The sequence below is a fragment of the Pecten maximus genome, chromosome 17 (assembly GCF_902652985.1).
Source record: "Pecten maximus chromosome 17, xPecMax1.1, whole genome shotgun sequence".
NCBI classification, from domain to species: Eukaryota; Metazoa; Mollusca; class Bivalvia; order Pectinida; family Pectinidae; genus Pecten; species Pecten maximus.
This window is the reverse complement of record NC_047031.1, coordinates 28,304,688-28,432,806: the sequence shown is the minus strand read 5'-3', so window position 1 is coordinate 28,432,806 and position 128,119 is coordinate 28,304,688. Positions and strand designations below refer to the sequence as shown.

The 128,119-nt window shown below is 34.9% G+C and overlaps 3 protein-coding genes across 4 annotated transcripts; 1 reads left to right on the top strand and 2 right to left on the bottom strand.

Annotated features, from left to right (window-relative positions):
- The first annotated feature begins 7,356 nt into the window (after positions 1-7,356).
- On the top strand, positions 7,357-22,787 carry LOC117315550. Its single transcript, XM_033869791.1, is given in 17 exon segments — positions 7,357-7,479; positions 9,146-9,252; positions 10,017-10,223; positions 10,899-11,013; positions 12,653-12,783; positions 13,389-13,546; positions 14,324-14,446; positions 15,152-15,208; positions 15,211-15,265; positions 15,590-15,750; positions 16,793-16,897; positions 17,190-17,264; positions 17,992-18,112; positions 19,892-20,001; positions 20,291-20,467; positions 21,579-21,681; positions 22,257-22,787. Coding segments are annotated over 17 exon segments (2,022 nt in total). The 5' UTR covers positions 7,357-7,447; the 3' UTR covers positions 22,442-22,787.
- Positions 22,788-25,628: 2,841 nt separating this feature from the next.
- On the bottom strand, positions 25,629-30,884 carry LOC117315551 (tctex1 domain-containing protein 1-like). The gene is made up of 2 exons (XM_033869793.1): positions 30,766-30,884; positions 25,629-27,068 (listed from the first exon to the last, which is right to left on the bottom strand). The coding sequence occupies exons 1-2, from the start codon at positions 30,794-30,796 to the stop codon at positions 26,362-26,364; spliced, it is 738 nt and encodes a 245-aa protein (XP_033725684.1). The 5' UTR covers positions 30,797-30,884; the 3' UTR covers positions 25,629-26,361.
- A 15,267-nt stretch (positions 30,885-46,151) lies between these two features.
- LOC117315486 (potassium voltage-gated channel subfamily H member 7-like) lies at positions 46,152-126,965 on the bottom strand. 2 transcript variants are annotated; one of them, XM_033869693.1, is made up of 12 exons: positions 126,508-126,965; positions 79,913-80,029; positions 74,331-74,810; positions 73,297-73,696; positions 63,019-63,218; positions 58,007-58,106; positions 57,191-57,343; positions 56,499-56,692; positions 52,513-52,624; positions 51,399-51,578; positions 50,713-51,019; positions 46,152-50,386 (listed from the first exon to the last, which is right to left on the bottom strand). In XM_033869693.1, exons 2-12 carry the CDS (start codon positions 80,009-80,011, stop codon positions 50,176-50,178), a joined length of 2,436 nt encoding a protein of 811 aa, XP_033725584.1. In that variant the 5' UTR covers positions 80,012-80,029; positions 126,508-126,965; the 3' UTR covers positions 46,152-50,175. The 2 variants fall into 2 exon arrangements, with proteins under 2 accessions (XP_033725584.1, XP_033725585.1); XM_033869694.1 differs by lacking the exons at positions 79,913-80,029; positions 126,508-126,965 and adding an exon at positions 79,820-79,840.
- Positions 126,966-128,119: the final 1,154 nt, after the last annotated feature.

The window sequence follows — 128,119 nt, the reverse complement described above, 5'->3', positions numbered from 1 at the left end:
TCCGGTCCAGAATTACCGGTAGATGTCTAAGCATTAGAATTACTGGGAATGACACTTAAACGATAGTTAAAGACTATCTTTAATTTTATAATAAAATATACTGAAATCATACAGTAAGAAAAACATTAGTCAACGCATCATTTTAAAATACATGTTTATTACCGTATTCTAACGTCACAATTCAGTGAAGGGTCAATAACCTTGATAATTATGTTTATCATTTCTCCAAAATGTGAGTAAAGACATTATGTAAAAACTCAAATAAATATTTTATCTTCAATAAAAATCTGACGTTTTAGTGTTCGAATTAGTATGAAACTGATTAGGTTTGTTCGACTTAGACCTCTCATCATACCCCTTCAATCAAATCAAAAGAGATTATAGTAAGTTGTACAGTATTGTGAAAATATCAAATGCCCGTTTTATCTACGTAACAAGAGGTATTCTCTAGGTACAAGGTGATACTACCGAGGGTAATCTTGTGTGAGTTATCAGTGACCTACTACATCTATATCGTTACGTATATCTATCAGATGTAGTACTCGGTTCTATATTTAAGCATTGAACAGCTTTCAGTTGGCATTCATAGTCAATATGAATGCCAACTGAAAGCCGTTCAATGCTTATATTTACCATCTGCGATTTTGTATTTGTCGTGCGATTTTTTTTTGAAATTTTCAAATTCAAATTTCAGTTGGTAGGTCATAAGCTGGTGAACTCGCAACTGAATTGGTAGGGTTATATAGTGGCAGTACCATACAATGGTAAATATACTACGGTATACATGTCATTATTTTGGGTTAACAATGGTATAACATCTCTCCCTTCCAGGTATGTCGTATAATTAGAATTGACGAATTATGTATTTGGTATTACTTTTACGTTTCAAGGTCACTGGATTAAACAAAACCACACACGTGGATTATCAATAATAAAAGCTAGGTAATTCAGACTCAAAATCAACCAATCGAGGGGGGAAATATGGACATAAATATAAGGAAATAGAAAATGTTCAACCGAGGTCATGATGTCGACAAAATACTTTCCCGTGGTCTTTATACAACTATAGTTTTTAAAGCCTTGTGTTGTTGGTTTCTTCGCCAGTAGTGTGAACATCTGCCACAGAAATCATGAAAATGCGAACAAGTCCTGGAATATCGTTTCAAATGTTAACACAGTACGTAACTTCAATTTCAATTTCAACAAACTTTTATTGACATATAAAGAAAGTCAATAGGATTAGACACCAGGCATAGCCTATCTAAGTCTTCTCATTTAGTAACAACAGGTGGTAAGATATACAGATAAATATATATCTGTACACATTGATATGACAGATTGATTTAAGGGGCAGTAACTCCTTGAATTTGTTAAACTATGCAATGTTGTTTAAGAGAGTAACCCTTTGGCTAAGAGTACTTAATTACGTATGTTACTTACCATATAAAATAATGACGATAAATCTACATCACAACGTCCGTCTAGAACTTATCAGTATTGCTAGGAACATAATATGAATATAACGTTCATCTGGGCCTAGTCAGTGTTGTTAGTGACGTCCGTCTGGGCCTAGTCAGTGTTGTTAGTGACGTCCGTCTGGGACTTGTCAGTGTTGTTTTGGACATCACACAACTATAACGTCCATCGTGGACTGGTCAGTGTTGTTAGGGACATAAAACAACTATAATGTCCTTCTTGGACTGGTCAGTGTTGTTAGGGACATAAAACAACTATAATGTCCGTCTTGGACTGGTCAGTGTTGTTAGGGACATCACACAACTATAACGTCCGTCTGGGATTGGTCAGTATTGTTAGGGACATCACACAACTATAACGTCCATCTTGGACTGGTCAGTATTGTTAGGGACATCACACAACTATAACATTCGTCTGGGACTAGTCAGTGTTGTTAGGGACATCACACAACTATAACGTCCGTCTGGGACTAGTCAGTATTGTTAGGGACATCACACAACTATAACATTCGTCTGGAACTAATCAGTGTTGTTAGGGACATCACACAACTATAACGTCCGTCTGGGACTGGTCAGTGTTGTTAGGGACATCACACAACTATAACGTCCGTCTGGGACTGGTCAGTGTTGTTAGGGACATCACACAACTATAACGTTCGTCTGGAACTAATCAGTGTTGTTAGGGACATCACACAACTATAACATTCGTCTGGGACTAGTCAGTGTTGTTAGGGACATCACACAACTATAACGTCCGTCTGGGACTGGTCAGTGTTGTTAGGGACATCACACAACTATAACGTTCGTCTGGAACTAATCAGTGTTGTTAGGGACATCACACAACTATAACGTCCGTCTGGGACTGGTCAGTGTTGTTAGGGACATCACACAACTATAACGTCCGTCTGGGACTGGTCAGTGTTGTTAGGGACATCACACAACTATAACGTTCGTCTGGAACTAATCAGTGTTGTTAGGGACATCACACAACTATAACATTCGTCTGGGACTGGTCAGTGTTGTTAGGGACATCACACAACTATAACGTCCGTCTGGGACTAGTCAGTATTGTTAGGGACATCACACAACTATAACGTCCGTCTGGGACTGGTCAGTGTTGTTAGGGACATCACACAACTATAAAGTCCGTTTTAGTGATTATGTAATAAAACAAGTATATCATCGATGTCTCTGCAATAGTCCAGAATAGTTTACCCTCAGGTACTGGTGACTCGATGTTCTATTACACTCGACCTTCACTTCGTCCAATAGAACATCCGTCGATTACCAGTACCTAGAGTAAAATATTCTGGACTCTTCCACAGACATCCATGATTTATTTGCATAATTATACGTTATAGCACTTAAATGATATATATATAGCACTACATTGAACCCCTACAATTATGGGGTTTGTCTGGATTTAAATTGATGTTAAGTAGAACATATTAGAGACTATCTTTATAGCGATAAGAGATAGAGTTCATAAAATGTGTATATATAGCACTACATCAAACCCCTAAAGCAGTGGGATTTGTCTTGATTTAAATTGATGTTAAGTAGAACATATGACAGACTATCTTTATATTACTTTATAGCGATAAGAGACAGAGTTCATAAAATATGTATATATAGCACTAGATAGAAAAGCTGATACAGTGGGATGGACAAAGATATGTCTTAACCTGACATTGATGACAGCGGTACGTATGACACTATAACTAAATATAAAAAAGAGACAGAAAAAATATGTCTAGACTCGATATCACCTTTGTCCAAAATAAACTTATGACAGTATAAGTGATCATGAAAAAAGGACAAGAATATGTTGCACTCGACATATCTCTGTCCAAAAACTAGTGGCAATATAACAAAATATAGAAAAAGTATTGAAAATATCTTAACTAGACATTGATGACAGTATAACTAAATATTACTTTCTTAGAGATGTGTTATACTTACCGTTATACAAACACAGCACTTGTCTTCTCCTAAAGAAAAATATAAATAATGATAATTGTATTTTAATAACTCTTCAAGATGAAATGAAAGTCCATTAAGACCAGCAAACGGGTGAAAACAAAATTCAAAATGGAAGCATGATTCAAACAAAGTGTGCCAAAACAACAGATAATACAAACAAGATAATAAAACTGTAATTCGATCTCAGAATTCGGTAAAACGAGAGCAAAACATGAACAGAAATATATAGTCCTGTATAGAGACTACAGGGAAATAACAGGGAGACTGGGACCAGGTGTTCCGGAAGGTCAGGTATCTCGGACATCACACACATTTAAATGTTTGGCTTTAACCAAGCCTTATATGGACTACGATATTGAAGGAAGAAGAGAGTGTGTTTGATTTTGTTTCATATGTTTAACATCCTCTTAACAACCAGGGTCATAATAGTTTTATGAGGACGGGTATCAAGGAGACTCATAGCGTTAAAAAACAAAATAGAGAACGATAGAGTAGTGAGGAGAGAATGGAAAGATTGGAGATCCAAAGTGTTGCAATGGGACAGAATATATATTGTATTTTCTTCAATGTCTCCTAAATACAATTCACGGTAGAGAATCCCCGATTCATTCAATATTACTTTTAAGCAATATGTTTTAAAACTCTTAATAATGGACACGTACGACAAATTGATCACCTGATACAGAGGGATGGACACATTACATTCGTGTCTAGACTACAACCCTCAGTGGATGACGTGTCCAATAGGACCCACTGTAAATGTCTATAGATGTACATCATACCTTGACCCCAACCAACCTTTCCTTACCTCACTTACCGTATACGCGGAAAAGTAGGTGTTTTAAATGCTTAGGTTAAGTAAACAACTTGTTCGACGATAATACTTTGTTATCAGTGTATATTTAAGATATACATATTTTATAATTCATAAGCGATGGGAAACGATATGTCTTTTATATTCGACATGAAACAAGATATTCCTTAATTTTTTTCCGGTAGGACTTGTTATTGGAATTGGTTTGAATTACAAGTATGATTAATTATATACCAGTAAGAGATAAAAAATGAGTATCTATATTACAAGTTAATTTGTACTGAATTCAAATATGTATCCATATATACAAAGGCAAATTTTACTTAATAAAAATGTTTACGTGACTGAATTTCACTTAATAAAAATGTATACCTACATATAAAGCTAAATTTCACTTAATACACATGTGTCAGCTGAATTTTACTGAATACAAATGTGTACCTATATAAGAATTTTACTGATTACAAATTAATATGTTATCAGGGACCCCTGGTGACCGGCCCCTTATGTTTGTTCATTGATACAAGGCATGGGTGTACATCAGATTAGATATCACAAGCTTTCGTACACGTATAATAGTTACACATGTGTAAAACATTGTTTATTATAGGGTCTCGTGCAACATATGGAATAAAGACTAATGCCCGGATGTAACTAATTCATATTATAGTATCGATAAATCCATGTAAAATATGTCTAAACCAGAAACACCTTTAATTGACAACCACGACTAGGCAACTCGATGTGACACCATTCTAGAACACCATTAGTTATCTTTTCCCTGAGTGTACAATGCAGCTTAGATCAGGAAAGTTATATGTGTTTTTTTATATTATTGGTCGTTTGTGGGGTTTTCATACTCGCACAAAGCCGAGGAAAGGTGTCTAGGGTAAACCAAAAGATGAAATATAAAAGATTCAAGTATCATAATGGTAACAAAGATCATTTTCGTCTCCCCCTTGTCCCCTGAGAAGGATTTGTTTTAGTTTGACATTCTTTAACGTCCCATCAACAGCGATGGTTATATAAAGTCGGTCTCCTTTGTGTGTGAACTCATGCATGTGATGCGTGTTTGTATTTTCTTCTTCTTTGTCTTCTATTCAGGGGACAGTTGAGATCCCAAGAACATGGCCCGCTGTATCCCATAGCATGTTGATCAGGGAAGGCGATTAAAAGCGGATTTTATCTTTTAAATTTTCATCTCTCTCCTGGAAATATTTATTTAAAAAAAATAAAATTAGAATGTTCTTGCTCGATATAACTTATTCAATTTACATCATGATTGATAAGTTTATTCTGTCAAATACAAACAGGTTAGGCAATCTCCTTTTCATCAATATATGTATTATGGTTTTTTTTAACTAACTTTACTGCAAAATAAATTACGAGTTTTATATTACCTTTTCTCCCTAATTTGCACATCCACGGTACAATTTGTTTAAATGTCTCCCTTAACACTTCATCATTTTTGACCTTTAGTTGAGCGTTCGCTTCTGTGAGGGAGTCTTTGGGTTCTGTCCCCTGACCTTTAGTTGAGCGTTGACTGTTGAGGGGCTTGTCTTAAAACGATTTTGTCAAACAAACTTTCGAAGAAAAGGATATATAAGACTGATAACGCAGACAGTCTACAATATATTTATTGAACAGATTATTAAACATTTGCAATCAGCAATGTATTCATTCATGTTCTTAAGTCCACTTTATATAGCAATAATGTGTCTGTAAAGAGCACATTTTCGGGACCCATCCTGTTACAGCTAATTGTGTATAAAACCTTGGAGACACTTTTATCTGCTGTCCAAAGACAGGCCCCTGTCTCTAGAGTATTAGAATTATCAATAAAATTGAGCTTAATGATTTTGGTTTCTAAGATATGTCTGATTCTCGATTGATAAGTTTCTAACTAGAGAGAGATATTTTAGTAGGATTATAATTAAGCTGAGAAGAAAATAAAAAAATAAAATAAAAAATGAAATAGGGGCTGGTGATTTGCCTATGATCTCCCTTCTTTGTGTTGCCTTTATGAACAGGTAAGACTTAGTGGTGATGGTACATAGCATTGAAACAGTATATTACGTTAGCTTGAGATAAACATCTACGGTCATCCCTTGTCGTACGGTAATCTATATCTGATAATATTACTCCTAATCTTACTTCAATCAAACTTTATCGAAGGAATTGTCGTTTTAAATTTTATATTATATGGTGGTTTATGGCAGTAATTAAGGAAAGACGCAACGTAATCACATACACAGCTAAGATCTCGTCTATCTATATCAAGGGGGTCGACCACATCAGCATTTTATATGTGTTAGAATATTGTACAAGACCAAAGACAGACAGACAAAGCATTGACATCTTAAAATATGAATAAAGATATTAATATAGTATATCCTAAATAATGAATTCGAGACTCAATCATGCAGTTGTGTCTTCCTTGTAGGACTCGTCAGTGATGATATTTACATCATACAACTGTTCCGACCATCTATGACTCGTCAGTAAGGCTAGGGACATCATACAGCTGTTTCATCCTTTTCGGACTCGTCAGTGATGTAAGTGACATTATACAACTGTTTCGTCCTTCTATAATTCGTCAGTCGTCAGTGACCAGGGACCAAATTATGTAAGAGGAGGGGGCATTAACCCCGTATTTTTTATAATTTGGTCATTTTTTATATATGATAATTTAGGAAGAGCATATAATACGTGTGTAGGTGTTTTTGTCCTTCCTTGAGTATCATGTCAAGGTTAGGGTTTCATTTATAGCAATATATATACACACATATATATATATAGAGAAAGAGCCTGATACTTATCTATTTGAGGATATAATTCAACCCTTAATGTTACAGTACTTGTAAGGTGTTTGATTTTGATGTCCTGATGTATAGTGTACCGTATATTATAAGTCAGGATGCTTGAAATTGTGTCATATTTGATAACAGTTTGATAACATCACCTTGTACATGTTCGGTACGATAACGCGCTGATAGATCACAGGGTTTATGGATAACGATAAACTGTAAACAAATAAAGAATACATATGAATTAATATACGTGTACATAGTTGTTTCAGGTCCCTGTGTGATACCCGTCTAGTGCCCGGATGTACTGGATCGTGACTGCTGATGTACTTTGAACAGCCGGCCCAACATCCCGTGGAGTTTTCAATATGGCGGACCTAAGCCTTGTGGCCAACTATAGGTAAAATATATCTACTTTGACGTTCTTAACTTATTTTTTGTGTAACTATTTATACATTATAGGTTTATGCATCATTGTTTTTTAACAATCTACCCGCGGATATGTGTGTATGAACTTATATCTCTGTAATTAAGCTCATGAGGGGGCGAAGGTTCATGTTCAATTTTGAGATTCCGAAATCTAAGGTGTTTCTCTACACCAGCATGTCTATACTATTTATCTGTTCCTTCATAAAATATAGTAGTGGAAAATGTTTATCGTCTAGTCATTTTAATTGCAGTAATTATGAGAGAAAGTTTAACAAAAAATATTTTAAAAACTTTTAACTTTGCTTCCATACCGTGTTGTGCCTTTAATCATAACTTAGTCAGGGTATGAGGTTGAAAGGAGGCGGGATGGGGTCGATTAGGGTGGGACTAATTGCACAGAAGTTGCTTTAAATGTGCATGTTTCAGCGGTTGTTTAATCCAAGTGCTTTCCACGCATGAAGTATTCCACTAAATCATCATTAGGCTATTTACACTTTATATCGTGTGTTAAATCATCATAAGTCTATTCACACTTTCTATATACTGGTTGTAAAGAATAATGTTGGTGATGAAATCATCACTGGGCTAATTAAACTTTCAATATACTGATTCTATAGAATAATGTTGGTACTTCAAATTATCAATGGTCTTATTACACTTTCTATGGTGTGTAAAATCATTATTGGCCTAATTAGACGTTCGATATACTCTGTCCATAGAATAATGTTGGTAATGAAATCATCATTGGGTTAATTACACTTTCAATACACTGTTTCTATAGAAAAGTGATGGTACGTCAAATTATCATTTGGCTTATTACACTTTCTCCATACTGTGTCGATAGAATAATGTTTGTGATCAAATCATCATTAAGGGTGCACCATAATGACAATGCGTGAACCAGGCCTTTTAGCCAATTTTTAAGCTGAACGCCAAGCAGAGAAAATACAAGTAACGATCTTATTTACTCGCTAGGGGACAGATCTCGTGACAACTAAATACCAAAAGTGAGGCAATGTCAATGGAGACATTAGAAAGAAGAAAGTCCTTTAGAAAGAGGATTGAAAAAGATGAGATCCCATATTTAGTCGGCTCTTACGATCATGAAATAGGGGTAGCAGGTACAATTCTTACGCCCTACTTACAGGATAGGTCTTACAAGCAAGCGTTAAACAGGAGTAGGAACTAACAGTTTTAGATACTCTTGTGTGTCCCGGTACGGAACCCAAAGCCTTCCAAAACATTAAACTAGAGGCCTGTGTCAAGTGAGACATTAGGAAGAAGAAACCTGTTTAGAAAGAAAAGAAATGAAACCAGGGTACATTGAAAACGCCTACATGGTCAGGCAAATTGCACTATTCCTTTTCCCGTCCGATCGAAGAATCCAAATCTTGTTGTCCAGTCATAACGTGTGCGCGAGTCCTACTACAGTAACACTTCTGCTTCCCTCAGTTTTTGTTTTTTGTGTTGCTTTTGTTTAAGTTGTCGTAAGCAAGAATAGAGTGAAATACATATAATGTCGAACACAATATGATAACAATCATCCCTGTGTAGTTTTTATAAGACTGGTTTTTAACGAGAACCCGTTAATTATTTTCTATATGTATTATTTAGATGTTTATTTCCAATACTTTCAGATCTGCCGTGTTGTTCCTGTTTATCCTGTGTGTTCCCCAGCCGGGTTACACAGACAAACACGGAATTGATACAAGTATATGTAGCCCAAGTCAAATTCAGAATTCGCGTGAGTAAATCCTATATTCCTTTTTGTAATTATTATTATTTCTGAGTAGGAGGAGAAACGTGACAGGGTATAGTTTGGTTTAGTTGTGTATTGTTTAACGGTAGTGATAGTGCGTGTGTTTTTGAGGCTACGGTATGGTCGTGTTTGTCTTGTGTTTGAATATGACTTTTTAGTGCTACCTCACTGAAGCATACTGCCGAAGGAACACAGCAGGACATCCCACCCGGTCACATTTTACTGACAACAGGCAAACTAGCCGTCTCATTCCCGAAATGCCGAAAGCTAAGCAGGATATAAGAATTTAGAAGCTTTAAGAATTATGTACAGATGTGAGAGAAGATCGAGATGATATCTTAGACAGGTAGTTAGGTGTAGATGTGGTATCATATGAGGGAGATTGTAGGGAGGAAGGAGGAATATGATGCAGAATATTAGTGAGGTGTTACAATGCGTGGAAATGATAGGGAGTCAGAGGGAAAGGGTTCAAGAAAGTCCGTGATAAAGGGATCGAGAGTGTCAGTGAGAAAGTGATCGAGGGTGGCAGAGACACAGGGATCGAGATTGTCAGAGATAAAGTGATCGAGGGTGTATGAGTTTTAGATAAGCCACATTATTGTACATATATGTTACTTTCCCATTCTCTTTAAAACCCATTTCATAACAAAGGAGTTGATGTGTGTGCTTCTTTAAAATCAATCGCAAAACACTATTTATTACAATTCTATTAGTTATACCACCCTTACATGTCATACTGACTTTTATAGCGACACCTAAGCGGCCATCACTACCTAACAAATATGTCGTGTCGATCGAGGCGAACATCGAAAACCATAACTACACTACCGATTACACCGAGTTTTATGACGGGACACGGAATTTGGGTGCCACGCATCAATGGTTCCTTGGTTTCCATGTCAAGAGTATCTACTCACCGGGAACTGACGAACTCTTCACGGTAGAGACACAGACAGGTAAGTCACATGACGGCGGGATTTTGAATCCCTATCACTCGGAACTCTTGGGAGTTTTCTTTATATATTCTGAAGGACCTGTACAAATTTATCAAAAAGGAACCAGAAATTTCGCTTGTAAGAAAACATACGTTTTAATTTAAGACAATTAAACTGTAAATGGGTATAACGTAGTAATCAGTGTGTTCCCGACTAGACATTCTATAATGTGTAGTGTGTATGACATAAGAAGGCCTTTCTAATGTTCCTTGTTTGCCATCACCATAGCAATGCGTGTTATATGATCATAACAGCATAGAGTTATATAAAGTTATTGTTTATTTCATCCTCCTGATGTCAATGAAGTAACTTGAACAACAAATTCAAGGTTGTATATTAAACCAGTGAATCATCCCTTATGTGTTTCCATCACCACCAAAAGTCAACAAAAATCAAACCGTCTAGAATCTGCAGGTTGTGGACTCGACTGCCGGTCACAGTTTTATTTCCTCTGCCCGATTACACAGTACACATCCATTATAAACACAAACTGAACTTGAGTTTATATTGATTTTCCCCCCTCATTTAACATTAGATATTTCTATCATAGGGACTTGTACCACTGACAATCTCGCTCTCGCCATCGCGGGGCTAATGTATCTATTTCTGGAATAACATCAAATATTTCTATCACAGGGACTTGTACCACTGACAACCTCGCCACCGCCGGGCCGAAGTATATATTTGGTTACCAGCCCAGCAGCTCCAATCAGAAAGTTGGTAGACTTTTCACCACTGCCGGAGCTTTAAGGTAAGGATAGGGACAGTAATACGACCATTAAATAACGAAAATACCTGAGCTTAAATCACGGTGTAGAAGTTAACGGAAGGTGGCGCGGCGACGCACTCGGATGGAGCACGAAGGTGTGAATATGGCGAGAGAAACGCCGCGCCACCTAATACAAGGGGACGCAAGTCCTGCGCCCTCCAAGTCCGCTAACCTCCACGGTGAAAATTGATAACCGGAGTTCAAATATTCGCCTCTTTGGTTATCTTCAAGACCAAAAGATTTTGTTTAGACATATATATCATCTCCTTATCCTTAAAAGAGATAATTGACAAATGAATATTGTAAGACATGCCAACTCTAAAGACGAAATGCAATCTGAAATAATGTATATTTGATTAAAATAATGTTTAGGAATTACCTCCCTTATATCACACTTATATTTCTATATCTGCAACTCTGTATGAGAGCTAATACAGACATAGCCTGTTGTCCAATTAATTTGAAATAAAATCCTGAAACCCATTGGAACATGAATGTAGATTTGATTGGATTGGGCACAGCTCTGTAACCTTAGGAAACCCTCAGGACTTTAAAAATGGATGCAGGCAAAAACAATGCCCCTATGTCGATATGTAGGATGACATTGTCAGGAGATATTTTAATATTATAATTAATATTATAATTGTGTATGTATCACAGTTCAGATGCTAATTTGAAGACCTTTCTATATAAATGTTTCTTTGTATACGGTGTTCGTTGTTTTAGGAAGGGACACATTTTTCTGCGTCAAGGCGGTAGACGGACATGATATACGAGGCCTGGTTGATAAATTGTGAGCCTCAAATTCAAATCCTTCAATCGGAGGCTCACAACTTATCAATCAGACCTGGTATATTGTCCTTCATTTCGCCGTTATCTTTCTGCCTCGCTTCCTCCTGTAATGACTTCTCTGTTTCTCTTTCACATCTTGTTCAGTCGTTTCTGATTTGTATTGAAGAAAATTCACGATGAATTTTTTCAAATATTCTTATCTTTGGTGTCTGCATTTACAAACGAACTAGCATATTCCTGTTCCAATTGGCTGTGTCCAACGACTCTGTTCTCTTTTCTAGTCCAATCACTTTGTCTGGCCCTTCTTCATTTAAAACCCCACAGTAAAACTAGCATATTCCTGGTCCGATTGGCTGTGTCCGACGACTCTGTTCTCTTTCCTAGTCCAATCACTTTTTCTGGCCCATCTTTATTTAAAACCCCACAGTAAAGCCTCGCTAAATCGCCAGCTTCTATACTCCACGATTTTGGCGATATAACGAGTTTGGCAGTATATCAGGTTTGCAGCTCAAATGTACTTCTAATAACTTATAATAGGAAAGAACTTTATATAAGCGTTTAGCTTGTTTTCCGATCCCGAATTGTTTAAAATGTATGTATACCTGAATGAATATTGAATGAAATATGTTTTTCAATTTATAATAAGAATAAGGAAATCTATTTTTAGAACAGGTATATTTATTTGTGTGGTTTAGGGCGTAGCTCCTTTTTAACCCTCAAATTGAAACAGAATCACACACTCGTGACTTATGCTTCCGGTTCAAAGACGGTTGATATCCGGAACGCTTGGATTTAGAAGATAATCTATGTCATGTTGATATCCCTGTAGGTTCGGCAATGGAACAAACGAGCAGTACATGGGAACCTCTAGGGTTCGAGGTATAATAGCTGACTACTGGAAATCCTGTATGTACTGGCCGGATATGGACGCCACCATGGAGGTCCACTGGTACTTTACGAGTAAGCATGCGCTGTTTGGATCTATTTTTAATCTCTTACACGATCGCTAGGTGGTTAACATAACGCTGAGTATACCACGACGGTGCTGTAACCCTGTATAATGTATGTAACCTTCCCCCTTATGTTTCATTTTTTTCGGATAAAGTCGAACTGCCTTGACGATTGTATTCATGATGGAAGATAAATCATCATCATTACAGGGAATCCAGTAGACCCTCTTGAGAGTATGTTTTTGACCCGAATTGAGATCTGACCCTTTGGTTTGAAGGGACATGTCTATTTGACACATGTTTTGACCCTTCAGATTTCTCAGAAATAGTTATTTGACTTCTGAAATTGCTAAAAGTCAAGGGTCAACTGGATGCCCATCATCATCATCATCATCATCATCAGCCAAGAAATCAAGAAATGACTATATCAAGGATCTTATAGTTGATTTTGTTGACATGTCTAGTGGTGACTCATTTGAAAATAAGACTAAATAACCCGGATTTAACAAGGTTTGAATAACGGGTGTCGTCAATGAAAAAAAAACAAAAAACTTTCACTTCCGGAACATTTGGTCTGCGTTAGCGATCATAGTATACATGTACGTTTTAATTCAGACACGGCGTCCTGGGACCCCGCTACTGGGAGAACCTTACCTTCGCCTCTCCGATGTCAGGTCAATGGGAAAGTGTGGTCGGGAAACCCCCATGTGTTCAACCATACCTATGAGTTCAACCACTTCGGCACTGTATTTCCTACTACCCACCCTTTTGAGGTAAATATATACAGTCCTCAAATGTGTTTCTTGATCATATGATTTAATTGGTATTATTTTAATAAAATGATACGGAAACCGAAGTAATGCTTATTTAAGAGTTATCGTTCCTTACACGCTCGTCACATCTCGACAGATTCCGTATCCTGATGAAACGATCGGAACACCTCGCTCTTGGTTCATAGAAACTGGCAAGCGGTTCCGATTGTGATGAAGGGTACCAGAATCTACAACGAGCGAACCATCGCGACATCTCGGCCTGTTCCGTGAAGGCTCGGAATGGGCTACGATCCTAGACGAATTTGGCCGAGTTGTTGCGAAGCTATGACAATAACAAAAGAACTTTAGTCTTTAATCACTATTGTAAAACATAGAATAATAGATTTGTGCTTTTGTGACAAATTCTATATCGTATTTATTAATTTTTTTACAATGTTTGATACAGCGATTTCCCCTATGGGTTAATTGAAACGACTTCCGGTGGGAAAATACTAGAATACACATTTGTCCGACGATCTTAAAATTTTGGCGTTGTCAGAGTTGTGTAATTTTGGTTAAACTGATCCGTTAATGAATATTTTCAACTCTCCCAAGGAAAAATCAAAGATACCGTCGCAAGTCTTTCTGGCAGTTAAACACACATAATAGACATCCAAGTGATAATGATAACGATCAAAGTGACACTAATACCTGGGGAATGGATACATTTAACATACTGGCATATGTTAATGACTATGTGATATATGTAATAAATAGTATTCTTTTGTTTATATATAGACTCCAGCCGGAATCGCCTGTCCCCACAGAAAAGATACAAAACCATTACCGACTCCGAGTAATTACTTCGTCTTCACAGCAGAAACTTTGAACGTTGACTTCAACACAATTGGATTTATCAAGGTATCCATACTGTCACGTGTCACATAGTAATTTCCAGCGATACAATATACTAAATATCTAACATGAATTGGTGAATATCTGATATCGATGACCGTTGATGATATGATACTCAAATAATCCCTGGAATATAATATCACGGACTCACGATATCAGCTCCCGGAAATATCTGACCGTATCCGGGTCTAATTTTAATTATCCCTGGAATATAACATCACGGACTTCTACGATATCAGCCGTGTCACGACTCCCGGAAATATCTGACCGTATTCGGGTCTAATTTTGGTGCATACTTGGATCAGGATCATCGTGATCTTGACCACAGCCTTGTGCAACGTGAAATCCTGTTATAAAATTACCACTAATTATATTACCAGATTCGTTAAGGGTCAAGTAAAAAGCATATCTGGCAGAAAAAAATGATGTAGTCACCCCTGTTCCATTGCACTAGAACAGTGATTTATAGGCTGGTAAAATATCACTAGACATGATGAACCTTAATGTTGAAAACTTGTAACTATTAAAATTGTTAGAAAAAAAAACAACGAATTTCAATGATATTCTCATCAGTATGAATGCAAGTAGGCAAGATGCATTTTATATGCTACACACAACGTTTTGTAGGGAGAGTCTAGCTCCCATACGTGAGAGAGGGCGAGGAATCTCTATGTCCAAGGAAAGAACAATTACCATACGTTTTTACTGTAGGAATGGTACGCCAAAGACATGAACCTTGTACGTTACGACTACAAACCCGCCACCGCGGAGATGTCAGCCCATACGGTCATAATATGTTAACCGAAGTCCACGACTTCTCAGAAGGTAACATAATATTTTAGAAAAACTGAAATATTGTGGTTTGTTCTAATTTTACTGTTTAAATACCAAATAATCAGATCAAAAGAAATTTTATTCGCGAACCGAAATCCATACATTGTGCATCAGAAAATATTAAAACTGTTTCATCGCTCTTTTTATCTCTAACGAATAAGAATTATATTCACTGTTTTCACAGAACCACTTCGAGCACGGATTTCCAATACCCTGATAATAACACAGAGGGCTAACACATTCGGGAATATCAACCCGAACGTATATGATAATATGTTCATATTGTGTCATTCCCTTATCTTTTTGCCTGTTAAGGTATCGCTTACATCCGGGACCCTACTGTTGGAAACTGCACCTTGACGACCATCTCCGCACGTGGCATTGACGCCAAATCTGTCGACCCGAATCACGTGAGAATCAGAACGTCACAGGAGTTCTTCAATTTTGACAAAGCGGCCTACCAGTACGAAGGAGTGGTGAGTTTGTCTTTTACTTCCGCTATTAAAATGAAATCGGCCATCTATCATTCCTTGACCTCTAATGGATTCATGAACAAAATTAGAATTAAGGGTGTGGGGTGCATACTTTTGAACCTACAAGCTTTCCAAAAACTTACCCAAAAAACTTTAAAGAGGGGTTTAGTGCCAAAAAGTTGAGTCCACAAATGATAACATGCGAAAAAAACACAATTTTTTCTGCACTGATTTTGCGATAACTTCTAGACTCCTAGACCACTGATGAATGTATAAACCAAACTAGAAGGGTGTGAGGTGTTTCGACTTACAAGCTTTCCAAATAAGTTACCGGGTTGGACGCCGACGCCGGGGGTACAGCATTAGCCCACCCTTACTCGTAAGCGGTGAGCTAATTATGATATGCTCACAGACCCGTCATAGTAAAAACAGAATTATGATATGCTCACGAACTTGACATAATAAAAACAGAATTATGACAGGCTCACGGATCCATCATAGTAAAACTTAATTATGACAGGCCACGTATATGTCTGTATGTACTGTAGGTCGCTTTCACAAATATGGTGATTTTAATGACTACTAATTTAGGTAACACTAGTACTCTACTTATTCACGTGATGTTATCCTACTGGTCACGGCTATGGGGAGTGTCAGTGTTCTGTCAGATCCCGTTTTCTAAACTGTCTGCATTATACTGGCATTTTTATTAGGTTACCTCCCTTCCAACACAGATTTGTACCGGCCATAAGTACAGTCCTTTTACTTGTAACTACACATCATTTAGTTCTCATTCAGAGAAGTTATTTCTGTAATTTTAAGATGAAAAATTATATTGATTAGGCTATATAAAAAAAAGATAGTTCAAAAGAGCAAGTTCATGCTTTTCGAGTTATCTGCTGTTTCAGAAGTCTGATTGACGAAGCTTGGTAAAATCAATAACTGATCGACAGACGAATTAACCAAACCTAGATATTGTGTATCGTTCCTTGACTGCTTTACGATATCTTCCCGCCATACCTTAATATATTTCAACCTGTTACAGAGGAAGGTGAGAGGGATGGATGCGGACGTGTGGATCGCCACCCGAACGGACTGGCCTGCCAGTAATCCTGGGAAAAACTCCACGTGGGAGTGGTATTTTGCCAGGGTAGGTACACTAAACTTTCTTAGAAATAGAAAACAAAAGATTCTCAGTTGTTTTCCTACAGGTTTAATAGATATGTAGGCATACAGTAGCGCGCGAGGGGACGGACAACGGGAACAGCGAAAAGGAAACTAGAGAGGAAAAAGGGATGGAATCGGATTGTACGCTCACGGCAAACTAAACAATACTCTGCCTTTAATCTCAAAACTTTCCCTTTTTTTTCTTTTCGATCACACAATTTCGTTCACAGTCTAGTAAATAGTAATATACATACTGTACATATGTTTATTTACAGCAAGGATGGCGGGAAAGTACTGGTCATACCTATGTATTCGGAATGCCTCTAATGCTCAGCGTCCATTCGGATAACGTACGTATATTGTTCTCATAACGTATTTATTATTGTTCACTTGATAATGATATCTTTGTTCCACAGAAGATTTTCACTGATTATTATCTACATACACTTTTCTTTAATTGAAAGTTCGACCCAGTGATGCAGGCTTTGGGTTCTGTCTCCTGGCCGAGACATACATGTACTAGAGTCTCTAAACTGTATTTTCTATCTTACTGAATGCTCAGCATTTCTAAAGAGGGACGACAAGTTAGCCCGTTATATAGTCGCGATTGTGACCGGGTGAGATGTCTCGCTGGATGTAGAGTCGACATCAGTTCCGTCCTATTACATGTACATAGAGTCAATTTAAACAGCAATGTACCACAGTCACGCAAAACACATACGCTCCCATCTCGTACACAAGGGAGGCCGTCCTTACATGACCATAGTAATTGATAGGACTTGAAGAATACTAAACCAATTATCAATGTAATGATCAATACATCAATATCTATGTAAGTCAATGCGTATAATGATTGCATCCTACCTTACATCTTTATCTTAGAGTAACCTCCCTTCATTAACTAGTATAATGCGCATGCGGAGGGAAATGGAGCTCGATGTAACATAGCGGTAAAATAAAAACGCATGTTGAATGTTGGACCACCTTGTTCCTTTGTCAAATATGGACAACAGACATAACGTAACAATCGGTACATATTTTTTCCTCGTTATTATATATATATTGTTTATTTTACAGTACGGATCCATTGTCTATAACACGTATAATTTTGACGAGGAGAAGCCAGGGATCACGGACTTTGATATTAGTAAATGTTATAACTATACAAACAGACAGGACTTCGCCTTCAAGATTCCGGGTATTTATAAAATGACGTAATTATGTCCTACGTATTGTATCGCCTCTAGGACCTGAATGATAAGGAGATTTATATCTGTTGTGTTAAAGGCACAAGAACATGCAGCTTCGACTCGTGTTGTGTTTGTTAAATTTTGACGAACTTGATAGAAAAAAATTCGACTCCGACTAATTTCTATTTAACGAAACCTGTGTAAAATCATTTTGTCCGCTAGATGATATCTTCTGGTGTAACGAGAAGTTCTACCGCCCTCACGAACATTTCATGGCTCTTAATAAAGGATTGTGTCACCATTCCACGGCTAATCACTGATGATAGGTACCAAAAGTGTACAATTCTAAAGACAGAAAGTGAGGTCATTCAAAATGGGCCATACACATTTTAAAAGTCTTAGGAAATGGAGAGGGAGACACATTTCAGGCGCGTAGCCGGACCTAAATGAAAGTGGAATCCAGGTCGGACCGGCTTTTCTTGCTCTCGTAAGGGGGGAACGAAGGCTTCATCCGGGCTTTTTTTTACTATTTCTAGATGCACAAAGTGACATAAGAGTAAATCGAAGGGACATAATTGAGGAATTTAATAACATATTTTACGAAACATTTAAAGACAATTATAAACACAGGGAAAGTCACTAGAAGGTCAATAAACGGCAGATACAAATTTCTCTTCCGATACCAAGCAATGGTTGTTGCTGGCACCATTGCTCGATACGTCTGTCTCGCAGCTCCTCTAGGAACTGAAGGAAGTATGTCTTCCTTTCCTGCTAAATTGACAGCCTTATCATATATGGCATCGCATACATTGTCATCTTCACGTTCGGTTAAGGTTTTGATAAACGTATGACACCCTTTTGACACTACCAGAAGGTCAACCGATTTCTCTGGTAAGACAGCAGACAAAGGATTTTTAGCGCTGAGGACGTTTTCTGTTGTTTCCAGTGAAACTACGAAAACGAATTATGCGATTCAGTATGGTAGTACGGAGGAATTATATGATATTATTGAAAGAATAAACTCTTTTAAATAATTAAATTGAAAACAAATATGTTATCTTTATGACGTGGAAGCCTGGGCGTACTGGCGAACGCCTGGCTACGCGCCTGCATTACTATGTATTTAATTTAATTTAGGAATTTCAGGATATATCAATAAAGTAAATAATTAAAATTATGTAAACTAAGCTGTTTGGGATAAATGGACATTGACCGAGACATTGATAACACTGTTTAGACATTTACATGAAGTGATACATATAGGGTTCTTTGATCCTCATATCAATACCTTACCAGACAATCTGGGGAGAAGTTTGACGACGGGGATTATAATCCATAACAGATTGGTGTACAACACACTGAGGGGGGCCGCGGTGGCCGAGTGGTTAAGGTGTCCCGACACTTTATCACTAGCCCTCCACCACTGGGTTACGAGTTCGAAACCTACATGGGGCAGTTGCCAGGTACTGACTGTAGGCCTGTGGTTTTTCTCCGGGTACTCCGGCTTTCCTCCACCTCCAAAACCTGGCACGTCTTAAATGATCCCTGGCTGTTAATAGGACGTTAAACAAAAACAAACCAAACAAACCAAACAACACACTGTAGTTGTCTTTTTATTTCATGTATTATCGAATGTCATTACAAAAAATGTCTGCTTGTGTGATATTGTTTGTTTGCTTATTTTTAAATTGGTTTTATGTTTTTTTTTTGCAAATTAAGATGTTGAGTTGACGAACTTGAGATAAGTATCATTATAAACATATACTATTTCTATTGTTTCTTTACAGGGAGTTATCAAGTTAATGTTGCGCCAAATCTGCAAGGTTTCAAATACAACGTAATATTGGCTGTCCACAAGGCGGCGACAGTGTCGTCACTGCGTATCTCCGACGTCAAGGTATGACTGAAGGGCTATGCTGTGTCCTTGACCTTTGTTTTATATGTCTATTTTTAACTTTTCGTTAGGCTGATAACGACGCCTCCAACATCCACATATTCTTGATATTTGGTTTATCTGTCTATTTTTAACTCTTCGTTAGTTTGACGTCGACGCCTCTAACATCCTTGTGTCCTTGACCTTTGTTTTATATGTCTATTTTTAACTTTTCGTTAGGTTGATAACGACGCCTCTAACATCCACGTGTTCTTGATATTTGTTTTTTCGTCTATTTTTAACTCTCCGTCAGGTTGATTACGACGCTTCTAACATCCTCGTGTCCTTGACCATACTTGGTACACCGAATGTTCAAGGGGACGTGAACAACCCTGTCACTCAGGTCAGTTTGTCTACAGCGGCCACCCTGTTGACCAACGCTATCAACAGTAACCAGCTCAGGATCTCCGTTAGTACAGCACAAAGTCAAGTAAGTATATCCCTAAGCGACAGTTGTTGACGAAGATGGGACAGTTTGATAGATCATATCATGGTCTCATCACTCTATTTCTTTGTGTGATATTAAGTTAGACATATTTTATGCTTTTCAAACACCTTTTTATTCTGGAACACATGATTCTTTATTCAAGTATCTCATGTAAAACTAGATTCTGTTCATTTAAGCATTGGAGAAATGTGTTTGCAAACTTTTGTAAGAATTCGCTACGCGCGTGGATTCATAGTTTGCAAACAATTGTTTTTCATTCCCCAATGAAACTTTGAAAAAATGACATCAACGCTTAAATTTTGATTTTTTAAATTGATTTTCAAGATTAAAACATTTTTATGTAGTATTGAACTGATCTTGTAAGGAATTTTTTTCACAAATCAATACGCAATGTAAATTGACGTCTTGTGACGTCACATATTTCGCGCCATTTTCGGATTTTTGTCATAGTGGTATGAAAAAAAATCTCAACCAATCAGAAAGCCCCTTTCTGCGTACAAACACTAGACAGCAATTTTATGTAATTGGTTTATCTATTATGGAATAAAATTACAGTTTTGTTTTCATGTCGGTATTCTATGTTGTTATTGTAGAAACCACTAGGAATATTGACGGGTTTCTACTGTATCTAACTTCATATCGAAAAATTAGACGTTATTATATACCAAAACAAGACTGCTTAATGATCGGATGTATTAAATATTCATGGCCAATCTCTTACTGAAACCTTATAACACTTTTGTGTGGCCTCCGTAAGTGTGTCAACTCTGAAGAAAATGTGTATATTGATATTCGACAACCTTAAACCAGATTTGAAGATTTGACCTACATTTGTATGGCGAGTGTCGTCTGTGGAACAGAAGACGCTTGCCCTACTGAAACACGTCTTATTCTCCTTGTTCTTCACAGGGTCGCCATGTAATTCCACGTATTCTTAGTATTTTACCTTCATCCGATAGATTCTGTGCAGGAATCACGTTTTCCTTCCTATGTCGGTATTCTCAGTTGTACTTATGTAAACTATCAATTCGTTACAATTTCGAAAATGTTGTTTTTAAATTCCTTTTTCTTTAACAAATTATTTTTGTTTCAGAATAAAATGTTGACAGCACAGCCTTATTCCCTGAAACAGTCTAGTCACACAGTACAGAAAGGATACTATGTACCCCCGAAAACTAAAACCAGCTACTCTGCAGGTTTGTTTCTTTATTGTTACACAGAATCAGCTTCTCTGATCCAGCGTTATATCATCTAAAAAACCAGTCAGGAAACAAGATTCATCTATCTTAACCATGTTACTTATGTTTTGATATTTATATCAATTTTATGTTTTCGTTAGGTAGAAGTGTTAGCGTGAATATTTTTATAACATAACTTTCGGCAGGAGTACCAGGTCGCGGTTTCATCAATTTTCCTTAAGTAAAGCAGCAATAGCTTAAAACATTTCCATAGGAAACTATTGTAGAATTTAAGAAAAGTTCACCAATAAAAACTTTTGACCTTAAATCCGATGTGTAGAACATTTTGATGTTAATGAATTTCCTTACGTTCAGGAATGTTAACGACACCGAGGCCAAGTGTATTGTTGTATTTCCTTTCTGAATATCAACAACGCCTGTTCCTTGTGTTATTGAGAAGTCCGAGAATGAAAAACAAACTTTAATATTTTATAGATTTATCTGAATTTACTACACCACGTATAGAAATATGTTGATAGATGTCTTTATCTTTTAAACCATCTTTCTATTCCATTTTTGTATTTATTTTCTAGGTGCCGTTGCTGGGTTAGGCGTTGCCATGGCTGTTGTTTTCTTTGCATTTGGATTTGCTTGTATGTACATTTATTACCGAAAGAATGGAGGTTCGTTTACCAAGGGCGACGCAGGTGGATTCGAACCGAAAAAGTTCGCCGAAAATGATTACGAAAACACTGCTGATAAAAGTGGAGATGAATAGTGCTTCAAAATGTCAACTTACATGATTGTTTGTGCGTGAGAATGTTTGTTACAGACGACGTGATGCAATACGATGCAAGCGTGAGTTTAACATAGTAGTGAACAATGTCGTATTAGAGAATAAATGATTTGGTATCATGATGTATGAAGTTTAGCAGTATTTGCACCAATAAGTGGTTACACGTTCCGTTGTGACGACCTCAAACGGTCACAGAGTCAATGTCGCTGTTGCTAGGTTCAAAGGTCACTGTCAGAGCCAAAGTACATACTCATTTAAATGTCATACGTGATATGTATATACGTCTTTCGCAGAAACCAAGTGCAATAAAGTAATATTTTTATACAGATTTGTATTTTGTCATTAATTTTCTCTCACAAATCGACGGAATGATATATTCAAGTATTCCTGACAAAGAAGTATTAACAGATAGAATCAGGGAATACAGAGGATGTAAAGCTGTAGTATGTATATAACATGGAAAGTCCTCTTACGCCTTGATATCAACTGATCATTTTTATGACAGAGACACGGAATATACACACTCCATATGTTTGTCTGTGTATCACTTGTGCTGAATAGTCTCGGTACAATATAACTGACCTGAGTTTCCAAGATGGCTGCCATACGTGTTGTATTAATACGCTGATAAGTGTAGCGCGTGATGGATGGCATTTAAACGTACATCAATGCCAGAGCTCTCAAACAGACTATATAGTGACAATGCCGGACACATGTTAATATATATACATACTGAAATCGGATGTTATATAATTTAACACATTTTTGGTGTCATATATATAGTCCCTGAAATTGAAGAAAAATATGCATATTGCTTTTGATAAAAGGAAAGATCAGCGGGTTTACAAAAATGAGAGGTACAGCAGATGTTTTGTATTTTAGCATGGCAAAGTTACCATTTATTTACCCAATTCCCAACCCAACCCCAACTCCCGTTTTCCCAACCCCCCAAAAATGTGGAAAATAGACTTCATGCACATTACATTGGGCATGTGCTGTCAGGTTACAATACATGTGGCAATTTAGTTTATTTCAACAGAACTTAATAAATAGCTATTGCAAAAACTGCTTATTGTTAAATTATAGCAAATCATCAGGAAATTGTGAACAACAAAAATCCTATCAAAAACGTACAGATATTATTAATAAGTCAAATTTTCTGACGTTTTCAAACCCTTTACTGTATGAATCTAAAAGCATTTAAAAAAAAAGATTTACAACCCACGCGACATTTTCTTATTTACAGAAATTGATCATTCTGCAAACCAAACGTTTTGTATAGATAAAAATATAAAGAATTGAGAAATCTTGAAAATTCTTGCACTGTTTTACTTCTATGAAGCCATAACTATACTGTCATCAGGAAGGTTTTCCAAGTGATATTTTTCTCCATCATCCACAGCGCTAATTATTTATAGAAATAAAACAGTGTAATAATTCTGATATAATCCCTAGTAAATTACCCTAGGGGCCCCGTAAAAACTCCATGTACCGAGTGCATTTCCTTCCGATATTTACATTTGGGTACGAATGCAAACAAACGGTAACACCCTCCAAGGTGATTTACTTCATCCATGTAATAATTCATGATGGAATTATGATAATATCGGTTGTACAGAACAAAAATATCGCACCGCGACATTACTACGTAGGCCGATCTAGATCTAGGTCTCGGCAAACTCGCTTGCAACTTCTTCATTGTTGTCGCAACTGTTTGAAAAAGTCACATCTGTTATATTCCTGTCATAACGGTTATTCTCCATATTGTTTTCATCCATTCACTGTCTACGTTTGGTATGAAACCCGTAACACAGTTAAAATTTTCTACTAACGGTTTCAAATGCAAGCCAACGTTGTTTACAGTCATGAGACGGGGCTGCGGCTTGCACACACGTACATGTATACAAGTCAAAAGTATTAAAGTAGAGCTATAATCGTATGTTTTTACGATTAGGATCCCCCTTACAATTAATTAAAAACGCATGGAAAACTGCTTGTATCAATATCTGGCTAAGGCTACTTCATAAGGAGTACAGAAGTACAATTTCATGAAATAATGAGTGATATTATAAAAAAGTAAACAAACTTGACTAAATTGTCCCTTTAAATCCGCGAATGATGAGGTAAATGTATTAGAATCACGGACTGTGCAAGACTCCTATATCGGACACTGATAACTGGGCCACCATGCAAAGGTAATGTGTCGTACAAATAGACTCTCTTCGCTTATTTACGCAAAAAAAAAAAAAAAAAAAAATCCAACGTGAAATGTGACTGATTAACAGTAATACAATTTCTGCAAAACGTACGTACTGTAGTCAAAACCTAATATTTATAGAATTTCTGCTAATTTAAAAATATTAAACGTTACTTCAAAATGAACACATCTACAGTGTATATCAATACATATATACTAACTGTTACATACCATTATGATCTTGAATAAAATTTGTTTCTATATAAACCCTCTTGAGTGGTCCGGCTCTATTCAATGCTTTAGTCATTTACGGATTTTACATATGTACATATGTCAATGGGGTATAACGCGCTGTCAAAAAGGCATTATTTATAAACACTCAGTATGGTATTATAATATTAAAATCTGAGACCACACTCTGGTGTATATATATCTTAATTACTACTTTAAGGAGCTATTAGTTCCTGCTTCTTTTTCACTCTCCTTTGAGATTGACATACTACCACCCTTGTTCTCAGTTTGAGAACGTGACAGAACCAGTATTCAGTCTAGATTTTACGGAGGGTGTCCTCGATTTGCAACTAGATTTTTATGACGGGTGTCCTCGATTTGACCTATAATTTTATTGTTTGTTTCGTAGAACAGATGGAGCAGAAGACCTTACCCTTCAATTAGTTATAGATATATTATCTCTTTTTGGTTTTTGGTAATATGCGCAACTTTAGAGAGCATTGATTGACAGGGTACATTTTGTATTGGGTTTCTGTGTTCATGAGCCAGTCTCGTCAACGGTCCTTATAGCTTAAAGAAACTCCTTTACTTCAATCTTTCCACAGGAAAGCAATTGAAGGGAAACACTTAGTTCATAAACCATCCTTAAATTTTGTATTTTTTTCTTATGGAAAAAGTGAGTTCAGGAACATGGATGAAACTGGCCCCTGATCATTGATTCTATGTATAGACAGTCAATAAGTCAATAAAAAACTTTTAATAAAATGTTACATTTCTATAAATCAACAAAACATAAAATAAACAGGCTTACAAACTATAGAATAAACATCTACTTAAAGACACTGGTGTGACGTCACTGATGCTTAATATGTATTGTACAGTAATCAGGTCAAGAAAAATGCGTTATATTTAGAACAACGCGCGATTAGAACAGTGGATTTTTTACTCCATATTCACCAGCAGCAACTTTTGCAACACTACGCTATCGGAAATTGCTGTTAATACATGTACATGATTTAGTCATTTCACAAGTTCTGCGTGCGATCTGAATTAATGACACTACATAAGCTATCATATATCGTTTTTGATGCAAGATATACCCATCTCGCAAGTATGCAATCTAAATTTATCAAATTGTCTTTGCTGACACTGAATAACCATTACTGGATATACAACAAAAATCATAAACTTTTCGTAGTAATATTATCAATCGACGAACTAAATTTAAAAAAAAAGAGAATTTTATTTGTATCCACATCATCAGTTATTAGTTCCCAATAACTTAATAAAAAAAATTGCTAGCAATGTCATCGCAATACCGAAAAAAATATGTCTACTTAAAGTGATTAAAACATCGATGACGTCGTGGACATACAGTTTCGACAGCACTAGAGTCCAAAACATACCTGGTCACCCTTACAGTGGTCAAGCACGTGAATCAGTAGCCATAAGGGTGGTCAAGCACGTGAATCAGTTAGTCAAAGTACAACCCGTACACCATAGCTACGGCAAACATGGAATTGTTACTGTATTTCACACTAACGAAGTTGTCCGTGTTTTTATTCCAGAGACATCGACTCCCGAACTGCATCCCTGGCTTCTCCTTGAGACTCCCTATACTGACATTAGCGATTATTTTGTATCTTTTGAAACCTAAACTTTTCACTTTTTCTAGTATATCTGCCGCTATTGTCTGTGATAGTTCCTTACAGTTAGCAGAGTCGTACACCTCTGTGTCTAAATGTTCCTTAAGTGTGGATTCTGTCACCTTCTCCACCTCACATACCCTGAAAGTTACATCCGGGTCTGTTTTGTATGTGTTCTCCATCTTTAAGCCTCGTATACCAGTGACTCCGCCATCTTGTTTGTCGTGAAGGGAGACAATATCAAGCGTCCCTGTGGAATCGTGAGCTTCCGAGCGCTTGTCTGAACGCCCTGTCAATGGCATATATCGGGCACCGACGACAGAACCTCGCGTCTTTCGAGACTTGGGAGTGAGCTGGTCACTCCGGTTAGCGTAGGACATTTTTCTGGACATCTTGCGGCTAGTTGGTATTTCCGGTAAACTTAAACTTCTTGCTATACAATAAAAACTATGATGAGACGAGTCAGACTTTGGTACGTCGGATTTTAATTTATAGGCGCTATCCTTCACAGACAGGAACCTGTTGAAGGTTGGTTCTGGAAAAAAAAAAATATATATATTTCAGATAGTTAACTTAACGAGATAGGATGCCTTATATACTTCCAGATTTTCTTGTTTGATGTGTCCTGTATTTTAGTGTTTCCTGTCACCACATATTACATAATGTCACCACCAGTTCCACCAACGAGTCCACATAAGCTACTTTTGTCAAAATGTTTCCTGTCGCCATGTTTGACTCCTGTGATAATCTCCTCTGTCACCACATTTAACGCTCGTCATGATGTCCCGTATGCCACATGTGGCACCTTTCGTCATGCATATTGTCAGCCCATGTGATACCCGTCAGGATGTTGTCACCCCATGTGGTACCCGTCAGGATGTTGTCACCACATGTGGTACCCATCAGGATGGTGTCACCCCATGTGGTACCCGTCAGGATGCTGTCACCACATGTGGTACCCGTCAGGATGCTGTCACCACATGTGGTACCCGTCAGGATGAATCCAGTTATCATATGTGGTTCATATCATTCATCTGTTGTTTGTATGTCGTAAGGTTATGGGGCCTATTTGTTTGTTTCAATCTGTACACGAGTTAAACCTGCTTTACACGGATTAACGAAAGACTACATTTCCATACACATGTACAGTGTACATATACGGGACATATGATATGTATGCCAAGGTTTCCTAACTTTTTGTTAAGGTATTATATTATCGATTTTCCTGACTAACACACACAAAATCAATCACTGACAACAAAAACTGGTTTACGGTACGTAGAAGCAATAAAACATATTAACCTGTGTTTAATCAACTTCGGTTACACTTTTCAATTACAAACTTTTAACAGTACCGAGGTAATGTTCTGTACTAAGCACAGCATTAGAGAAACAGATCAATTTATAATTGTTCAAAAGTTATTCATGTGTATTTCCACCAACAACTATTTAAATAACATTTTACTGATTAACAGACTAAAATTATGTAATATATGTTTGAAGTACGTTTTTGTTTTCTCAAATTGGCAATTAAATCCCCGAGTTTTTCTGAAAGTAATCTTAATGCATCAGCTTAAGTTAAGCTAAAACAACGCCTGAATACGAGGTGTTGTTATGTAGCAAACTGTTATTTTCATGCGTTTCTATTATAAAATCTGTAATAGTTGAATGTTCCTTGTAACAAGCAATTTAATCGGCTTAAAATAAATGACGTCGCCGTTTGTAACGTCGCTTTTGACTGGATAATACAGCGGCGTAATAATTTCTAAAAGAAAAGAGTTCATCAATTCGAGGTTTATACACGGATTGTATATAACAAACTACAATGTATAAGGATTAACTTGAATGTATTTATTCATGTTATAGAAAATTGTACCTCCATAATGTAAACTATATATTCAAGTAAATCCTTAATACACTGTTTACTACTTAGTGATGTAACGTAAGCTCTTTGATACAATTTAGACAAAATGTGTCCGACATCTCACGGACACATTTTATGGACATGTGTACCTACTGGACTGCTTATCAATGTATTAGAACATTACTGATTTAACAGATATGATATATATTTTATGAAAAACGATCGCAATATAGATGTACATTGTGAAAGCAAGTACCTATACAAGTTAGCGATAAGGGCAGCTTATGATTAGTGAAATATAGACACCCATTAACATATAGGATGTCTGTTTTAACTTATGTTTCGAAGGTAAAATGTTCAAATGAATACTTAAGTAAATCTATCACTACTTACACAGACAAAATAGGCATTTACATCAATCAAAAACCATGAACTCAATTTGGGTAAAATGTTATCGCTTAAACATTTTAGAATTTTATTTTTAACTGAATTTTTCTGCATGATTATGTAGACAAGTTTCAATGTCTATGTGTTTAGGTCGGAATGATAATGGGTCACGTGATTTTAATATTAATGTCCCCGATAAAACACAACCTACAATAGTAATTTAGGGATATTTCCCTCTTAAACATATCAAATTGCGTACGAGCTTAACATCTGAAATCGTGATAGAGAGATAATTATTTGAAAGCGGATTCTTCTTTAAATGACTAAATTACTTTTAAATGACCCTAACGAGTGTGTTCTGAATAAATCTACACTAAATCTAGCATATTACGTGCGTTCATGTATACCCCTTACATACACAATGATGTCACTTCTATAACACTAATTTGATATAGAAATATATATAATAATTCACATTAATCATCTTTAACTGAAATACAACACCTCGTGTTGTAATATATATCCTACTGTCTTACCTGTTATCTATATTTGACCTCTGACCTGCCGTAGTGTGATAGACGTACCATCCATATCTACATGTCAAAATGTATCGTGTATATTGGTGACCTGACCCTCGACGCCGAGCACCGAGCCTTTTAAATCTCCACAATAGCTTACGGACACATGTATGTATTACGGAGAGACCTAGTAGTCAATACATTTAATTTTAACGTAAAAGATATACACACTTAAAATCACACCGGATAATCCGTACACCTCACAATAACAAACATTTACCTTCAAGGCGAATTGTAAGCATATAAAACGAAATGCATATCGTAAAGCTTTCCAGACCAAGGTTTGTGCATTTCTGAATTTGTTTTTGTCAATTCTTCTGCCAAAATAAACTCTATTCAACACAGAGATAATATTAATGTAGGTGGTCGTTAAATGTAGTTTTTCCCTTTCTAACAGACATCCATGCCTTTGTGATTCAAGTACAATCTATAAATGGAAAATGTGAAGTTTTGTGGGATTGATCATGGATATAATTATCACATAGGATTTCAGAATATTTACTACCCCGATATCAGATTATCACGTAGATTTCAGAATATTTACTACCCAAATATAAAATTATCATGTAGATGTAGATTTCAGAACAATATAAAATTGTTATTCGGGTAATTTATGTTTTTAGAATAGATCTTAAATATGGTTATGCTGTTATGTGACTGAACCTCACAGTCAAAAGTAACGAAATCAGTCGGAAGATTTTATATATTTCAGGGAAAGCCTATATATTGTAGGAATGCTTCTTTTAAAAATCTCTTTTGTGAAATCGTGCGATCTAGAAAGAAGTTTAATGTAGTATATATATATGTGTTTTATTCGGATCATAAGTACTTCGTTAAAGGTAAATATTTAACACATCTAAAACAGTAACACATGTTGTTGTGTAACTTAACCTCAAAGTAAAAAAGTAATGAAACAGCAAATGAGAATATTTTAGCTAATGTATGAATTCGTTTGATTTAATTTTAAATCTCGTTTATGAAATCGTCTGATCGAGGTTGGCTGTCAATATAAGTTTAATCAAGTATAGAATGTAATCTAGAAGTTGGAAATGATCAACTGTCGGTGAAATTGATCAATTAACATGTGGAATATATACCTTATTTTCTTAACATGATAGAGAACACGACTGGGTTTTCGTGTTAAGGTAATCTTCTTTGTTTCAGACTTGTTAAAAGCTATTTGCAGCGCTACATATAACATAATTCTTTGTCATTAAAGCACTATACGATTACGATAAATCTGTAATTCGTACAACGGGTTATAGTCTCTATGAACTGTACGTTTTAATACATATCCCCTGTAATACGGCTAATCCCAATAACAATACTGTCACCTATCAGCCTGCTTAGGCTAAGATTAACACAGCGGCTAAATATATACCGAATAAAACATAAATTCTTACCTCGATACGGGAAAAACATTGCTGACGTCATAATGATGCTTGTTTCAACCGAAACAGAGGAAGGAAAAGTCGAAATCCCGGGTAAGTATCCCGGGTAAGTCTTCCTGTAGTTATTTAAATGGCCGTACCCTCTATCTGAGTTCGTGTACCGGCGAACACACGACTAGTTTATATATACTAAAGGTCTTTGTCTACCTACCGTGACGGATCACACCACCAAATCAATAAAGCATTTAAAATTTACAAACAATTACAGACAGTCAATAGAGTGGTAATTAAATACTCTATAATTCAATTAACTAAAAAAAACCCAAACATATATAGTATTTTACTATTTACGAACGGTGAAAGGCGAATTGATAGTTAATGGTATACATGTATATATATAGGTACATTGTATTTATAATGTGCGATTCCTGTAAGTCACTCAGAATATGCCACTATAAGTACAAAAGAAACCCAGTAATACAAGTGTGAATTGAATTTTGGCCGTTTTATGAGTACAAAACGACATGACGTAAAACAATTTAACAATATTTGTTATCCCACACTGAACAACATTACAATAAATTATTCTACAACATAATACAATACAAATATTACACAGAATTATTGTAGGTGGATGAAAAAAGCCACATGCTAAAGGCTGTCAGCGTGGAGCCAAATGTGCCCAAGCATCTCTATCTCTCGCCAAACCCAACCATTTATAAAACCTGATACACTAACGCTACATTAACACAATTAATATATATATACAGTGTACATGTAATTTGCTGTGTGCGATATACATTGTAAAATTATTTGAATCTAACGATATACATTGTATAACACTCGTACTCTAACGATTTACATTGTATAATACTTGTACTCTAACGATACACATTGTATAATACTTGTACTCTAATGATATACATTGTATAATACTTGTATTCTAACGATATACATTGTATAATACTTGTACTCTCACGATATACATTGTATAATACTTGTACTCTAACGATAGACATTATATAATACTTGTACTCTAACGATATATATTGTATAATACTTGTATTCTAACGATACACATTGTATAATACGTGTACTCTAACGATATACGTTGTATAATACTTGTATTCTAACGATATACATTGTATAATACTTGTACTCTAGCGAGATATATTGTATAATACTTGTATTCTAACGATACACATTGTATAATACTTGTACTCTAACGAGATATATTGTATAATACTTGTATTCTAACGATATACATTGTATAATAATTTGAATCTAACTATATACATTGTATAATACTTGTACTCTAACGATATACATTGTATAATACTTGTACTCTCACGATATACATTGTATAATACTTGTACTCTAGCGAGATATATTGTATAATACTTGTATTCTAACGATATACATTGTATAATACTTGTAATCTAACGATACACATTGTATAATACTTGTACTCTAACGATACACATTGTATAATACTTGTACTCTAACGATATACATTGTATAATACTTGTATTCTAACGATTTACATTGTATAATACTTGTACTCTAACGGTACACATTGTATAATACTTGTACTCTAACGATATACATTGTATAATACTTGTATTCTAACGATTTACATTGTATAATACTTGTATTCTAACGATATACATTGTATAATACTTGTAATCTAACGATACACATTGTATAATACTTGTACTCTAACGATACACATTGTATAATACTTGTACTCTAACGATACACATTGTATAATACTTGTACTCTAACGATACACATTGTATAATACTTGTACTCTAACGATACACATTGTATAATACTTGTACTCTAACAATATACATTGTATAATGCTTGTACTCTAACGATACACATTGTATAATACTTGTACTCTAACGATAAACATTGTATAATACTTGTATTCTAACGATATACATTGTATAATACTTGTATTCTAACGATATACATTGTATAATACTTGTACGCTAACAATATACATTGTATAATACTTGTACTCTAACGATATACATTGTATAATACTTGTACTCTAACGAGATATATTGTATAATACTTGTATTCTAACGATACACATTGTATAATACTTGTACTCTAACGATACACATTGTATAATACTTGTACTCTAACGATATACATTGTATAATACTTGTATTCTAACGATACACATTGTATAATACTTGTACTCTAACGATATACATTGTATAATACTTGTATTCTAACGATATACATTGTATAATACTTGTACTCTAACGATATACATTGTATAATACTCGTACTCTAACGATACACATTGTATAATACTTGTATTCTAACGATATACATTGTATAATACTTGTACTCTAACGATATACATTGTATAATACTTGTACTCTAACGATATACATTATATAATACTTGTACTCTAACGATATACATTATATAATACTTGTATTCTAACGATATACATTGTATAATACTTGTACTCTAACGATATACATTATGTAATACTTGTACTCTAACGATATACATTGTATAATACTTGTTCTCTAACGATATACATTGTATAATACTTGTATTCTAACGATATACATTGTATAATACTTGTACTCTAACGATATACATTGTATAATACTTGTACTCTAACGATATACATTGTATAATACTCGTACTCTCACGATATACATTGTATAATACTTGTACTCTAACGATATACATTGTATAATACTTGTACTCTAACGATACACATTGTATAATACTTGTACTCTAACGATACACATTGTATAATACTTGTACTCTAACGATATACATTGTATAATACACGCACTGTACTTGTACTCTAACGATACACATTGTATAATACTTGTATTCTAACGATACACATTGTATAATACTTGTATTCTAACGATACACATTGTATAATACTTGTATTCTAACGATACACATTGTATAATACTTGTACTCTAACGATATACATTGTATAATACTTGTACTCTAACGATACACATTGTATAATACTTGTATTCTAACGATATACATTGTATAATACTTGTACTCTAACAATATACATTGTATAATGCTTGTACTCTAACGATAAACATTGTATAATACTTGTACTCTAACGATAAACATTGTATAATACTTGTATTCTAACGATATACATTGTATAATACTTGTATTCTAACGATATACATTGTATAATACTTGTACGCTAACAATATACATTGTATAATACTTGTACTCTAACGATATACATTGTATAATACTTGTACTCTAACGAGATATATTGTATAATACTTGTATTCTAACGATACACATTGTATAATACTTGTACTCTAACGATACACATTGTATAATACTTGTACTCTAACGATATACATTGTATAATACTTGTATTCTAACGATACACATTGTATAATACTTGTACTCTAACGATATACATTGTATAATACTTGTATTCTAACGATATACATTGTATAATACTTGTACTCTAACGATATACATTGTATAATACTCGTACTCTAACGATACACATTGTATAATACTTGTATTCTAACGATATACATTGTATAATACTTGTACTCTAACGATATACATTGTATAATACTTGTACTCTAACGATATACATTATGTAATACTTGTACTCTAACGATATACATTATATAATACTTGTATTCTAACGATATACATTGTATAATACTTGTACTCTAACGATATACATTATGTAATACTTGTACTCTAACGATATACATTGTATAATACTTGTTCTCTAACGATATACATTGTATAATACTTGTATTCTAACGATATACATTGTATAATACTTGTACTCTCACGGTATACATTGTATAATACTTGTACTCTAACGATATACATTGTATAATACTCGTACTCTCACGATATACATTGTATAATACTTGTATTATAACGATATACATTGTATAATACTTGTACTCTAACGATACACATTGTATAATACTTGTACTCTAACGATACACATTGTATAATACTTGTACTCTAACGATATACATTGTAAAATTATTTGAATCTAACGATATACATTGTATAATACTTGTATTCTAACGATACACATTGTATAATACTTGTATTCTAACGATATACATTGTATAATACTTGTATTCTAACGATACACATTGTATAATACTTGTATTCTAACGATACACATTGTATAATACTTGTATTCTAACGATACACATTGTATAATACTTGTATTCTAACGATACACATTGTATAATACTTGTACTCTAACGATATACATTGTATAATACTTGTACTCTAACGATATACATTGTATAATACTTGTATTCTAATGATATACATTGTATAATACTTGTATTCTAACGATATACATTGTATAATACTTGTACTCTAACGATATACATTGTATAATACTTGTACTCTCACGATACACATTGTATAATACTTGTACTCTAACGAGATATATTGTATAATACTTGTACTCTAACGAGATATATTGTATAATACTTGTATTCTAACGATACACATTGTATAATACTTGTACTCTAACGGTATACATTGTATAATACTTGTACTCTAACGATATACATTGTATAATACTTGTACTCTAACGATATACATTGTATAATACTTGTACTCTAACGATATACATTGTATTATACTTGTACTCTCACGATATACATTGTATAATACTTGTACTCTAACGATATACATTGTATAATACTTGTATTCTAACGATACACATTGTATAATACTTGTATTCTAACGATATACATTGTATAATACTTGTACTCTAACGATATACATTATGTTATAATTTGAAACTAACGATATACATTGTATAATACTTGTACTCTAACGATATACATTGTATAATACTTGTACTCTAACGAGATGTATTGTATTATACTTGTACTCTAACGATATACATTATGTAATAATTTGAAACTAACGATATACATTGTATAATACTTGTACTCTAACGATATACATTGTATAATACTTGTATCCTAAAAAACATGCATTGAATAATATACGTACTCTAACGAGATATATTGTATAACACTCGTGCTCTAACGACGTGTATTGTACATTGTTGTTTCTCAACAGTTATATCTGTATGCCATTTTAAATCTGCTTCATCACATTCTATATATATTATTAATGTGGTGAAGCAGATTTACTAAAGCTGTACATGAGAATGTGTATCTTTTTTAACTTGTGTCTTATCCCTTTTATAAATATCTGTGTAACCAAGATACATATGTATGTTCGAATCAACGTCAATAATAATCGCAATGTGCAACGTTTTACTGTGTAAAGCTGTTAAAGGTGTGGTAAAGATGTGTCCTTCATACAAACAGACCACTGATCACTTATACAATCCAATACTGTAACTGTCTGTAACAGGTAAGTATGATAGATAATTGCATAACAATACAGGTACACCGGTAAGTATTGTAGCTATTTATATAACAATACAGGTACACAGGTAAGTATTGTAGCTATTTATATAACAATACAGGTACACAGGTAAGTATTATAGCTATTTATATAACAATACAGGTACACAGGTAAGTATTATAGCTATTTATATAACAATACAGGTATACAGATAAGTATAACAGTTATTTATATAACAATACAGGTATACAGGTAAGTATACTAGTTATTTATATAACAATACAGGTACACAGGTAAGTATACTAGCTATTTATATAACAATACAGGTACACAGGTACACAGGTAAGTATTATAGTTATTTATATAACAATACAGGTACACCGGTAAGTATTGTAGCTATTTATATAACAATACAGGTACACAAGTAAGTATTATAGTTATTTATATAACAATACAGGTACACAGGTAAGTATATTAGTTATTTATATAACAATACAGGTACACAGGTAAGTATAATAGTTATTTATATAACAATACATGTACACAGGTAAGTATATTAGTTATTTATATAACAATACAGGTACACAGGTACACAGGTAAGTATTATAGTTATTTATATAACAAGACAGGTACACAGGTACACAGGTAAGTATAATAGTTATTTATATAACAATACAGGTATACAGGTAAGTATTATAGCTATTTATATAACAATACAGGTACACAGGTAAGTATTATAGCTATTTATATAACAATACAGGTATACAGGTAAGTATAATAGTTATTTATATAACAATACAGGTATACAGGTAAGTATAATAGTTATTTATATAACAATACAGGTACACAGGTAAGTATCATAGTTATTTATATAACAATACAGGTATACAGGTAAGTATAATAGTTATTTATATAACAATACAGGTATACAGGTAAGTATAATAGTTATTTATATAACAATACCGATACACAGGTAAGTATTATAACTATTTATATAACAATACAGGTACACAGGTACGTATCATAGTTATTTATATAACAATACAGGTACACAGGTACACAGGTACACAGGTAAGTATTATAGCTATTTATATAACAATACAGGTACACAGGTAAGTATTATAGCTATTTATATAACAATACAGGTACACAGGTAAGTATAATAGTTATTTATATAACAATACAGGTACACAATTAAGTATTATAGCTATTTATATAACAATACAGGTACACAGGTAAGTATCATAGCTATTTATATAACAATACAGGTACACAGGTAAGTATCATAGTTATTTATATAACAATACAGGTACACAGGTAAGTATAATAGTTATTTATATAACAATACAGGTACACAATTAAGTATTATAGTTATTTATATAACAATACAGGTACAGAGGTAAGTATATTAGTTATTTATATAACAATACAGGTACACAGGTACACAGGTAAGTATAATAGTTATTTATATAACAATACAGGTACACAGGTAAGTATTATAGCTATTTATATAACAATACAGGTACACAGGTAAGTATTATAGCTATTTATATAACAATACAGGTACACAGGTAAGTATTATAGCTATTTATATAACAATACAGGTACACAGGTAAGTATCATAGTTATTTATATAACAATACAGGTACACAGGTACACAGGTAAGTATAACAGTTATTTATATAACAATACAGGTACACAGGTAAGTATCATAGTTATTTATATAACAATAGAGGTACACAGGTAAGTATTATAGCTATTTATATAACAATACAGGTACACAGGTAAGTATTATAGCTATTTATATAACAATACAGGTACACAGGTAAGTATTATAGCTATTTATATAACAATACAGGTACACAGGTAAGTATAACAGTTATTTATATAACAATACAGGTACACAGGTAAGTATAATAGTTATTTATATAACAATACAGGTACACAGGTAAGTATTATAGCTATTTATATAACAATACAGGTACACAGGTAAGTATCATAGTTATTTATATAACAATACAGGTACACAGGTACACAGGTAAGTATCATAGCTATTTATATAACAATACAGGTACACAGGTAAGTATCATAGTTATTTATATAACAATACAGGTACACAGGTACACATGTAAGTATTATAGCTATTTATATAACAATACAGGTACACAGGAAAGTATAACAGTTATTTATATAACAATACAGGTACACAGGTAAGTATTATAGCTATTTATATAACAATACAGGTACACAGGTACACAGGTAAGTATTATAGTTATTTATATAACAATACAGGTACACAGGTAAGTATTATAGCTATTTTTATAACAATACAGGTACACAGGTACACAGGTAAGTATAATAGTTATTTATATAACAATACAGGTACACAGGTAAGTATCATAGTTATTTATATAACAATACAGGTACACAGGTACACAGGTAAGTATTATAGCTATTTATATAACAATACAGGTACACAGGTAAGTATATTAGTTATTTATATAACAATACAGGTACACAGGTACACAGGTAAGTATTATAGCTATTTATATAACAATACAGGTACACAGGTAAGTATAACAGTTATTTATATAACAATACAGGTACACAGGTAAGTATAATAGTTATTTATATAACAATACAGGTACACAGGTAAGTATAATAGTTATTTATATAACAATACAGGTACACAGGTAAGTATTATAGCTATTTATATAACAATACAGGTACACAGGTAAGTATTATAGCTATTTATATAACAATACAGGTACACAGGTAAGTATATTAGTTATTTATATAACAATACAGGTACACAGGTACACAGGTAAGTATTATAGCTATTTATATAACAATACAGGTACACAGGTAAGTATAACAGTTATTTATATAACAATACAAGTACACAGGTAAGTATAATAGTTATTTATATAACAATACAGGTACACAGGTAAGTATAATAGTTATTTATATAACAATACAGGTACACAGGTAAGTATTATAGCTATTTATATAACAATACAGGTACACAGGTAAGTATCATAGTTATTTATATAACAATACAGGTACACAGGTAAGTATAATAGTTATTTATATAATAATACAGGTATACAGGTAAGTATTATAGATATTTATATAACAATACAGGTACACAGGTACACAGGTACACAGGTAAGTATCATAGCTATTTATATAACAATACAGGTACACAGGTAAGTATATTAGTTATTTATATAACAATACAGGTACACAGGTAAGTATATTAGTTATTTATATAACAATACAGGTACACAGGTACACAGGTAAGTATTATAGTTATTTATATAACAATACAGGTACACAGGTACACAGGTAAGTATCATAGCTATTTATATAACAATACAGGTACACAGGTAAGTATAATAGTTATTTATATAACAATACAGGTACACAGGTAAGTATTATAGCTATTTATATAACAATACATGTACACAGGTACACAGGTAAGTATTATAGTTATTTATATAACAATACAGGTACACAGGTAAGTATTATAGTTATTTATACAACAATACAGGTACACAGGTAAGTATAACAGTTATTTATATACACATAACAATACAGGTATACAGGTAAGTATACTAGTTATTTATATAACAATACAGGTACACAGGTACACAGGTAAATATTATAGCTATTTATATAACAATACAGGTACACAGGTAAGTATTATAGCTATTTATATAACAATACAGGTACACAGGTACACAGGTAAGTAAAATAGTTATTTATATAACAATACAGGTACACAGGTAAGTATCATAGTTATTTATATAACAATACAGGTACACAGGTACACAGGTAAGTATTATAGCTATTTATATAACAATACAGGTACACAGGTAAGTATATTAGTTATTTATATAACAATACAGGTACACAGGTACACAGGTAAGTATTATAGCTATTTATATAACAATACAGGTACACAGGTAAGTATAACAGTTATTTATATAACAATACAAGTACACAGGTAAGTATAATAGTTATTTATATAACAATACAGGTACACAGGTAAGTATAATAGTTATTTATATAACAATACAGGTACACAGGTAAGTATTATAGCTATTTATATAACAATACAGGTACACAGGTAAGTATCATAGTTATTTATATAACAATACAGGTACACAGGTAAGTATAATAGTTATTTATATAATAATACAGGTATACAGGTAAGTATTATAGATATTTATATAACAATACAGGTACACAGGTACACAGGTACACAGGTAAGTATCATAGCTATTTATATAACAATACAGGTACACAGGTAAGTATATTAGTTATTTATATAACAATACAGGTACACAGGTAAGTATATTAGTTATTTATATAACAATACAGGTACACAGGTACACAGGTAAGTATTATAGTTATTTATATAACAATACAGGTACACAGGTACACAGGTAAGTATCATAGCTATTTATATAACAATACAGGTACACAGGTAAGTATAATAGTTATTTATATAACAATACAGGTACACAGGTAAGTATTATAGCTATTTATATAACAATACATGTACACAGGTACACAGGTAAGTATTATAGTTATTTATATAACAATACAGGTACACAGGTAAGTATTATAGTTATTTATACAACAATACAGGTACACAGGTAAGTATAACAGTTATTTATATACACATAACAATACAGGTATACAGGTAAGTATACTAGTTATTTATATAACAATACAGGTATACAGGTAAGTATATTAGTTATTTATATAACAATAAAGGTACACAGGTAAGTATATTAGTTATTTATATAACAATACAGGTACACAATTAAGTATTATAGCTATTTATATAACAATACAGGTATACAGGTAAGTATACTAGTTATTTACATAACAATACAGGTACACAGGTAAGTATATTAGTTATTTATATAACAATACAGGTACACAATTAAGTATTATAGCTATTTATATATGTAACAATACTAATGAAGCACGTGTTTATACCTGACATTACGGCGTAGTACAATATATGATTAACCATAGCCAAATTTGTAAATTTACACGTGCGTGTATCAAGAGATTTAAATACTTTGTTTGCTTGATGTTTATCAGTTTGATATAAACGTATTTTATTTGTCAAAACACAAATGGGGATAGACACAACTATAAAACTGATAATCCGTCTTTTCCCGTATAACATAAACGAGGAAATGACTATACATGACCGACAATAATAAGGACGATTGATGATAATGTGAACATGTCAAAAATAGCTATAAGATAAAATTTACCATATACATATATCATAATATGAAGTCACTGTACCCGCATGTCTTGATTGAGTATGAGTTAACTTACATTGTAAAGATATGGAGATACATATTTGTTTCGTTTTGTATGTGTATTTAGCTAATTATAAATGCTTGGTCTAATTGAATTTTCAAATGATATTCATTGTTATGAGGATCAACAATAGTGAACGATGTAAATACACTTTACTTACCATTTAATGACCCTAATGACCTTCTAAGTGTTGATGTGGCGTTAAGAATGTAATAATGATAATACTATAAGTATGTTAATACTGTATATCCTGCCATAATTAAATCAGGTATTTGGACATATTTTTAAGAAAAGCGGTGAATAACAATGTCTTTGTTTACTTTTACTTAAGCTCGTAAACAATTGCTATATTTATCAGTCTTTGTTCCAATCTACCACTATCTACCAAATGTTTGCATTTAACGTTAGACTGTTAAAACTACTGTAATTATAAAACTTTTAAAATTAAATTAGGACTACATTGTTTACTGTTAACAACAATCCTCGGACGGCCCGCGTGAAACATACATGTATAACACAGCCGCGTTTTAAGTTTCAACAAGACAAGTGCGTCATCATTGTTATTTGAGTTTTTAGGGAATTGAAAAATACGTTAAATCAACTATATATGTACCCCAGTCCACTTTGTAATCTTAACATCTTTTTCGGCCATGATGTAAGCGACTTCCTTTCTTGATTCCTACATATTGACTTTAGCATCACATAGGAGCCAAAAAAGGGAGACAACTGCTGTATTATTGACGAGTCCAAAATAGACATGACAGCTGTATGATATCCCTGGTATGACTGATAAGTCCAGGGAGGACGAAACAACAGTATGATATCTATTAGAGAGACGTGAAACAGGTGTATAGTGTCCCGGACATCATTGACGAGTATAACAAAACATTGCTATGTTTGAAAAAAAAAATCCTTCTATTATCCTTCAACATGCACGATATTTCAATCTGCTGATTGCATGAGAACTGGTAGAACATTTCATTTTTGTTTTATTTATCACGTTAGATAACAAACATATATATACCATATTTATCAGTGCATAAAATAGTAACACAAATGACTTGTGTCCCTGTCCATGCCTCGAACCTCACGTTCGGCGGCACATAATCGCCTAGCCAGAAATACCTGCAGCCTACATCACTACGCTACGTCCACGTCCCAAACAATGGCGTTTCAATGGCGCAGTGGTGACCGGCTTGACACTCAGTGACAAATCTTCTATTAAAATATATGATTATATGGAACGCAGTGTATATTTTATGTTTACTAATAGAGTAAATAATTTTCTAATATTGGGAATATGTCAATGTTATATATTGAGGATGTCTAACAGTGTCTTCAGTAATGCCAAATATCTTTATCTATTTCACGAATGAGGCTAATATTTTGATGTATTTTCTCGAGTGCGCAGCACGAGAGAAAAATATCAAAATATCAGCCACACGAGTGAAATATATTTGGTATTACTGCAGATACTTTTTGATATTCTGTTTATTACATTTTTTATAGCAAAATATACCGGGTCAGCTTTTAGCTTCCCCATCGTCCTTTGTAAGTAGTGTTTTGATTGGTCATTTAAGAAAAAGTGATATTTTTCTCTAGTGATCCCTTTTATAGAATGAATAATGCTCGATATTTCAGTGGTAAAAATGTAATAAAAATGTAATTTCATAGATACGATTCATGGAATGAATAATTTTTTTCTTCACTCTACCTGCTGCGATTTCAAATAACTCTTCAAGATTTATAACCTTTGTTCCTCTTTACCTTAAGACAAAAGCGATTCGTATCTATTGTCTACTTTAAAACTGGATTTAAAATATATCCTTTTGCTGTTTATGATTAAATAAAACGACATGATTACATATAAGGAAATGGGTCAGTTTAAAGGAATGGTCGCGGGATGTGATCATCATGATGCCATGTTTTGCTATGATTGTTGAGGTAATAAGTTAATGTTCAGACGAGTTATCTCCCTGCAACCATCTGCTTATCAACAAATATACTCGTCTGATGTATGACACTGGTCTTATCATTTGTGACTGTACAAATGACACAAGTGAATGGAACCTTTTGATACAGCGAAAGAAAACCGCATCACACAGCTGTTTTGCCTTTCTAGGGCTCGTCAATGATGTTAGGGACATGAGACAGCCGTTTCATCCTTCTTAACTCGTCAGCGATTTTAGGGAAATCATACAGCTTTTTCGTCCTTCTTGGACTCGTCAGTGATGTTAGAGACATCATACAGCTGTTTCATCCTTCTTGAACTCATCAGCGATGTTAGGGACATCAGACAGCTGTTTCGTCCTTCTAGGAATCGCCAGTGATGTTGGAGACATCATACAGCTATTTCGCTTTTCTAGGATTCATCTGTATGGTTTTCAAAACACCACTGACGAGCCCAAGAAAGACGAAACAATCGTATAATGAACACATCATCACTGACTAGAAAGATGAAACAGCTGCATGATGCCTCCGACACACTAATGTATCCTAGAAGGATGAAACCATTGTATGTTGTACATGTACCTAGCCTCACTGACGAGTCAAAGAAGGACGAATTAGCTGTATGATGTCCCTAACAACACTGACGAGTCAAAAAGGACGAAACAGCTGTATGGTGTCCCTAACATCACTGACGAGTCAAAAAGGACGAAACAGCTGTATGATGTCCCTAACATCACTGACGAGTCAAAGAAGGACGAATTAGCTGTATGATGTCCCTAACAACACTGACGAGTAAAAAAGGACGAAACAGCTATATGATGTATCTAACATCACTGACGAGTCCTAGAAGGACTAAACAGCTGTATGATGTACATAGCCTCACTAACGAGGCCTAGAAGGACGAAACAGCCATAATTCATTTTGGTTCTACTTCATCGAAATCTCATTATGTTTTGAAGGGTGATAATATCTTGTGTGTCTTTTTGTACAATCCTTTAGATGGAGATAACCATACGCTGGCAGCAAATGCTATATATTATCAAATTATTGTTGCAATCAATCATTATTCTATAATTTCTGTCAAAGATATCACTAATGCTGTATAAGCGATGTATTTCTTCGTGTCAGGATGGCCATGACGGAACTGCAGATAACAAATTAGTCCTTTCCTAATTAGGAACCGGAAATATTGATCAAACAATTACCGTTGATTAGTTTCGGATAAAATCCGCAAAATCTGAAAATAAATGAATAGTGTTTCCTGTGGCTTATTTTGGAGAAATGCGAAAATAAAGTGTCTGCCTTGCCGTTGGCAGAGCGTTCCATGTACGTCACGCGCGCCATAACCTGATTTCGGGTCTCGATTAATTTGATTTTGTCCAATATGCTTTGGGTAATCATTTTACATTTGTTGACTCGTGTTTAGCCCCCAACACGAGTGTGGTCCTGGCATGATTGGTGCGTTTGATAAAGAGATCTGAAGGGACAAGATATGTGCTTGACTGTAACTGGCAGTTTCCTTCAGCAAGTAGTGTACACACCATTTCATATGGCTTCTTTGCTTTTTATATTCTGAGTCGTAACTGGTAAATGCATCAATTGCTATAGTAATAAAACAGGCTCCTGGATTGAGTTGAGAAGCAGACCAAGGCGTAATTTGGACGAACTTGTCGCAACAAACGATATACACCATTACTGCTCGTCTGGTTCTAGTGAGGTTTTGTTTTTCCCGTTTCTGATTGGCCAGTCTGAAGTTAGGTGTTTGTTTTTTCCAGTCTCTGATTGGCCAGTCTGAAGTGAGATGTTTGTTTTTCATGTTTCTGATTGGCCAGTATGAAGTGAGGTGCTTGTTTTTCCAGTCTCTAATTGGCCAGTCTGAAATGGGATGTTTGTTTTTCATGTTTCTGATTGGCCAGTATGAAGTGAGGTTTTTGTTTTTCTTGTCTCTGATTATCCAGTCTGAAGTGAGGTGTTTGTTTTTCTCGTTTCCTGATCATGATCGGCCACTTTGAAGTGAGGTGTTTATTTTTCTAGTTTCTGATTGGCCAGTGTGACGTGAGGTGTTTGTTTTCCTAGTCTTTGTTTGACCAGTTGGAAGTGAGGTGTTTGTTTTCCTAGTTACTGATTGGCCAGTTTGAAGTGAGATGTTTGTTTTTTTAGTCTCTGATTGGCCAGTCTTAACAGCTACATTGGTAGAAAGTGATTAAACCGTAACCTCTAAATTATACTCAGGGGGATTTTAGACATTCACCATGGTATTATCACCATTATCCGTGATATTGACGTAACTACATTTCTTGTTATACTTGTTGCATGACATGTATATCACTGTTAATTAACTATGTGTTACAAACTATTACTACAATGTATTATTTAGCTACCGGGTAAAACATATTACTGTAATTTGACTATGTGTTACAACATATAACTGTTATTAAGCTGCGTGTTTCAATATATTGCTATAATTTGGCTACGTGTTTTAATAATCCTCATATCATTAAAATTTAAGTCTACGGCATCCAAGCTTATTAATAGTTCAATCTTATAGTGGAGGGATAGAGAGTAAATTCCACCGACAATGTAACAAGTGACGTACAAAAGTATTCTGTTACGTATTTTATAGAGTATATAGAACTTGAATCAAAATAAATAATAATTATATCCAAGCGAAATAAATAAATAAGGCATTTTGTTGATTTCTTTACATATTTTAATTGTTTCCCTGTTGTTGCCAACTATTCGATGTTTTACTAATTCAGCTTCAGTTGTATTTATGGCGTCACAATGAATATAATCAACGAACAGCAGTAGCCATGGCGTCTCAATCCTATTACCTTAATTATGTCACCGCCATTTTGTCGGAAATTGCCGACATATTGCGGAAATATCCGATGTTTTACGGAAAATAACGATCATTACAGTATCACTTCACTCAATACAACTACGTACACATACACACGATATATAAGCTGGATACTCTGAAAGCTATTACATCGAAATGTCAACTTCTATTTACCGCTCGTTTGTGTATTCCATGTATCGACCACCACATTTATGTAAGATGACAAATGACTTTATATTCTTCTACAAAATGTATATATAATTATACACAGCTATCATATTTCATAAACATTGGTTTACATTTCTTCTTATGTACAGTTAACACAAACAAACATACAAAACTTTATGTTAAGTTCAAAATCAATATGTATAACAAAACCTATATCTACATACTGGAATGATATTGGACGGTGGTAAAAATGTGGATAATATGGATATTTACAAAAAACATGATATATATTTTAAAATCACCGCCTGCCAGTCGCTTATTCACATAATTATACCATTTATTTTCGTTTCTTTGGTCCCTTCTGTAATGTTAAAAGGTCATAACACGCATACTAATTATCAAACCGTGACGTCATAGTTATATCTCCATAGAAACTATATAGGAGGTATTAACTTCAATACCATTCGATGAACATAATCAGTAATTAATTGTCATTTCAGCGAATATCAAACACGATATTTCATTTACCATTCACGTAAGGTAATTTAGCTTAACAGTAGATCATGTAAATGTTTGATCGATGTTTGAAAATACTGTTTTAAAACAAGCGTGATTGTCACTCAGATCTCACACATAATCTAATACAATAACGTAATGTTTACATTGTAATATGTATATATAAGGTACATACACACATGATTTGATCACAGTTACTTGACTTTGGATACAAACTTAACCTCATCTACATAATCTTTAATTAAAACGATGACACACAAGCAGATAAAGACATAATCATTTCATACTTCACTATGGTAATTAGTATTAACTCAAAAACAAAAGAAAATTAAAGAAGATTTTTATGTGTTAATGTTAATGAACAGCCTTTAGTCTACACGCTTTCTTCGTATGTCTGACATCACTGGATTTCATTAGTTTTGCTTCTGAAGCGTTATCTGTATTACATTGTTTCCCCATTCAAATATTATTATCGATCACGTGACCGCATTCGTCATTTCCTTTTTCTGGTATCATGTAAGTAATGGTCCAGTGTATAATGTAGCACGATTTGGTTGTGCAGTCATTACAGATAAGAAAAGTCTGACGTCATATCTTACGGAATGGAAGTTGATATCTAATTTGGAATGTTAGTTCAATAGAAATTCAAAACATGTAAAGGTAATGTTCAAAATAATATTTTTGGCTAAATAATGATCTCTGTAAACCTTTGTATGTGTAGAGTGTTCCTAAAATGAGTAACATTTACATCATACATGTATGTAAACTAAGTCTTAAAATTGAAAATTTCTACAGAAAAAAAAAAAAACAAAAAAAAACTGTAAGGCAAATAATGTACATGTATTGTAAAGCTGGACGTCATCGTGGCCAAGGTGACACGGCCACAATGATCTGAAACAGTGAGTACCGGTGACAAGGTGACACGGCCACAATGGTATGTAACAGTGGGTACCGGTGACAAGGTGACACGGCCACAATGATCTGTAACAGTGGGTACCGGTGACAAGGTGACACGGCCACAATGATCTGTAACAGTGGGTACCGGTGACAAGGTGACACGGCCACAATGATCTGTAACAGTGGGTACCGGTGACAAGGTGACACGGCCACAATGATCTGTAACAGTGGGTACCGGTGACAAGGTGACACGGCCACAATGATATGTAACAGTGGGTACCGGCGACGAGGCTTCAATACAATTGACTTTATTTAAGGTGGATGTTATTTTAAGATACAAGGATCTTCTTCCACGTGGTCGACACCATGAATGAACGATATTTACATTGTGCCTACAGCAGAACTCAACATACAGAAATTTATATCAGCGCAATGATAATTAAGTCCAAAGATTTCAGCGCGGAAAGCGCTAACATAATGTTATACATTAAATATCGAAATACCTACGTTTTTAGTACATACTTCAAATCGAGGTCCCTTTGATATTTCAGTTGTTTTTGTTCATTCCAATTACGATATGATAAAGAATTAACATAAATTAATATCAAAATAAAATTAATAAAACTTAACATCAACAGTAAAGGAATATGTTGATTATATATAGTATCGATTAAAGACAACAATTAACGATGAAAATATGATGTTGTTTACGACGTAACATGGAATGACGTCACTATAAATATTACGTCATCGACATGATTTAGGCCAGGAGTCACCTTGCTATGTATATCACAGACAAAAACTACACATATACTGATGACGTAAACATAATTGATCATCAACATTTCGTCATTACATACTAATGGCGATTGATCCCATCTTACTTGTTTCGTACTCGTTACGTCATCAATCACAATTTCAACATTTCATGATGAGGGAATGTGATATTAAACTAGGCATGAATTGTATAACAACGAAAAATGATGACATCACATCTACTATTAATAAGACAGAGCGAGACTTTTTTTTCGAAACCTTCAAAGAGTTTTTTCTCCCCTAAACCAATAACATAATCTATTCTGTGAAAAAAAATGCTTCGAACAGATGGTAATACAGCTGGAAATGACGTTTTTTTCGCTCTCCATGAAATAGGAAAATATTCAAATTTTGGAAAAAACATAATTTTTAAATTAATTTGTTTTCAAAGAGCATCCTATCTCTTATTATTGTAAAAATCAGAATAGAGATGCATTGGATTTTGATCGAAGTACATTGCATTAGAATTGCGAAAATTTGCGAAATAATGATTTCTAAAACAGCAAACTGAGAAATCAAAAAAGGAATTCGTGAACAAAAACCTTAGCATAACGCATTCACGTTCATCGTATATCTGACTATATATGAACGAAATACTACTTAAACACCTTAAGTATTGACTCGCTAGATAAAATAGTTGACAAACACCTCTACATCTATTATTGCTTTGTACCGTATTGGATGTACCACGTGACTTGGGGTCTTATGGACGTAAACACTTCATTGGCTTATTAACACATAACAATAAACATACACCATAAGGAGTTATATATCATTATATACATTTCATAAATATCATTTCATGTGTATTATATACAGTATGATATTTCAATCCATAGTTAAACATTAAACTGTCTTTAATAAACATTAAAAACAATATCTGCTTCTGGTTTCTCATCTTTGTCGAATCAAGTAAGATACATGTACATAAACAATGCAATATACAAATGTATTCTTACGGTTTTTTTTTTACATAACCAAACAAGCTATCTTATTTCCGTTCATTTACGTATTTATTTACGCCTTACAAAGATGAATCTAATAAGCAATTCTTGATTCCATTGCGATCAAACCGTTCCTCATATATCCCCATTAGGTTTTCTAAAATATCATTGGTGATAAAATCGTTCTTTGTGAATATCGTTTCCTAAAGCACGGAAAACAATATATTTATACCTGGTAGTGATTGAGATAAGATAACAGACTGGCATTCATTGTGCTATGAACATAATCCAGAAATATTAATATTTCTAGACAAAATTCCCGATGTTGTGACGTCAAAAACTTTCTATCGCCCTCCATAATCCAAATGTTGTGACGTCATATTATTTATTATTCTATCACATATTATCTATCACTCTCTGTAATTCCGGATGTTGTGACGTCACATTTCCTCTAAAACCCTCTGTAATTCCGGATGTTGTGACGTCACATATTCTCAACCACCCTCTGTAATTCCGGATGTTGTGACGTCACATATTCTCTATCACCCGCTGTAATTCCGTGGCGTTCTTGATTAATCTTGCCCCTTTGGGACGTGGTGGGCGGTCTATAGTTTTTATCTGTGTCGAACTGGACGTTGATTGGTCAACTGTGTCACGTGTGCAACTTGGCTTGTGTCCAAGTATATCTAATATGGCGTCAACTGTATTAAATAGTTCGTTTTCAAAATTGTTCATTCGTCTGAAATTAAATAGAAGAAGCGGAATTAAAATAGACACAGCGAAGAAATTAAATATGAGACATGTACATATTTACAATGAAATCCAATTTCCTTTATAAATACCTAGCTACAATTAATGTATAGATGGAAGTTACTTTGTACTAAACTCAGATTATTTGCTAAACATAATTTTTATTTTGTTTTTTGTTTTGTTTTTGTTAAATCATTCGTTCGGAATGGGATGTAAGCATTAAAAAAACATAATATTCATTTAGTATTTAGAGGAAAAAATAATGGTGATTTTTGGGAACAGACAAAACCGTTTTGGCCTGAAGTATAGACTTACTCGTGAAGGCCCTCGAGCCGGTTGTCAATGTCGTTCAGACTCTGTAAGTTTCCTTTGTCCGGATGCTGTTGGATCTCAAACTCGATGTTGGAAAACCTCCACTGGGGTCCAGAACTAGACAGCGACTTTGGAGTGTATGACGTCACACTTGATTCGATTGGAGATAAGCCTTGGTGCTGTGACGCAAGCCCATTCGATGTGACGTCATATTTAGGAGCGTAACCATGCGGTCGTTGCAGTATGGATCGTTTTGACATCTTGTCCTTTCTTGCTTTTGATGCTACGGCATTGAAGAAATTCGTCATCACTGAAAACAAAATGAAACAAAGTGAATCTAATATTATATAAGATAAAAAGATATTCTCGTCACGTTGACGCATTTGTCAACTGTAAGAAGCTGGTCATCGTTAAGTCTGAGATAAACATGTAGATACAATGTTATGTTTCTTTTATCCGAGTTCGTTCGTTTCATTACCTGCTTTGTTTTAATTTGGTTTGTATTCTTGCATCGTGGACTTATTTATTGTGTTGATGATGTATCCCCTTCCAACAACCAATCTATTCCTTGCACTAAGTCAACGCATTATTTAGCTTTCAGAAAAAACCGTTATCTATAATTCTCGAGTCAAAAGGATTTGTGTATTCTAGATAGACAAAGCGTCATGATACTTTGTCCATCAATATACCTGCAATTGAACCCATTGAGTTTTTCCTGGTGACATCGTGTGTAGTTGGATCAGCTTCGTCATCGATTGCACCTTCTGCCGACATTTCTACAATCCCAGGCCTTTCGTCGTCACTTCCGGAATTCTCAGCCAGCGTTCCAATTTTCCTATCAACGTGTCTCCTCCGGAAACTGGACCGCCCTGTTAAAAATCAATCACTTCAACAATGCTCTATATTTTCACAATATCCAATCAATTACAGATATTCTGATTTTCCCGCCGTTTCCGGGAATTTTATGTTAAATTTCCGGTTTACGATTATTGCTGTCTCTAGCGGATGTAGGTTATTCCCGCTAATGAATACAAATCGATATAACATCGTCTTTTATGTCAAAGGGATACAACATGTGTATAGGACGACTTCCCGTAATAGTTTCACAAACTTCCGGAATACTTCGGGGAACTTCCGGCATTATCATGGACCGTGTCTCTGCCGGAAACTAGACGCGTCTTGTAATTGATTTCAAATAATTGCAAAAAACATTCTTTTGACTGGAATGATTCAGTGATTGTACGACTAGTATATCAGGTTACTTCCGGTTAACATAGCTTCACTACTAATGTTACTATATATAGATAACATAAACAATACACGATGTTTAACAACTTCCGTTGTCTGCGGTGAAAAAAACTTGGAACGAGTAACTGTTTCGCATTGAATTTGGTATTCTCTCCATGTTTAGATAAATTAAATCTCCATCTAAATGAAAATACATGTAATTGTCAAGATATTAAAACATCTTGGCTTGGCCATTTGTTAATGTAATCATCGTGTTTCAAAGCGATGCGATCTAATATTGCTTAAAGCAGAAGGAAATGATTGGATAACTGTTTATAAAGGTTTTATGAGGGAAAAAGTCTTGATATTATACAGCATCATGTTATCTGATTTCTGCGATTGATCATCATTTCAGTTTAATTTTTCTAAATCAAAAGTACAATTTATGTTTGATTTAATTTTGATCTTGCATTATTACATCGAAATTCAATTTGAGGGAATTTAACCGTGGAATAATTGAACAATTAATTAATACAATTTAGACAGTATCTCGCCCCAAATATCTGTATGCTTTACCATGCCCGTCCATACGGCGCCGTTTACACTGTAGCCGTGGTCTCTTTTGGCGTATGAATCTCAGTGTTTCATCCTCCATCTTTGGTCTACTCTTCCGTTGGAGTAATGTTCCCTGAAATAAAGTAGTCCACATCTTTACTGCGATATTAAGCATTGATATCAATTTGTCTGTATTGAAACTGAGTGAAGTGCATACTTTGTGAGTATCTTGTTCTTTTTTTCCGTTTTCATTTAAAATGATCCACTGTTGAATTAAGATAACTGTTTGTATGTTATTTTTTTTAAATGATTCTATTTAACAAATAATTATTTCGCGAGGCAATATTTCCTATGTTTTACTTTTGTAAGCCTCTGATTCATTGATATCAAATTATAGTACCACTTACTACTGCACACCGTCATAAACATTAATACAGAGGCATACAAAAGTAAACGATGACTTTAATTCTTATTCGTTAAAGCGAGATAAAAAACAAAATAAGGATTTTCATGGAGACCTTTGAAACGAATTTTTTTAGACCATGTGGTTAGGAAGAAGAAGCGTCTTCTGTTTCGTCGAAAAGTCAAATCGAGGTAAGGCCTTGTTTTCAAAATGAGAAACAGGTTAGGGTGATAATGGAGAAAAAATCAAGAAGTACATGATTCAAATATCAAGAAATGGTTAAAACAAATTCAATTTGAACGAAATACAATTCCAATATTATACCAGAAAATTGAATCAGATCTCTAGATTAAAATTTTATGGGATTTCCTGTTACATGGCAATGTTATTCTATATAGTTTTTAAAATTATTTCGAGAAAATCAAATTAAGACGTTGACCGGGTCGTTATAAACTAGGTCGTTGTCTTCTTAAATTAAATAATAAACATGAAATGATTTTATCGAAGAACCCTTAGGTCAAGGTTAATGAATATAACGGCAGTCATGGAAGTCCAAAGAAAACATGACCAATGTATTACGTTTGTGATATGCTGTTTAAATATCGAATTAGCGAAACACATTCTGATTTTTAACAATATATCTTATTAATAATACCAAATTTCTATACATAAGGAAATTAAACACCAGAAGTCGTGTGGTTTCTGCGACAACAGCACAGTGGTTTATTGAGTTATACACGTTTAAATGGACATATAAATGACTTCAATTTATTAGATTTAATTAAAATTCGAATTCCTTTCAGTAAATATGTTCATTACACACGCGATCGTGCACGCGTTTAATTTAAAAAAGTCATATCTTAACAAAATCTTTTCTTTAAAGATGCTTTTCTTCAGCTCCGTTTCCCCATTTACATTTTTTGTGGAATGAAAGTTCGTTAAGTTGTTGGGATATATATGCAGTGTAATACTTTTACGGCGTCAAACATTTTATATTTGATCAAACCGCACGGGAAGATGTGATGGGTATAATTCAAATGCTATTGATTTTCTTGGCGAGGTATTTTCTCTCATCAAATTAAGCATACGTCGTTAAGTTAATTATCTTAACGACAAACACGTCACGATACATTTCAGTCACAAGTGACACTGACAATGCGTGCTTTTCGACTAAAAAGAAAAGAAAAGAAAAAAGAAGAGAGATTGACGTTTATCGTATTACCTATGTGGTGTAATTAAGGAGCCGTTTATCTCTCGCTCTCCGTTTGTACTCGTAATTTCGTAGCTGAATGATGCAGTTTGACATTCAGTATTTATCCTATACTACAGGTACCTGATGCTAAACCATTACAGAATTCATCTGTACCCGCGCCATTAACTAACATTTGAATCCTTTGTACGTTTTTTCAAAAAATAATTTTAATAAATGATTTCCCGTTTTGTTTGGTTGTTAACTATTTCAGACATTGTGCTATTTATCTGTTTTCTGTTATATAGTCGGGTATAAGCGGAGCAGGTCGGTGTCTTTATCACAGTCATTATGGCGTTTGTAACCTAACTGATGGACCATAGTTCTCTAGAGATAGAGTCAGGGATTATCACGCCAGAGACCCGCATTCTATTCCTGTCAGGACGTTCCTCAGAAATGCGTTTCCCTTATTTTCCCCACATTGGTAACCATATAAATACATGGAACGTTTGTAAAATCCCCAGATGACAACATTTCTGCTAGTTTTTTTTTCAAACTTACATAAAACTAATTTTCAGAGTACGTTTCTGTAAATGGACATGATGTCATTCGAACCCGGACGGTTCACTATATACACGTAACTTCGAATTCAAAACGATAATTTCATACCTCACTAAAGAATATTTTATCTTTTTGAGCCAGAAGTTCGCATGCTAACCGGAAACCTTATAAGGTCCCTACGTGACAGTCGTTGATTCGATTTCGCTCCCGTCTGGAAGTTTGGATTTGAAGGTAATTCTCGTGCTCATCGTGTTTGACAATTCTTCCATTTCAATGTTTGTTCGGGCGCTAGACATATAATACAGGTTGACGTGCGCTATATTCACGCCGGGACTTCATTTCGATTTCGATCAAGATCAATTTAATTTCGAGGTACATTTGTTTTGATATCCAATGCCACGGAGAAAATGCCGTTAAAGTAGATTCGAAACTACGTCTATAAAACGGAAGGACAGGATTTCGTATAATTGTAATACGAATCTGCGGCGATGAAATGTACACATCGATTACGTGATTGCACTTTGTGTATAATGCCATTTAGATACACCATCGACATGTGTGTCTATTTACATGAGTTACATCCGGGCATTACACGTAACTGAATTTCCCCTGCCGCCGCTCAGCCATCTTACTTCAATCTCCTACAGATTTTCACTAAAAGCCAAACAACCAGGTCTAATCTACTGTAACTTTGTGACCGCTAATCGTATAACCCATGACTTTTAAAGTCAACCGAGGACAGTCTAATTTAATAGTCTATTGAGCTTTACCAATCAAACGACAAGAAAACTAATTTGGCGTTTGGAAGCACATCTCCTATAAATTCCACGAATGTCAACACGGTAATGTCCGAGTATAGCCCGTGGACAGAGCAGCATTTAACTCAATAACAGAACGTCTCCGCTTTTATAGAATACCCGCTGGTTCCTAACAAGTTTTACATGTGGAAGAGTCTGACCCAGAAGTCACCAGGGGGATACTTGACGTTGTAGTTCCCTTCTTAACGATGAAAACTGTGAACCAGTTGTATATACCAGGCGCCTTTAAAATAGTTTAAATCGACACTAGACTATTTGAATTGGTTTCCAGTGGACAGTGTATATAGCTCATAAAAACTGGAATTATATGTCACTCATTTCAACATCGTCCAATTTTATTTGAGACAAATTTAAGCATCGTCCATTTTTATCCGAGACAAATTTAGGCATCGTCCAGTTTCTTAACATCGTCCAGACGACAAGCTACGTATATGTCAGGCTCAACGTCTTAACTCCAAAACATGACTGATGAGTTTCCCTGATGTCTCACACATAAATATTTGATATATACTGTTACAAATGCTAGACGTGGCAACTTTAACTTATCCCTTTTCCACTTTTTGAAGCTTCAAAATTATCAAGTACATTGTAGCTTCCTGTATTTAATTAAGATTTCGTCATATCATCGCTGTGGTCCTCATTTTCACCGTTGAACCCGTTTACGTTATACAGGTCAAAAGTGTAATATATTGATCATGTCCATTTTGAGGCCTCTTTTTTGTTTATACGTTGAGAGTTTAATTTTTACCTTTCTGTTTCACATTGACAGTTTAATTTACATTTTTGTTGCACGTTGACAGTTTAATTGTTACCTTTTTGTTTCACGTTGACAGTTTCATCTACCTTTTTGTTTCATGGTGACAGTTTAATTGTTACCTTTTTGTTTCACATTGACAGTTTAATTTACATTTTTGATTCACGTTGACAGTTTAATTTTTACCTTTTTGGTTTCACGATGGCAGTTTAATTTTTACCTTTTTGTTTCACGATGGCAGTTTAATTTTACCATTTTTTTTGCTTCACGTTGACAGTTTACCTTTTTGACGTCGAAGGTCACCTGGAACTTATCCATAAACTCATTTGTGAAATCCGTGTAAGTCTGTAGAACCACCTTTAGATCTTCCATCTCGATCTTGTTTATATCGCAGTAGGACAGAGCTCTGACGAAGTACAGGGATTTCCCTGGAGTGGCGGTGTCCTTCATATCCGCTCCAAATATGTCATCCTTTCCTGGACAAGACAGAAGACAAAAACTTGTGTAGTTATAAAGTTCAAAGTTCAAAAGTCACAGCGATGAATCCGCGCACTATGTGTTATAACTATGTCGGCTGTGGAGTAACTCCTTGTTACGTACCACGGTGGTGTGTTAAGGTTAGATATAATTACATATTAAATAAAACCTACTTCATAGCAGGTTAATGTAAATAAAACGTTTACCAGACTCAGATGTTCGATATAAGTAAATGATATTTTATAGATGTCGAATAGCCCGCGATTTGTTTCATTTACAACTTCTATTTTTATTTCGTCTGTTTTAAAGAGTATTCAGCATTTAATTGGCGAAGTGATATACATTGTAACAAGCGGATTCCTTGTTTCGATATGTTCAATCTACTGTCAGACTAACCTATCACATCCGACGAGTATTTTTTATGTAACAGAAAGTCATTTCTTCTGTAATTTAAAAGTATCATTGTGTTATTGCATTATCAATTAACATAAACTTACCTAATATGGCCATGACAGTATTTTCCTTTAAAATCTCTATGGAACCACGTGCTATAAAATAAATGGCGGTCAAAATATCTCCCGGATGTATTAGAGTGTCTCCAGGCGGCGCATGCGTAGTTTTAAACTTCATTGATAAGGCACGTAAACAGCCTAAACACACAAAAATGTCATCAAGTTAAGAATATATCGAAATAGGTTTGTAAAAATTTATAATCTATCCATCCCTAGGCTAACATTTGTGTTACATTCCATCGATTATATCTCACATTACATACATACATGATACTGTTGTAAAACTGGTCAAATATCTTCATGTGGAATAAAGTTGTGGTTTTACTGAATATAGATCTAGTGCAATATTGATATTACAGATTTCATTCATGATTAAGTTCGAAAATTCGATCAGGTTCCATTTGTTCAAAAGGTGATTAGGCTTATAACTGTCTAACATCAATCTTAAAATCCTGATAAAATCATTTCTTGTAAAACCAACATCACACATTTTTATGAAACTATAACACTCGCCAGTCTCTTCCTACATGCCTATTTTGAGGAATACACACACTCAGGTTTTTGTAAAGGCGAAGTGAGGTTTTCACTAATCAAATGTTTAAGCCAATCACTTTTTGAACATACAATTAATCACTCAGATTAGTTATGAAGTATCTAAGTTTATATATCCGTTCAGGAGATACGAATAAAATAAACGTTAATGAAAATTGATTAAGAATTGAAATAGATTCATCAAACAATCCTATTTCCCCTAAAATTATATACTAGCAGTTGATGTAAGGTACATTTCGGAATTTTTACCTGGATTAGCTCCCTTGAACGCCGGACAGTTGTTGAGGAGATTTCTGTTGAGGTGCAGACATATATCAGACTGTAGACAATCGGGGAAGTTCTTCAACACCTGTTAAACACGGACAACCAAGTATAAGTTACGTTATCAACACCTGTTAAACACGGACAACCAAGTATAAGTTACGTTATCAACACCTGTTAAACACGGACAACCAAGTATAAGTTACGTTATCAACACCTGTTAAACACGGACAACACGTATAAGTTACGTTATCAACACCTGTTAAACACGACCAACCAAGTATAAGTTACGTTATCAACACCTGTTAAACACGGACAAACACGTATAAGTTACGTTATCAACACCTGTTAAACACGGACAAACAAGTATAAGTTACGTTATCAACACCTGTTAAACACGGACAGCAAGTATAAGTTACGTTATCAACACCTGTTAAACACGGACAAACAAGTATAAGTTACGTTATCAACACCTGTTAAACACGGACAACAAAGTATAAGTTACGTTATCAACACCTGTTAAACACGGAAAAACACGTATAAGTTACGTTATCAACACCTGTTAAACACAGACAAACACGTATACCTTACGTTATCAACACCTGTTAAACACGGACAACAAAGTATAAGTTACGTTATCAACACCTGTTAAACACGGACAAACACGTATAAGTTACGTTATCAACACCTGTTAAACACGGAGAACAAGTATAAGTTACGTTATCAACACCTGTTAAACACGGACAAACAAGTATAAGTTACGTTATCAACACCTGTTAAACACGGACAAACAAGTATAAGTTACGTTATCAACACCTGTTAAACACGGACAACCAAGTATAAGTTACGTTATCAACACCTGTTAAACACGGACAAACAAGTATAAGTTACGTTATCAACACCTGTTAAACACGGACAAACAAGTATAAGTTACGTTATCAACACCTGTTAAACACGGACAGCAAGTATAAGTTACGTTATCAACACCTGTTAAACACGGACAACAAAGTATAAGTTACGTTATCAACACCTGTTAAACACGGAAAAACACGTATAAGTTACGTTATCAACACCTGTTAAACACAGACAAACACGTATACCTTACGTTATCAACACCTGTTAAACACGGACAACAAAGTATAAGTTACGTTATCAACACCTGTTAAACACGGACAAACACGTATAAGTTACGTTATCAACACCTGTTAAACACGGAGAACAAGTATAAGTTACGTTATCAACACCTGTTAAACACGGACAAACAAGTATAAGTTACGTTATCAACACCTGTTAAACACGGACAAACAAGTATAAGTTACGTTATCAACACCTGTTAAACACGGACAAACAAGTATAAGTTACGTTATCAACACCTGTTAAACACGGACAAACATGTATAAGTTACGTTATCAACACCTGTTAAACACGGCCAAACACGTATAAGTTACGTTATCAACACCTGTTAAACACGGACAACAAGTATAAGTTACGTTATCAACACCTGTTAAACACGGACAAGTATAAGTTACGTTATCAACACCTGTTAAACACGGACAAACACGTATAAGTTACGTTATCAACACCTGCTAAACACGGACAAGTATAAGTTACGTTATCAACACCTGTTAAACACGGACAAACAAGTATAAGTTACGTTATCAACACCTGTTAAACACGGACAACCAAGTATAAGTTACGTTATCAACACCTGTTAAACACGGACAAACACGTATAAGTTACGTTATCAACACCTGTTAAACACGGACAACCAAGTATAAGTTACGTTATCAACACCTGTTAAACACGGACAAACAAGTATAAGTTACGTTATCAACACCCGTTAAACACGGACAAACACGTATAAGTTACGTTATCAACACCCGTTAAACACGGACAACAAGTATCAGTTACGTTATCAACACCTGTTAAACACGGACAAACACGTATACGTTACGTTATCAACACCTGTTAAACACGGACACACACGTATAAGTTACGTTATCAACACCTGTTAAACACGGACAACAAGCATAAGTTACGTTATCAACACCTGTTAAACACGGACAAACACGTATAAGTTACGTTATCAACACCTGTTAAACACGGACAAACACGTATAAGTTACGTTATCAACACCTGTTAAACACGGACAACAAGTATAAGTTACGTTATCAATACCTGTTAAACACGGACAAACACGTATAAGTTACGTTATCAACACCTGTTAAACACGGACAAACACGTATAAGTTACGTTATCAACACCTGTTAAACACGGACAACAAGTATAAGTTACGTTATCAACACCTGTCAAACACGGACAGGAAGTATCAGTTACGTTATCAACACCTGTTAAACACGGACAACAAGTATAAGTTACGTTATCAACACCTGTTAAACACGGACAAACACGTATAAGTTACGTTATCAACACCTGTTAAACACGGACAAACACGTATAAGTTACGTTATCATCACCTGTTAAACACGGACAAACACGTATAAGTTACGTTATCAATACCTGTTAAACACGGACAAACACGTATAAGTTACGTTATCAACACCTGTTAAACACGGACAAACACGTATAAGTTACGTTATCATCACCTGTTAAACACGGACAGGAAGCATAAGTTACGTTATCAACACCTGTTAAACACGGACAAAGAACGTATACGTTACGTTATCAACACCTGTTAAACACGGACAACAAGTATAAGTTACGTTATCAACACCTGTTAAACACGGACAACAAGTATAAGTTACGTTATCATCACCTGTTAAACACGGACAAACACGTATAAGTTACGTTATCAATACCTGTTAAACACGGACAAACACGTATAAGTTACGTTATCAACACCTGTTAAACACGGACAACAAGTATAAGTTACGTTATCAACACCTGTTAAACACGGACAACAAGTATAAGTTACGTTATCAACACCTGTTAAACACGGACAACAAGTATAAGTTACGTTATCAACACCTGTTAAACACGGACAAACACGTATAAGTTACGTTATCAACACCTGTTAAACACGGACACACACGTATAAGTTACGTTATCAACACCTGTTAAACACGGACAAACACGTATAAGTTACGTTATCAACACCTGTTAAACACGGACAACAAGTATAAGTTACGTTATCAACACCTGTTAAACACGGACAAACACGTATAAGTTACGTTATCAACACCTGTTAAACACCACGGACAAACACGTATAAGTTACGTTATCATTACAGTGTACAGTTTAGTGAAATCATTGGAGGTATTCGGATGTACTAACGTAGTACTGTGTGACGTATTAAGTCAGTTCAGGTGACTGTATAAAGATGTGTTAAGCACAAAAAAAAAAAAAAAAAAAATAATAATAAGAAGAAAATAAAATAAAATCCCAGAAATGTTAGCTGGAGTTCTACTTAGCCATTTCAATAATAACAATATTTATCACAATAATAACACGTTTGCCGTATGTATTAGTTAATGAGAATATTCTACAATGTAATTCCGTGTCGATTCTACACTGCGTGTTTTGTTGTGATAGCTGTACCTAGTTACACATCGTATATCTAAGGATCCACGGGATCAACTTCCGCTACAGAACATATCCGCTGACAAGACTCAATAGAGCAGATCAGACTGGCTATAGTTTTAACATTAAATACATACCAAGGTCACTTATCTCTACGGAATCGTTGCCACATGAAATTGCTTTCCATAAAAAATAATACTAGATATTGAATTACTGAACACTAATACACGGTTACAAAAACAACATCATTAATAACATCTTTTTGCAAGAAGCATTTTGATATTTGATATAAATAACTTTAAATTCTTAGAAATTATAGCTGTTTTACAAATGCCTTTGAGTCGATGCGCACGCGTGAAAATCATATCTTTAATATTTAAAATGACACTGCATTATTGCCAAAGTAACAATGAATCACCACTTCCATTTAATCAAATAATTATCTGTCTCAGCTAAACGCTTGTCTTCCGAGTTCTGTATATCGGAGTGTGATTAAGCTTTCAAGTGAATCTGACCTTGAGTAATCGTAAATTCCCGTATAATAAGTCTCGCGGGGACGAGATATGTGAAGTCAAGATAGCATTAACTAATTTGACTTGAAACTTGTATATCAAACTTTACGAAACGAAAGGAATGGAAAAGCATTTCCCGGTTATCACTCAAATTCCTGATTAGCGAATTTATCAAGTCTCGCGGGAAAAGGCGAGGTAGCGTTTATACCACATCGATCATTGTTTCGCTGACACAAGGAAATGAAAGAGGAAATTATCTGTAAAATGTTTTGAAGAAACAACTTTCTGGAAGACATTCCTTCGACTCCGTGAGATCGACGTAACAGAATGTAGCGTCTCCATGTCTCGCTGTAGCTAGGCATAGAAAAGATATATGTACATTCATATTAAAAAAATATTTTGAGCAGAACGTCTTCCATCTTTCCCTGAAATACAGCTATTCATAAAGACAACCATTAGAATGACCAATAATGACTGTGGTCATCGAAAGCTATAAAAGTCCAAGATGGACATCAAAAGCTAGAATGACCATCGATGGACGGTGGCCATCGAAAAATAGAATGTCAAAGATTGACAGTGGCCATCGAAATCCAGAATGACCAAGATTGAAAGCTTCCATAACAAGACAGAATGACCAGGATAGACAGTGGTCATTGCAGCGTTTGTTTAGGATTCGACATGTTTTCTCTAAGTGACATTGTGCATATACACTGTACACACATACTGTAAAGTAGGGACATACTATGTAATACCAAACCTTTACCGATCATTAGAAAACACGAGCGTGTAACAGACCCATACATCATTTTTATATTCATAGTTAGAGAAAATGTCTTCTTTTCGTAAACATCTTAAAATAATTATACGCTGTACGCATGCTTCACTCCTGATAATTTAAGTTTATAGCGGCAAGTAAGGGAAGTAACTCTAGTCAGTAAATCATACTTACGTTACTCATGTCAATACCGTTGGTATACGCCCACGTGTGCTGGAAGGACTCCTGGAGACGACCCGCCATGTTTTTCGGGAGCTGGTGAAAGTTGATAAATTCCTTGATGCTTTCGACTTTTTCTTGATATTCGTCCGACCCCTGGTACAATCGTAACATGATGGAAGAGACGTTTCCAAATATGGCGGCACTCAATAAAGCTGGGGACGTAACACAATGTACATTACTAGATATGGCGATATACATCATAATTGGGGGACATAACACAATGCATATTACTAAATATGGCGATACACATCAGAATTGGGGGACATATCACAATGTATATTACTAAATATGGCGATACACATCAGAATTGGGGGACATATCACAATGTATATCACCAGGTATAGCGAAACACAGCAGAGTTGGGGGACATATCATAATGTATATCACCAGATATGGCGAAACACAGCAGAGTTGGGGGACATAACAAAACATATATTACCGGATATGGCGATACACATTAGAATTGGGGGACATAACAAAAGGTATATTACCAGATATGGCGATACACATCAGAGTTGGGGGACATAGCAAAAGGTATATTGTCGAATATGGCGATACACAGCAGAGTTGGGGGACCTGACACGAGATATATTTGATGAATTTGGTAGACATAAGGTTAACCAAATATGGCAATATAAAGTAAGAATAGAAATGAGTTATCGTTAAATGTCAAAAGGAAATTAATGGAAGATGATATCCTCCCGTCACATTAGCAATCCGTAGTGTTTCCCGGTCAGGGCGGCTTTACGTTCCGGTCTGATCATACCCCTTGACGTATCGTCCCGTTATAGGGTTATACTGTCCACACACGGTGCTACGTATCACGTGGACATTACAGTTACAACACGAGCATGATAGACTACAAGTGTGTGTTGTCGATACGGTCGAGATTATTACAAGGAGGAACAAAAGCAATTTACTTTGGAATGAGATCCAATTGGTTTGTGAACTCGACACCTGGTCCGTGGTTATATACAGATCCCCTCAAACACGATATCAACAAGATAATTCCGGATTGTCATTGTCCGACGTTGTTTAAATATTAGTTATATCCATTTTATAAAACTGATTTATTCATTTATTGATATTCGTTGTAAAGGAGGTTTGTTAGAATATAAACACATTGATTTTATCAACGTGAACAGAAAATTAGAGTTTTGAAAATGAATTTCACCTTGTGATAGCACGGAACTTTATAGTACGATCTTACTGAAAGACATCCCTCCCGGTCATACCATACTAACAACAGGCGAACCAGTCTATACATACACATAAATGTTAATATAACTGTGACCAAATCTAATCATAACTCCACCACCACCCGACATTAATTTTCTGATTACATATTTATATTTACATTCAAGTATGCTTTAAAACATTGGCGAAAGTTTTATTCAATGTTCATAACAACATTAGACTCAATGGCTTTGTAGTAATGTCGGGGACCGCGTTACCACGGGTAGTACATTCCGCCGTCGAATATTTTTTTCTTTGTTGTGTTCTTTTAAATAATCACGACCCATCTTATATTTACGTAAATCAATTGTTGTTACGGTCTCCTTGGTGTTCAAAACATAAAAATCACTCCATAAATCTCAAAGAATAAGTGTCGTATATGGAACTACATTTTGTTTGTGTTGTTGTTATGACGGTTACTATTGCCGTGCCAAGAAATGTCTCCCGCGAAAACGGCCGTTCTCTCTCCGACGTCACCCCAGGTGAAAAACAAAGAATTGCATTTTTTTTAATTATTGGCTACTTTAACAGATGGAATACAAATAAACATAACGTAAATATAAAAAAATGGAAATGGTTTTTCAACATATATGAGATCATAACAACATTGGCTTTCTGGACATATTTATCTCCAATTGCTAACGCGATTCATTGAATATGTGAAGAAGCCAATGCAGTTATGACATCATGAATACCGAAAGAAAAAAAAAATCATAAATGAAAGCGGCGGAAATATAAAATATTCTGATAGTTCTAATGTACAATTGTCATGACTCATAATAACTGTACCTTAAAAAGTAAAAACGAAAAAAAAAAAAAAAAAAAAAATCAAGTACGCTTATGAACTTGTCCATTTGAATGAGCTCGGGCCAAACAGTACTCTACACGTGCCAATGTCATAATGTGGCCTCTTACCGGTGGGCACTGCCAGCAGCGGTACACAGAATCGTAAAATCAGATTTTTAATATCACCGAGCAGATTGTCTAACCTCTTGGAACCTCGATCACCCCTGCGGCTCAGTTCATCACTGAAGCCATACTGTAGCTGTCGACTGGTCCGTACATTTGTAATAGAGGTATTTTAGTTTCTCCGTGTCTTCGTCGGAATTACTTGGATAATGGCTGCAGGCGTATACATTGCTCAACCCGGGAAATGTGGATCAAAATTTAATTGAAATAATGTAATAAAGCGGAGATTCTACGTAACACGCGAAATCGAGATTATTCTCAGAAGGCGAAGCAAACAGTGACAGAGAGTTTTGCGGCGACATTTTGATTAAATTCTTTGAAGTATTGAAATGTGGCACAAGGCGGTTCATTATCGGGCAGGCAATGGCAGAAATGGCTGTTCCGGATTTTTAAATTGCGTCCTACATTGTAAATTGTAGAATTGGTGTTTCCCGACTATTGGTTTTGCCATTTAGAATGTTCCGTATTAAATTGACCGTCTCTGGTTGCTGTTGATTTTCACACATAAGCTGTATATAAATTCTGACCCAATCGTCGGTTATTTTTTCCCGGATGTTGTAATTCAATGGTCCGTAACTTGGTAACCGTCTTTAGTACGGTTATTATAATTTCAATTGCATCTCTTTGTAGTTCCTGGGGCGTCTGCTTCTTATTAGTATTAATAGAAACACAAACATATTATCCCCTACCCCTACTATATGGGCTAATATTTCTTCTATTAATACCACCCAGAAGCAGACGCCTGTGTTAATTCCTTGTTTTTTTCGGAGACATGAAAAAGAGATAAGAACGAAACAAAATTATATACCTTTGTTATAGTTTACAGGAAGGATTTAAAATCTTTTTTTTTTTTTCATTTTTATATAGAAACTAGTGTCTAGAATCATAATAATTTAAAAGTCAAGTAGAAGCGATGAATTAAGAATACATTGGACAAATATAATATGATACATGACATTGCATATTCACATTAAAAGGGAAATTGAATTCCTTTCTTAATTCTTTTCATTAACTTTAACAGGTACTATAGATTTTACCTATCATTAATACAGGAAAGGTCGCTAGGACAGTTAGATACTGGTGTACAAACCGGAACAAAACACGAAATAAACATCAGGATAAAGATTATCAATTAAAACATATATAAAAATATCACTTATCTGCAGGAAATTTATGTTCAATGTACGTTCAGTCTGGTGCTTTGTGCTTTTTTGTGAACGATAAAAATCTTAAAACTAAACTTTGCCTTCAGTAAATGGTAGACAGTTTTCTACAATCTTCCATACTGGACCTCTGCCCACGTGTCAACCAGACAAACTAATAGTCGGTACGGTCACTCTATTCCGGATTAATGTTCCTAAGCACTGTGGGATTGGGTTAGAATATCGCTCCCAGTAGCGATGACGCATGCGTAATTGAAGCTTTGAGTGACATTCGACATCATTAGGACAATATTCTCAGATAACGAATGACGTAATGATGTGAAAATAATGACGTAAACGTTTGGTCATTACGTACCACGGACACGTTGCTATGGTGACAGACGGGACCCTTAGCAACCTGACGCTCGTTTTAAAGTCAATCAACGTATTTTTCCCCCCGCCGATGTCTTCCCAGCTTCTAAAAGTGTTCCTTATACTTTCTGCTGCAAACTGAATAGAGCATCAAGCGGTGTCGAGCAGTCTTATAAAATGTAATGTGATTTTTTTTAAATAATATCATATTAGATGATTTATGTGTGATAAATGTTACCGTTGAAAACAAAGAGCATGTTTAATGGTAGCTAAAATGATGTTGGAATAGAGTCTACAATTATCATGGTCTACCTGCCGATACACCTGGCGAGATCAGAGAACATTACACCAAAACATTTGGATCAGTCTTTGGTGTCGATTTTCATTCATAATTCCTTTATAAATCTCTCGCGATTCGGAATAAAGTTTTGAAATAACAAACACCAACATATTGTTTCAAAGAAAAAATTAGAGTTGTAAAATTATAATTATGATGATTTGTATTCTATTATTAACTGATTAGAAAAACACTCTACATATTGTATGATGTCAGAGTAAAGCAATAAATCTAGCACGTACAAATGATGCGAGTTTAAGGTTCATTTAAGATGACAGTTTATTTTGCATTGAAATTAATAATGAGCGATATTCTGAAGTTATCTGTAAAATGGCCTCTACAAGTCAAAAAATCATTATAAGAATGAAATGTATTGTCGACGTTATATGCGCCGTTTCTATAACTTTATGCCCATAAATAATGTCCAAATCAAAAGCCTAGAGTATCTACAGAAAGACATGAATTACTCCCGATCTCGTTTACGATAAAATGAAACGGAGTTTTACCATTCATCTATATTTGAAATCGCCGACGCATATTTGAAATTCTCATAAATGCCCAAAGCACTTATCACTATTGAAGAGAACTGCGGGTCTAAATGGGTGTTCGCTACCGGGCGACACCCATTCCGCATCCTAACAAATCAGTTTAAGATTACTGGTGGGTAATCACAATCCTCGCCGTGCGAGGAGAAATACATAACGACATTTGAATTTCTTTTCTAGTGTGGACTTGAATACGAAATTGTTGATTGAATTCGTAACTGCATTGTGTAAAACCATCTTCAAGAGTTAAAAGGAAGTAACGGTTTAACAATTGAAAACATGTTTTCCTGAAAAGATTTTCTTCTGCGTCAGCAGAGTTGTTAAATATACATAAGTATTTGAATAAAATCGTCGCCGACAGTGATGGCTGTTATATAATTTTATACTTTGGTTTGATTCTTGTTTGTCTGGATAAGCTGACAAAGAAGACGAGCACTTTGCTTTATGTACAGTATAATAAACGAGTTATCGTTCCTGCATAATACACTTTCTTTAACCACTTAACACCCACCGTGTATCGTCAATAGTTATCCCCAAATCGCAACCGTACAAATTAGTCTATCCCAAGCTATTTACATTATAATGAACATTGTGAAGTTGTCGCCACTTGACAAGTAGCTCTTCTCTGAAAGGAGGTAGGAAAGAACTTTTAAAACAGCATTGCGTAATATTCATGATTTTTGATTTAATTTTCTGAATTTTGTCACAGGCATTTTCCATCACGATAATTGGTTATCGCGCGGGATATTCAGCGCCATCTTATTACACACAGTTCTGACAAGTAACAGAATTAATCAATAGCTTTAATTGTGTGTGTTAAATTTGATGATCATTAAATGATTGAATAATTCTATTTTAAAAGTAAATTCAACTTTACAGATTTTATAACCATTTCAACGACGCGTTGTTATGCTGATGTTGCGATACTAGATCGTAACGCAGTGGGTTGTTTGTTTATTTTTCCCTTTTATCTCTTTTTCGTCCTTTTATTTTTGTAGGATTTTTATCCTCTTCAAAGCTAGCGTTAAAAAGAAAAGCCTACACAGAAAATAACGTCACACAAGCGTCACATGCGAGTTGTAATCACTGAAATGCCCTAACTCGGATACGCTGTAATTTATTACTCACCGAGTCACGTTTTTTCCCGACAACAGACCAAACAGTCAGAAACAGTAGAGATGGGAGCGATATACTGTGAAATGTTATATTTTCGCGGAGTGACTTTTTCATAATTAACTGATATAATCACACGAATCCATAAACTTGTGGAAGTTTAAAGATTTATCTAGCGTTTTTAGAACCATTTATATCTTAGGTTATGAGGGTTTTTTTTAGTTCCAGAACATTCGAATTCTACGAAAATACAGGACTTTACAGTCAATCCAATGCGTTGTACATGAAGCAGAAGCCATGTTGTTGTAGAAGTACTTGCATTTTTAAAGTAAGAAAAAAGTGACGATATATCATGTATGTTAGGACGTGTATGCAATAGAAGCACGCTTTGAACATGTAATTAAAACTTAAGAAATGTATCCCTTTTCGGTCTTTCTTTAGAAGAATGTAATTTTACATATCATTCCGTTCCAACTATGCCGACATCCACCAGCTCCTGTTAAGTCTATTAAACAACCCATTCTGATGACAAAGGTTTCCTGCTGGTCGTCATGAAATGTAAATTGATTATCTGACGCGATGAGAAATCAAAGGGAATCAAAAATAGTCATAAATGCGGTCTTCGATCGTCTGCCGCCTACTTGCACATAAGTCTCGCGGGATCACGGCCTTCTCGAGACCACTTGTAAAATCAAGAACCCGACCAGTCCCACTGCCGCCCTTTACTAGAGAGTAAGACGGCAGGGCATAACGGGAAACAGCGATACATACTTGAAATAAATTTCTATTATGAGATGGGATAATGGCGTCCCAGGTCTCAGAGTGTTCTAAACTGACAGACAATTCCACTCCTGACAAGCGCCATGACCTTAAAACAGGGTCATACTGATGAGAAGGTATACGTGTTGGAAGGAGATTCTGTGATTGGGTGAAGGTAACTGGGGTCAGCTACCAAATCACGACAAACAACCGACATGTGTGGAAAATTGTGAAACTTAGCCAAGATCGATAAATTTATATAACTATCACACAAATCTATTTATCTATTACTACGATTGACCAGGGCTATATTAGAAAAGAAACGTGATTCAGGGTGACTAAAAAAAGGCACCGATAATCAAAGGAACAATGACTTCCCGTTATGATGACGTTCTGAAACCACAAATACCGATTATCTCTTCATTTCGGTTTCCTATTCGAAGTATTTGTTCCAAGTGTTAAAAACAAATACTAATCCGAAAAAAACGAGTTTGTCCAGAACGAAGCTTATACTTTGCTTTCTGTAATTGCATTGTACAACTATATAGATAAATGTGTACCTATTTCTACACTTTACGAGGTACACATTGCATATACTTATGTTACCTAGTCCAAATACATGTAGACTGTAATATATTTTTCAGGTCCCTTCGATTGCTCCGTCACAATACCTTTGACAGAGAATCTATATAATGACATTTCTACACTTAAGCCGCATGTCCCGACACAGATCACCATTAGATGTATATCGGTTGGTCTAACCTAAGGACTCTGATCAGTGACTTATCAGTCACCCAAATCAGATGTGAGGAATGCAAAATTTATTTGATTATTCACTATATTAGAGAAAATGAATGTCGTTACAACTGACCCCATGGTTGTTAAATTAAATTAGATTTTATCAATAATTATCAAATCATCAAATGGAGACGATGTTTGCCTGGTATGTTACAGTACAATACACTGATGCATGAGATATTAATTTTCACGTGCTAAAGTGAAGATTAATCTGCTCAGACTAACGGTCGGATCTAGTTTGTCCATTGGTCAGCATAATAGCAGTGAAGCGATGATATGTTTGTACCAATGACATCAACAGAACAGTTTATCAAACACGCCAGCTTTATTAAGCGGGACCGGAGGCATTTGTCTTCTGAGTGTCCGAACCCTATCCAGCTTGACCACCGGTCAAGCATTATCCGGATCACGTTCAATCAGATCAAAGTCTTCTTCATCTATCAATAACACTCCGGCCACACGAGTGGCCAGTATTGATACTTATTCAAGGTGATATATGTATTATGGTCAGTTCCGGACAGATAAATGGACACTTGACCTTCAATCAGCCGGTTTTACATAAATCATAATACAGGATACATCGCTGGTCCTCCAGTATTAATGCTGATCAATGATGATATAGATGACCTTATCGACCCATCTCTACAGCCCACATATCTACAGCATTTTATCGTTTATTATTTGTAATTCATAATTTCTCAAATTTGTATTTTCCAATTAAGCTTTGCAAAATTATTCAGCATATTCATATAATGTACGATATATGAATTTTCTAATAATTAAGGAAAAGCGCTCGTCAGGAAACAGGAAATGTTTTTATAGGAAAGATACATAAAATAGTAAATAACATAATGTACATTGTATATGGAACTGAATTGTGCTAGTCAGCATTTGTCAAGTTTCGTTATTTTGTTTGCTTAACAGAGTGTATCATATATATGTGTGTGATGTTATGAATTATATTCTTTTCGGTTGTGTTCTCCGTCATCTCGTCCAAATGAATTGTAATGTACGTTTTATGTATCACGTAATTCCTATGTGTTGTACTACATTAGGAAATAAACTGAACTGAATTGCGTTTGAACTGCTTGCTTGAGAGAAATCTATAACAGTTTTAGTGGCATTTTTGTTGCGTTTTTGGTCTCCACATCTTTTACTTATTTATGTTGTATTTATCTGTTGCTTATTGAATGTATTATTGTGTAATAGTTGTGAACACATATCGCTGTGTTATTATCTGAAATATAGGGTAAATCCCTGGATATTCTAGTCATTTAATTAACTGGCAATCGCTCTCAATGTTTGATGTTTGATTTTGTATGTTACATATACATCAGGTCGGACTTATAGCGTTCGTAGCAAACACAAAAAATTACATTTTCGATTTTGAATACGTTCCATTACCTTGAACAAACCTTAACCTATGTCGATACATAAAGCAGTGTGTGAGAAAAAGAATACAATCCATGAGTAAGGACAAATATTCGAATTCCTATAATTGTATTCTAAATTAATGTCATTTAAATTTTTTAGAGATATGATCCTCTAATGTTTGCAGTTTAAATTTTCTCTAAAGTCGTTGCCGGCCTCGTTTATGGAACGGTCCAACGTCAACTAAATGTTTGATTTGTATGGGGTCAATAGAGAAGAGTCGACACGACACTGATCCAACTGCGTTCACAACCGTATGTATTTTGGCTGAGGATCCTGCTCACCCTAGGTCGCACTAAGTCCTATGAAATCATTTTATTCCTAAATCTTTTAAAAAACGGAACTTAAGTTTCAAAAAAACGAAACCAGTCCCTTAATAACGTCATTTCTACTGGAACAAGGGCGAATCTGGAACTGCCGGTCAATTAGATATACAACACAGACGACTTGTAACTCGTGACAGCAGGGTGATGTACTGTAGTGTTAAAATCACTGATAGCAATAGTCATTAACGCCCGGCCACAGGAAGTGATCATTATTAAGGATTGACCACTTTTGACCACTGGTGGTTATAAAACCTTGTTCCGGACGTAAGAATGGCACCATCTGACCGTCATCAACGTCTTAATAACGCGGGCTAAAGACATCCGTTAGGATTTTCACGAGACAATTATTAAGATTGATTTTTCGGACACCCGGAAGGCAACACTCGCTGATGATCGTTACAGTGATGTTGGTGCAAATCACATGGCTCGTCATCTGTAGTATTAAACAATCGAATGACAGGCGAGAGATTCCGAAGCGACCGGACATACAGGCCATTTCGTTAAGTTGATGTCTTTTTGTCCGATCTGAGATTGTGGCCTTGAACAATCGATTGACGGACGAAACATCCCGAATGACCGGTGACATTAGTGATCAATATGGAATCAACTTCTTTCCGAATGAAGTTGAAGTTATTTCAGATTTTGTTTTCATTTTTGTTTTGTTTTATTGCTATTTTTTTGCTTGTCACCTACATTTTAACTCAACTATGTTTGGATTCTACCGTGATATATCTCAGCGTTTATCTACTACAGTGAAACACTCTCCATCAGTTGCTTACCTAGCACTTTACCTTGCTCCCAGACATGTTTTTTTTTGTTTTTTGTTTTTAAATTTTTACCCTGTTCCTACACGTACTTTATGTGCCTACTTTGCACTGCTTGTTAAAAATCCACATTTTAAACCACAAAATATTCATCAAACTAAATTACTTTTTATGAAATATATAACACTGTTAATCTACCGAAACAATTCTACATTTATGTAACGTTCACTTTTTGTGTTTAAGACAGAAATACTTTGGTATTCCACATTTCCCGACATATTGATTTGTATAGTAAACTTAAAAAATACAAACATTTTGTCCCCAATCTGTTCACGATAGGACGGACTAAAGACAAGGTTTGGATAAGGAGAGTGGTTTGAAAACCTTGTAGGCAAGGATAGTGGCTTGAAAAGGTGAAGTGAAATATAATTTACTTACATCCCAGTAACATGGCGAATATAGAAAACAGTTTCTCAGCGTTCGTATTTGGCGCCACATTTCCGAATCCTATACTGGTCAAGCTCGTGAAGGTGAAATACAATGACGTAATATACTTTGACCGGATGCTAGGTCCACTCATTGTGTCGTTCGGGAGGTAAGGTTTATTACACTGAGTGGCCAGATGGTCAAGCCAGCTAATCCGGGCCTTCAGGTGGGGTCGTTCTACGTAAGCTATGGCGTAGAACACACAGGCCAGCCAATGGGCGATCAGGGAGAACGTAACCATCAGTAACATGAGGACGGCCGCACCGTACTCCGCAAACTGTTCTATCCGACGTAAAACTCGTAGTAACCGGAGTAGACGGGCGAGTTTGAGGACTCCCGTTATTGTCATTGTCTGAAATGAAACCAGTCAGATTCATTATTTTGATATTAAAATGAGATATCTTTTATTCAAAGTGTGAAATCATAATTTAAAAATGACGTTGAAACAGAATGTTTCTTTTTTGTTTCAACAATGTTTATTGCTTATAAGATAAATGTATTAAACAACAGACAAGCCTGTTTAAGTCCTCCCCGATAGGTACTACATCTTTACAAAAAAAATGACTTGGACAGCAGACAAATTTATATAAATCCCCTCCAATATGTACCACATTTTTACAAACAAATGGCTTGGACAGCAGACAGGTTTATATAAATCCTCTCAAATAGGTACCACATATATACAAATGAATGGATTTGACAACATACAAGTCACCGTATCCATGGCTGAAGATATGACTTTATAACTGGCTTAAAATGGATGTCATTTAATATCCTTAAGTTTACACTTCTTTCTTGCTAGGTAATGTGGTGGCTTGTCTAAACATGTTTTTTTTTTTTATCTTCACTGCATATTCAATCACAATTCCTCTTAAACCTGTTTTCAAAATATTTCGAATATTTTGGGACATGTCTTCCGCAGCTGAATTTTAACCTAATTATGCTTTTGAAATAGTTCTGTTCGCCAGCTCTTACGTCATACTTACGTCAGAGTTTCCTGAACCAAATAGCAACAGATCAAACGGGATGGCGGCTATGGTGTCTATGACGAACCATCCCTTCACGTAATTCTTGGCGATTTTCTGCGGGTCTACAACAACCTCCCCATCGTGAAGGTACGTCGTCCGGAAGTTAATCAAAATATCGGCTATAAACATAAGGTCAACGATAAGGTCAATCAGCACGAGCGGGTCAGCTTTGCTCGTCTCCGCGTTCTGTAGACGACTGGCTGCATCACGGTTCAACTTCATCCGGGTCTCGTCCTGATTGAGGAGGAAGCAGACGACATAGGGCGTGAGGACGGCGGTGTAGAGGACGAGGAAGAGGATAATCCAATCCCAGACAGCCTTGAACGGCGAGTAATGGAGGATGATGAACTTGGTCTTTTGTTGATGCTGTTTAGAGGGAGGGATGTATTCGATCTCCGAGCATTCCTCATCGCTTGGTTCAGCAGACTTTGGCTTTGTCTGCAGATAGAAAGACATCTGATAGAAATGAAAGGTCTGTTCTGATGAATACTGTCAACGTATTCACTTTGGCACACTGACATTTTATAACAAAATTGAAAGTAAACAAATGCTTAATTGGATCATCAACATGAAAAACATACAAAACCTGCAATTAGCTCAATCAGAATTGAGCGGAATCTGTTCAACGCAAAAAACGCTAGAATGAGATAAACGCTAAACTATATGTTTAAAGTAATCTGGAAAAACAAAATACCCCAATTGTATCATAATTTGTGCTAAAAACAAATTGTTTACCTTGTACTTTAAACTGTGGGTCCTATACACAAACATTATCCAAGATTTCACACAAATAAACCTTCGTCTTTGCAAGCTCCAAACCACATTACGCACATCTTGTGGGACTAATTAATCAGTGGTCACATGACGCGGATGAATACACGAAGGAGTGGGACTGTCATTAGGGTAATACAATTTAAATCAAATAACGAACACTCAAAACATGCTAATCTAAAGATATCTTAAGGGTTTGGAACTTGTAAAATGATCTGAAATTATATGTCCATAAAAAGATAGAGAGAGACCAAAAAACACCTTATTTACTTTTTTCGGTTTTCAACTTTCCCCGTTTTGAACCCCAATCAGTTACTTCCCGGGGGGCTACCGAGTGTTAATTACTCTAAAACTTATCCAGATTGTGAGAATTTTTTTGTCTTCGGTCAATACAGCATCTGTTGGCAGCATTGGATTCGCCGTGTAACATGTACTGTGATAATGAGTATTACTACAAACTTATCTCAAACAGTCTATACACAAATACAGAGAGAAACAAACAGTTTTGTAAATGGGTCAAACCTCTAGATAACTTATTGAAATCAAAATGATGTTAGGCTAAAAATGGGCGTTTATTTATCTCTTGTTTGACGAAGATGTGAAGGTCAATTAGGGGTAGTTTTGTGTATGTCAATTACATACTGGATTAATGACTGACCGCCGGGGGTATGATAAACAAAACCAGATCATGTAGGACATCTTCCCGTAGCTATCTGAGGCCATAGATGGATATGTTTGTAGGTCGTTTACACACGAGTAAAGGAAGAGACCAATCAACCTCGATGTTTTAAGGTTTTTGACACGTGACATGGTGTCGAGCATTGGTTGTCAAAGTGTAAATGTGAAAGGACATCTATTGATAATGTTTGTGAAGGTCATCAACATGTGATGTATTAAGAATCGATCAAGATAAGCCGTCTGTTAGGTCATGTGTAACGGCCCTGTCGGATTTAATGCAAGGCCACTTTGTTACTAATATTCAACAATTACTGACACATATTAATCATGTGGTCTATGAATGTAAATATGTAATGTCAAGTTAGTCAATATATCACATGCAGAGTTACTATTGCCACAACCATGAAAGCCAAAACAAAATCAGTTTAAATGTACCGGTATCCATTGAAATTGTGAAGGAGCTATTAATCTCTAAAGTAAAATTATAGAAGTATCTATTTTCATACGTGCTATATAATATGGCGATGGAATGAGCAGACATGTGATTTTTTTATGAGTTATGACAGATACGTAGTTGATTATATGTGTTGGAGGGCTACGACTTAAGATGTGTTGATGTCTTAGACACCAGACAATGTTTTTCCTCTGTGAAGTGTATGTGACATTGTTGTATGATTGCGTATCAGATGGTGTATTGACAAGTCCGTGAAGGAATACCATTATCATACAAATACATAGATTAAAGTATTCCATTCGGGACAGCGGCTCAGTTTTCGTCTGGTCAATGTCCCGTCGTAGCGCTGTACATGGAATTCATGAATATACTTTTTTTTACAATGTAACATCCATAACTCAGATTCACCTGTTCAGTAAACAACATGCCTTTTCTTTGCTTGCAATAGCATCTTTATTAAACGTATGCCTTGTCAGGGCTTGCACTAGCATTTTATCAAACATATTCCTCCTCACCGCCTCCACTAACATCTTTATAAATCATATGCCTCTTCCTTCAGGGCCTGCACCAGCATATGTATAAAACATTTTCCTATTCAGGGCCTCCACTCACATTTATATAAAACATATTCCTCCTCACGGCCTCCACTAACATCTTCCTAAAACATATGCCTCTTCCGAGCCTGCAGGAAAATCTTAAATTAGCAACAGGCGCTGCATGGTTATATCGATTAAGATTAATGGTTTATGAGGAGCAGTGAACACGTCTCTCTAAACTAGAAGACAATTCCAAGTCTCCATACATTTTATGTGACACGTCTCCCCACAGGTCTGGCCATACTTTATCAGTGCTAATGAATTGGCCCAGTCGAGACAGACGCTGACTGGCGATCAATGCGATCTATTTGTGTTTGACAGTTATCTGGGGAGGACACTGCTGTGTAGGCGAGAAAGGCAGGGAATAGTTTAAAAGACTTGCATGGACGATTGTTTCATAACGGTCTTCTATCAATGACTGTCTTAATAAAAATACATATTTTATCACAAGCATTGTGTATGCTTTATGTTGTATTGTGATTTTTTCTTTAAAGTTGATGAACATCGTCGAAGCTAGCGTAAAGGTAGATTTGGTATTGTTTTATTCCTATTTTCACAATGAGGTCATTACGTCCCCACGAAAGACGGGGTCACGGGGTCACTGATTCATACAATTAAAGTGTCATCATACTGAAATGACACGATATGAAAAAGGAAGCATTACGACCAAACCGGTAACACAGAAAGAAAAAAAAAGAAAAATAAATCAAAATTCTATTTAAGTAACTATAATCACAGATGGTGTAATTTTATTGCCTCCCCGATGTTTATTAAAAACAACCAATATCATGACGGTAACGATGACAATCCCGTCAGCTCTACCGCTTGTGATATCGAGGATAGATTCTACTTCGTTGCACTATGTTCTTACATAACTATATGTGATATATTACAAAGAAATCGCACTGTTTACACTATGCTCTCCTTTGAATATTTGATCAAACTTTCATCTCGGGAAACATGTTTCGGAACTATTTTCAGGCAAATTACTTCCGGTATCCTATGGCTAGATACATGCATTCTGACATACATATATGCTTATCTAAATAGTATTTGTTTAGCTAACAATGCGTTTTGATCAGCAACATGTCACTTTCAAATCTGCCATTCACATCTCCACACATCAAGTAGAAGTGAAGATACAATTAAAAGCCACATGCCAGTCATGTATTTCATTTAACCACGCTTTATACACGTATTGGAAATATGGTCGTTTCACAATCGATATAACTAAACAGTTGTTTATTTTTGGAAACGGTTACCAAGAATCGTGTTTGTAGCCGTAATATGATCCACGTGATTTAAAGGAACATCATTATATTGATCCACGTGATTTAAAGGAACATCATTATATTGATTTATTTTGCGATCTAGTCGTAATCCCCAAAGATTTAATTGTTCAGAACTAAAAATAAAATTTGTATACATTCTAATAACACGCAATGTTGAAGTGAAGTTTTAAGATTTCTGTCTTTATCCCTCTAAAGATATATTTTACCATAACAATGTTGTTTGTGTGAAGCTTGTAATGTTAGTTCTTTAGCAGTCTAGTAATTATGATAATGTATAAAAAACAATTATATCAACCAAAATTTAGTATTCTTATCGATTAAGATAGCTTCACTAGTGTAAATATGTAATCAAATATATATTTCTTTTTTAATCGTTTACTTTAAAACACATAATTATCGACCAATTTTCATTCGAAATTTACACAATAAGATACAATTTCCCCATCAAATCTTGTTACAGATATCCCTTTAATGTTTTAAGAAAGTTAAATTACCGGTTTCCATTTACTTTCTTTCCGATTTGATCCGCACTCGTCCAAACTTTCATTTATTTATGTCGAGTAAAATTGATTTTTTGATCTCGGAAAACATGTAATCTGGCTACAGACGAATATTATAGGAAGGAAAATACGACAAAAGCACCGAGAGAATCTCGATGTAGGAGTAGTTAATTAAGACATGTTGGCAATCCTTAGTTCTCTCTCACCAGAACAAATAAACACAACACAAATTGTAATCCGAATGAGAGCGACAAATGCCATCTTATTCTATTGAATCCTTTCGATTACGTAACATCCAGACACTATAGAATCTAGAATCGCGAGAAGTCAACACTTGAGGGTTTGGAGTGAAATGTTAGCCATTGTGTAAGAATGGTGTGATTTCTATATGATGATCTTCCATTACTCGATCAGCGTCTTTGGCCGTTTTTAGTCTTCAACTATTGATAGAATACCAGCCGTCAGGCTGTGGATATGTTTAATGAGTACATATTGCGCGAGGCATCAATCATAGAGTGCAATTAAAAAAAGAAAATATTAATAAACTTTTTTTCTACATTGACATACAAATATTGAAAGGTAACCAAGGATAACCTATATAAACGCATGGAGATGACGTCATTTTATCATCTTAATTTGATTTGGAATATAGGAACATAAACTCACACATGTCAGGCTATATACCACAGGTGTTGATAACAGGCTGGGCACGCTCGGAGCACCTGTTCTTAATCTTCTGATTTTTCGTCAAGGGTCTTGTTGTTAATATACATTTTGTAAATATATTCCACCATTTCATCGATTTGGTTTCCTTTCTTTGACAGAAATACCGGTAAATAGTCAATTGTATATACTACAAGTTTGTAGCCATATTGGCCGAGAGTTATTATGATATTTATTATTTCTAACAAGAGATATACTTTGTACCTGAGTGTCTTCGAGCTGAGAAACTCGGTAAGCGAGGCCCTGTTTCGAAAACAAAAACACTCCGAATAAAGATTGAGATCACGAGAAAAATAAACATCTCGGATAAAAACATTCATTTAACCATTTACTAACTTTCTCTTCCTCCTTTCGCTGTTCCGTCTTCTGTTCTCCCTCCTCCGATATTGGGATGAAGACGAACTTACCACAATTTTATTTAATAATTACTAACCTGTTCTTCCTCCTTTCGCTGTTCCGTCTGCTGTCCCTCCTCCGATATTGGGTGAAGGCGAACTTACCACAAATTTATTAAATATTTACTAACCTGTTCTTCCTCCTTTCGCTGTTCCGTCTCCCGTTCTCCCTCCTCCGATATTGGGTGGAAAGCCCGCTTACCGCGCAGCTCCTTCAGCACCTTCAGCATGATGATCTTATTCTTTGCCTGCAGATATAAAGATAAAACGTCGTACAAGAGGCACACGAGTGATTTACACCATTTAAATATTAGTTTAGTAATAAATATAGTATATGATGAAAACGAATATAAAACTTCGCCATAATCTCTTTCTTCTAGGTTCCACATCTATGCTTAGAATCAAATGTGTAGAAATCCAGGAGAAGTCGGGCAAATATAGATAAGTCGAAATAAACGTTTAATATATGTGGTTAAAACATATATTTATGAAACAATGGTTTTCTTGACCTGTAATTAGGAAATTATATAATCAAATGTCATGATATCCTTCACATTTAATAAAGGTAACAGGAATAGAAACGCCAATGACCTTGTTATTAGGCAATGGACATTTTCAACGGCTTAAGCTTCATGCACATTAATATATATGCACATACAATGCTTGATATGAAACAACTTGGCTTGACTTAGGTAAATTGCTTGAAAATTTAACGAAGGCCCGATAAAGCAAAGTTTTGAAACATCATCTAATGTACACATGCAAGGCTTCGAAACAGACAGTGATCATGGTTGCCAGTCAATGTCAACTAGCTTCTTGGATGGTCCTTGAATAGAATTATCCCATTTTGTGTGACCTTTCACCTCGGTGACTCTTTGCGTGGTGACTAATCCCCATTTACATGTAATATACGCATAAGTTATGTCGACTTTCTTTGCACGTATTGAAGTAAAATGTACGGCTGTTCCGGAATATTTACGTACCCAAGGAAATTTACGAGTAACAGATTGATAGCTCGAACAGGCGAACCAACGAGAAACAACGTAAATCAAATCCATATTCCTAGGAAATGTAATCGACAGAATGAGATATTCTATAAACATATCAAGAGAGAATCGGAAGCGGAAAATATTGTGCTTTATCGTGCTTAAGGTTTCTTGTAGATGGAATCGAAATTACTCTTCGGCAGAACCGGATTTTGTTGGTACATCAACATCCTTTACATGGCTGCGTTGTGTAATATGTTAGAATTTATAAGAATTTACCAGACGTTTGAATCGACCATTCTAAGGATTTACGTACAGTTTTTTCACAATATTCTGTGACAAGCTATTTACATAGATATGACTGCGTTGTAACAAACGACATCTATACCAATCACAACACTTTCGATGGATCACTTTCGTCTCCTTAATTTTTTTAAGCAGACGTCACAGGCGAAACTATTTATTCAGCACGAGTATAAAGAAGGAATATCTAGCATACTATTTTTGCAGATCCCCCCCACAAAAGAAAGGAATTTTGAAGCCTAACTAAATACATGCGTTGCAAGTTGATAAAATGTTAACGTCATTAATTCAAATTTTGTTTCAAAAATCATTTTCCTTATTTGGAATTTGGTGAGGCATTTACAAAGGGATAACAACGTAATGCAGTTGAGCAAGTGAACAAGCGATAATAGACAGCGCGTCATCCACAACACTAAGTGTTCCGTGCCCGACATTTACGTGTCTTCCATGGAGATAAGATTGAGAACGTAGCCCCTGATGTTTGAGGATGAAGAAATATGTCGTTAACAGATCCATCAGAGACATTATGAATAAATGTCTGATAACATAGATGAATGATGTAGTTACCTCATGCAACAGAACTAAAATATAAAAACACAAGAAGAAAAAATACAACAATATCGACTGAAGTAGGTAGAAATATTTCGGCAACACGTTCACGCCATTTAGAATAATGACATATCCATTAGCTCTAAAAGGTTGGTAATACATCGACCTCGCGTACGTTAACTGGCAATCATTTGTAGGAACTCTATAGTACTATGTCAAGCAAATTCAAAACATGTAAAAAATCGTAAAATGTAAGAAAACATCTTGGTATCTCTTTTATACAGGTCGGCCATTTCCAGGACAGCAAAAGTCATTTCTATATCAATATTCATGCATTGCGTGTGATCAGGGCTAGCATTTATGGTTAGACATATTTCTAGAGTATACGTTTTATTTCATAGATGTGTACTTTAATGTTTTATGAAGTAAGTATGGAGTATACGTGTGCTTGTTGTATTTGGGATATTTTCCCATCCCCTCCCCCTCTTATTTGCGATTTTACAGACCCTTTGTGTTTGGGTCTTCACAACAATACTCCCTTTGGGGTGATAGTGGGTAGGGTGCCCTCTTTTAGATTTTACATCTTAGCAACATTTTAGGTTACATTATAACAGATACCTAGGGGACGCCACTTGTTTGGGGTTTATTTTCTTTATAATTTAATTTTGCTTGTAACAAGCATTTTCATTGGCTCAAAAAATTATGTTATAATCTCATAACATAAATAATGACTGTGACGTCAGCGGAGTAACCGTTGTTCACGGGATTTTGTATTTATCGATGTGTTTTTAAATATCTGGAGCAAAATAAACAGGTTAAACTTAATGAAAATGTTTCTTATCGTTGTTAATTTTATAACGGTTAAATCATAACACAAAAATTGGGGTGTACTCTTTTCATAAACCGCTTCGCGGTTTATTCAGAGTACACCCCAGTTTTTTGTGTTATTGCTCAATAACGTAAAAAAATATTACAGTTAACCCTTAAAAAAACACCAATAAAAAATCATTTTACCCTAATCGCTCGACTATTCTTATAAACCTGAGTATATACCCACATGAAAAATGGTTTAGAAGGCTGTAACGTACCAGCGAGAATGACAGTTATGATCCTCGCTTGGTTCTCAGTAGCAAATGAGATGTGATATAAAAAACACAATACTGCTATCGATGAACGTTATTTGTGAATGAGAGGTCGAATATCAAGTCCTTGGTAATTCTAGACTTAATTCATAGGACTGAAAAGTAAAGCCGAAATTATATTCTTCAAAGTAACCGATATTTCAGATTTTTTTTATTAGTTTAACTTCCTTGTGTAGGTATGGTCCTACAACGTTCGACTACCGAACGATCTGCGTTCAAAGTAGGAACTCGAAGATTAATATATATGTACATGTATATCTTGACAGCTATTCAAACCTAAACTCTGCGACGCTTTAAAGCACATATAAGTCATCCAGTAATTGTTCCATATAGGATTTTGGTTTTGTTCAATTTCCGTATTTTTTCCAGCGAGCAAAGAAAATGGTCGCGTGGCTTCCCCATCATGGATCGATTCTCGTGTTCATAAAATCCACTTGTAACTTTCATGGCTTTGAGGCATGCTACCTGATCAAAGACAACTGTAAAAGTCAAGATAATAAATCTCAATATTACAGGAAATAAAAGAAAGTTCTGACTCCTCTATTAATATCTATTCTCCAGTGGTTATAGCCATAAACATCCCCAATCTAATTTCGCCTTTAAGAACTGCGCACTTAAAAATAAAAAAACCCAATAAAACAGAAAAACAAAGTTATATTTTTCCTAAAATGCTTTCATCTTGTACGTACATTTTCTGTTTTTGTTTGTTTTTTTTGTTTTTTTTAAGGAAACAATTGTGAAATTCTGTTGCTTGAATATTGTAAACACGCCAACAGTTATGAATGCAGTGAAATCTATAAACACGTGATACTGCATAGACTTTAACTTTTTATTGATAATACATGTATATATATTATATTTTTACACACACATACCATTGAGAATGGACATTTTTCTGGGGAAAACTATTCTTGTTTTTAAACGCTTGTCCCGGCAGACCGAGAAGAATAAGAAACAAACATGCTGTAAAATCAAACAGTATTTAAGTGCAGTATTGCCGATTATTCATATGCTAACCTTCACGTAATGTTGTCTTCATATAATGATCTGAGGTTTAGTTTTTTTGTAGGAAGCAACTGTAGAAATAATTGTAGAACAAGTTTAAGGAATGATAGTAGAAATAATTTAAGGAATTATATCAGCATATGGCATTTTTTAAAACATTGATATCAAGGGAAGTGATGCCTAGGCTACATTATACGTACAGCAAGTTCCCATGTCACATCCTTGGTTTTTGTTTTGAGGAATCATGATTTTACCTGAATTTGCCAGAAAGCGGTAATCTCAACAACCTAAGGATAATATATACCTCTTACGGGAACCGTCGATCATTCTAATGCCATTGTTTTCTTACTACACCCTCCCCGTAGGAATCTCAGTAACCTAGGGATAGTATATACCTCTTACGGAAACCGTCGAACATTCTAATGCCATTGTTTTCTTACTACACCCTCCCCGTAGGTCAAAAGACCATGCCAACAGATAGTGAGGCTAATGGAAATCGTTGTTATAGTGTTACCATTATGTAATGCCACATGTTGCCCGATAGTGTGGCATTTCACCCAATCACGTTATACCTACAGCACAGATTCAATCCCTAGCATTATATCGAATACCAGACCTGGGTAGGTGGTACCCCTGGGTAAGGTAGGTGGTACCCCTGGGGAAGGTAGGTGGTACCCCTGGGTAAGGTAGGTGGTACCCCTGGGTAAGGTAGGTGGTACCCCTGGGTAAGGTAGGTGGTACCCCTGGGGAAGGTAGCGTGGTACCCCTGGGTAAGGTAGGTGGTACCCCTGGGGAAGGTAGGTGGTACCCCTGGGTAAGGTAGGTGGTACCCCTGGGGAAGGTAGCGTGGTATCCATGGGTAAGGTAGGTGGTACCCCTGGGTAAGGTAGGTGGTACCCCTGGGGAAGGTAGGTGGTACCCCTGGGGAAGGTAGGTGGTACCCCTGGGGAAGGTAGCGTGGTATCCCTGGGTAAGGAAAACAATACAGACTCTGCCTGACCTTGAATATGCACCATGATCTCGCTTAAGAAAGCAATTATTTAACTAGATCGATTATAGAAAGGCGATGGGTATATGAATCCATAATTGCTAATGTACTCGAAATATATTGCAAATAACAAATAATGGAATAACTGAAAAAATAAAACGTTTTTAATGGATAAATGTATTCATATGGTAATAAGACATATTGTACACGACGATCAGATTAGCGATAAAATCAAGTGAAATTAGTAGCGATTGATCACAACACGAATGACAGTGTACGAGGGTGACAAACCTATCAAGGGAATTATATAGTGAGGAAGTTAAAGTTAGAGTTAAAGTTGACGGTAGGCGAGGTGGTGGTATTAGCAGGGTGGGGGTGTCACCAGGTCGAGGTAGCACTGTACATTTATATGGCAAATAATACATTTATATTGTACTACTAACTTCTTAAAGGTCAGTGATCGTACATTCTGAATAACACATATTAAATCGGCATGACATACTGTCCTTTCTTACTAAATCTAGTCAGTGATGTTTGGGTCACACGTGTGAACATCAATGACGGACGTAAGGGGAATCAATGACAATGTAAAAATACATATTGTTATATATAAAGGAAGGCAATAATTGGCATTAAATAAAAAAGAATACCATTGTATATTCTTCATTGGTGTCACTACTCATCAGAATATATATCGGTACATATCTTCAACCACGTTCGTTCAATAAACTATAATGTTTGCCTGCTTAGGGCTCACTTTTTCGGACAGAAATGTCCCAACATAGGATCAATAAAAGACACACGTTTTAGAGGAATATTTAGACTGGTATAACAACATCTAACCTACCTGTAAACCTCCTCGTGTTTTACCACTATACGATATCCATTTTTAAACAGTTTGGTCCAGAGTGTAAGTAAACACTGTACAGTCATTGTGTTGTGACACAGATATATAGCTAGCAGTAACTACACCCTCAAACAGATATTTCCCCGACGGTTTACTACCATAATTGTATCACCTTGTTGGAGTCATAATAAAGCACATCGAGCTAACAGTCAGAGTTAGCATGCGATATCAATATTGATTTTACAACACTACCCATCATCACTTACAGATATGTTAAACCCGTATATGAAAAGCATTTTGTATGATTCAAGGATATGTATGCATAATTAAAACAATGAGATTATTATTGGAATATTTGTAAATCGTTTTGATAGAATATTGACCGTTAAGCTTACAATTCTTCAGTAGGCAACCATTTTGGCTGTGAATGTTGTTTTATGAATTATTTACGGTTCCGATGTAGGTGTATTCAATGGCCACCAGTGCCGTTATATAGACATGAATGCACATGGTGTCGTTTCGTTCTACAACCGTTTGTTTATGGCCTTTCATAAACCATTCAGTTATGTATAATTAGTTAATTACGCTGTACTAATATAATTACTCATCTTTATATAATTTAGGTACATGACCACTCCTGCAACAAGGGGCTTAACTCTGTAAGAGAACCAGGTCAAAGGTCAATATAAGTACTGCACGATGTTCGGAGCTATACCAACTGTATCCTTGTTTTTCGTCATTGTTCATTGTCATTATCTGGAAGTATCGACAGCTATCAAAAATCGCAGTTTATTATTTGATACCAATTGATAACAAGGCGTGGTTTTAGTTATTCGTTTGCTTAAGACAGCGCACCAAACGTTATTTCCTCAGTAAAGTAAGCTGGACATCGGGAATAACTTTTGTTGTACTGAGTGTAGTCAAAATATGGAATATTTTGTCAGAGAAGTGATATCGGCACCAACAGTTAATTCTGTTGATAATAGAATAGACAGGCGTTGGGTGGATCGAGTGTTTCTATATAACTAAAAAAATCTGTAGAAAAGGAACTGTTGTTACATTCAAATTATTCAATTATTATTTATGTTGTATATTTCATTCCGGCGTAGATGATCTTAATTGATCCTGTATTTGAAATACACTTAAAGAGGCTTGCCCGCAGAGAGATCAGAAAAATTGGCTAATAGAAAAAAGATGTTTTACACATGACAGATTGTTGGAATTGTTGAGTTTTTCATTTTATTTTCCTTATAAAACGCTGAAAAGTGATATTAAAACCTCATTTTTAAATATTATTTATTTAATCGCAACCCGCAATAAGTCTAATTTGATTGACACATCAAAGAAACAAGCACGTGCACAGTGCCGCACAGTGATAACTTCAAAGGCAGCGGCGATTTACAAAGAAGATTTGCCGTTATAGTCCATACATTTCCCTCTCAAGTTGAGTTTTAAAACGTCTTTTAAATACATATTCTGTAATTGTTTTCAAGAAATAAAGTCGGAAAGCCTCTAATTTTGTCACATAGAAACGTGTACTGAAGTTTATTTAGTGATCGGAGATGTGCCGTTTACCGGTCCGTCTGCGGGTAAGCCTCTTTAACATTTTATCAACAGCTATGGACATTAAAGGACGGCGATATTATCATCCATTAAAATACATTTTGTTTATTAGTTACTGTCCTAAGATGCCGACACATTTGTGAAATTAAGTCGCTTTGTTTTCCTTGCCCAATCATAAATTATAGTATAACGCTTGCTATTAAAAGCGGTATAAACTCATTGTCAGAAATCAAAATGTAACAATGTATCTTCCCTGGGGATTCCGTAGCTTTTACATTTTCCGGTCGTAAATTCCAAACTAAGTATAGTGTAAATACGTTGTCATACAGAAATGTTTGTCTTCGCATTCCCATTAGAAACCTCACAGGATAATTACGTTAACTGAACACGTTAAAAAGAAAATACGTCATTATCTATGAAATATTTTGTCATGTTTTTTTTTACTGTCTTAAATACTTATTTCGTGTGAAACATCATTTACCAACGTAATCAAGAAGGACATGTGTACACCTCTATGTAGTCGGGTGGTACAGTGGTAACATACTTGCATTCACCTAGGCGACCGGGTTCGATTTTCCTCGGGTACTCCGATTTCTTCCGACAGTAAACACCATCGTTCTTAAATCTATGCCAACAGGAGTGATTGAAAGGAGATGGTATCAATTTTGTTACGATTGTTGTAAAATAAATAAGGTACGTATGTATACTCAGTTTTTTGCGATCGATATGGATACCGAATCATGACAAAACTTTCCTGACCTAATTGTGTTCTCACTCGTTGACCCAATATTAACAACATCCACAACAGAAAGTCCAATACACCAATGCGTGTAATTAGTTACACAACAAAGCTACGGAAGAGGTCACGCGGGATCGGAAAGGTCAGCAGGGAGCCGTGGAGGTGGGTTTATTCCTTTTGAAGTGAAATATGACAAAGATCATTGGGCTGAAACAGACCCGAAATGCGATATAAATATTTCCTAATGGACCTATATAGATATAGTCGTTTGAAGTTGTTTTCGCTCGATTAATCTGGGACGAATTATCTATTGACCCCTGTATAATATAAATAATCAGGTTTGTCCCACCAGCAACACGCTATTGCGAGTAAGGGTTCGTCAACACCCTGTCTCGATTTCGTTCCCGTTTCAGATATTGATTATGTCATGCGGTTAACTTCGTATCGTAAAACATTATCATAAACAATTAAAACTTATGTTTCTTATTGCTTTTGTTAAATAATATTGAGGGAAAAGGCTTGTTAACCTTTGATAGTAAGGTTTTTTGCCCGGATGGTAGTGCATGGCGAGTCACAAAGCGACGGAAGTACTAGTGTACTCAAATTAACCCAACAAGTTGATTTGGTAAAAGGCGAGTTAACCATCACCGGCACCATCCGAACATTTTCTGTGTCACTGATATGACAGACTTAATTATGTGTTTAATTGTTTTTGTGACGTCAGTGTTAATGTTTTAACACATAGATATATAAGTGTATTATACTGGAATAGATCTGGCTCTGGTAAGACGAGCATTCCGTGTCAGGTTAAATGAAATTTGAACACATATTCAACAATATCGTAAATAAGACATCTATTGAACATGGAACAGACTCCGTGTTTTGTATGCTGCCCTTAAATGGCCTAGCTGTTGATGTGATATTAAGCAATACACACCATTCCAACACAGGGGAGGTCGTCCTTAAATAACCACAGCTGTTGATAGGAAGTTAAACAATACAGACCAAACCATGTCCACATAGGGGAAGCCACCATTAATTGACCATACATTTGTTGAGGTATTCAGTGATGCTCGAATATTTTGAGTAGGATTCCAAATATACGAACGAGCAGCCACGGATCGTAGTGATAGTATTAAAGTTCTGATGGTGTAACATCAGAAAGTACTTAATTCGTGTATGATATTGATTTCTGTTAACTATCTAATGTATTAAAGGTTTGAAATGTCCCAATCTAATTAAAATTAGACTTGTAATTTCCGCTTCTCTACGAAACACTACAATACAAGATCTAACAAGACCCCGTAGGAGGTCATCTCAGAATGACCTTTGAGCTCAGCCAATCAGCGCGTCGCCTATGAAATTTTCGGTGTGATTTCATTCTTCGGAAGTATAAATACTTACGTAACGTTCCCGAGGTATTCCGATCGTCGATAGCAACGGTAAACAACATGGCTTCACCCGCTCCGGCTCACTGAGATCACTTCAACTTATAATTTTACAAACGTGTGCTGCCTGTGAGATTTTTCCTTCGTCGTACGAGAGAGAGAGAGACAGTGAAGACAGCAGCGTCGTGTAAAATAGTTTGAAAGGGAATAACGTGTATGGTAACGGTTTTCGAAATCCAGTTGGCAACACATGTACAGTCCGTTCTGTCGACAAGACAATATATAAGCCTAATCGTTTCCTGTTCTTCTTTCAATGTAACGTCCAGAGAATTAGCAACTTTGTTTTAATTATCGTAGCCATTTGAGTAGTCTACCTATAATGTTTGTGAAATTTTGCGTATTTCAAATCAAGCGCTGACTTGAGTCTTCAATATTAAGGAGACGCAACCGAAGGCTCGTATAAGGCTGTTTGTCATTGGTTGACTGATGACGTCATTGAACAGTTATCATTGGCTTATATATAAAGCTCAAAGGTCATGCTGAGATGACCCCCCTACGGGGTGTTGTTAGATCTTGTATTGCAGTGTATCGTAAGGGAACGGAAATTACAAGTCTAATTTTAATTAGATTGGGAATGTCCTATATGAATTTGTGCAGTATCTAAGGTTACCTATATATATAGTGTTTAATGAAATTTAAACATTGAATATCATATATATCCAAGTAAAACATTCCCGTCTATTGTTGCGTTAGTTTGTTTCCACGACATGCGTAGCTCAAAGTTAAAATATATTTTACTGGTGTTTCTGGCCTTAATAAAACCTACAAGTCTAGGCAAACAGCAGGGAATCGGGGAATTGATTACAGTATATTTTTGTACTTGATCACCTGGGATATTTATATCACACTATGACAGAAATAGATAATAAACACTCCCACATTGACCTTAAAAAATGATTTCTATTTTTATGTCTATACAATTGATAACTGATTATGATTGGTACACTCTATCGAGGTAGGTGTTTATCACGTACCAATGAACAAAATGCTGTATGACAACAATGAAAGGCTTGTCGATTCCAATGATCATATATGTATGTATATACGATATCTGATAATGCAAAACAAGTCCAATTTTGATATACTGTATAACATCATTTGTTACCCCATAGCTTGCTGTATAGTGTAATTTAAACCATTCCGGATCTACCGATTATAACCCTCTATCTGTTCTTGACGTAGCCAATATCTTCTATTTTTATCATCCTAATGATATCGGTTATTAATTAAATCTATTTTAATTGAGATACAGCTGTAGCTGTGGAACCATGTATGGCTGAATGCACTATTATACCCTTTTGTTAATGGATGACTTAGCTGTTCACTTTTTGCATTTGTTTCCCGACCTGTTTGATGTAAAAGTATTCAATGATAAAACGCCAGACATAACAGATTAATCATTGACAGGACAGAAAGGATTAGCTTTCATCCGTAAAATATGTGTAGGTGTGTGTTAAATGTTCGCTCAATCCCTAGAGAACAACTCTCTCTCTGCTATTGACTCTTATTGTAGTCCATGCAAAAATTATTCGATATGTTGAAAATTAATTGATGAATTAGTTGAAGTTGACTTAAGAAGGGTTGTCAAAAGAGTTAAACGATACTATAGAGGGTGGTCAAGTAGCAAAGTGGTAGCACACTTGCCTTTCACCTAATTGGTCGGGGTTCGATTCCCCGATCGGGGATGAAAAAGGTAAGGGGTCACCTGCCCGACCTAGTGGGCTTTCCCGGGTTACTCGGATTTCCTCCCACACGCGGACCCCTCGCGCGCTTCCGTCCGAGCGAAGACGTGTGATGTATATAAGTTAATATAAATTATTTTGTAATTGTTGTAAAAGAAATAAAAGAGTACACTGTGGACTGTTTTTTCTTATACTCTTGAACAATTGTGCATATGCATACATACGGGTTAATTTCGTGACTTGCCCAAGTTCTCCAAACTCTCGCTAAACACACTCACGCGAATTAATTATTTATCAATGATCAATTATTGACATCAGTAGAATACAAATGTTCAACATTAGTGATTATCGCATGTTCTTTCTCGTCTTTGATCAACTTATATAGGTCAACTGCCGATTGAATGAGAACTTTTACGATTTACCTGTACAAAGGAAATCCTATATTGTAATCCAAGCTAGCACTAACGTATATACATGATAACACATTGCTGTTTCAACTGAATCTTAGTAGCGTATAGGGTATATTTCATAATCGTCGTCTCTTCCCTTATCTGTGCTCTGAAGCTGCATAACTCGATTCAAAAGAAGACGCTAACTATTCTGGAACATGTAACTTATTCGCTCTGTACTATTTCATTGGTCTCAGTGTTCTATTCTAATGTTGCCCTGGTTATATCGATATTGGGATAATGTCTTCGACCATGTTATCTAAATTAATTCGCAATATCTATTCAAACAGACACTAAAATAAGGTGTCGGTAATACTTATCTGATACAAACGACAGAAAATCTTGTCATTTCATATGACTTTTTATCTCTTATGTATATTTAACATTAATAACAACGCAGTTACTAAAGTGATGTCACTCACAAAGTAGTTGCAGAAGAACTTCCGGTTCAGAAGGTTATCGCGTGCAATGTGTCATACTCTTGACAGAGAAATATCTCACGTCTAAAGCTTGTAATATATCGCTGAACTATGGAAAATACATTTCTGTAAGTCATCAATACTTTCAACATACGTCATCAATATCTGTGTATTATTGATTTAAGTATGTATTACTTCCGAAGTACGTCATCGACATCTGTGTATTATTGATATAAGCCATCAATACTTGTAAGCTACAAGTCTTCAATACTTTTGAGAGCAGTCTTTAATACTATCTCAATACAAACTATATCAGCTGGGTCGTCCGTTCTTGTGCACTGTCCTTAAGAGTCTTTAGTCCATCAATCACGTCAAGAGTGCCATATTTGATTCATTTAATCAGCGGGGTTCCATGTACTGTTCATATAGTCATGGCATTAAACTTTTCCCCAAATTTTTAAAAGTTCTCATCGATGTTTAGACAATGGACGAGCCAAGCGTGGGTGTGGTCTGTGATGTTTCGTTGGAACACGAACACATCTAAAGCTAATTCGCATCACGCAATATCGTTAAGGCGCATGTTTTCCATTTCCTATGAAATACCCCAGAAGTTTAGAGAACACTAATCATTGTAATACAATATGATTCAAATTTGTATGTGTTATAATCCTCAGTTATATTTATACAGACTTCTACCGGAAACGGACTTGACGACATTTATAAAAAATCGGCAAATCTCTGCATAAAACGTGTCACGCGTCATTCACACTGTACCAACAAAAGGGGTTAAAAGGCTGTTTAAGAAACAACATAGTATAACATTTTACAGAAGACTTTTCAATCCCAATCATATATATATCGTAAACAATATCTTACAATCACAAACTTCTAGTTTTTATATATTGCAAACAAGCTGGCAACCCAAAACATACAGCCTTGATATATCGTAAGCAATCTAACAATCCTAAACGGACAACTTTGACATATCATATACAATCTTACATGAATGGATACTCGTACCACCAGTGAAGAAAGGGCAACTAGGGTAGACAGGGCAACCAAGGAAGAGAGGGCAATGAGGGAGGCAAAGATCATCATGGACGAAGGGGGCAATAAGGGAACTAATGGCAACCAAGGAAATAAGTTCAACTAGGGAAGACAGGGCAACCAAGGAAGAGAGGGCAATGAGGGAGGCAAAGATCACCAGGGACGAACAGACAATAAGGGAACTAATGGCAACCAAGGAAATAAGGGCAAGTAAGGGCAACCAGAGGAGAAAGGGCAAATAGGAAAATAAAGCAACTAGAGATTTAAGGAAAGCTAGGATATTAACGGCAACTAGGGAAGCTATGGCAACTAGGGAAGCTATGGCAACTAGGGAAACTATGGCAACTAGGGAAGAAATGGTGTGTGAAGTTTAATCTGTTAATTGAAACATGTTGACATTGTTTTTTTGTTATTAAATTCCTTGTCTGTTGATGTTGCATATCTTATTACGACAATGTTGAAATAACCACAAATCAGAGGTTGTTGAGATCATGTTTTAATCAAGGGTATGCGGGTTAATGTATTCATTACGACTGAAAGGTTACATGTTGACAACGCATGCGTAATATCATGACAGAAATAGTTGTTTAGCACATCACTCACATGACTGTACACAAAATAACCGCGTTTCTGTGCAATGCTCATGTACTGGCCATAGCAATGATAGGTTTTAGAACGGTCATCTTGTATTGACCAATAAGCCATATTTATTCATTTCCCCATGTTTTATATGCATTAGTTTGAATCTGTAATAGATGAATGACCTTCTCGTCCAATTATCTAAACATACCTAGTACAAATCTATGAATCATTCATTAATTTGGTCGTTAAAGCCGACGATATTATAATCCATTCGTAGAAAAAAATGTTCAGATGCCAAAATCATCACATACAGATATATATATCATTGCAGAATAATATTACTGTTTAGTGTATGTGAAGATTTTTTTGTAATGTATTTGTGTCTTATAAGGGTCGGTTCGTCAATTCACTTCAATGATCATAACTGTATCGTTGGAAAGACCATATCATGCTGTTTTAAACCGGAAATAGCCACCATTTAAGGGATTATTAGTTAATGTCATTTGTCAGGAAATATAATATTGTATTACCTACAATCAGTTTTCGTTATTTCATCAAGAGTCATCGTCTCCTAGGCGCAATATATCAATTTATTGGCTATCGTACGAGGTCAGATGTAAGTACAATTGATCCAGTTAGCAGCATTACGTTCGCCTTAACAATCGCTAACAAGTCAAACATTTCTAGGATCATACTTTAATATCAATATCTCGATGGTGCTTTATTAACGACGGCGTCTATTAAACTCTTGGTCTGTCGGCAAGTTAATCACAACGAGTTTTATCACCTGCACTCTTGAACCCTTTACAGTCAGCAGTGCCTTGTCTGCAGTAAGCCCTGTTGATATAACTTGAACTCTACACGAGAGGTCAGGAATGGTCAATGTCTCTTACCAATATAATGGAACATGACAGGAATCACAGTCAGAACACAAGCACTCAAATGGCTACCAAAAGCGGGGTCACAAATGAAGAGGAGGTATTGGAGAATAATACTTTCAAAAGTTAATCCGAACAAAACATTTTGGCTGGTAAGAGATAAACATTTATTTATATTTAAAGTTAACAGAAATATTTTTCGTGTACACGTTGCTGGTACATGTACCTCTACATGTTTAGTGTTGACCAATCAATTAAGAAATTGAAGGAAAACACGGTCATGACGTTATTACATGTATTAAAACAACCACTATTGCTGCTCCCTTTGTTTACTTTTGTCTGACGTTTGATGCGTAGGGGAAACATCATCTTGGCATGAAAATAGAAACAGATATATTGCCATACAAATTGAATTAAATTGAATTATATTACAGCCTTATCATTTTACTGAGAACTGAGAATATCAAACAAACAAAACATTGCATGTTGGTGCTATTCAATGAGTCACAAATCCTGTTAAGATCTGGACAAGATGAAGATAATACTACCATGATATCCTGCTGTTTTATCAAATTGAAGTAGTTTTTGTATTGAAAGAAAACAGGTGTTTATCAATATCTGGAATCTTAATACATGGATTACGTAAACACAACTTGTAACATTGACGATGCAACAAATAATTGTTTTGGTCTGTAGAAGGTGATAGAGTACACACCATACTACTCATTGAAGTCGATAACTTTGTTGAACTTTCTAGTGGATTCATTGTCACCGCTCGGGTTCTTTTTTGGAATGTGATTTTACCCAGAATCAGCAAGAGTCTGTGCTGTGTTGTCGATTGAGCAGAAGACGCTTACCTTTTTAGAACATCTGGTCTTCCGTTACTTTTCCAAGGGAGTATATTAGAAGCTACATTTTGTTCATCTGTTGCTCTAATTGTGCCGATTCTGAGTTAGAATATTGGTTTCGTTTTAATAAGGGCATTTTCGTTTTTAACTTACTACTGTTTTGTACAATATAAACATATTACTAATGGATTTCAGTTTTCCTTGACAATAATTTTTAATACCATATTTTAATAATGTTCCCCTAATTTATATGAAATGATGGAATTCGTGACACTGGTATTCGTGACGATGTTGAAATGCGATTTCCCTTCTGACACATATTGAATTGCGCATGCGTGACCTACATACTTGTACTAGTTAAACTTAGTACTGTGTTCCTATCCCCTTACATGAGGAAACAAATCGGATCTGTTGTTTTTGCTGTGGGTATTGTGTACCATCTGTCAACATATAATAATTAATTATAAACCTAATTACGGAACGTCTTCCTACACTACCATTGACACGAGATGTAAGGATTTTTACTGAAAAAATATTCAAAGCATTGAAGTGTATGGCGTTACCTGCACTCAGTTCAGCCAATCGCCGTATCCACATTTCCATGTAGCATTTCTTGGAAAGCGCACCAGATGGTGCCATCCATAGTGCCATACAGCAACGCAATATAAACAGTCATACTCGAACTGTTGTTCTCAACATTTCGACTTTAGATTTTGGAAAAACCGACCAAAGCCTTGGGTCACCATGCAGTCTGCGTAATGTTTTCTTCAATCCGTTTGCAATTTTGAGCTACGGTCCAATAAAGTGGACAACACAATGAAAACCGCTTATTAACCCTGAGGTAGAGCTAATACACCGAACCACAAATCTATGCTGATATAACAATAATTGAACAGGTAAGCATATTTATATAAACGTATTATCATCTATATACTATAACATATCAGCTACTGAATACATGGAAAATAAATCATTTCCTCTGATAAAAATGAGAACAACTTGAGAACGACTTGAGAACAAAATGAGAAGAACAATTTTCTCATCGCTAGCTCGTGGATGAAATATCGTGGTCACCAGCGGTAGCACCTCCATCTCATTCACGGCAACCACTGAAAAAAGTGTAATAATCTATAGATAACAAAAAACGAATACTTTGAGATTGTGAGAAACATGCTAAAATGCATTACATGATCATGGCATTGAAGTAATGGAAGATTTCATTCAGAATTAATTGAAGACCTTCCCTCGGACATGTATTAGTCAGACGGAAACTATCAATTAGACCACGACTGACCACTCTATGTTGCTTCACTGAGACTCGTTGCATGTTTTTTTTTCGTGACATCCGTTGTCGATGGTCAAGCAGTCTTGAAGACATTTGCAAACATTCACTATTCGGCATTCATAAATACTGCATGTATCATTAAATGTATATCTAACTTTGAGGAATTCTTATCATTATCTGAAGCATAGTACAATGTCAAATTAAATTTCCACTCTTTTTACTAAAGATAACATTACACAGTGATGAACAATTATTAAACAAAATGCACCAGATGTTATTGGCCCAACATACTTGTTGACACTCGTTCTTCGTGTAAGCCAGACATACAGTATAAACTAATTAAGAACAGGTATACAGTGACATCTACAAGTAAATATAAATAGGATAATTAATTAAAGTGTTGTTTCAATAACTGAGGTGTGCATGGTCGAAGTATTTCAACTGTTATTCCTTTATTTGTATCATCACATGGCTCCCGATATACTGTGAATGTATTACAATGCGTATACATAACAACTGTAGCTGTCGCAGCCTGGTGACAGACCTCGGGAGACTAAACGAAACTGGTTATCTTTTAGAATCCTTAAAGAAAATGCACTGTATAATGTAATTTGAGGCATATTGAATGTACTTAATATAATAATACTAATAATCAGCTAATACATTAAAATAACTTTAATCAGACTTTTCTCGCCCCGTCCTCATTTCAGTAACGTGACACTGACTGAATTTAGGGGCCGCGGTGGCCGAGTGGTTAAGGTGTCCCGACACTATAACTAGCCCTCCACCTTTGGGTTGCTAGTTCGAAATCTACGTGGGGCAGTTGCCAGGTACTGATCGTAGGCCGGTGGCTTTCCTCCACCTTCAAAACCTAGCAATTCCTTAAATGACCCTGGACTTTAAACAAAAACAAAACAAACCAAACCAAACATGTTACATTTACATGGCGGGTCTCTTTGATAAGGACGCTTACATTCATGGAATACCTGGTCGTATTCTGCTTGCTATTATGTAGTTTTTCAACGGCCTCCGCGTACATTTTGCATCTCAATTCCCAGGGTCTATCGATGAAGAATATACTGTTTTGCGTTTACAAGATTGATAATTCATGTTGGTGCCCACGGCTGTCTTCAGGAAACACGAGAGAAAGAACTAATTAAGTGTATGAGCCGAGTGGTGGAAGAGGATAGGGTTTTATGAAAGAATGTTCATAAGATGAAGCAATCTTTTATCATTTATTTCTTTGTTTATTACCTGCTGTTTTATCGACTTTCAGATTTAAAATCAGGACAAGGTTTCCGGAAATAGTCCAGTTGATAGTTTCAGGATTGATAATTAATATGATTAAATTAATATAATTTTATTTGTAGGAAAATATAGTCTATGCCAATTCGTTTTTTAAAAAACTGCTCCTCATGAATATGGTAATGATTACGGGATTAGAGAGGAAATTAAGGTCTTATATCTATTCAAATGTTACGATAGGACAATATATCATGTAAGAACTTTACAATACTCTTTGAGGTGGGGAAACAGATTACACGACCTCCGATAAACCGTTTGACCCCAATTTTAAGTAGCCTCTAGGACATAACAACAATACAACAAGTAAAAAACTCGCGATAACTAAATCTTGTTTTTGTTTTTTGGATGTAAATATCATTTTGTACATGTGCGAAACAACACGATCTTATCGAGAATATGACCTTTGTCTTTCGAACAACAGTATTTTATTATCAGGGAAGTAAAAAACGACAATTTGTAACAACAAATGAAAACTCCAAACCCCAAAAGACAAAGAAAGAAAACGCGGTCATTTCTAGTATAATGCTTCATACCCGGCCTCTGTCTTGACGACCATCTCTCAGAAATCGTCCGTCCGTTGTCCCTACCAGAACTAGGTCATTACATACTATAAAGTGTGGCAACAGTGAAATAAAATAAAATGATAACATGTTTTATCACAATGGTTATTTTCCGTATGAGAATCTGAATTACTGAAGCGGGCATTCTCATAGGAGTAAACATGTATCAAATCATTGATCAACATTCACGGACAAAATCAGCACAAAAGTAGAGGGAGAATCGTGTGCTTTTTGCAAGAGAAATCCGTATTGCTGAACATGTGCAGCTTCACGTCAGTCTTAACTAAAGGCAGAGTGATACAATATTCTATGTACGAAGCTATCAAGGCTTGTTGCCTTAGATCACTTGAGATGTTATTAGTATTACCGTCACGAGACAAGAGGGCCCGTGATTAGTTTATACACCTTATCAACGTACCGGCCAACGGTCGAACGCTCCCCTGTAGTCCGTATCCTGGAGAACAAGGCGAAATTGCGTTGATTACTGGGCAGAGGAAAGCTAACAAGGATCATTTAAATCCGTATTGATGGAATTGATAAACAGAATAAAGCGATCTCGTCGCTTGGTCCGCGATCTGATCAGATATATGTATTTCAGAGAGCATTACTGTCGATATTATTGTTATAAATGTTGATGTACCACTGGCCTGTTGAATTCATTATCATTTTCAAATACAAGATGTAATCATATGATTTTTTTCTGTTCCTTGTCTTGGATGGAATTTAAAACTGTTTCGTGAAGTGTTATTTTTTTCTGTTTTCAGCCTCCGCGTTATGCAAAATTGTGCAATAGATCTCCTGCATTCTGTCTGAATACATCTTGATAAGAAAAGTGCTGAAATCTACACACAATTTGAACCAGAAAAAACGAAAAATACCGACATTGTAACGAATAAGACTTACATGAAAACCACTGAAAAGTATGACGGAACCATGTATTCCGGGAGGGCAAGCAGCGTCTTCGTCTTTGACTCCCGCCCAACAAATGTACCACTTTTAGCTTCAGTTAATATACTTATGTTATGGTTAATAAGTATTGATATTGACCTCAATCAAAGTAGTTAATTGTATGATATATACACCGTTTTTTTTGCTGTATTACTGTCTTTATATTATACACCGATGGAATAATATGTCAGTGAAATATGTATGGTGTTTTATCGTCAATATACCATGAATAACATCGTGATCCGTCATTTTTTTATTTATCGTATTTATACTTTTATTATAACTAAGATATATATTTCCTCGTGTATGTGATTTGTGTATGGCTGTTATTACCATTATAAACTCGCATCCCGCATTGTCTCTCAATAACATAAAGTGATAAGTTATTCTGATTTATGATGTCTGCTTAAACATGAAATGAGACGCTCGCTGTTAAGCCAAAATATTTTGGATTTTTTTGGCAATCATATTCTAGACTAAACTACATCGACGTTGCAATTGATATAGTTTACAAGTCACATGGCATATGTCATATACAGCACTAGTCACATGGCATCATTCATATACATCTGTAGTCACATGACACATGTCATATACAAAACTCATCATATGACACATGTTATATACAACACTAATCGCGTGATACAACACTCATCACATGACATATGTCATATTCATCACTAGTCACATGACATATGCCATATGCACCACTAGTTACATGACATGTCGTATTCACCACTAGTCCCATGATATATGCCACATACACCACTAGTCACATGACATATGTCATACAACACTAGTCACATGACATATGTCATAGACACCATTAGTCACCTGACATATGTCATATACACTACTTATCATATGACACGTCATATACACCACTAATTACATGAAATATGTCATATTCAACTCTTCACATGACAATTGTCATATACACCACTAGTCACATGACATATGTCATAACCAACACTAGTCATATGACAAATGTCATATACAACACTAGTCACGTCACACATGAAATTTCCACACCAGCGCCCGGTATATCTGTGTGTAGCGATGATAACATGCGACTTATCGGATTGTGCCTATCAAAGAGAGCACATCCCTATGGGATACAGCTAATCGATCAGTACATCTGGTTTCCGAGATGTGTCGCCACCAACTTTTTATGTACCTTTTAGGTATAAAATCTGGATGTCTATACCAGCCCGCACATGATTTACTCTGTCACCTGTTCATATTTCCTTTTGAAACATTATTTTGTTATTCAATCTTTACACAAGTCAGCAAACAAGAGATATTGTTTCTAATATCTACACACTTTCAAGCGTCTCCTATAACGCTGATCAAATTGAGTGATGTGTTGTGCTGACATTTCATCTCTAACGGTCCCAAGAGTTCTTTCGATCCTGATCTAACCGTTTAGTTATGTCCCTTCTCTGGGACTATCTTGTTTCTTGTGAGGACATAAATTATACTCTATCTATACCGAAATACATGAGTGCTATCTCTTAATTGCCAGCTGTTAACGGAATGAAATATTTGTTACTGTCTATCGCTGTTTCGGGAGGCTACTGACATATATAGTCTATGATATCTCAATCCGCAATAGGCTGGCCGCCCATTACGGTGACATATTTCCGAATAATATGGCCGTTATGGGTAGTTTTCCTTGGCATAAAATGGCCATCAGCAATTTGAGGCAAATCCAAGGGTGTTTCCTGAGAAAATTTTAGTGTTTGCATGCGTGTGCTGAATTGCTTCCGAAAACTTTATTCTTACAACGTTTTTAACATTATTAGAAACGTCTAATATATTTGTTGTTTCAAGTCTCCATTGCTCTAGATGTACAAACACTTGTTGTATATCAATTTGTCTGTTTTTTCTAAGCATTGATTGATATTTGTCAAAAACCTCTGGCCCAAGTCTGTAGAATATCAAAATTGAAAATTAAACTGAGCTTCAATAAGTTTGGTCCCTATTTCATGTTTGATACTAGATTTGTCCAGACCCTCAGTTTCACACTAGGAAAAGATCATCGAGTATTAGAATTTATCTGAATAATTCTTTACAAAAATCTTCGGGGCTGGTGGCCAGTCCAAAAAGTTACTTTCCATTTTTGAAAATTAAGCGCTTAGGTTAAAACATTTGTCTGTTACAATAAGATTTTCTATAACCTGCCATACTACAAACAAGTCGTCGATCCAAGTATACTTAAATCCCGTCCTGCTCCTCTCATGCATACATATCATCCAATGTAATAAAATCCGATGAACATTTCCAGTCTATTTCTCCAGGCGCCCGTTGACCTTCTACAATATTATTATGATAGCATTGCGACATTTTTATAACCAGCCTAACAAAGATGTGCAGTACTATCGAATACGATGTAATAGAGAACACGTATCGGCCTTGAAACCAAACATCAATGACTTCGTTTAAGTGTGGTTTTATCAGCGAACGTAATGCAAAGCCAGGCCGATATATTGGAGATAATAGTAAAAAGGCAATGACTTTAAATGAACCATCAGTAAAACGCCATGTAAAAACATTGTGGTAGTTATCTTTTATACAACGAAGCATTCTCATCACTAGACTGGCATTACAATAAAGTAATTATACAAATCAAAGTTTATGTAAAGGAAGTCATTTTATAGCATCATACTGTTTTTGCTAAGAGACACAGTGGTAACACACTTGCCTTTTACCAAGGCGACTGGGGTTCGACTCCCCGATCGGACGTAAACAGATATGGGGGTCACCTGTCGGTTCCCTCTCGCCATAGGAACCCTTGTAACTAATCTTTAAAATTACCTCATTTCGATCGATTGTTAAATGGATTAACTATCGGTGGAAGCAATTTAATATTCATTATTGGACATTTACATTATATATAACTGTGATTTATATTTAAGATTGTAAAAGTGTTTGACCTTAATGCTATCAGGTTCGATAACAAACACAGACACAACAACATAGGAACGAAAATCATAATCGGAGTCTTGTATAAACGCTGATTACTCTCAGTGTTATTTTTGGAAATGCGTCTGAACTCCTAGTGAAGTTATCAGGATATTAAGCTAAAACGGCATTTTTTCTGAATGGAATTTGACTTCACGAAGATAGTACACCGATGAAGAATACATTTCAGTATATCTTTTTCATCTAAACATGAACACTGATTTAGAGACACGCCTTAATGTCCTGACTGAATGATGAAGGGTATAGATATCATGTACAGAATGGAAATCAGGAGAGCTTGGATCTCTATCGAACGTGTTTAATAAAAAATACATCCCTCCGTATGTTACCTATTTGCATGTTGCTTTGAATAGAACCTGTTATATTTGCCATCGATCACGGTGTCTGACATATCTTTACTAGCTGGTTAATAATTTCCAGCATGGAAATGATCCTAAAATTGTTATAGATGTAAATTGTGACTTTAACAAGAGTAGTGATTCAGTGTTATTGGTTGTTGTCTGAATTATGTGACGTATAGCAACCATGGTTGAGTATTTGACTATTTTTATTTCTCTTAAACAACGTCTTAAGTCATTTGTCAATTATAAATTGTCATATTTGGAATATATTAATTGGTATTTTCCCTAATTATATCCTGACATATTTTGAATGACTCGACTCCATGTTTAACAAATACGGAGGACTATTTTTGTTTCTTTTGATTGGCAGCTTTTAAACGATAATTAAGCCAATATGTATTATAAAGAATCTCAAAAACACCTGACATAGTAAATCTCAATTAGGTATCCGTTAAAGATTACGGAGAGTCATATTTCCGAGTCCATTACATAGAAAATTGAAGGGAGTGCTGCTATTGATTACCTCACCAAGATTTTTTTTTAAATATTGGAACCAGGAGAAAAAGATGGAACAAATATGGAATCAAAGATAGCAATAACATTCTTTAGTGATGCCACAACGTATGTGACGTGGCAATAGCTTGACTGTTACTGCGCGCACTTGTACCAATCGCTGGTCCGCTAGATGTTTAAGACGTGCCGACGTAACAATATTTAAATTATGGCATTATGACTTGTGACGATGTTTATATTGTAGCAATGTGATCAATAAAAAAAAAACAAGAACAAAAACAAAAAAACTTGACGTTATTAAAATACACAAAAATGCTATTTAACGCGTATCGTATTCTTACGAAGTCATTTTCCCATCAAGTATGGTCGGGAGGCACAGTGATAACACCCCTTTTGATTTTCCGATATAACGTTGACAGGTAAAGTGTACATTTTATAGGGACACGTGCGTGACCATTTTAGATTTCCCCGGATACTCCAATCTCTTCCACTTTAGAACCCCTTCCATCCGAAACAATAAATCTGGTTGAAATAAGTTTTTTTTAAAATTTATATAAGATAAAGTATGTTGTTTTCTCATAAACCTAACAAAGATTTATTCAGCATGGTCATACTACCAGTGTGTCCTCGTACCTGACTATGGCTTTACACTGAACGCGGTAGGTAAGCCGTTGATGGATTGATTTATTGATAATGCTCTACACGATATCACTTAATATTACCGCAATATTCCATATCAACGACCACAACAAAAGGCAGGGCGCCGCGATAGCCAATAATTATTGTAGAAATGTACAAAGTAAACAGCAAGAGTATAAATTAGTAAACTTGTCTTTGTATCACAACTTTCTCAGTCGATATTTTTTTTATTTGTCAGGTTGATTCCAGGTAGTTCGTTTTTCTTAATGATAAAAACCTTTTTTTTCATAAATTGACTAAATTTTGTTTCCAACTCAGGTAAAAAACAATACGATGCTGAGATCTGACAGATTTACTAACATACATTTTCTTTATTTATAATTCAAAGTATTTATTTGATTTTGACAACTCAGCATTGTTTTGTTATTATTTTAGACAATATCAGCTTTTTCGAAAAATATCACAATTATATGACACTGATTTATTAGTTAAGCTAACCGTCCATTGACCTGCCAATCCTAAAGCTTCAATAATAGATCAATTGTTTTTTTAAAAAGATGAAAAATAGATATCACAATACCATGGAATCATCTTAATAATTTAGCAGTAAAGCTAACCATCAGTTGTAATGCCAATCCTTGGGGATTAAGTGTTATGTACGACAACATCGTGTTAATCAATTACCCTTACACACCTAGTCGTTATCTGTATTATAAATAATTATGATAGCAAACACTATATAACACGAAGTGTGATGAAATGTCGTTTACCTTTGGTGTTTTATAATCAAAGGATTATTTATAAAAAGAACATTCCATGTTTGTCAACAGTGATAACGATTTATTGAAGTGGTATAAAGCGATTATATATAAAGACCTACCTAATATACAATCGATATGGCTAAACAAAACGTTATATATAAACAATACATATTGCATTGTCGACTCTATAACAACAGTTGTGGAACTCTCCTATGTGTAATGTTTAGGTGTTTACACAGCCAACCTATAACTCAAAATCTCCGTACAGACATTTGCTATGTTGTAATAGTCAACCTTGTAAAACATTTACACTTTACTATTTAGGACGTTCACCAATATTCAAAACAGAAAAAAAACCAGAAACACAAATACGCATCTGTTATTCTTAGATTGACTGAATTAATAATGTATACCACATCTTCAAAACATGATGAAGTCAACTCTGAAAATCAATATGAAAATACAACTCCATGAACTAAGAAAATACAAAGGAGACCCAGTTTGAGATAGGCCCAATGGCGAATGAACACGGTTTTCACTTAGACCGCCCGATATTCGACACTCAACATGGTTGTCATCAACTAGAAATATGTGTGTCACCAAATTTCCTACGAGTAACCAAGACGGATTTCTATCAATTTACCAATTTAATTTTAATTAAGAATGACTATGTAGTTTAAACGTGTCGCTCGATATCCGAGGTGTTCCCTATGTCTCATATCATTGCCACATTAAATAACCTTACGCTAGACTTGTAGCCTGTACTTTCATCTTCCTGAACACTAATATGTGGCGCTCGTTTTTCCTTCTATTACAGTCATTGTCTATATGTAAGCATTATCTATTTTACAATACTTAAGATAAAAGGTTAATAATCACGTTTCTTGGTCCAGATGGAAGCGCGCGGAGTCGAACCCTCTTTGTGTGTGTAGGAGGGGTGTAAGTGGGGGGAGGGGGTGGGGGTGGGGGTGGGGGGTAGGGGGATAGGGCGGGGTATTTACCAATGTGGTCGGGCAGGTGATCGGGATATCGAATCGAACCATGGTCTCAAGGCGCGACAGGTACAATGTAATTGTCTTATAATGCACCATTGTGTTACTCAACAACGTGAAAGATCTTGCATTGTAAATAGAAAAAAACTACTTACTTGAATTATTTTACTAAATCCCATGGACTGAGTTAAGTTCCATCTTCATTGTTCCGTTACGTTTTTGCTGTTATATGAAGTTGATATAGTGACATACAGATTTACATCATCTATGTGAACTGAAGACGTTATTTTGAATCACAAAACACATGTCGGTTGACCTAAACGATTGTTTAAACAATGCACCTTTCCCTAGATAACAAAACCCGCAAAAACATTTCCTCAGACGCCATACGATCGTATTCCAAGTGGCAGTCAAGAAAAATGTCAAATCGTAAATGCGGGTCAACATTACCGTGGAGGATATGGGAAAGGATGATTAATCATGCATTATGGCAAGATGTGTAGAACCATCTAAATCCTTGCTGTTGAATCTTCATTAATAACGCTTTGATATAAGTAAAGGTAGATCTTGGTAGTCAGGGATATCACATTGAGCTTTTCAGCTTTACGATGGTTACAGATTATGTTTGGTTCAGTTTGAAGGTGTGTCGATAATGTTATGCCTGAATTGAAGAATCACAATTATTGAACTGATAGTAATCAAAAGCGCTGCTAGTACCCAGTTGATGAAAGTAAGTATTCTTCAAAACTTTTTCGCATTCGAATTTATATTTATCAATGATTAAATCATTCATCGATTCGTCGAAGGTGTGTACAGATATGCTATATTTTATTCTTGTCACTTTTCATATTTTGTAGTGACACGGTCCATGATAATGCATTTAGCATTCTTTTGAAATCTAACATTGAGCACTCTGAAAATAATTTAATTAACTATTTGTCTTTTGCACATCCCGATCCTGCTTTTGACATTTCTTTGTTCCTATTTGGAGTTGTTTTTTCCCCTCTTATCATCACTTTAGATCTATAAAATCCCTGCACTGACTAGTCTTAGCAAGTCCAACTACCTGTATGATGTCCCTAACATCACTAAGAGTCTGAGCAGGATGTATTAGTTGTATGATGTCCCTAACATCACTTAAGAGTCTAACCAGGACAAAACAGCTGTATGATGCAGTTTAATTCATTTTTGCTCTACTTTATCTAACTCTCTATTTGTATTTTATATCGTGTGTGCCTTTTGTACAATCTATTGTGTATAAAATAACAAAGTGTTGCGTTGGGCATTCTTAGAACTTCCTTATGATCACTCCCAAAATTTAATGTTGTAAAATAATAAAATGCGGGTCATTTCCACAAACATTTGGTTTTCCGAAACATTGATAAATTGTCTAAAAGCACATTGTCTTTTTTTACGATAATTCGTCACATGAACCAGAATTAACTTTTATAATTAAAAACCGATATGTTAGTTCCGACTAAAATAAGAGACAATTACTAAAACAGCCATTTCTGGCCTAAAATTTACGCTTGAATATTTTTTAGAAAAATTCCAGGAAAAGCAATATCACAAAATAATAAACGACAACCATGGGTACTTTTTGTTTAATGTGTGTAACTACAGGAGTAGGACGAAACACACGATGTCGTTAATCAAACTAACCATAAACCTATCCATTGAATCCACATTCATTGTGACAAGGGAGCCATCGTGTAGTATTATATTGTTAATCACTGACTTTTGGAAAACATCATTAGGAACTGAAATTGCTCTAATGTACCATTTTAGGTTGTTATGTGCTGAGGATGTTTTCGTTGTAAGGGCCAATTTCGAATATGCATTTTTAATACTAAAATGATTATGTTGTTTTAAAAGAAATGTAATGGTGTTTGTTTTCAAAGCTATAAATAATATCGAATCGCGCTTATGGTTTAATGGTCCAATTTGATATAATACTGTATTTGGGACACTTTGCTATGCTGTGGTTTTAATTCTATCAATAATCCCTGAAGACATACATGTCGATATTTTTATTAAGTATTATAAACTTTGTTATGCTGTGGTTTGAATTATATAGGTAATCCCTGAAGACATACATGTCGATACTTTGATTAAGTATTATAAACTTTGCTATGCTGAGTTTTCATTAATTTTAAGTTATTTGAGGACATACATTTTGTCATACATTACTTTTATATAGTTGGTGGTGTGACAGTTTTAGCCTGTTAGGTATACTGACGTCCAATGATGTCGGAATATTGATATACTATATATTGCTTTGTTTAGTATTTCAACTTTTTAGTTTTAGTTTAATCGAAGGACACAACTGTCGACAATCTGATATTATATTGAGGAAGATTGTTACAAATTATAGATTGTTTAGGATATACACGTATATTAATATCTTCCTATATAGGTGTTTAGACGTTTGTCAACAAATATGTAGAAGAAATATATCTCTATCACAAAGAACCGCTTTGTCTACGATGTAGAAAAAATCACGCGTCTCGCTGATATAACATTTTATATATGCGAAGCTGTCATACCAATTTCATACCCTAACTGATAAAATCTCATCTACGAGCATTTTAATTTCTTTTGTGGCTTGAACCTTTCGTTAGAGCCGCAGACAGAATTATTATTAAAAGCAAAAAGACAGGATCAGTTGATATGAACAACAATCCTTTTTTAGGATACAGATACAGAAATTGCAATTCCTTTCATGAAAATTCGCAACATTTTCAATACCAATTGGCTGTTCATTTTACAAAATAAAACCTAACTGTCATATTATATAACACCAATGAGTCCCAAGCTCCAGGCATTCCTTCTTTAATATAGGATATATGTCTCCACACAATACCAGCTACACTCATAATAACTTTGAGATATTGGATACTAACGAGGTACTCCGAACGTACTCCATTTAATACGGAAGTACTCAGTTTTTCTCATTAACATCACAGACAACATGTTGGATTAGGAGTCCGAGTGAGAGTTACAGAATTAATCATTTAAAAGGGAAAAGTACTTACCTTTTACCCGTAACATCACAGACAAGCCTTAGAAGGACAAAGCCGCTAATGAAGTGTACACTGTATGTGTTACTGTATCATATATATAGGTTTTCGTCGTTTATGTGTCTATACATGAAATACTGATAAAATGTTAAACCGATATTTTCCCAATAATAGCGATGTAATGTACATGTTCAGGTATTTAATATTGTAATAATCAATAATAACGATAGGAATAACGAGCAAATTTATCGACTCAGCTGCTGAAGCAGAGTTCAGTTAAAGTACAGAAGAGTCTTTATCAAGATGGAGGGAATGAATTGCGCATGTTATTAATGCATGGATCTTGATGTAAAGTCCGTTACATCTTATTACGAAAAAGGCTGAGTAACGACACATATCCACGCACAGATAAGATCAAACACAGGAGAGTACAATGATAACATTATACACAGGAGAGTTCCAATGATAACATTATACACAGGAGAGTTCCAATGATAACATTATACACAGGAGAGTTCCAATGATAACATTATATACAGGAGAGTTCCAATGATAACATTATACACAGGAGAGTTCCAATGATAACATTATACACAGGAGAGTTCCAATGATAACATTATACACAGGAGAGTTCTCAATGATAACATAATACACAGGAGAGTTCCAATGATAACATAATACACAGGAGAGTTCCAATGATAACATTATATACAGGAGAGTTCCAATGATAACATTATACACAGGTGAGTTCCAATGATAACATTATACACAGGAGAGTTCCAATGATAACATTACACACAGGAGAGTTCCAATGATAACATCATACACAGGAGAGTTCCAATAATAACATAATACACAGGAGAGTTCCAATGATAACATTATACACAGGAGAGTTCCAATGATAACATTATACACAGGAGATTTCCTATGGTAACATTATACACAGGAGAGTTCCAATGATAACATTACACACAGGAGAGTTCCAATGATAACATTATACACAGGAGAGTTCCAATGAAAACATTATACACAGGAGAGTTCCAATGAAAACATTATACACAGGTGAGTTCCAATGATAACATTACACACAGGAGAGTTCCAATGATAACATTACACACAGGAGAGTTCCAATTATAACATTATACACAGGAGAGTTCCAATGAAAACATTATACACAGGAGAGTTCCAATGATAACATTACACACAGGAGAGTTCCAAAGAAAACATTATACACAGGAGAGTTCCAATGATAACATTATACACAGGAGAGTTCCAATGATAACATTATACACAGGAGAGTTCCAATGATAACATTACACACAGGAGAGTTCCAATGATAACATTATACACAGGAGAGTTCCAATGATAACATTACACACAGGAGAGTTCCAATAGTAACATTATACACAGGAGAGTTCCAATTATAACATTATACACAGGAGAGTTCCAATGATAACATTATATACAGGAGAGTTCCAATGATAACATTATACACAGGAGAGTTCCAATGATAACATTATACACAGGAGAGTTCTAATGGTAACATTATACACAGGAGAGTTCCTATGACAATATTATACACAGGAGAGTTCCAATGATAACATTATACACAGGAGAGTTCTAATGATAACATTATACACAGGAGAGTTCCAATGATAATATTATACACAGGAGAGTTCCAATGATAACATTATACACAGGAGAGTTCCTATGATAACATTATACACAGGAGAGTTCCAATGATAACATTATACACAGGAGAGTTCCAATGATAACATTATATACAGGAGAGTTCCAATGATAACATTATACACAGGAGAATTCCAATGATAACATTATACACAGGAGAGTTCCAATAATAACATTATACACAGGAGAGTTCCAATGATAACATTATACACAGGAGAGTTCCAATAGTAACATAATAGACAGGAGAGTTCCAATGAGAACATTATACACAGGAGAGTTCCAATGATAACATTATACACAGGAGAGTTCCAATGATAACATTACACACAGGAGAGTTCCAATGATATCATTATACATAGGAGAGTTCCAATGATATCATTATTTACAGGAGAGTTCCAATGATAACATTATACACAGGAGAGTTCCAATGATAACATTATACACAGGAGAGTTCCAATAGTAACATTATACACAGGAGAGTTCCAATGAGAACATTATACATAGGAGAGTTCCAATGATAACATTACACATAGGAGAGTTCCAATGATAACATTACACACAGGAGAGTTCCAATGATAACATTACACACAGGAGAGTTCCAATGATATCATTATACATAGGAGAGTTCCAATGATATCATTATTTACAGGAGAGTTCCAATAGTAACATTATACACAGGAGAGTTCCAATGATAACATTATACACAGGAGAGTTCCAATGATAACATTACACAGGAGAGTTCCAATGATAACATTACACAGGAGAGTTCCAATGATAACATTACACACAGGAGAGTTCCAATGATAATATTATACAGAGGAGAGTTCCAATGATAACATTATACACAGGAGAGTTCCAATGATAACATTATATACAGGAGAGTTCCAATGATAACATTATACACAAGAGAGTTCAATGATAACATTATACACAAGAGAGTTCAATGATAACATTATACACAGGAGAGTTCCAATGATAACATTATACACAGGAGAGTCCCAATGATAACATTATATACAGGAGAGTTCCAATGATAACATTATACACAGGAGAGTTCCAATGATAACAATATACACAAGAGAGTTCAATGATAACATTACACACAGGAGAGTTCCAATGATAACATTATACACAGGAGAGTTCCAATGATAACATTATACACAAGAGAGTTCAATGATAACATTACACACAGGAGAGTTCCAATGATAACATTATACACAGGAGAGTTCCAATGATAATATTATACACAGGAGAGTTCCATTGATAACATTACACACAGGAGAGTTCCAATGATAACATTACACACAGGAGAGTTCCAATGATAACATTAAACACAGGAGAGTTCCAATGATAACATTACACACAGGAGAGTTCCAATGATAACATTATACACAGGAGAGTTCCAATGATAACATTATATACAGGAGAGTTCCAATGATAATATTATACACAGGAGAGTTCCAATGATAACATTATACACAGGAGAGTTATAATGATAACATTATACATAGGAGAGTTCCAATGATATCATTATTTACAGGAGAGTTCCAATAGTAACATTATACACAGGAGAGTTCCAATGATAACATTATACACAGGAGAGTTCCAATGATAACATTACACAGGAGAGTTCCAATGATAACATTACACAGGAGAGTTCCAATGATAACATTACACACAGGAGAGTTCCAATGATAATATTATACAGAGGAGAGTTCCAATGATAACATTATACACAGGAGAGTTCCAATGATAACATTATATACAGGAGAGTTCCAATGATAACATTATACACAAGAGAGTTCAATGATAACATTATACACAAGAGAGTTCAATGATAACATTATACACAGGAGAGTTCCAATGATAACATTATACACAGGAGAGTTCCAATGATAACATTATATACAGGAGAGTTCCAATGATAACATTATACACAGGAGAGTTCCAATGATAACATTATACACAAGAGAGTTCAATGATAACATTACACACAGGAGAGTTCCAATGATAACATTATACACAGGAGAGTTCCAATGATAACATTATACCCAAGAGAGTTCAATGATAACATTACACACAGGAGAGTTCCAATGATAGCATTATACACAGGAGAGTTCCAATGATAATATTATACACAGGAGAGTTCCAATGATAACATTACACACAGGAGAGTTCCAATGATAACATTACACACAGGAGAGTTCCAATGATTACATTAAACACAGGAGAGTTCCAATGATAACATTACACACAGGAGAGTTCCAATGATAACATTATACACAGGAGAGTTCCAATGATAACATTATATACAGGAGAGTTCCAATGATAATATTATACACAGGAGAGTTCCAATGATAACATTATACACAGGAGAGTTATAATGATAACATTATACACAGGAGAGTTCCAATGATAACATTATACACAGGAGAGTTCCAATGATAACATTATACACAGGAGAGTTCCAATGATAACATTACACACAGGAGAGTTCCAATTATAACATTATACACAGGAGAGTTCCAATGATAACATTATACACAGGAGAGTTCCAATGAAAACATTATACACAGGAGAGTTCCAATGATAACATTATACACAGGAGAGATCCAATGATAACATTATATACAGGAGAGTTCCAATGATAATATTATACACAGGAGAGTTCCAATGATAACATTATATACAGGAGAGTTCCAATGATAACATTATACACAGGAGAGTTCCTATGATAACATTATACACAGGAGAGTTCCAATAATAATATTATACACAGGAGAGTTCCAATGATAACATTATACACAGGAGAGTTCCAATGATAACATTACACACAGGAGAGTTCCAATAGTAACATTATACACAGGAGAGTTCCAATTATAACATTATACACAGGAGAGTTCCAATGATAACATTATATACATGAGAGTTCTAATGATAACATTACACACAGGAGAGTTCCAATGATAACATTATATACAGGAGAGTTCCAATGATAATATTATACACAGGAGAGTTCCAATGATAACATTATATACAGGAGAGTTCCAATGATAACATTATACACAGGAGAGTTCCTATGATAACATTATACACAGGAGAGTTCCAATGATAACATTATATACAGGAGAGTTCCAATGATAACATTACACACAGGAGAGTTACAATGATAACATTATACACAGGAGAGTTCCAATGGTAACATAATACACAGGAGAGTTCCAATGATAACATTATATACAGGAGAGTTCCAATGATAACATTATACATAGGAGAGTTCCAATGATAACATTATACACAGGAGAGTTCCTATGATAACATTATACACAGGAGAGTTCCAATGATAACATTATACACAGAAGAGTTCCAATAGTAACATTATGTACAGGAGAGTTCCAATGACAAACATTATACACAGGAGAGTTCCAATGATAACATTATACACAGGATCAGTTCCAATGATAACATTATACACAGGAGAGTTCCAATGATAACATTATACACAGGAGAGTTCCTATGATAACATTACACACAGGAGAGTTCCAATGATAACATTATACACAGGAGAGTTCCAATGATAACATTATACACAGGAGAGTTCCGATGACAAACATTATACACAGGAGAGTTCCAATGATAACATTACACACAGGAGAGTTCCAATGATAACATTATATACTGGAGAGTTCCAATGATAACATTAGACACAGGAGAGTTCCTATGATAACATTACACACAGGAGAGTTCCAATGATAACATTAAACACAGGAGAGTTCCAATGATAACATTATACACAGGAGAGTTCCAATGATAACATTACACACAGGAGAGTTCCAATGATAACATTAAACACAGGAGAGTTCCAATGATAACATTATACACAGGAGAGTTCTCTATGGTAACATTATACACAGGGGAGTTCCAATGATAACATTATACACAGGAGAGTTCCAATGATAACATTACACACCGGAGAGTTATAATGATAACATTACACACAGGAGAGTTATAATGATAACATTATACACAGGAGAGTTCCAATGATAACATTATATACAGGAGAGTTCTCTATGATAACATTATACATAGGAGAGTTCCTATGATAACATTATACACAAGAGAGTTCCTATGATAACATTATACACAGGAGAGTTCCTATGATAACATTATACACAGGAGAGTTCCTATGATAACATTATACACAGGAGAGTTCCAATGATAACATTATACACAGGAGAGTTCCAATGATAACATTATACACAGGAGAGTTCCTATGATAACATTACACACAGGAGAGTTCCAATGATAACATTATACACAGGAGAGTTATAATGATAACATTAAACACGGGAGAGTTCCAATGGTAACATTATACACAGGAGAGTTCCAATGATAACATTATACACAGGAGAGTTCCAATGATAATATTATACACAGGAGAGTTCCAATGATAACATTACACACAGGAGAGTTCCAATGATAACATTACACACAGGAGAGTTCCAATGATAACATTAAACACAGGAGAGTTCCAATGATAACATTACACACAGGAGAGTTCCAATGATAACATTATACACAGGAGAGTTCCAATGATAACATTATATACAGCAGAGTTCCAATGATAATATTATACACAGGAGAGTTCCAATGATAACATTATACACAGGAGAGTTATAATGATAACATTATACACAGGAGAGTTCCAATGATAACATTATACACAAGAGAGTTCCAATGATAACATTATACACAGGAGAGTTCCAATGATAACATTACACACAGGAGAGTTCCAATTATAACATTATACACAGGAGAGTTCCAATGATAACATTATACACAGGAGAGTTCCAATGATAACATTATACACAGGAGAGTTCCAATAATAACATTATACACAGGAGAGTTCCAATGGTAACATTATACACAGGAGAGTTCCAATGATAACATTATACACATGAGAGTTCCAATGATAACATTATACACAGGAGAGTTCCAATGATAACATTATATACATGAGAGTTCTAATGATAACATTACACACAGGAGAGTTCCAACGATAACATTATATACAAGAGAGTTCCAATGATAATATTATACACAGGAGAGTTCCAATGATAACATTATATACAGGAGAGTTCCAATGATAACATTATACACAGGAGAGTTCCTATGATAACATTATACACAGGAGAGTTCCAATAGTAACATTATGTACAGGAGAGTTCCAATGATAACATTATACACAGGATCAGTTCCAATGATAACATTATACACAGGAGAGTTCCAATGATAACATTATACACAGGAGAGTTCCTATGATAACATTACACACAGGAGAGTTCCAATGATAACATTACACACAGGAGAGTTCCTATGATAACATTATACACAGGAGAGTTCCTATGATAACATTATACACAGGAGAGTTCCTATGATAACATTATACACAGGAGAGTTCCAATGATAACATTATACACAGGAGAGTTCCAATGATAACATTATACACAGGAGAGTTCCTATGATAACATTACACACAGGAGAGTTCCAATGATAACATTATACACAGGAGAGTTATAATGATAACATTAAACACGGGAGAGTTCCAATGGTAACATTATACACAGGAGAGTTCCAATGATAACATTATACACAGGAGAGTTCCAATGATAATATTATACACAGGAGAGTTCCAATGATAACATTACACAAAGGAGAGTTCCAATGATAACATTACACACAGGAGAGTTATAATGATAACATTACACACAGGAGAGTTATAATGATAACATTATACACAGGAGAGTTCCAATGATAACATTATATACAGGAGAGTTCTCTATGATAACATTATACATAGGAGAGTTCCTATGATAACATTATACACAAGAGAGTTCCTATGATAACATTATACACAGGAGAGTTCCTATGATAACATTATACACAGGAGAGTTCCTATGATAACATTATACACAGGAGAGTTCCAATGATAACATTATACACAGGAGAGTTCCAATGATAACATTATACACAGGAGAGTTCCTATGATAACATTACACACAGGAGAGTTCCAATGACAACATTATACACAGGAGAGTTATAATGATAACATTAAACACGGGAGAGTTCCAATGGTAACATTACACACAGGAGAGTTCCAATGATAACATTATACACAGGAGAGTTATAATGATAACATTAAACACGGGAGAGTTCCAATGGTAACATTATACACAGGAGAGTTCCAATGATAACATTATACACAGGAGAGTTCCAATGATAATATTATACACAGGAGAGTTCCAATGATAACATTACACACAGGAGAGTTCCAATGATAACATTACACACAGGAGAGTTCCAATGATAACATTAAACACAGGAGAGTTCCAATGATAACATTACACACAGGAGAGTTCCAATGATAACATTATACACAGGAGAGTTCCAATGATAACATTATATACAGCAGAGTTCCAATGATAATATTATACACAGGAGAGTTCCAATGATAACATTATACACAGGAGAGTTATAATGATAACATTATACACAGGAGAGTTCCAATGATAACATTATACACAGGAGAGTTCCAATGATAACATTATACACAGGAGAGTTCCAATGATAACATTACACACAGGAGAGTTCCAATGATAACATTATACACAGGAGAGTTCCAATGATAACATTATACACAGGAGAGTTCCAATGATAACATTATACACAGGAGAGTTCCAATAATAACATTATACACAGGAGAGTTCCAATGGTAACATTATACACAGGAGAGTTCCAATGATAACATTATACACATGAGAGTTCCAATGATAACATTATACACAGGAGAGTTCCAATGATAACATTATATACATGAGAGTTCTAATGATAACATTACACACAGGAGAGTTCCAATGATAACATTATATACAAGAGAGTTCCAATGATAATATTATACACAGGAGAGTTCCAATGATAACATTATATACAGGAGAGTTCCAATGATAACATTATACACAGGAGAGTTCCTATGATAACATTATACACAGGAGAGTTCCAATAGTAACATTATGTACAGGAGAGTTCCAATGATAACATTATACACAGGATCAGTTCCAATGATAACATTATACACAGGAGAGTTCCAATGATAACATTATACACAGGAGAGTTCCTATGATAACATTACACACAGGAGAGTTCCAATGATAACATTACACACAGGAGAGTTCCTATGATAACATTATACACAGGAGAGTTCCTATGATAACATTATACACAGGAGAGTTCCTATGATAACATTATACACAGGAGAGTTCCAATGATAACATTATACACAGGAGAGTTCCAATGATAACATTATACACAGGAGAGTTCCTATGATAACATTACACACAGGAGAGTTCCAATGATAACATTATACACAGGAGAGTTATAATGATAACATTAAACACGGGAGAGTTCCAATGGTAACATTATACACAGGAGAGTTCCAATGATAACATTATACACAGGAGAGTTCCAATGATAATATTATACACAGGAGAGTTCCAATGATAACATTACACACAGGAGAGTTCCAATGATAACATTACACACAGGAGAGTTATAATGATAACATTACACACAGGAGAGTTATAATGATAACATTATACACAGGAGAGTTCCAATGATAACATTATATACAGGAGAGTTCTCTATGATAACATTATACATAGGAGAGTTCCTATGATAACATTATACACAAGAGAGTTCCTATGATAACATTATACACAGGAGAGTTCCTATGATAACATTATACACAGGAGAGTTCCTATGATAACATTATACACAGGAGAGTTCCAATGATAACATTATACACAGGAGAGTTCCAATGATAACATTATACACAGGAGAGTTCCTATGATAACATTACACACAGGAGAGTTCCAATGATAACATTATACACAGGAGAGTTATAATGATAACATTAAACACGGGAGAGTTCCAATGGTAACATTATACACAGGAGAGTTCCAATGATAACATTATACACAGGAGAGTTCCAATGATAACATTATACACAGGAGAGTTCCAATGATAACATTACACACAGGAGAGTTCCAATGATAACATTACACACAGGAGAGTTCCAATGATAACATTATACACAGGAGAGTTCCAATGATAACATTACACACAGGAGAGTTCCAATGATAACATTATACACAGGAGAGTTCCAATGATAACATTATATACAGCAGAGTTCCAATGATAATATTATACACAGGAGAGTTCCAATGATAACATTATACACAGGAGAGTTATAATGATAACATTATACACAGGAGAGTTCCAATGATAACATTATACACAGGAGAGTTCCAATGATAACATTATACACAGGAGAGTTCCAATGATAACATTACACACAGGAGAGTTCCAATGATAACATTATACACAGGAGAGTTCCAATGATAACATTATACACAGGAGAGTTCCAATGATAACATTATACACAGGAGAGTTCCAATAATAACATTATACACAGGAGAGTTCCAATGGTAACATTATACACAGGAGAGTTCCAATGATAACATTATACACATGAGAGTTCCAATGATAACATTATACACAGGAGAGTTCCAATGATAACATTATATACATGAGAGTTCCAATGATAACATTACACACAGGAGAGTTCCAATGATAACATTATATACAAGAGAGTTCCAATGATAATATTATACACAGGAGAGTTCCAATGATAACATTATATACAGGAGAGTTCCAATGATAACATTATACACAGGAGAGTTCCTATGATAACATTATACACAGGAGAGTTCCAATAGTAACATTATGTACAGGAGAGTTCCAATGATAACATTATACACAGGATCAGTTCCAATGATAACATTATACACAGGAGAGTTCCAATGATAACATTATACACAGGAGAGTTCCTATGATAACATTACACACAGGAGAGTTCCAATGATAACATTACACACAGGAGAGTTCCTATGATAACATTATACACAGGAGAGTTCCTATGATAACATTATACACAGGAGAGTTCCAATGATAACATTATACACAGGAGAGTTCCAATGATAACATTATACACAGGAGAGTTCCAATGATAACATTATACACAGGAGAGTTCCTATGATAACATTACACACAGGAGAGTTCCAATGATAACATTATACACAGGAGAGTTATAATGATAACATTAAACACGGGAGAGTTCCAATGGTAACATTATACACAGGAGAGTTCCAATGATAACATTATACACAGGAGAGTTCCAATGATAATATTATACACAGGAGAGTTCCAATGATAACATTACACACAGGAGAGTTCCAATGATAACATTACACACAGGAGAGTTCCAATGATAACATTAAACACAGGAGAGTTCCAATGATAACATTACACACAGGAGAGTTCCAATGATAACATTATACACAGGAGAGTTCCAATGATAACATTATATACAGAAGAGTTCCAATGATAATATTATACACAGGAGAGTTCCAATGATAACATTATACACAGGAGAGTTATAATGATAACATTATACACAGGAGAGTTCCAATGATAACATTATACACAGGAGAGTTCCAATGATAACATTATACACAGGAGAGTTCCAATGATAACATTACACACAGGAGAGTTCCAATTATAACATTATACACAGGAGAGTTCCAATGATAACATTATACACAGGAGAGTTCCAATGATAACATTATACACAGGAGAGTTCCAATGATAACATTATACACAGGAGAGTTCCAATGGTAACATTATACACAGGAGAGTTCCAATGATAACATTATACACATGAGAGTTCCAATGATAAAATTATACACAGGAGAGTTCCAATGATAACATTATATACATGAGAGTTCTAATGATAACATTACACACAGGAGAGTTCCAATGATAACATTATATACAGGAGAGTTCCAATGATAATATTATACACAGGAGAGTTCCAATGATAACATTATATACAGGAGAGTTCCAATGATAACATTATACACAGGAGAGTTCCTATGATAACATTATACACAGGAGAGTTCCAATAGTAACATTATGTACAGGAGAGTTCCAATGATAACATTATACACAGGATCAGTTCCAATGATAACATTATACACAGGAGAGTTCCAATGATAACATTATACACAGGAGAGTTCCTATGATAACATTACACACAGGAGAGTTCCAATGATAACATTATACACAGGAGAGTTCCAATGATAACATTATACACAGGAGAGTTCCAATGACAAACATTATACACAGGAGAGTTCCAACGATAACATTACACACAGGAGAGTTCCAATGATAACATTATATACTGGAGAGTTCCAATGATAACATTAGACACAGGAGAGTTCCTATGATAACATTACACACAGGAGAGTTCCAATGATAACATTACACACAGGAGAGTTCCAATGATAACATTAAACACAGGAGAGTTCCAATGATAACATTACACACAGGAGAGTTCCAATGATAACATTAAACACAGGAGAGTTCCAATGATAACATTATACACAGGAGAGTTCTCTATGGTAACATTATACACAGGAGAGTTCCAATGATAACATTATACACAGGAGAGTTCCAATGATAACATTATACACAGGAGAGTTCCAATGATAACATTATACACAGGAGAGTTCCAATGATAACATTATACACAGGAGAGTTCCAATGATAACATTATACACAGGAGAGTTACAATGATAACATTATACACAGGAGAGTTCCAATGATAACATTATACACAGGAGAGTTCCAATGATAACATTATACACAGGAGAGTTCCAATGATAACATTATACATAGGAGAGTTCCAATGATAACATTATATACAGGAGAGTTCCAATGATAACATTATACACAGGAGAGTTCCAATGATAACATTATACACAGGAGAGTTCCATTGATAACATTATACACAGGAGAGTTCCAATAGTAACATTATACACAGGAGAGTTCCAATGATATTATGATATGTCATTATAAGGTGTTAGAATGTTGTTGAGTTTTGGGGAAAACTTGAGATCACAGTTCAAATAGGTTCATTTTGACACTATGAGATGAAACATCGGCGATGAAGCTTCTAATCTAATTAAATATTTGGGTTAATTTGCTTAGATATTGCAAAGACAAATAAAGACATATATTGCTAAAGAAAAGTTATCTTTTTTTGTTCTGAAATGTATTGCCAAGACGAAAGGGAAGCGTGTTAACTAAACTTTTGACATACTGTTTTGTGTTTAGCATGAAAAAATATTCAATTTAAATGCTCTGTATTATTATTTTTACATGTAGTGTTATGCAGTCTAGATCTAAAGTACAACGTTCTCTTCAATGAAATAAGATCTGAAAACTCAGAGCGTTGTATTACATATATCTGAATATCTTCACTACTGAGACTACAGTTGACTCGAGCATGCAATACGGAAATCTGCTTTGAAAACTGCAAGGATTTCTTTCTTGGCAAGGTTGCTGGTATCTTATCTACTGTTTGAATCAAAATCGATCGATACAGATGTCGCTGAAAATTTCATAATAAATATCCAGCAGGAAACAATTCTCTTCTATTGGACCATAATATTTCTATAATGTTCAACAATCAGCAACATCAAAACCATTCAAAATGTCTATATCGGACAACACAAAAACAACAAAGAATACCGACATAATAATAAAACAGTAATTCAAACTCAATATCGATTAAATAATGGCAAAATATCAACAAAAATATATATTGGCATGGAGGAAATGTACAATTATTAATTATTTTTCTATGTACAGCTGTACTTGTATCTCCATATATTTTCGTTTAGAGAACATTAAATTGTAAATGTGATTCCGAAAAATGAGAGGAAATGTACCTCCATCAATTCATATAGGATTTCTCTTTCACACCTATAATTTTAAAATGAATTACGGATCGAGTGTGAATGTGGTTTGTCCCGACTAAACACGCTCTGTGTTTGAAATGATTGTTCACTTTTGTCAGACAATTATTGAACGCGGTATTGTATACACAGTGATTAATAATAAATGTAGAAGCTAAACAGCCACCCAACACAAGGTCAACCTCTACATTTACTATTCCACTTAAAACATCCATAAACAGCAGCAGCTCTCTCCCACCAATATTGGGTACTCTACAAATATAAACATGACGTATGGTAGCTTCAAGGTGAGGGTACATTTCCATTCACCTTGGAACAAAGTTGTACAATGTGTAGATATATCGGTCCAGGAAGTAGCAATACAGCAATCAGTATTATTTTAGTGTTATTGGTAAAAGTGACAATTTTCATCTTCTCTCCTTCATATCTCTACATCTGGCCTTTTTCCTTCAAACTATTTGCTTTTCTTTTTTTATAAATGAATGTAATCATTTTGTGTCGTTATCACATTTTCTGTAATATATATTTGTGGAGAGGGCTTTTCTAAGTTGTTATAACTTGTGCCCAATCCTTTTGTTTTAAACAATTAAATATGTTCAAATCAATCAGATAATCAGGAAACAATTGCACGATCACTAAAAGGAGACAATAATGTCATAGGGAAAAGACAACGGGGGAAGTATCTGGTGAGAGCATGCAGGGTCAAACACATGAATCGCGCCTCTAAGTGTTATGTTATGTCATACAGTATAATGGTCGATGAATATTTAATCATGTATATAGCCGTTTCATCCGTTTTGGATGATTTGTCAGTGATATTCGGCGATGTGGGGATATCTGTGACGAATGTGCGATGACACGCACGTGATTAGCGCCTCTAAGTGTACAGATATGATAATACTTTATACCATGATCGATAGATACAAAATACATCATACATCTGTTCCGTACTTTTTATATCAATCAGTGATGAGAACCAAGAAATAAATTAATAAACATGAAAATAGACAAAACCTTACTTCAATATCTGATGTTTGGTTATGGTGTATTATATTTTCTATTTTATTGAATTGTGCTGCCACATTGTGTCCTTGAATACAGGTTTTTGATAATTTTTTGACAAGAGATAAATCCAGATTACTGGAAATGTTATTATGATTCTCTCGTATAACCTTTTCCTCCTCTTTCTTGCGTCTTTAACGACACTAGTTATTTTTGTTCTGCTTTTCAGATTGAAAAATACGGTCGGATGGGGGTGGGGGGTTCATAGGCAACATATATTAATCAGTTTAGATCCATTTTACCCAAAAATTAGATGCGAATACAAATATTTCACACTTCTTTATACAGTAACGAATACGGCAGTCTTAGCTCACGTTATATCTAAACACTGTGAGGCATTAAGTGTCAGTTTATGATGTCACAGTAGACATTAATATGTCATCAATGGATTTACTATGTAATTCCAAATTCTCTAAAGACAAACTAAATCATCGGAAGGAAAACGTTCTACGATTTTGGCCCTTACCATCACTGATGAGACCTACGAGGACTGAACAGCTGTACTATTCATTATTCCATATATAATCTATTGATACGTATTCAAAGTTAAGGAGCTAATCGTTTGTATATCTATGTAGAAACCTTAAACTGTTTTATATATCAAAATAAAATAACACAACCGGATAACAAAGTTACAGTTCCAACTAAAATCGATACAATAAACGTATAATTTGATATTTACTAGTAGATCTGTATGGATAACATAGAAAAAGGATAAGGCGACTAAGACTTAGACAAAGCGTTTCGGAAGAGTCAGCGTCTTGTGCTTCACCGACGACATAATTCTGAAATATAATAATCATGACAACTGTATGCTGGATATGATGACTATATCTGGTACTAACCCCGATAGTTGTTTATAACGGTAGTATGTACCACTAACCCATCCTTATCATTTGTCGTGTAATATGAAACAGACCGTATTTATTAGTCACTTTGATCACACCACTATCGACAGTCTGTTACGATACACGCTGTAGTTTTAATGCCCAATTATATTAGTGGATAGTTTTACCCTTGAAATAGATTCTGACGCCAGAATCTTATTAAAAGGACCTTTTGTAGTCTGTACTGTCCTTCCTAAGGCCGTAATGTTTTAATACTGCATGTTAATAACGTTATATTTAGATAAGAATCAACATCCAAAGGAATAATAAAGAAGGCATATCGAATCATAACTCAATCATGCTAGGGCGTTTGGAAAGTACGTTTTAAACCAATATTTAATTACGGCCATTAAAGGAGAGTAAAATGATATAACAAAATATCACTTGTATATATGAATTTATCGATATATTATTTATAGTCATACTTGGTAAAAAAAACATACTATTCCATATCATGACAGAATCTTGATCGACGCCTATAAACCGAAACCTATAAAACGCACATATAAATTATGAATATTAAATGAACCTAAAACGATACAAAAAAGAATGTATCGATAGGTATTGTTGTTACCGAATATGAAATTAAGAACCTACATCACAGAGCAGCCATTGTAGAAACTACTCATCTGTACTAGAATAACAAAGTGTGGAAATAGTAACGGGACTTTAGCAATATAAAATTAGGTTAAATGATACAGGAGTTGCGTTAGCATGCCTATATCTCGTGTTTAATTAAAATCAAAATGACACACGTCTAATTACATTAGTAATGTGATAGCAATACGTAAATAAACATACGTAACGGTTTAACAATATAGGTAGATTTGTAGATAGATGTAAGCCCACTCTCCTCAGTTCTAATCGCTGTTTATGCATAGATAGATACCTTTCCGTATAATATCAGAGTTATAAGCTGAAAAAATGGTACATATAATATGATTTCCAATCTTTTGACATATCTCGGAATACATTTCTCTAACATTATCATAGAAAGGGAATTTATAGAATAAGTGAAATATGCTTAACATTACACGTTTTACAACCTGCTATAGTAAACTATGTAAATTACACAAACAACCGTGTTACATGCCTTTGTTATGTGTACACAATAAGTACTTACATATACAACATATAATAGCAAACAGCAGCATATGGCACATCAGAACCCTTTGATCAAAATCCAATACGTCCACGAATCCCTCCTCGGTAGTGAAATAATTAGATCGGAACATGTGTAGTGTGATTATATGTGTAACAACAAAGGCCGACATCGATACTGGCGGGGTTTTATTATATCAAGTAAAATATTGAATATCTATTGTTTTATTTTGAATTCCAGTGGTAGTATTTACCAATTATTTTAAATGTGATATCATCTGGAATATCAAATCAACATTGAGATTAACACAGCATATACGGTTTTATTTATAGAACCGTCCTGGGCATTATTGCGATACATGTATATCCAGGTATGACGCCATGCAAGGTAATTATTGTGATACATGTATATCCAGGTATGACGCCACGCAAGGTAATTATTGTGATACATGTATATCCAGGTATGACGCCACGCAAGGTCATTATTTATAAGAAATGTTTAAAGTGGTGTACATTTATCATTTAAATGTTTTAATTTACAGGTAATTAGCATCATTAAAGCTACTTTCTATCATTAATCCAAAAGGAACCTGTGTCATGTTTATAAAGTCATACGAATTTAGTAGTAAGTGTTGATCGTCCACATTAAAACTCTCTTTTTACAAATTCGGCTCCAACAACAAAACTGTAAGGGCGCTGATGTATATGAATGGCAGACACCATATAATATAATAATATGTTGTAATGTGGAAATATATAATTCATTGATGGTATTTATAAAAATATTCAAATTAACATTAATTAACGTTAAATACTCAAATATCCAAATTTATCGTTTGATCTGCTGAATGAATCGTGTTAGCGACTTGTGTACCAGGGTCGTCAGTATGGAATGGAACAGAACATCACTGTGTTAATACATAAAGAGCTATTAAAGAGATATAGTCGAATATTCATATTGTTCCATTAATCACATTTATTTTATTAATTAGAAAAATTAATAAGAACGCAACCTCCCCTCCCCCCCTTACTAAATATCAAAAAGATTGGTTTTAATATTTGAAATTAATTTTCAGCATTTTTTTCACTTCCTTGTTTTTCCCTCAGATTCAATATTTTCCTCAACTTCAAAAAGGCAAATAATTATCAACTTACATGTTCTAATACCGTAGTAACGTATACCTAATCAACAGTGTTGTGTAATATGTTGTGTTGTCCTACACTTACCTGTCAATCAGTACATCCATACCCGGTATATCCAAGTCATTTTATCGCACTACCACTGACATATGATTTGCCTATTTCACATTCTGAACAGTTTTTTAGACACTATGAATCAAACTGAAGCTGTTAAACGTATATCACATTTCCAGCAGTTCGTCTCTCAGACTGTGAAGTATTAGTATGTAGTTGATGAGTACTGCCAGCAGATATATTCTCATTGACTGTGAAATATTAGTATATTATACTTATATTGCAGCGTATCACTGCATGTGATCTCTGCATTTTTGGCGCAAACTATCCACCAAGTGCTTTTCTGCATACATGATACTTTTGGTACTGCTTTTATCAGTGTAATGATATTCCTATCGTTATCACAAAGTAAACAATCCATTTATATTAAACTTGTAATATTGACACCTCATCTCGAATGTGTTTTCAAAGTCATCAACTTCTTTGAAATAGGCGATGTTGTTCAACACTGGAATATCATATATATATATTCCAATTTACTGTCGAGGTTAAGAATGTTATAGATATAATTGAAGAAAAACACCCTGAAGCGTTACACCAATTTCCAACTCCTGCCGTTATTATTCACGTAACCCCACACCAACATCCTCTCATAACGGTCACATTCGTTGCACGCGTTGCTATCTACTGCTGTGTCATGTAGTATCGACAGGCCTGCACTAGTACAGCTCAGGGGACAACTAGGCATAGTATAGCAGTGTAGTGTGTTATTACTACAGTATTGACCTCCCCTACTAAAACACTTAACGCCACACGTTGGTGTATTCTCATCAGTATTGTTATAAAGCTGAATCAAAAATCCTAATTCGTTTTTAGTAGATACATGGGATTGGCGATACGAGGTACAGCACTTCGATAGCTCTTGTCATCAACGTGTCTGAAGTGAGGTTGCTTACTGTTACTGACACTGTACGTTTAAATACATATTGCGTTGTGTAGCGGTCCTCAATTCTATCGAAAAAATATTTAGTTAAGACTTGTTGATATTATAAAGATTGGATCATAGTTATTTTGAAATATTTATATATATTTGTGCTTTCTCATTGCAATTTTGAGCCAGGTTCACAAAGCATTTCATATGTGCTGAAATGTAATGCTCTGTATGTATCTACCAGACATTTTGAATATCCTTGTTTGATATACTGGTTAATGTGTAAGCTTACATTACAAAAAGGTTGGTAACAAAGTCATTTTGACATTTCTAAATACGTTCTATACTGCAGTACTATGCATTTCCTTTTTGCTGGATATTATTTTCATGACCTGTCTAGGCATATATTGTTCATCATATTCACTTCAATGGTCTAGTAATGATATACAGACCGTATAAGCTTATGTTTTAATTGTGATAATGCATCTGATCTTACACTTTTATATACTGATTTGAGCCCCCTGACATGAGTTTTTTCTCTATATATCTATCATTCTTGGAAGCCAAAACAACAAATATAACCTGGTTGTGTACAACGTACCGCAACATGCAACTCTATTATAAACGATACCTAACAGATGGAAACTAATTTTAAATATTAATGACAGATGGTAAAATAAAACATATTTAATCATGAATTCATCCATTCGTAAA

What these genes read in the sequence shown, in the direction of transcription:
- LOC117315551 (XM_033869793.1), bottom strand. Translation starts at nt 30,796, where the DNA reads ATGACGTCAGCAATGTTTTTCCCGTATCGAG. An exon ending in AATGTTTTTCCCGTATCGAG is followed by an intron (nt 27,069 to 30,765) that starts GTAAGAATTTAT and finishes TTTTTTTTCCAG; the next exon opens with AACCAACCTTCAACAGGTTC.
- LOC117315486 (XM_033869693.1), bottom strand. Translation starts at nt 80,011, where the DNA reads ATGCTGAAGGTGCTGAAGGAGCTGCGCGGTAAGCGGGCTTTCCACCCA. An exon ending in TGACCTTCGACGTCAAAAAG is followed by an intron (nt 52,625 to 56,498) that starts GTAAACTGTCAA and finishes ACTTTATTTCAG; the next exon opens with GGAACATTACTCCAACGGAA. An exon ending in CGGCTCGAGGGCCTTCACGA is followed by an intron (nt 50,387 to 50,712) that starts GTAAGTCTATAC and finishes ATTTAATTTCAG; the next exon opens with ACGAATGAACAATTTTGAAA.